The 121,896-nt window shown below is 44.9% G+C and overlaps 3 protein-coding genes and 3 non-coding genes across 6 annotated transcripts in view; 1 reads left to right on the forward strand and 5 right to left on the reverse strand.

The window, feature by feature from the left end:
- LOC136632127 (L-amino-acid oxidase-like) overlaps positions 1-6,181 on the reverse strand; it is a 13,633-nt gene extending 7,452 nt beyond the window's left edge. Inside the window, exons 1-4 of the mRNA XM_066606761.1 lie at positions 6,119-6,181; positions 2,853-3,082; positions 2,615-2,724; positions 898-1,099 (exon numbers count right to left, since the gene is read on the reverse strand). Of these exons, the coding sequence (XP_066462858.1) occupies positions 898-1,099; positions 2,615-2,724; positions 2,853-3,082; positions 6,119-6,131 (555 nt within the window). The 5' untranslated portion in view covers positions 6,132-6,181. The remainder of the gene's footprint in view (positions 1-897; positions 1,100-2,614; positions 2,725-2,852; positions 3,083-6,118) is intronic.
- Positions 6,182-22,726: 16,545 nt separating this feature from the next.
- TRNAL-UAG (transfer RNA leucine (anticodon UAG)) lies at positions 22,727-22,808 on the reverse strand. The gene has a single exon. It is a non-coding gene; the product is annotated as a tRNA-Leu (tRNA).
- Positions 22,809-23,915: 1,107 nt separating this feature from the next.
- Positions 23,916-23,988, forward strand: TRNAF-GAA (transfer RNA phenylalanine (anticodon GAA)). The gene has a single exon. It is a non-coding gene; the product is annotated as a tRNA-Phe (tRNA).
- Positions 23,989-24,261: 273 nt separating this feature from the next.
- On the reverse strand, positions 24,262-24,344 carry TRNAL-CAG (transfer RNA leucine (anticodon CAG)). The gene has a single exon. It is a non-coding gene; the product is annotated as a tRNA-Leu (tRNA).
- Positions 24,345-31,584: 7,240 nt separating this feature from the next.
- LOC136572078 (tumor necrosis factor receptor superfamily member 4-like) lies at positions 31,585-51,517 on the reverse strand. Its single transcript, XM_066572693.1, has 7 exons — positions 51,376-51,517; positions 44,063-44,188; positions 41,916-42,050; positions 39,876-39,942; positions 38,321-38,541; positions 36,167-36,277; positions 31,585-33,603 (listed from the first exon to the last, which is right to left on the reverse strand). The coding sequence occupies exons 1-7, from the start codon at positions 51,515-51,517 to the stop codon at positions 33,524-33,526; spliced, it is 882 nt and encodes a 293-aa protein (XP_066428790.1). The 3' UTR covers positions 31,585-33,523.
- A 22,172-nt stretch (positions 51,518-73,689) lies between these two features.
- Positions 73,690-121,395, reverse strand: SDF4 (stromal cell derived factor 4). Its single transcript, XM_066606762.1, has 7 exons — positions 121,332-121,395; positions 113,395-113,752; positions 95,503-95,639; positions 92,665-92,778; positions 87,516-87,674; positions 81,587-81,762; positions 73,690-77,493 (listed from the first exon to the last, which is right to left on the reverse strand). Exons 2-7 carry the CDS (start codon positions 113,700-113,702, stop codon positions 77,317-77,319), a joined length of 1,071 nt encoding a protein of 356 aa, XP_066462859.1. The 5' UTR covers positions 113,703-113,752; positions 121,332-121,395; the 3' UTR covers positions 73,690-77,316.
- Positions 121,396-121,896: the final 501 nt, after the last annotated feature.

The raw sequence follows: 121,896 nt of genomic DNA on the forward strand, positions 1-121,896 counted from the left end.
AGAGGTTGGAATAAATGTACTGCAACAGCAATTGATTGAATGGTCATGGTTGACTTAACCACCTCCCCGCTGACCAATCAGACCTCACAGCAGCAGAGAATCTTTTCATGTCAATGTCTGGTGCCGAATGACAGGGCTCATGATCTGACACCATGGTCACAAGGGTCGGGACTGATGTTGTGATGTCATTCCAAAGCATTTCCTGGTTGCGGTGGGCGCTCTTTAACAGCACGCTCTTTCTACCCTTTAAAATGGGAGCAAAACCAACACAGAATGAGCCCCTCCCTCCAGACCTCTAATCTATAACCTATATCTATTATAGTCTCTGATCTATAACCATATTAAGTGTTATGGGGCCCAGAGACCTTGAGGGACTTTTTCATGTCTAGCACTACTATGAGGGGGCATTACTGGGGTTCTGTGAATTTTAGTTATGCCTCTACATGGTTAGAAAACACAGAAGATGATCCAGCAGACCCATGTCATAAGAGCCATGGTTTAAATCTGTTATTTCCTATGCATCTCTAATGTAAGGTTCTTACTCGTGGCATCTAGGTTTGTTGTCATACTATTGTTTTCATGCTACAATTAACAAAGTCATTTTTGGACTTTACTTTTCCTGTGCTGGATCATCTTCTGTGTTCTCTTTGCATATCCATTGAGGCCAACGGTTTTCCATGCACGGATATTTTCTACATTTAACCAGTGGTGACAATTTTTTGTATTTGCCTCTACATGGTTGCTAGCACTTGGGAAACCCACAAAACATCCATATGACCAATTGAATCGCCTGGAAAAGGTCAAGGATTGCATTTCTTCTAAGCTATCTCTAGGTAGGTCTATGAGCGGACATCTCCCTACTTATGATGACTACCCTATTAAAAAAGATGGAAATACCTTGTTTAACAGGCTGTCGTATAACTCAGCAACTGATTTCCCTTTCTCTTCTGGTTCTAGATTAAATTTAAACAGATTTGGCTCCTTCATCACTTCTTTATGAACTCGTCTGATATTGTTGAAGAAATAAAAATTATCGTCGTCTAATGAAATAAAAGGCTCCAGTTTCAGATTGAACTGTTTACAGTATTCACGTACAATCCTGTAAGAAGGAACAGAAGTGTCAGTAATGTAGAACCCATACTACTTGGAACCATATGGGATTGCTCTACAAATATTCACCACTTTCATCATTGAGAAACAATTATCAGTTTTTCATCATGTGGCCAAATTAAAGGGTCATAACTAGAGATGAGCGAGTATACTCGCTAAGGCACATTACTCGAGCGAGTAGTGCCTTAGCTGAGTATCTGCCCATTCGTCTCTAAAGATTCGGGGGGCGGTGCCAGTGAGAGGTGAGTTGCGGCGGGGAGCAGGGGGGAACGGGGGGGAAAGAGGGATAGATCTCCCCTCCGTTCCTCTCCGCTCTCCCCCGCCGCTCCCCACCGACCCCCGAATCTTTAGAGACGAGCGGGGAGATACTCGGCTAAGGCACTACTCGCTCGAGTAATGTGCCTTAGCGAGTATACTCGCTCATCTCTAGTCATAACCCGTGTAATGGCTTTCTGAGTTAATGGAGGATGGATCCCCTATTCAGGATCTTCACCTCTTGGCCAGAGTTGAGAACAGTTGCAAAGAGTGTGTGAAAGTAACCAGAAATAATGATGTATTACATCATTCCTTCTCATCACAGTTCACAAAGCAACCAGTCAACACCTTATAATGACCTGTTCTTTTAAACTAGACAAATGTAATCATGTACCTCAGATGTACTGGCATTATTCCTAGCTTATGTACTAGTTATACCCGTTCAAGGCTTCAACTCCTCACTTTAATTATTTTATGTTATATCTGTGAAAAGAAATCCTCTATGAAATGCTTAGTAGTGTGCACACTCTATATCCTAGTATGATTCGCTGTGAAATGCTTATATTTTGGATGCTGATGGAGCGAGGCGAGCTCGTGATCAGCTCCTGACAGTACTAAGTTTACTATATAAGATGTACTTAATAAATGTGCTTCAGAAGAAGAGGTTGAAAATATCACCTGAGTGTTTCTCACTGCACTCTTCTCCGATGTATCGAATAAAAATTAGGCATACCTGATTGATAAGCCTATGATACCTTTTGAGTATCATCTAGATTAAGTCATTAGTCCAACAACAGTCATTAGTCTCTTATTTTGGAGGACCTATGCTGTCCTCTGTTAGGGCTTCTTCACACAAGCACTGCGATTCTTGCCTGCCTGCGTCACAGTCGCAGTGCAGCAGAAAATCGCATGAACGAGAGTCAGCCGCGACCAAGTCGTGGCTGCACTCCTGTTTTAGTGCCCATTTAGATGGCCAGGGCTGCGGTGCATATACATCGCAGCCCTGGGATACCGTATGTACGGGCAAGTTTCGCTTCTGGTGCATACGCTGCTCAACAGACCAATTTACTCTATTTTCATAGCACAAAAAAAGTTACGTGCCAGAGATTTTACATATTTGGCAATTTTTTAGCTCCTGGGAGCATGTCATACATATCGATGTTCACTCTGGTTACAGTACCCAATCAAATAATCTGAGGTCCATGTCTATGTAATAACCTATCTCCAAATGAATCTGCAGTACTGATACCTGTGAGACTCCGGCAGTCGCATTGGTCCCAAGTCTGCATACCAGCCCTCTGGATCTCTATATGTTCTCACACGGCCTCCTACTCTGTTGTCAGCTTCCAGCACAGTCACCTGCCATGTAAAATGTAAAGCATGATGCATATGACATTGGCATGATGTCACCCTTATATTGTAACTGTATGGTGTATTTGGCGTAAGTATGAAGTAACAGCAATCATCTTAATTAATATCCAACTTACCCTGTGTCCAGCATCTTGCAATGTTTTGGCTGCAGCGAGTCCGGACATTCCAGCACCAACAACTACAATGTGTTTGCGATGAGCCGTCTTGGTAGATGATAGTTTTGGTAGCCCATTTTTGGCTATATCTAATAACTCCTCATATTCGGGGTCTTGAAGGCATTCTAGCAAAACGTTCAGATCAGTTTTAACCGTTCCAGCCAATAACCAGAGTACCAGGGGAAGAAATACTGTGGATGATGGAGATGGAGACGATAATGCAGTTTATTATGTATCTTAGGATAAGAAAACCACCAATTTACTGTATCATTTTTTAAAGTGGATGTGTGAATCAATTAAAGGGGTTGTCCCAAGACGACAATCCCTACCGATATGGCTCATTAGGGTATGTGGACATCATAGAGCGTCTATGAGCTAGCAGTAAGACTTGTTCTGGTGGCCTTAGTGCCCTATTGCACAGGATGAGCAGTCAGGGCACAGAGCACCCGACAGTTGTCCCAATGTATGTAGTTTCACATGGGCGTTCACGATTTTGCCATGAGAATCACATCTTTGTGCCGGTTCTTGTTCTTTTTTAGAATAATCTCACATCGCTGTCCCCCGATTTAAAGTTGCGCATTTTTTCATTGCGAAAGTCAATGGGACTTTCTAATGTTGAAATCGCAGCACATCAAAATTGCACAAAAATCATGTGGTTTTCTCGCCCATGTGAAACCCACCTTGCTGACAGCAATAACATTTTATTCTACCAGCTAACAGGGTGCCACAAACTTTTTCTTTTCTAACTAAACTCTGTTCTATTATATCATCTCTACAAATGTGCTATTGTCAGCTCTATGGAAGCCATTAGGGGACCTTTCACACAAGACAGAATTACGACGCAGAAATGCGGATTTTGATGCGGAATTACAGGCAGGTTTTAAGCCATTTTCAATTCTGCATCAAAGTCTGCAGGTGGTCTATGGATTTTGGTGTGGGCTTTACTGTGGTGCATTGTGCGGTGTATTACGTAATATGTAAACTCCCCAATGTAGTACTTTTATTACGGCTTATAAACTGCATTCTTTCTTGTAAAGGAAGAGTTAATAGCCACCACCGCCTTAGACTATTTGTCATCTATGCAGTTGCACCTTACAGCTGAATGCAATCAGTAGGACATCTGATCACACGGAACAGGGACAGCATGTCTATAATCTACAGTAAGAAGACCAAGTACCGGGTAACTGCCATGTGGGAATTGTGTCACATTGGTGGCATACTGACTGGGGGCGGCTTTATTAATATATTCTCATAGGTTTTGCCAAGTAAAGTTGATTTACTATATTCTGGGGTATTATATGAAATTTCTTAAAGGTGGCATAGGAAGTGATCAACCTTTCTAACTCTCAATTAATGGAACCCAATGTAAGGGCGCATTCACACGATCGTATATCGGCTGGGTTTTCACGCCCAGCCGATATACGGCGTCCCTCTCTGCAGGGGGAGGAAGCTGGAAGAGCCGGGAGCAGTGCACTGAGCTCCCTCCTCCTAGCTTCGCCCCATTCTGCCCTCTCCCATTGCAAATAGTGTCGAGGGGCGGAGAGGGGTGGAGAGGGGGGGGGAGCTCAGTGCACTTCTCCCGGCTCTTCCAGCCTCTTCCCCCTGTAGAGAGGGACGCCGTATATCGGCTGGGCGTGAAAACCCAGCCGATATACGATCGTGTGAATGCACCCTAAGGCTGGTTTCAGATGAGCATGTTACAGGCACATTTCTGCGCCAGTTATACAGACATGTGTCCCAGCCTGACCGCCGGGTTTACTGATCCAAACTCGGAACTTATCAGTCCCTATGATGATCCCGGTTCAGGTCAGTAAACGGCGCAGTTGGCTGGGAAACATGTCTGTATTACAGATGCAAAAATGTTCCTGTAGTACGCTCATCTGACACCTAAGGGTTTATTCCCACTGGCATAACTCACATCTGGGTGTTGCCCTTGTGTGCGCCAGACGGTACATGGACAGTATACGGACCCGTTACAGTCAATAGGGCTCTTCAGGCAAAGTGTTTTTTTTAATGCAAACCAATAGTCCGTGTAAAAAAGTTGCAACATGTTCTATTCTAGTTCCATTTCATTAATGACTATTGCTCATTCAAATCAATGGATGCAAAAAAATGGGGTGCTCATGAATTGACAAGCAGCACTGGATCGCTAAACTATACTAGAAAAAATACTGGTCCCCCTTCCATTTCTTGTGTGCGAGAAAATCGCATGACACACAACTGTAAAAATCAGACGGATGCAACACGGATTAAACGCAGTCTGCTTTCTACAGACCAAGATCGGACATTGTCATCCGGATAAGGCTTTTGCGTACCTTGCGGTGAATTTGCTGTGGGCTTTCCGCAGTGGAAAAATGCTGCAAAAGTGCTTGAAATCCATTGCAGCAAAATCTGCACTTAAATAATGCGAATTTGGTCATGTCTTATTTTAGCAGATCTGCTGCAGATTTTAACCCTTGTATTACAAGGCTTGAAATCTCCAGCACAGATCTGCAGCATCAGTAGGCATGCTGCGGATTTAGATCCCGTAGTGCTTTTCAAAAATTTCCGCTCCATGTCAAGTAGACCTCAGAAATCTCCTCCACACGGCTTGTACTGTAAATGTTGCAGCATTTCCATCCTAAGAGTAGCTTCACACATACAGTGTAAATGCTGTGGCATTTCCGTGACAGTTGTGCTGTGGAAATTCTACAACATGTACAGTACAAGCCATGTGGAGGAGATTTCTAAAATGTACTGCACATGGAGAGGAAAAGTTCTGGAATGGAAAAAAAGCTTTCTGCTTCCAAATTAAGGACGTCTTGCGCAATTCCACAGATTTCTAAATACAGGAGATGTAATTCCGCAATTATTAAAGTCTGTGTAAAAACGCAAGAAATTCCACAGAATGCATTCCACAGTTAAAAATGTGACAAAATCTGCCCTGTGTCCTGCAGACAATTTCATACCGTATGAAAAGTCACTATCAGACACACTTGATCCAAGGATGACTGATAGGGATTTCAGGGGAAGGGTCCAAAATCCACTTCTCTGCACGTTCAGGAGAAAGCAAAATGTCCCTGACATGAGGCACCTTACAAGGTACCATTCATAAAGCAAGTCAAATCTAGTAAAGAACCTGCTGAGAGGTCGGATATTTGCATCGTTGGTTCGATTATTATAGTTAGGAAACGTTATATAATATAAGACAATGTATAAAATAGAGTATTGGAAAATACAACACATACCCAACTTGTCCATATCTTCCTCTGATGTAATTTTTCAATAAGATGTCCTTTGGGTAATAATACTTATATACCTTTGCTGGTCAGGAATCCTGGGAGGGACTTTGCTGCTTTGCATAATTTGATAGCAGGTTGGCATGCCAATTATATTATATATCACTTATTACAACGTGTACTTTGCCTCCAGCACAGTTCGTATTTTACCTATTTCTGGTTCTGATTTCTTTTTGGGTTACTTGAGGAACATTTAGATGACCGTATACAATGATGGCTTCATATATTGTATATGCATATACAGTATACTGTGCTAGGTAGGGTGAAAATATTGTCATGATCACGCCCCATATATTGGTCAGCAAGCTGAACATTTTCTGTCAATCTTGAGAGATTCTGGACCATTCCACCCCATGTCCACCGTTTCTCCAACAATTCATGGGACATTTGTTGAGACCCAATACCCAATCCTTATCGCTCCCTGATATCTGCTAATAGGGTAGAGTTGGGAGGTCCTTTTATGCATTCCATTTTGGACTGTTCCCCTGAAATCTGAGGGATGATATACAAATAAAGATTATTATTATTATTATTATTATGATGTACGACTAATGTGTATAGCCACTGTTAGGCTAAGGGTGTACCTGGGGATCCTCATGGGAATTCACCACAACTTGCTATATAAAGTCGGTCTGGGTTGGTAAGAAAATTTCCTATAATAAACCTCATAAGTTGCAAAAAAAATTGAATATTCAGGAATAAAATTATAGCGTTCAAGACCCTTCACGTCCTAAAGGTGTTATCAAAGATTGTCTGTTCGTTCTGGAAAACCCGTCCTGTCCTGCATTGTATATTGACAAGCCATGGATTTGAATAGTCATTGTGTAATGCTTAATTTCCCCTGTGGCGGCGCTACAGAGGTAGGCCTGCTCAAGCCTCCATTTCTGGGTTCCATTCAAGAGTTTTTCCTGGATTGCTAAAAATGACATCCGGACAGAAACCTGAATGGAACCATAGGCTTTCATTACTCAAATGAGGGGCTTAAACAGATGGGCGTGCTTTAGCTCCGTTATGCGACTGCGAAAATCAGGGCTGCAAAATGGGACAAAACAAAACCATCGATTTCAATGGTTTCCCTTCCACTAACGGTACGCCGGCATGTTATAACGTTGCGCTAGAAAAGATAGGACTAGCCCTATCTTTCCCACACGTAGTTTTCCTACATGGGGCAGGATCTATCTTCTGGCTTGTTTTTTACAAACTGGGGTGCAATAGCGTGAAGGTTGAATAGTCAAAAAAGGCAAAAAAAAATGGTTCATGTGCAAATATGCTTTGTAGCCAATGTGAACAGGTCCGGCAGCGCAAAAGTACAGTAGAATGCACAGATACACAAGTGATAGCTCTCCCTTCACAGTACAATTATGCCACGCTATGGCGAGCCTATCTATGCCTACTGTAAAAAAGGCAGAATTTACACTGCAATTCGTGCTTGTGTGAAGGCGGCGTAAAGCTTACTTCAAACGGGCGAACGCGATATGGGTCCGTGAACTTCCCACCATGTGAAATACAAAGGGATGTGCGCATTTTAATGGGAAAACAGCCTCACATCATTTCAGGGATGCATGGTATTCACACAGATTACAACTGATCTCCGGGGATCTCAGCAGGGGGATACTTTGGGATCAACTTGTTGTCAAGGTTTTTTTCTATCAAGTAAGAATTGTCCAAAGTGGACAACGCCTTTAAATTTATACTACAGCATTCCATTCTTACTGGCTCCTTATATATAATTATACAGGCAACCATATATTTGTTAATGATGTGTGTATATATATATTTTTTTTTTTCCCTGATAAAACAGCTATGATTCATAATGGAATATTATTTCCTTATGTCAGTTTCTAGAACATTTAAGTTACAGCACAGGGTTACATCACTGTCTAATTAGCCTTGCAGATACAGTATAGTATAAAACATCTTCCAAAAAAAGTGGTTAAGCAGATTACAGAATTAATTAAAAACATTTCTAGGTTTTGCATTTAAAATGATCTAAAAATAATAAACCTTTATGTAGAGCACATACATATGCAGCGCTGTACATCACTAGAGATTATGGGTTGTGCCCCTAGTAAAGCTCACCATGTTTTAATTCACCTATTAGCATGTTTTCTTTTGGAGTGTGGGAGGAAACCCACGCAAACACGTGGAGAACATGCAAACTCCATGTAGATGTTGTCCTTAGTCAGATTTGAACTTAGAACCCAAGAGCTCTATGGCCACTGAGCTGCCCCTAAATATATGATATATAGGGTAGTGAAACGGTATGGAGACAGCTAAATGCATTGGAAATGGTGGTTAGGAGCGCCATCCTGTGTGTGGCATGTTGATAAGGGGAAGGGGGCAAATCTTAGCAGGGTGGTGTCCAGCATGGTGGCCGTTTTGAAAGCTGACATCTTAGACCAAGTCGATATCTTCAAATTGGAAGGGGTGCATGGGTGCATTTGCCAAATGTATCTGATAGGGAATTTGAAGAGGAATCCAAATCTTAAATGTACCTTTATTCCTGCCATAGTTACTAACAATTTGTCAGTGACATGGGACACGACAGTGATAGTAGTAAAGTGTCTACATATCTCGTCAAACACCCACTTCTGGTAAAGTGACAGGTGCCCCGCCACTTTTATAGCTTGACTAGTAGTTATTAGGAAATTATACTGCCAGTGTTTCTGGTGCCGCAAAACGCCACATAGCTCTGCTACATGCACGTCACACACACACAGCTCTGCTATATGCATGTCACACACACAGCTCTGCTATATGCACGTCACACAAACACACAGAGCTCTGTTACACGCATGTCACACACACAGCTCTGCTACATGCGTGTGTCACACACACACAGCTTTGCTACATGTTTGTTACACACACAGCTCTACTACATGCATGTCACACAAACACACAGCTCTGCTACATTCATGTCATACACATATCTTTGCTACATGCATGTCACACACACAACTCTGCTACATGCACATCAAACACAGCTCTGCTGCATGTGCATGTCACTCACAGCTCTGCTACATGCACATCATACACACAATCTGCTCTGCTACGTGCGTGTGTCACACGCACACAGCCTTGCTACATGTTCGTTACACACACAGCTCTGCTACATGCATGTCACACAAACACACAGCTCTGCTACATTCATGTCACAAACATATATTTGCTACATGCATGTCACACACACAACTCTGCTACATGCACGTCAAACACAGCTCTGCTACATGTGCATGTCACACACAGCTCTGCTACATGCATGTGTCACACACACGCATCTCTGGTACACGCACAGCACATACCCAGTTCTGCTACATACATTCTTCATTCCATACAACAGGGATCACCACTGGCACAGCAGAGCCCTGCACATACGAAACACCGCCTGGACTTCTCCCACACAGGCGACTGATCACATGCTCCTCCATCTCACACATGCTCGGCTCTGCTCCTCCGTCTCACACATACTCAGCTCTGCTCCTCTGTCTCATACACGCATGGCTCTGATCCTCCGTCCCACATACCGCATGGCTCTGCTCCTCCATCTTACACACCGCACGGCTCTGCTCCTCTGTCTCTCAAATGCATGACTCTGCTCCTCCGTCGCTCACATGCACGGCTCTGCTCCACCATCTCACACAGGCATGGCTCTGCTCCACTGCCTCACACAGGCATGCCTCTGCTCCTCTGTCTCTCACACGCACGGCTCTGTTCCTCTGTCTCACCCACGCTCGGCTTTGCTCCTCTGTCTCCCACATGCACGGATCTGCTCCACCATCTCACACAGGCATGGCTCTGCTCCTCCATCTCACACATGCACGGCTCTGCTCCACTGTCTCACACAGGCATGCCTCTGCTCCTCCGTCTCTCACACGCACGGCTCTGCTCCTCTGTCTCACACATGCACGGCTCTGCTCCTCTGTCTCACACACGCTCGGCTTTGCCCCTCCATCTCTGTATATTTTAGGACCTGTGATGACGTCACCATCATGTGATCAGAGGCGAAGCATGTAACACACTCACACACAGACTCACAGACAAGTGGTCATTAGTACTTTGATAGACACGCCACCTGCCCCCTTTATAGTTGAATTACCCACCTCATCCCGTGAAAGCTTCCTTGCCCGCATTAACCTAGCTAACTAGTTCCTCCCTCCAAATTGGCATAAGTTCAACCCTCTTCACTGGTGATAACCCCTCTCTATGATATATTATGATACTCTTGAGTTATTCAGCCCACCCGAGCCCCCATGTAATGATTTTATTGGAGTTATCTACCTTCAAGCCTTATTATAAAAATTCACAGAACAAACTACTGCAAAGTTTCAAAGGTTTATTGAACACTTAGATGAATACAGAATGAAACACTTGTAAATGCAGTACGTGTCAGGCCGGTGGCACACGACCATATTGGAATTGCAGAATTCGCGATCTTCACCTGCCAGAATGATCTATGGTATTCCGCACTCTCTAATATGTCTGTTCTCCAACAGTCAGTTTAGTAAAAAGTTAGCATTTTGTTCGAAACCTGGATTGACATGACTTACAATTTAATGGACATCATTATTTTACCTGCTGACGCGTTTTGGCAGAATGTCTGCCTTATTCATAGTATACTGAACAAATGTACATCAAGTCTATAAATAAGTGCTAAACCTATAATTATAATTAATGAATGTAGAGTAAATCATTTCTTAATTCAAACCCTTCGGAGCCCCTTTGTTTAATGTTAAATTTGAGAATCCAAATGGCTTCTCTTGCTAAAAGTTTATTTTGCCAATTACCTCCTCTTGTGGGGTTGAACACCCTTTCTCTACCGATCACCTGCAAGTGTGTAATATCTTTGTTTGTCTTTTAGCCTTCTCTAAGTTTAGCTGTAGTTATTAAAGGTTATATATTAGAATCTTACCTGTGAGGGCTATTCATCATCTTGTTGATAAAAAAATTAACAAAATTTTACAATGCAGCGACCTACCAGATGACATGAAAATGAAAAGATACACTTTTGGGTTGTAAACATACTTGGTTCATGCTAGACACGATGCAAAAGAGCTTGTGACTATAAACATTGTTAGTCCAGCTGGTTCTGGACATCATAGAATGGTAGAGTTGGAAGGGACCTCCAGGGTCATCGGGTCCAACCCCCTGCTCAGTGCAGGATTCACTAAATCATTCCAGACAGATATTTGTCCAGCCTTTGTTTGAACACTTCAATTGAAGGAGAACTCACCACCTCCCGTGGCAAACTGTTCCACTCATTGATCACCTTCACCATAAGAAAGTTTTTTCTAATATCTAATGTGTGTCTCCTCCCTTTCAGTTTCATCCAATTGATTCTAGTCTTTCCTTGTACAAATGAGAATAGCGCTGATCCCTCTGACAGCCCTTCAGATATTTGTAGACAGCTATTAAGTCACCTCTCAGCCTTCTTTTTTGCAAGCTAAACACTCCCAGATCCTTAAACTGTTCTTCATAGGACATGATTTGCAGACTGCTCTGAGCAGGGGGTTAGACTCGATGACCCTGCAGGTCCCTTCCAACTCTACCAGTCTTTGACATGGGGGATGGGGTAGGCCGAATAACTCCAGAGTATCATATAATATCATGGGGAGGGGTTATGACCAGGTAAGAGGGTTGAACTGCTAAGGTATGCTCATGTGGGTGTGGGATGGTTGTGGGTGGAATAATTAGCTAGGTTAATGTGGACATGGAAGCTGTCACTGGAAGGGGCGGATAATTCAAGTATAACAGGGGTGGGGCATGACTAACTGTAGTGTACCAGAGTACAGTAGGGACTAGAGATGAGCGAACGTACTCGGATAAGCACTACTCGTCCGAGTAATGTGCTTTATCCGAGTACCTCCCCGCTCGTCCTGAAAGATTCGGGACGCGCTGCGGAGCGGGGAGCTGCAGGGGAGAGCGGGGAGGAACGGAGGGGAGATCTTTCTCTCCTTCTCTCCCGCCCGCTCTGCCCCGCTCCCCGCCGCGACTCACCTGTCAGCAGCGGAGCGCCCCGAATCTTTCAAGACGAGTACAGCGGTACTCGGATAAGGCACATTACTCGGATGAGTAGTGCTTATCCGAGTACGTTCGCTCATCTCTAGTAGGGACCCCACAGCAATTGCTTGCCTGCCTCATGTGCGTTGTCTATGTGTCTGTGTCCACATTTGTTGTTGGTCTTAGGTGTGCATTGGCCTCCTTAGGTTTTCAAGAGGTCAGAGTCTAGTGTTTGTGTCACCAAACTGTAATGTGCCTGTGCTCCTGTCACCCTAACCTGCTCTGTGTTGAGCGAATGGGGAGTGTATAGGTTAGGGGCGGGTTAGGGGTGGAGTGAAGAAGAAGGGAGAGAGAGAGAGGAGAGAATAGAGATGTAGTCGAGGGAATAGGACATGTGAAGGAGGCTCATGTTCCAACGCTGCCGTCCGGGAAAAGCCAAAACCCATCTCACCTGGAACTGAGATGTGAGCCCTCCGGGGATGAAAGGTCCGTGGAGCTTCGGAAAAGGAGTTGGCGGAAAATGTTGCACACTCCCCTGCTTAACTACAGAAGTGTAAGACAGGACCGACTCCATGTCTGCCAGTCGGGAGAAACAAGTCTGCTGTGAGTGACTGTATGCAAAACCCGTTGGGTCCATGACGGGAGGGTCTAGGAAATAGAGAAAGACTGTCCGTATCTTCTCTGCCATGTCGAGAACGCTCTCGTGAAAACCCAACATCAGATAACTAAGACTGATGGCTACTGTGGTTCTGGGAAAGAGTGTTAGCAAAGGGAAGTTTATCAGAGACTGTTATGGAAGATATGTAGAGGCTTTACTATTGATGATCCACTACAGGATATGCTTGATGTGCTCCCCTTTGTTTTGAATTACCAAGCTATCCTCTTCTCCCATTCATGATACACTGCAAACAACACCTCCGCAGAAATGTTTGTACAGGCGTCCAGGATCCTCTGTTGCATGTGTGCCACACTGTGGATTTTTCACTGCATAAACCCTGGAATTGACATTATCCGACAGGTAGAAATCTAAGCAGGTGAGATCTGGTGAGCACATGGGCCACCCCACTATGCTCAATCCGCTTTTCTGGAAAATACTGATCCAAAAACCCGCAGATATCAAGTCTATAATGTGTGTGGGGGGTGGGGGTCCATCTTTCTGGAAGAACACTGGAAATATATAACACCTTGTCACGTAACAATTGCAAATACCTGGCAGCAGCAATGTTACTGTTGATAAAGAATGGGCCACTATCTTCGTAACCTGCACACCTCACCACACCATCAGTTTCTGGAAACCAACCATTTGGAGGGATCTGTCTCGTGTGGGTTTGTGTCGGAGCAGTAGTGAAGGCTTTGTTTGTTCACCTCCCCATTCAGGACATCATCACATTCCTGTCCTCTCAACACGTGTTAATCTCGCAGCCAAATCTGTGTCTTTAACAAAGATAAAATTATTAATAGCATTAGCAGCAATAAAGGGATGTCACACTGAAGCACAAATTTGGATTCCTCATCAAAGTTTCTATCAAATCCATATGTCACATTCACACCTTCCCATTTGAAAATATCAACTTGATTCCAAGATGGCAACTTTCAAAATGGCCATCGTGTTGGACACCACCCCTCACAGATTTTCCTCCTTGGCAATTTGCCACACACAGGATGGCATTCCGAAACACCGTTTTACATTCAGTCATATCTATACCTTTGGGCCATCCTCTATCATATATAAAAAGATTAATGCGCATACATTAGCTATACGCACCTCCATATGCATAATTTCTGCATATGGGGGTGCAGTTTACAGATATCAGGGACAATGCCCTAGATCAGTGGTGGCAAACCTATGGCACATGTGCCAGAGGCGGCACGCAGAGCCCTCCCTCCTGGCACGCGTCACGATTGGCCACTCACCACATTAGTGAATGTCTGCAGGGGCCGCGGCTCCCCTGCAGGCATTCACTTATCAGCGCTCTGCCATCAGCGCTGCTATTTGCGCTGATCCCAGCGCACACTGTGACGTCAGTGTGCAGCCGGGATCTTCCTCCCCCGACGTCTCCAATGTCATCAGACAGAAGAGGAGCGGCGCTTCCACGAGGAGGAGGGGTAAGTATGTGGGTCTCAGGGGTGGGGGGAGGGGTAAGTAAGAGTCGTAGACAACCCCTTCAAAAAATGAAGTCTGCATTAATCAAATAGTTATAAATCAATAAGCTTTAATGCAACAGTGATACCTGCTATATAAGAGTTTCGATAGATGAACATATGTGCAAAGACACTCGATCAAATGTAGCGTATTTGCGCATGAACAAGGGTTTTACACCGGGTCACACCCTTCCCCTTGCTTTTTTTTTTTACCTGCCATAGACTTCTATAGCAGCTTTCTGTGTAACACGCAGAAAGATAGGGCAGGTTTCGTTTCCATTAGCAGTAATTCCACCCGTTAATAGTGCAGGTGAGAAAAGATAGGACTTGCCCTATTAACTTATGTGCAGGAAAGATAGGGCAAGACCTATCTTCCGTCTGTTTTTTTCAAACTCGCGCTCACTAGCGCGGAGTTTACAAATTTGGAGAAGAAAAAGAAACCCTTTCATGGGCAACTACTCTCCATAGTGGCGAGCGTAGTTGCGCATACAGCTATATGATTTTGCCCTGAGAGTGAAGGCTGCCACGGAAGATGCCAGGATGACAGAGTATGCCTGGAGTAGATACAGGTCACATTCATATGGCCGTACATTCGGCATTGTGCTGTCCGTGGAATACGCAACCCCAGAATGGCCTATAAAGTTATCACATAGCGGATTTTTCTCCAATGGTCCGTGTGCAAAAAAAATTTTTAAATCACTGTATGTTCTACTGTCGTCTGTTTTCACATGTGATGTAACTATCGGACAGCACACGGATGGGTGTCCATATTCTGTCCTATTTGAGTAATTAAACTTTCATGTGGCTGTATGGGTACAGCCTGGTAGGGTAATTAATAGAGATGAGCGAACGTACTCGGATAAGCACTACTCGTTAATTAACAGGCTGGTAATGCAATGTTTTTTAAATATTTTTTTAAGGATTCACAATAGTAATATCTTTTCTCTGGGGGACTGAGCAATAACGAAATATTTAATGATAGGCTCTCTTTAAGTTACACCTTCCACGGTTTCATTGTTATGAATATATTTAATCACATCCATTGTGCATATATTCCTTTATGTCATTACATAAGTAGCCACATCCATCATTCCTTCTAGATTAGGCTGCTCTCTCTGCATAATCTCTCTCCATGTTCCTAATAATACGGTCATAGAGTTTAAAGGTGCCCCTACACTTTAGCTAGCTGTCAGCCAAAGAGCTATTCCAATCGACTCCCCAATAAATGTCAATGTTTGACTCGGTGAGGGTAGAGACGCTAATTTGGCCAACAGCTATCCCTTCAACTCCATCATTTACAGTAAATGCACATGACTCAGTGAAATTATCAGCTGCCAGAACAAAGGGTCACATATAGAGATGAGCGAGCATACTCGCTAAGGCACATTACTCAAGCGAGTTGTGCCTTAGCCGAGTATCTCCCCGCTCGTCTCTAAAGATTTGAGGGCCGACGCGGGTGACAGGTGAGTTGCGGCGGGGAGTGGGGGGGAGAGAGGGAGAGAGAGATCTCCCCTCCGTTCCTCCCCGCTCTCCCCCGCCGCTCCCCAACCCCACCGGCCCCCGAATCTTTAGAGACGAGCGGGGAGATACTCGGCTAAGGCACTACTCGCTCGAGTAATGTGCCTTAGCGAGTATACTCGCTCATCTCTAATGGTAATCCTTTTTTGAACTAACATCTGCCATTGGGGGAGACTTGGGATACCCCCAAACAAATTACATAGCTGGCTCGTCCTGCCATCTGGTTCGGCTGACTCATCTAATGTGCACAGGTGTAAGGGATTCACCCTGAAGGTTTATGTTGTTATGGAGTTGGACTGTGCAGGTGGGACAAAAATTGCCCCAAATCACTTCATGCCCCAATATTTGCACCAGATTTTAGTGAGAACTGAGCATGCTCAAAGTTTGTTGATTGGCTGACGCTCCGACGTAAAAGTCACAATTTCTTTGATGGGTATCAGGAGAGTGCAGGGTGCTGTAACTTGAGTCGGAGGTGCTGCAAGGTGTTTTCCCCTAGTTATAGGGGAAAACACCAGCCTGTCGTGACAGTAGTCACTAACAGCTAATCAGGGTCTGTCACATGACCATTAGATCGATTAGTGGAAGTTACACTTCCCCTTTCTCTCTGCACTACATAGTGCTCATTGAGAGTTATGCATCATGGAACGGTTAAAAACTGCTTCTCCTCAGGGTCCTCCGCTATTACTTACAGCTGAGGATCTGACCTGCTTCTGCTAGACTGCAGGAGCAAATACTTCGATCCCGCACCATATTATTTTCTATCGGCCGGGATTAAAGCCCAGAACCAAGTGCTGTAATTTACCATGCTTGTTCCTTAAGGCTGAATGCACACTGCCGGGTCGGATTCCAACTGCGAGATCTCGCAGAACCTCAGAACCTGCGTTCAGTACCTGTCAGTTGTCTTCTTCTCTGCGCTGCGGATGTCCCAGCTACAACGCCTCTGCACATGCGCAGTGCAGAGAATGACGCGCCTGCGATGACGCGGATCCGCAGCGAATCGCCGTGGGACAGAAGGCTTCCATTGGCTGCAATGGAAGCCGTTCGTGCATGCTTGCACTAGAATAGGACATGCTGCGATTTTCCCCCCGTAAGCGGAAACTCAAAGTTGATTTCCGCTCATGGGCAAGGAAAAGCATTTTGCATAGCATGTCTATGGGAAGTATTTGCTGCGGGATCCGGAGGCGAACGCCCACTCCAGATCCTGCAGTGCAAATACAACCATGTGCATCGGGCCTTAGAGGTTATAGATAAAATAGTAAATATAAACACGTAAACAAACATTTGGAAAAAAGTTGGCAAACTTCACGTTATCCGATTTCCAAAAGTGATGGCATCGGACACTGATTCTATGAATGAATTATATAACTGGCCAATGAGAATTCCGTCGTGTCCAATCATCTCAACGGCTCCTGCACTCCTCTACCAGGAAAAGCTATAAGCAAATATAGGATGGATATATACAAGATATACTAAAAATAAAGGATACAAGATATACTAGAAATAAGGGATATAAGAAATACAAGATACAGTAAAATGGCCAACAATGAGCAGATCCTGTAGGCTCTCCATCTAGAACATTCTGCTTCTCACGTTAATGTGATATATCGCATGAATATACAGTTATGGATTCTGGAATACAAACTAAATTAGCTGAAGCCTGAAATATTGTCTTTTTTGCAGGTAGTAAGTGAAAGTCATGTCACTATCAAAGTTCCATTTCCAAGGAAGGTAAGAGGTGCATGGAATGTGGCTGGGCTGGCTGTAAGGATTACATGCCCAGACAAGTAGCGCACAACACAGTGTGATCAAAGTGCTTTTTTCCCAGAAATTCATTAAAACCTCATATATTTTGAGCCAAGTGTAGTCATCATAATCTATCATGGAGTTTCTTAACTCCAGTCCCAACAGGCCATGCTTTCAGGATTTCCTTAGTACTGCATCGGTGATATATAATGGTGGTGGGGATTCCATTTTCCTGTTTTGTTTGAGGAGTACAAAAGGGGAATCCCCTGCCCGAATGGGTCTGTCTTATGATGGAACTGAACAGCGCCGTACGAATCCCATTGACTATAATGGGGTCAGTTCGGTTTCCTCTCAACTTCCCGGCATTTTACCAGAAGAAAAGGCGCTTTTTTCTTCCAGTATTTTGTGCCGGATCTGCGACGGAATCTCCGATCAGAAGTTCCAACACAGATATGAACTCAAGCCTAAGACGCACTAAACTCACGCAAATATGAAATCCCTTTTGAATAGAGTTATTCAGATGAACGATTATTTCCCTCACAGCGCTGCTGCGAGGTTAAAAGCTGCTACGTGTCCTATTATTTGGCGTTCTCTCGAAACGCCTCGCCCATTGTTTTCAATGGGACCTTTAAAGACATCGCATGGCACTCACATGTGATGTTTCCCATTGAAAACAATGGGAAACACTTGCGATCCTTTGACGTTTGTAAAACAGGTTCCTGAGGGTCGCAATTTCACAGAAGTGATACAGTGATGAAAATCCGAGTTCCTCGGTCCAATATCGTGCTTGCCCGTGTAAATGTAGCCTAATACGGTACTACTTTCACACCTGTACTAGGGCTCAGTTCAAGGTTTCCGTCTCTGCTCCGTTTTTGGAGTAGAGAAACTAAAATAAAATGCAAAAAATGGATCCGTCCTTTTTCCCCCCATTGATTTTAATTGGGGTTTCAAGGAAACGGAAACCTGATGGAATGGAAGCAAACAGAAGCCTCGTGTCCCACCTCTGCGTCACAGTAGGACATGGCTCATAGACTCTCATTGTAGATCAGACCTCAGCAGTTGGGAAAATGGCACCGAACCAGTAACAATACTCGGAAGTAGCTAACCCTCCTCTGGCAGACCATTGTACTCACTGTGGCTTGCCGGTGGTGTGCAGCACTCTCAGGTCTAAAGCAGACCCGCACGTGCGCAAATATCCTCGCTGCTACATTGGCTCATTCAAACGAGAAGTGGTTTAGAATCGCTCAGTCTTTCACATTGGCTGTATAAGAGGATGAGAAGGAGTGAATGAGTGCTATTTAAACTGACTGATAAGTGAATGAGCCGACTACCTCATTGCTACCTTTAGGGCCTAAACAGACGGACGTATGCATATATACGTCACCACCATGGAGTGTATATGCGCCTAAACAGACGGACGTATGCATACATACGTCCCCCCCATGGAGTGTATATGCGCATGAACAAGTTTTTTTACGCATGAGTCTTCGTCAATGTGACGTATTTTGACCTGTTCAAACACAGCGCCATTGCGCGCCCCAAAAAGACACGCACGTAAGATCAAAACTTGTCATTACTAGCCCTGCCCATTGCAAGCAACTATAAATAGGTGACAGGTGTAGTGCCGCGCTGTCCTGGGGTGTTTCTTGTTCTATCTTGGTTTGTGAGTTAGTTTCTGAGCTTGGGGACATAACTTCTTGGAAGAGGATGTTCTTTTGCCTTGGCTGCTGTCTCGGAGGAGGAGGTTCTGGGTGCATCCTCCGGTGTCACAGCATGAGCGTAAGGGGCAATTCTACACTCTTTACGATGACTTGAGGCGCCACCCGTTTTGTGGAGTGTGCCTTTGGGTTTCTCACTAACCTGACAACGAGTGTGCAGTAATTACAGCCTGTGTGGTTCTGCATAATGATGCTGTTTGGAATGCAAAAGAAGTTCAACCTACAGCTCACAAGACTCACAAGATAACGGTGATCCTTGACGTGGGTTGCAAGCTTAGCCTAAGGCCTCATACCCACGGTCGGGTCAAGTTCCGCCTGCGAAATCTCACAGCAGAATCAGATCCGGCACCCCCCAGAGACCCACCAGTCCGGACCTGCCGTGAGAGTATTGGCCGGTGCTCATGCGCAGACACTATTATTACTGGGGCCAATATAGCAGAAGCTATTTCAACTGGGGCCACCAATATGGAGGGCACTGGGACTACTGGGGTGTCACTACTACTGGGGCCAATATAAGGAATGCTATTACAACTGGTGCCAATACAGGGGATGCTATTACTACTAGGGTCACTATTACTACTGGGGCCAATATAGGGAATGCTATTACTTCTGGGGCCAATATAGGGGATGTTATTACTACTGTGGCCATCAATATGGGGGCACTAGTACTACTGGGGCCAATCTAGTAGACACTATTACTACTGGGGCCAATATAGTAGACACTAATACTACTGGGACCAGCAAAGGGGGCACTATTACTAATGGGAAAATATAGGTTACACTATGACTATTAGGGCTACCAATATGAGGGGGCACTAGTACTACTGGGGCCAAAATAAGGGACACCAGTACTACTGGGGCCAACATAGGGAATGCTATTACTACTGGGACCCCAAAATGGGGGCAATAGTACTACTGGGGCCAACATAGGGGGCACTATTACTAGTGGGACCAATATAGGGGACACATGGAGGCATTTTGGAGTGTGAACAAGTCTATCCACACTACTTCCAGAAGTAAATTGTAGATCCCCAATAGGATGAGCTCCATGCCTGGCAATGTCATCCATTGTGCTACTTGCGCAATGTATGCAGTCCTTGATCAGCCAATCGAGGGTGCATACTGTTGCACAAGATGCGTGCACGTCGCACATTTAGAAGCCCAAATCCTGGATCTAAATGAGCGACTGGTAACACTGAGATCCATTGGCATCATGGAAAGGAGTTTACTACTCACTGAGCAGGCACTCGCTGGGGTAGAGGCGGGGGCGGACGGTAGTACGGAGGAGCAGGGGGAGCAGGCAAGTAGCTGGGTGACAGATAGAAGGAGGAGTAGAGGGAAGAGAAACAGGGAGGCTAGTCCTGAACTGGCACAACCCAACAAGTTTGCAAAGTTGGCAGATGAGGGGAATGCCATTATAGAGTCAGAACCGCTGCAGCACGACATGCCCTCTGAATGCCAGGGAGATGACTGCTCCAGTGAGATGGCGAGCGCAGGGCAGGCTAGACAGATACTAGTGGTGGAACTAAATTATAAGGGGGACAGATAGGGCAATCTGTCATAAAGACCGGGATCGTCAGATGGTGTGTTGTCTTCCTGGCGCTCGAGTTCGACACATCGCAGATCAGATTGACAGATTATTGGGAGGGGCTGGTGAGGATCCAGCAGTCATGGTGTACATTAGCACCAATGAACAAATTAGAGGTCAATGGAGGGCCCTCAAAAATGATTTCAGGGACCTAGAGTCCAAGCTTAGGGCACGGTCCTCCAGGGTAGTTTTCTCGGAAATACTACCTGCACCTAAAGCCACACTAGAAAGGCAGCAGGATCTTAGGGAGGTGAACAAGTGGCTCCCTATTGGTGTAAGAAGGAGGGGTTTGGGTTTCTGGAGAACTGAGCTGACTTTGCTGTGAGCTACAGGCTCTACTGTAGGGACGGGCTGCATCTTAATGGGGAGGGTGCAGCTGTGCTGGGGAAGAAGATGGTTAGAAGGCTGGAGGAGTGTTTAAATGAGGAACTGGTGGGAGGACAAAAAGAGAAATAGTGTGGTAGACAGTTGCGGGATGTACCCCTCTGCCATGACGTACCCTTACGTCATGGAGGGAAGGGGTTAATATATGGTGCACTATTACTACTGGGGCCATATAGGGGACTCTCTTACTACTTTGGGAATATAGCAGACACTATTACTACATGGGGCGGAATTTTCAGTAGCTGTAGCAGCAGAGTGGTTGATGTTTTGAAAATCTTGTCCAAAAATCTGCACCATACTTGTACAGGAATTGACATGCAGTGCGGGATTTAACCCCTTAATGCTGCAGGGCATACAGTCTCATTATGCAGGTCTCGGTGTGTATCGAGGGAGATTGTGGGTCGATCCCGCTCCATACAATGCAGGTGCCAGTTGTTACTTACAGCTGACACCCGCCTGCAACAGCACCGATAACCTGCGTCACTCATTGGAGCTGTTAACACTTCAAATGCCACCGTCAATTCTGATAGTGGCATTTAAATGCCTTGAGCAATGTTCAACGTCGCCGTACGGCCGCTTGCGATAATATCGTGGCTTGCCATCCGCTTGTCATGGCAGCCTTCTGAAAGGCCCCAGAGCTGTAATTGCAGAGTGCCTGTGGCATGCCTTGATAGAATGCCTGTCAGATCATAGTATGATGTAATGCTATGGCAATACATCATACTGCAGGAGTGATCAAAGCATTGCAAGTTCATGTCCCCTCTGGGTACTAAAAATAAGTTTAAAAGTTTTACTAATTATTAAAAAAAATAATATAATAAAAGTTTTAAAAAAACTTCCTTTTGCCATATTTATTATAAAAGGGTTTACATAATAAAGCAAAAAAACATATTTGGTATCGCTGTGTCCGTAAAAGTCCGATCTATCAAAGTAATGCATTATTTATCCCGCATGTTGAACGTCATAAAAAAATTAAAAGAATGCCAGAATTGCGCATTTTTGGTCACCCTGCTTCCAAGAAAAAATATAATAAAAAGTGATCAAAAAGTCGCATGTACACCCAAATAGAAACTACAGGAAGTCTGTAAGTCGTAAAATGAGACCCGCCCAAAGGTGGCGGAATTTTGTTTATTTTCCATCTCACTGCACTTACAATTTTTTTTAAGTTTTTCAGTACTTTCTATGGTACATTAAATAGTACCATTAAAAAATACAGCTCGTCACCCAGCTTTCCCAGGCTTCTGATTGCCTGCATGATTAAACAGATTTGCCTTTCAGAGCAGCAGGATTTACAACCCCATATTAGCTGTAATGTAATAGATTTTAATAGTGTCACCCAGCTTTCTCAGGACTTTATATAACCATCCCCATTAGGAGAAAAGGACTGAATGCCTGAAGAGTGCAGACGCCAGCGCACTATAACTAAACGACGCAACAGCTACCTCTAGTGGTGGATTCAAAAAGGGATGGCAGCGGTGGGATTCGAACCCACGCCTCCAGAGAGACTGGAGCCTAAATCCAGCGCCTTAGACCGCTCGGCCACGCTACCAGGTGGCCTGCAGTTTTAATCGCATTTGTTATGTGCCAATATGTCATCTGAGTCCCATCTCCGTAGGGGAGTTTATCCTTGCTTTAGGTTTGGTTGATGTGTTTATGTATATATATATATATATATTTTACCTTATTTATAAACGTTATCAAAAAAATATATAAATATTACTAACAGTCTTTATATCGTTTGTTAGGTTTTTTTCTGACGGGACTTGTAATGTTAAAATCGCGATAGATTGCGATTTTGTGCGATCGCGATTTTAACATTACAAGTCCCATAGACCCCCGCAGGAAAAAAAATGCTGCAAATTTCGCGGTGAAAAAAAACTGTAGTGGGTAGTCACCCTTAACAGATAACACCGGGGACTGATATAGCTGGCTCGCCAACTGAGTAGACCAGCAGTGCATAAAAGTACAGTAAAGGAGCGCGGTTATACTCACGGAAGGTCGTAATTGTGCTTCATTCAAGACAGGAGGCCTTACTGTGGATTATACGCAAGAGACACCTACTGTCCTCTATGGGTGCGTAAAAAATGCCGTACGTATAAAATTGCATTGCGTGTGCGCGGCGTTTATACGCAACGTCGCTAAGCAATAGAGCGGGAATTAAAAAAAAAGAAACAACTCAGACCGCGAACGGAGCACAAAATCCCTGCCGCAGACGTGAAACCACTCTGTATTTTCAGCTGGTCTCACGAAGGCGTGTTGTCATTGCGGCGCACGTGCAGTTTTCCCGCGCACACCATGCGATACCAATAGCCCATTGATTTGTATTGAGCCTCTCACCCCTGTCATTTTTTGTGTACGACTCCTGCAGAAAAAAAATCTTGATGCGTATTACATGCGCATAGAAGATAGTGTATGGGGATTGACGGTACGCAGCAAGTACGCATGGCAACCGCTCCCTCTGCTGCGTCCTCCGGGTTTCTGCGCATACGGTCTTCTGAATAAGCGGTAAACAGGCTTTGGTACAAAGGGGTTAATTAAAGTAAAAGGAAATAAATCAAAAGAAAGGAAAAAGAAGAATACTTCTACACTAATGCAAAAAAGTTTATATCCTCTTAGTAACACCCGCAAAATAGTAATGGGCAAAACTTCTTACACAGCCGAAATAGCTCAGTTGGGAGAGCGTTAGACTGAAGATCTAAAGGTCCCTGGTTCGATCCCGGGTTTCGGCAGATGTTTTTGACACTGTTTGTCACTGATCAGACATTAGTAATTCACTGAAATGTTCTGTGTCGGCACTTTACTTGGGATTTTGCCAGTTATATAGTATATGATGACTAAACAGAGCTTTCATTTCTGTTCATTTTATATAATCTACTTACCGTATATAAAATGTAGTATTTTATTTTTAAGATGTTTTTTCTTTTAGTTTCTGACACTAAATTTTGCTTGGGGCGGCTAATCCCGTTTTACAAAATGTATTGTGCAAAAAAAAACTAATGACTTGTCAGAAGTGGGATTCGAACCCACGCCTCCAGAGGAGACTGCGACCTGAACGCAGCGCCTTAGACCGCTCGGCCATCCTGACTACCTTGTTATGTACATGACCCCCCTCGAAAAATATTTTAACACATTGTGCAACTTGTGTTAGCACTCAACACATACAATAAAATCATGCGGTGATTCAGTGAAAACACAGAATTATGAAACCAGTGATTGTCAATGGCTTCATTCCTATTGGCAATGTTGTCACTCATGCGCTGTTGCGATAAAAAAAAACTGTTTTACTATTTTTTTTTCAGCGTTCCTGTATCCCTGTGGAGACATCTTTTTATGGCATCGCAAGGCATGAACTTGCGATTTTTGCGCGATGTGTTTTTAACATTAAAAACTCCTATTGATTTTTGCCCTAATGAAAAAAAATCACTTGAGAAAAAGCATCGCTGACGCTCACAAATTGCAGGAATAAAGACACAATTTTGCTGCAGCGCTGAAGGAGCCCTTAAGCCGGCGGTACACGAGCGCAGCTTTTTTTGTAGAAGCAATGATGCTTTATTGTAAGTACATAGGCGTATTTTACTAGACTTTTTCTGCGCGCAAGGCTTGTATATTTGCAAGCAGCAAAAAAATATACATTGAAATGGCTAATTAGTATCATGTGTTCCAGATGTGTTATCATAGAATGTTAGAGTTGGAAGGGACCTCCAGGGTCATCGGGTCCAACCCCCTGCTCAGTGCAGGATTTACTAAATCATCCCAGACAGATGTCTGTCCAGCCTTTGTTTGAACACTTCCATTGAGGGAGAACTCACCACCTCCTGTGGTAACCTGTTTCACTCATTGATCACCCTCACTGTCTAATATCTAATCTGTGTCTCCTCCCTTTCAGTTTCATCCCATTGCTTCTAGTCTTTCCTTGTGCAGATGAGAATAGGGCTGATCCCTCTGCACTGTGACAGCCCTTCAGATATTTGTAGACAGCTATTAAGTCTCCTCTCAGTCTTCTCTTCTGCAAGCTAAACATTTCCAGATCCTTTAAGCGTTCTTCATAGGACATGATTTGCAGACCGCTCACCATCTTGGTAACTCTTCTCTGAACTTGCTCCAGCTTGTCTGTGTTTTTTTAAAGTAAGGTGTCCAGAACTGGACACAGTATTCCAGATGAGGTCTGACTAAGGCCTCATGTCCACTGGCTAATTATATTTAGTAAATCCACGTGGGTGTCCTGCACGCGTGATCCGCGCCCATAGGGATTACATTGGACACCCGCAAGTAAGTAAATACCTGCGGATGTCATTTTTCCCTGCCGATGTCATTTTTCCCTGCCGCGCGGATCGCACATGTGGGAAATGACCTGCAGCATGCTCCATTTTCTGCGGGTTTGAAGCCTACGGAAGGCGTACGTATCCGCAGCAGCCTAATTTCTGCTCTGTTGCGGGATCACGGAAAAGCAGGGATTTAAAAAAAAAGGAGTGCACGGCGCATGTGCGGCACGTTGCCAGCGTGCCAAGCACATCCACTGGGCAGAAGGAAAGAAGATCTGGCTGCAACGGACGGGAACCCGCAGTGTCCGGACAGGTGAGTATTATCAATTTATAGGCCTCATGTCTGCAGGAAAGCAGGGACAAGCTGCGGGATTCTGCATGGAGAATCCGCGCGGGCCTGAACTTCCTAGTGGACATGAGGCCTAAGGAAGAGTAGAGGAAGATAATACATCCCAGAATTGTGTTTGCCTTTTTGGCTGCTGCATCACATTGTTGACTCATGTTCAGTCTATGATCTATTAGTATACCCATGTTTTCATTTTCCTGTGCAATTATGCAGTGTTTCACTCATCTCTTTGGGCTCATTCATATGACCATATCCGTAAAACACTGCGGGAGTACTGCAGCGGTTTACCATTCTGTGTGAGTCGGCAGCGAATGCACTGCGCATGACCGCGTATCTCACATGTGACTGTCTTTTTTTTGCTAATTCCCAGCTTTATTTCATAGCGGGGTTGCGTATGATTCACTGCCTATACGCAATGTATTGCGTATGGACAATGTTGCATACGCTGCCCATACAAAAGTACAGGGCTTGCACTCTATGGTACGCAGCAAAATAGAGCATGCTGCAATCTATTTCTCATTCATGTACCTATGGAGACTTTTAGCATGAAAATATGCAAAAATGGGGCATGAAGCAATTTTTCATTGCGCAACCAAAATGCGCAAGAAATTGAAATCAATGGGTTCTATTCTCTGTGAATTGCATGCACAAATGTGTGCCCAAACATGCCCCTTTGATGCTGGTTTAAAGGGGTTGTCCCGCACCGAAAAGGTTTTTTTTTTTTTTTTCAATAGCCCCCCCGTTCGGCGCGAGACAAACCCGATGCAGGGATAAAAAAAAAAAAACGGGTAGTACTTACCCGAATCCCCACGCTCCGGTGACTTCTTACTTACCTTGTGAAGATGGCCACCGGGATCTTCACCCTCGGTGGACCGCAGGTCTTCTGTGCGGTCCATTGCCGATTCCAGCCTCCTGATTGGCTGGAATCGGCACACGTGACGGGGCGGAGCTTCGAGGAGCCGCTCTCTGGCACGAGCGGCCCCATTCAGAAGACAGAAGACAGGACTGCGCAAGCACGTCTAATCGGGCGATTAGACGCTGAAGATTAGACGGCACCATGGAGACGGGGACGCTAGCAACGGAACAAGTAAGTGAATAACTTCTGTATGGCTCATAATTAATGCACAATGTACATTACAAAGTGCATTAATATGGCCATACAGAAGTGTATAGACCCACTTGCTTTCGCGGGACAACCCCTTTAAGAGTACATTCACACATCGTGTGGATTTTATCACCGTTTAGATACAGATCTTTCACTACGGGAGGGAGGATTTATTATTAGGAATGCTGGACTAAGATTAGGTGTACTAAGTACCTGGGCTGTTTATGCAGCTTGCCTCCCTGCCCCCCTCCAAAAAAACATAATTTATGTAAAGTGGCACCTGCAGTTAAACCATGCCCACCTGCGGCGGATAATGGTTGCATAATTTAACAGCAAATTGTGCTGCACCAGACCCAAGCTGAGTACACAAATACAGGTGCAGCACCAAGCGCATAGCATCAATATGGCACCAGAACTAGGATCATAACATAAATGCAGTGCCAGAAATAAGCTCATAACATAACTACGATACTAGAACCAAGCACATAACATACATTTGGTATCAGAACCAAGCACAGAACATAAAATCAGTGCCAGAACCAAGCTCATAAATGTAGATACGACACCAGAACCAAGAACTTTAGTGCTTGTCTATATGGCCAGTTTCAGACTAGCATGTCATAGGCACATCTTTGGATCTATTAGGAACACATTTAAAAGGGATTCTCCGGGACTTTAACTAATCAACAAATGGCTGGAGTCCACTGCTTGAGATCCCCACCGATCAGCTGATCCTCAGGCCCACTGTCATTGTGCCATGACAGCAAGCTCACGGGTCAATTAATCGGTGGGTATCGCAAGCGTCAGACCCCCACCGCTAAACTATTGATAACCTAACAGCAGTTCAGGCACCTGCTGTCAGCGCCAAAAACTGTGTAACAAGTGGAAGCAAATAGCTCCAACCACTGTGTAGTGGCCAGTGCTGGTAATTGCAGGTACAGCTCTCATTGATTTTAATGAGATAAGTGATCAATAGAAATAGCCCAGAAAACCGTTTAAGCTCACCTGAAACTGGCCTGATAGTGATTACAGTGCAGTTACCTCTAGTGTTCGCAGGTGAAGCTTCTCCAATTGGTGACGTCCATTTTCATTTCCCTTGTCTATATTGGCCTGAACTGCCATGAAGGCTTTCTACAGCCACGACTCGTCTCTGCACATGCTCTCCATCTTGCTGATACCTTCCATGAACCTCTCAGAACTAGTAACCCCTCTGTGGCCCTCGCATAGGGAATAATGCCCACTTGAGTAGTGGAGCCCCCTTAAGGTGATGGTGCCTCCTTTAGGTAAATGGCTGCCTCTTCTGTAGTTCCCTCTAAGTAATGGTGCCTGCACCCCCCAAACCTTCAGTAAGGGGCATCACATCAAACATAACTCACTCCGTACACCGCGAAGAGAACTTGACTCCTCCCTGTCTCTTGCTCTAGAGCAGTGATGGCGAACCTTTTAGAGACAGAGTGCCCAAACTGCAATCCAAAACCCATTTATTTATCGCAAAGGGGCTTATCACGACGTATGATTTTACCCCCGTCATTCTAAAAAGGACAGGGCCGCTTCCAAATAGACAGCGTGCAGATTTTGATTGCTTTTTGGATGCGCAATTGCTGCAGAATGTCCTCAGTGGAAATTTGTGGGAAATTCTGCAGCATTTCCGAATCCAAAAAGCAGTCAAAATCTGCATCCTGTCTATTTTTAAACAGCCCTGCCCATTTCCGCCACATGTAAACATACCCCAGCGGTAATAGTGACCCCCCCAGCAATAATAGTGACCCTCCTACCAGCGGCCCCAGCGATAATAGTGACCCCTTCCAGAGGCCCCAGCGATAACAGTGACCCCCCTAGCGGTAATAGTGACTCCCCCCCCCCCCAGCAGCCCCCCAGTATAATAGTGACACCCCACAGCAGCCCCCAGTAGTAATAGTGACACCCCACAGCAGCCCCCAGTGCAATAGTGACACCCAACAGTGGCCCCCCCCAGTATTGAGAAGGTACAGGTCCATAAAATGGAAGAATCTGTCTCAAAATGGCCGCTAGATGCAAAATGGAGCATTACAAGATGTAAATAAGCTTGTGCGTAGTGAAACAATAATTCAAGCAGAAATAACTTTAGAGCAGGATATTCGGTGCAATGTCTAATGATTTGTTTTTATTCTTCTGAGAACCAAGCCTGAAAAAATCGTTATCAGAAGAAACCCTCCTACGCCCTGAGCTCTGGGAAAAGAACGAATCGTGCTAATAAGATGCTGCGACCATCCAAACTCACAAGGGAGGACGAGATAACATTAACATTTGAAGGACATTTCATATATATTCTCACACTATGCTGTAATGTTTTATGTTTTAACCCAATGAGATTAAAGCCGTGACTAATGACGTATTCCTTTCCTGTATTGAGAAACGCTATGAAAAGTTAATAAAGATTCAGAGTACGCACGCCTTAAAGGAGATGTCCCGCGCCGAAACGGGTTTTTTTTTTTTTAAACCCCCCCCCCGTTCGGCGCGAGACAACCCCGATGCAGGGGTTAAAAAAACCACCCGCACAGCGCTTACCTGAATCCCGGCGGTCCGGCGTCTTCATACTCACCTGCTGAAGATGGCCGCCGGGATCCTCTGTCTTCATGGACCGCAGGGCTTCTGTGCGGTCCATTGCCGATTCCAGCCTCCTGATTGGCTGGAATCGGCACGTGACGGGGCGGAGCTACACGGAGCTACACGGAGCCCCATAGAGAAGAGGAGAAGACCCGGACTGCGCAAGCGCGGCTAATTTGGCCATCGGAGGGCGAAAATTAGTCGGCACCATGGAGACGAGGACGCCAGCAACGGAGCAGGTAAGTATAAAACTTTTTATAACTTCTGTATGGCTCATAATTAATGCACAATGTATATTACAAAGTGCATTAATATGGCCATACAGAAGTGTATAGACCCACTTGCTGCCTCGGGACAACCCCTTTAAGCAGAGTGAGCTGTATATCTGCCGCGGCTCAACTCTACGTATCTGTGGGAACTAATAACTATAAATTATATAGTTTTTGGCCTCCTTGATGCATCCAGGTACAAACTAATTTGGAACCCAAGGCTTGAAAGGTTAATGTGACCGGTCATGTGTAGCGGTCCTTAACAGTATAATAGTGACACCCAACAGTGGCCCCCCCAGTATAATAGTGACACCCAACAGTGGCTCCCTATAACCCACGACACCCACATACTTGCCCCCCTCCTCCTTGTGGAAGCGATGATCCCCGATGCACACCGCCGCCAGTGTGCTGCCGGATGCCTCCTCCCCTGCTCTCGCGGAACCTAAGACGAGACGTCAGGGGAGTTGGGAGGAGGATTAGCACCGCTAGCAGCGCAGATGAGTGAATGCCGACAGGGGAGCCACGGCCCCTGCTGGTATCCACTTAAGTGGTGAGCGGCCGATGGCGGCGATTGCCAGTAAGGAGTGCTCTGCGTGTCATAGATTCGCCACCACTGCCCTAGAGTGTATGCGAGAAATAGAGAAGGAGTCAAATTCACTATATACAGTGCGTGGTACCCGCTACTGCACAGAGCGAGATATTCTGATGGGTTTCCCAGAGGCGCACATTCTTGTATGCGGGCGTTGAGCACTGATGGACCGACGTTGTCCGAGAGACTTGTCACTGTGGAGAGCGGTGTTTAATAATGGTGGGGCAACGCAATGGGAGATTATTAATAGTAAAGGCGGTTCGCTTCCCTCCCCCAGCCTTCAGGTAGGCCTTTAGTTTCCATTGGATAGAAAAGTGTCAAAAAAACTTTATTATATAAGTCATGCTCTGTGAAACTCTGAAGTTTCACCCAAATTTCCAGCACATTAGAATAAACAGTTTTGTGCCATTATTAAATGTGCATGAGGGCAGCTGAAGATATATGTTTGATACTGCATATGACTAGCCAATTTATTGGAATGGGGCTTGCAGAAATCCATATGCTTGCAGCGGAAACAACTTTATTCAGATGTTTTGAGATGATTTTTATGCTGCAGAAATTTCTCCCACAAATCTGCTGCACAGAATCAATTAAAGGGTATCTGAGACCATAACACTGATACTTGCTATTACTTCATACCATTCAAGTAAGGGTGGATTCAGACGAACGTATATCGGCTGGGTTTTCACGCCAAGCCGATATACGGTGTCCTCATCTGCAGGGGGTGGGGGGAGGATGTAAGAGCCAGGAGCAGGAACTGAGCTCCCGCCCCCTCTCCGCCCCTCTGCACTATTTGCAATGAAAGGAGGTGGGGTGGGGGCGGGGCTAAGTGCTTTGAATTAGCCCCGCCCTGCCTCTCCCCATTGCAAATAGTGCAGAGGGGTGGAGAGGAGGCAGAGAGGGGGCGGGAGATCAGTTCCTGCTCCTGGCTCTTACATCCTCCCCCCACCCCCTGCAGATGAGGACGATGCATATCGGCTCGGCGTGAAAACCGAGCCGATATACGTTCCTGTGAATGCAGCCTAAGTGTGACTGAGCTGTAAACAGCTGATAGGCAGGGGTGCTGAAAATCAGACACGACTAATTAATATTGATGGCCTAGAAGTATAGGGCATCACTTTTAAAAATTTCAGAAATCTCTTTAATAACATAATAAAAGAAAGAGTCATCATGACCAATCATTTATATTTTTAGATCATATATCAAAATGAACACAGTAAAACTAGAAGACACAAGTTCAAATTTCATTGTAAAAAAAATAAAAATATATAACAACGGTATATTTCTCGAATTTTACTAAAAACGTACATAAAAGCGATACACAAATAAAGACCCTTCTGTAATGAAATAAAAAAGATGCAAAAATCTGTGTAAACAATGGGGAAAAAAAGCTGAATCAGCTTGTAGTAGCCTTGATAACAGTGTCATTCCTGGATAAATTACCTAAAGTCACCCAAGGGGTAACATCCGACTATCTGCAATTTTTATGGAGCTTTGCACATTTGTTCATTATTAAAATGTATACAAAAATCTTAATTTTGTGGGAAGAAACTTTAGTGTATGGCATGTATATTATCCATCCATCCCTGGAGCGGCTCAGTTCCCAAAAAAATAAATGAATTTGAAACTTTTGTTCCAATTTTACTTGAACTTGTATTGAAATTAGAGTGTTAAGAAAAGTACCGTATATACTCGTGTATAAGCCGACTTTTTCAGCACGTTTTTTATGCTGAAAAAGCTCCCCTTGGCTTACACTCGAGTGAGGGTCCCAATTACCTGTTCTCTGGTGCAGTAGGTTAAAAAAAGAAAAAGAAGAAAAAACGCAATACTGACCTTTCAGTCGGAGTCTGTGTTTCCCCCGAGCGATGGGCTCCCCGCTGTAATTCTCCCTGCTGTCATCTCACTCTGCTAAACGGGGCTTTGAATTTCCCCGCTGTCAGCAAGTAAGCGCCAGACAATCACAGGCGGCGCTCGATGAACCAATCACAGCCAGTGAGGTCATTCACTGAATGGCTGTGAATGATCAAGCACCACTGTGATTGGCTGGTGCTCGATCCAATCACAGTGTTTACTTGCTAACAACGGGGAACTTTAAAGCCCCGTTAGCAGAGAGAGATGACAGCAGGGAGGATTACAGAGCAGCCTGCCGCACTGCCGGGGAGACCATCGCGCGGGGGACACAGACACATGCTGCGAGGTGAATATTGCGCTTTTGGTTTTCTTACCTAGTCTAGCTAGGCTTATACTCAAGTCAATAAGTTTCCCCAGTTTTTTGTGGAAAATGTAGGTGCCTCGGCATATATTCGGGTCGGCTTATACTCAAGTATATACGATATTTTAAAAATCTACATACTGTGAAGAAAGTGACACCTCGCACATCTTCCTACGCCCAAAAGTTTCCAAGATAAGAATTCTTAAAAGTTATGGTTCTCGGTGATCTTTGTAAAATTGCCCCCCTGTATTTCTTGACCCAATGGGTCTGAGCTTTTTATATAGAATCAAGTAACAAATGTGCAATGTTTCAGATGGTCAGGTGTTACCCTCCCCCCCTGGGTGATCGCTCATGAAATGACCCAACTATAAGCTGGTCATTAAAAAAAGGTTACATCTCTAGAAATTCGCTTTAACAACGGAAAGAGCTTTTCAGCAAAACGTCAATCGTCAGATCCTACCGTGTCAACTTCATGCTGACCTGACTTGTCTAGAATAAAGGGCTTTTTACAAGGGCTGATGGTTGAGAATGAATATTGCCCCGTCTGAAGGTGCTGGCGATCACATGATAAATAGTGAGTGATCGCATTTTTATTTATTTTTTTTAACATGCATCAAAAAAAAAATCATTGTTGTCAGCAGCTCATCTCCCTGTGTAAACAGGGATTGTGCTTCTGACAATAATGAAGGCATATGGGGGGACAGATTCTCATATTAACAATTACTCCTCCCTCAAACAGTCTGCTTCCACCTGTGTCGAGGCCATTTAAAGGAGTGCCGATATCGATCGGCGCTCGTCATCTTGCTCAAATCGAGCCATGTAAAAAGGACCCTAAACCACTGGATGCCAGTGAGTAATACGCAGCTCATACAGCTGCCCTCTATTCTGATGCCCCTCATGCTGGACAATCCTTGGCAATACTGGAGTCAGAACCCGTGCTCTCCTCTTGGACAGGAACTCTGAACCTCTCGCCTCCTGAAAAAGATAGAAAATACTAGGATTAAGGAAAAATGTATAACCCTGCAACAGATCTAGGATAGCTCCCAGCTCTGATAATTTTATATTAGGCTGGAGGATATGGTTGAAGTGAAATCGCAGGTCACCATAACCATTGTGAAACATTAATTCTTCTTCATGTTGGAATTTGTGTGCTTTTCGCACATTTTTCCACCATAAGAAAAAAAAAACCGATGAGGCTGAGGGGCAGTCGCACCGCAACGCTAGATAGCTGCCAATTCTATCTCCTGCTGTAGCCTACTATGGAAATAAAAGAGTTGCCTGCTTTAAACAATCCGCTTTTGTTGGATTAATTCTCTAAACTACTGACTTTCACTTCCACTGGAGAATAAAGTATTATACACTGACATGCCAAAAGTTATGGGACAGGAACCAATATTGTGTAGGACCCCCCCAGCGGTCCTAAAAGTGCAGCATCTCGACATGGCAAGGATTCCAGAAGTGTATGGAAGACATCTAGAGGGATGTTGAGCCATGCTGCATGGATTGGGTTCATATTAGGTAAACGTGCCATACCATTTGTAAGAACTCTCCAGAACTCCCCTAAAACCAATTCTGGACAACTTGGGCCTAATAGCATAGTGCACATGTGTCAAACACAAGGCCCGCAGGCCGAATCTGGCCCGCTGCCTCGTGTTATGTGGCCCGTGGCGTGCCGACGCCGCTCACCACTGCAGCAATTACCTGCTGGGGTGCCACAGCTCCCCGCTGGTAATCACGCCGGCAGCGCTGATCCCGGAACACACTGACGTCAGTGTGCAGCAGGGATCCTCCTCCCTGAGTCCCCTGAGGACTCGGGGAGGAAGCGTGCCGGGCGCGCACACTGATGTCAGTGTGCATCCAGGAATCAGCGCGAGAAGAGGAGGAGCGGCGCTGACAGCAGGGAGGAGCTAAGTATATGGGTTGGGGGGCTTATTATTGTTACTGAGAGGGGCTTATTGCTGAGGGGGGCTTCTTATTGCTGAGGGGGACTTCTTCTTGCTGGGGGGGGGGCTTATTACTATTACCGAGGGGGCTTATTATTATTACTGAGGGGGGGGGGCTCATTACTGAGGGGGGACTAATTACTGGAGGGGGCTTATTACTGAGGGGTGTAATTGTATTTTGGTCGCGCAAATACGCCGCGTATTTGCGCTATCGAAAATCGCTTAGGCCTGTATATTTGCGTTTGCAAAAATGAACGCAGGTGGGCCCACTGAAATGGTGCGCAAATATGCAGTGAATACATAGGTTTCCTGCACATTCACCACGTATTTGCGCGGCCCATGCACACGGGCGGAAATTCCGCAGCGGCATTTCCCGCAGAATTTTCGCCTGTGGAAGCTGCCATAGGATTGCGTTAGAAAACGCAATCCTATGCAGACGGCCACGATTTGTTCACACGAAATCTCGCGCAGAAAACAAATCGCGGCATGCTCTATTTCTCTGCGGGGCTTGCAGAGGTCCGCGCAGAAATGTTACTCCCCAGCCACTGGCTCCGCTCTGCACATGCACCGGCTGCCCGGCAGCTGGCCCATCACAGAGCTGGAGCTGTGGGAGCAGGTAAGTACCGCGCTGATTCCTGCAGGGGCGCGGGTCGGGTCCCACTGCGAGAATTCTCGCAGCGGGATTCAACCCGGCCGTCTGCAGGCGGCCTTACAATCGGCCCTTTGAAGGTCACCATAAGCCTAATGCGGCCCTCGGTGAAAAGGAGTTTGACACCCCTGGCATAGTGCATTACCCTGCTGGAATATCCCATCATTTTGGGGGTACATGAAGTTCATGAAGGGAGGCAAATGGTCACCAAACCACCACCAGCCTGCACAGTGCCTTGCTGACAACTGGGGTCCATGGCTTCATGGGGTCTGCACCGCACACTAACCCACCACTAGCCTGAAACAAGTCATCGGACCACACCACATGTTGACGGCCCTCGAAAGTCCAGTTATCATCCTGATGAGCCCAGGTGAGGCGTTGTGCCTGGTGCTACAATGTTAACAGAAGCAATCTGGTGGGTTTCCTGTTCTTGTCTCCCATAGAAGCTAAAGAACGCTGCACTGACCTGTGGGATATGTGCGTGTAAGGGGCCACCTGCAGTGAATGTGGATGTGATTTCTGCCAGAGACCACAGGTCATGATCATTAAGCACTCATGAGTGGCCTCAGCGCAGTGCACTGTGAGGGATGATGATGTTGCCTTCTGCAATGTATTACCGATACATACATGACACTGAATCAAGGAATGTCCCATCCGTTTGGTGTCCATTATCACATTTCCTTGCCAAGAGTATGCTGGTCAGTCTTCAACCTTACAACTTTGCTTTTTTTTTAAATGGCGCTACAGACGCCACTTTATAATTAATTTACATACTGCTATCCCATGACTTTTGGCATGTCAATGTAAATTAGATAATTGATACATTTAGGTGGAAAACGTCCTAATATCAATGGAAATGTTACAATAAAATTCCACAATGTTATGTTGCAGATATTAACAACATATTGTGTCATATAGGCTTATTTAATACTGTAAAAATACTTACTTTTAAATCCTCTGTTCACCTTCTTGTTCTTTATCTGCGTTATCATAGTTAGGATTATTCCGGCAGAGAGTAGAAGTAGGATGGTTCCTATCAGAATTAACGACAGAGTCCCTAGAATAATAAAATAGGAAATTATAAGAAGCCACAGACTAAACTGAGGAACAACCTGAAAACACTAAGGGCTCACCGTATTACAGGTGCATTTGTATGGAGTTCTAATACAGAAAGTGGACAGAAATATGGAAACACCCATACATAGAGATAAAGAGGTTGGATCAGGATCACAAGTTAAGTTTAAAGGCCCACTTACACAGACAGATAATCTTTCAAAAGATTGAAAGATCAGTGATCGTTTTGCATAAAGTACCAATAGGCACTAATTGCTATTAGTACTTTATCAGGTTCATTTGCATGCAAATGGGCTTCTGGGAGCTGTTGCAGAACTCAGCAGGAGATCGGAGCTCTGTAATTAGTTCCATTGCTCAGCCGTGGGCTGCTAAGAGAAAACAATGTAATCTCTAGCTCCTCGTGGAGAATTCAGCACCATGGATAGCAGACACAGTGTGCAGTCCTGCTTATCAGCTGTTCTACTGGCTGGGCTGACAGCTGAGAGAAAGCAATCAGCTGTAATCCGCTCTTCCCCACCTTGTGCTTAAGGCACACAATGATTATCGCTCAAAAGACATCTTTTGAGCGATAATCGTTGTGTCTAAATGGGCCTTAAACACTTTTCAATAATAGTAACATGACAGATTAGTTTGCTGCCTTTACTGTACTTCTGCATGCTTCTGAGAACAAAAACAAATTGTGGCATGCTCCGTTGGATGGAGTTGTACTCCTCTAGGAGCATGGATTTTAGGAGAGAACACCCCTGTACATATGGCAAATGTAGAGTACAAATTTCAGAGAGCATCAAAAGAGGTGCAGAGGTGCTTGACAAAGACCCTTCTGTGTCTCTGGGTCGAAACATTGCTGTTTTGCTATGCTTAAGTTGCGTGCAATAACTTCTGCTATGGTTGAGTTTTAATCTGCACCTCTTTTGATGCTTTTTGGAATTTGTACTCTGCATTTGGACAATTTGTGGATTGTGGTCCTGGTCCATTCAGAGGTGTGCATTTGATTTCTATCCCCGAGAGGTTGGTTGAAGGAGTCCTGCTGAAGCTACTAACCTTACACTTCTGTACATATGGCAGATGATAGAGCCTGCGCAGCAGCAAAAGGAGACCACATAGCCTTGTAACTAGGGAGCCGTATGACCCATGCGCACTACCGGTAAGGCACAAAGCTCTGCCATATACATGAGCCTTAAAGGACTCTTCCAGGCAAATGCTATTGATGACCTATCTTCAGGATAGGTCATCAATAGTTCATCGACTGGAATCCAACAATCAGGATCCCAGTCAATCAGCCAATTGTCAGTATCACAATATACAGGGTATAGAGCAGAAGCGATGAGCCTTTTTTTGGGAGGGGGGGCGCTTACAGTGGGAGTGCGATCGATTGGTGTCCCGAGCAGTGGACTTCTGATGATCAACTATTACCGACATCCTGAGTACTGGTCATCAATATTATTTGTGTGGAAAACCCCTTTAAGGTCTAGCTTGGCCAAACATACGTGTCATTTCAATAGGATTGGGGAGGCAAAGAAACCATCAGGCAGCTGAGGCTCTTCTTATCTTGTGGAGGTTGAAAGGTTTCTCCCAAAAGGAAACTTCCATCAGATCCACCGACCGCAGCTTTCCTGTGATGCAATCCCCCCGTGTTCCTGTACTTCCCAAGCCTCATTACATGCTATATGAAGAAGTACAGACTACAGTAGATGCGAGGGGAAGCTGGTGACAAGGAAACAATTCCATCTGACACTGAATGTCATCACGGCTCATGCTTTGCTCTAATTCTCTCTCTTCCCTTATATTTCCCTTTGGGGTTTTCCCCATCATAAACGCTCTTGCTTCCGTTTTGTCAATAAGACTAATTTCCAACAAGAATACAAGCCAGGACTTTCCACGGTAAAGAATACACACGCAGAAAACTCTGAAAAAGTCCTTGTAGGCTTGGTCAGGAAGTGTCTGAAAGTCCAGGTCTTCTGTTCTAATGTGATTTCCAGGAGTTTCCTGCAATAAAATGGAAAATAATTCATTAGGCGACATTTACCCCAGTAAAACGAGTGGCCCGGAGTGGGTGGGATGTTGACGGCGATCTGGTTGGTAGTAGTGGTAACATTCTGAAGACTGGTGACGTTTCTTCTGTGAGCGGATGAAGCTGGGGTTACAGAGGTGGTGGTTATTCCAACCGTCCCAGGACTGAGCTTGCTACATTTCACGTCTTTTGTGGCAGATCCATGTTCTGAAATGCCTTGCCCTGTGGCATTGCAGCTAAAAAGACAAAAAAAGACCAAAAACGTGCAAAGTAAGAATCATGAATGCAGACCAAAATAGATATAATAGGCAGGGGCAATTCACAGATTAGCGCGGGCATCTGCCCCTAACAGCCCATCTGCTCTCACTCACACGAGTTTATGAGTCTTCATGCTGGCCGCATCGTGTGGACGAAGAATTAGCGTTTTCTCGTCCATTCATATGGCCAGGTGCGGTGTATATACTCCGCAGCCCGGAATTCTCTCGGTCAGCATAAATCCTTGGAATCACTTCTAATGCCTAAATAGAGGCACCTGTCATGTTTTAGCAGCGCTGGCTGATGCTAAACTCCCTGCTTCTCCCTTTTTGTTCGGCTCCCATAGGAGTCTATGGGAGCCGCCAGCGCATATCGGCGAAAAGATAGTGCAAGACCTATCTTTTCTGGCTTTGTATGAAATCAATTGCCGTTCTTGGTTGCCGATGTACTACTATTCTACAAGGCTAAAATCGCCCATCTGAAGGAAAACATTAGGAACAGACAACGTTTTAACGCGTAAATACGCTTGTGTGATTAAGGTCTTACATATAGAGAACACAATGGGCATGGGCAGGGCTACAGTTGGCACCAAGGAGAGAGGCGCAAAGACAGGGCTGTCTCACATGAGCATATGGTAATTGAGTATTATGCACGCGGGTTTTGTGCACACAATATGCTGTACCAATATAGCATAGGCGGCCATTTTGCCGCTCACATAAATTGTGTATATTACATGCACAGAATAAAAAGTAACATCGCAGCACGTTCTATCATGGCATGTACTATGCATGCATACAAGATAATACATGGCAACTGGCGTCCCGCAGCCCATACACAATGTCATTGCATACTGGCTGCATATGTATATACCTCACAGCCCGCACGTTGCAAGATACGCTTGTGTGAACCCGACCTAAAGAATCTATTATAATATTGGTAAGCACACTTAAGTGTGGGATAAATAAAGGGTCCGCTGTGCCCCAGGACCAGATGAACCTGAAGTAGTCACTGGCTATGGGGGCAGCTGGCCTTGTTACAGCTTGAAAATAATTGTGTTATGGGGTCACTGTCAATAGGGTCGTGGTAGTTGGGTTTAGAAAAACTATTTTTTCTTATTCAAGGTGTTTTTCAAGACGTCCCCATTGATGACCTACACTCCGGATAGACCATCGATAGTTGATCGGCGTGGATCCAGCACCATCGCTGATCGATGGATCACTGTGCTAGCATACAGAGCAGATAGGTCATCAATAGTACAGGCCTTTAAAGGAGGACTGGCAAAAAAAACCAAAACACAATAGCATTGTCTACTCACTCTTTCCATGGACGACAGGCACTATTTTTCTGAGTTGAAAAATATCCGGTTTTGCAGGGCAGGCATTCTAAAAAGAGAACATTTACAGAGTCCGTGTGATTCACAGCAGTCTGACTGAAAGCTGAAGTGCGATATTAAGTATAAAGAACGCTTTGTGGCCCAGTACAGTAATTTTACTGACCATGCTCATTAAGGGTGCCTTTACATACCACGGAATATTCTGCAAGGCGCTGTGGAATATTCTACTGTTAAAATCCGGACACCTAAATGCCAATTTTGACATGGAATTGCTGGCTGAATTCTGCCAATTTGAATTTCCCCTCAAAATCTGCATGTTAGCCAATCGGCTTTTGTTGCGGATATTTCCAGACGACGATGCATTCCTGTGACCCCCTTGTTATGTGTGGCCGAGCATTACCCTGCTAGAACATGAGAGGCCACACATATGGGGTACCACTACTAGGGGTGACTGACTGTCGTATGCGATGGCCCTCCAGACCATCATACCAGCAGTCAGATCAGTGTGCCGCTCCACAGCAAATGAGGATTGAGGCGCTTAAAACGAGGTCTCCAGACACGACCATGTCTGTCAACCGTGCCCAAACTAAACCTGGATTCATCGCTGAGGACAGCCCTTTTCCAATCTGTAGTAGTCCAGTTTTGCCGCTCACGACACTGCAGCAAATGGAGGTAACAGTGGGTGGAAGTTAAAGGCAGTACATGTAATGGGCACTATAAGACCAAATGTCCTTCAACCAAGCGCCTTAAAAATGGTTCCGACACACAGGGACCTGTAAGGATGGTGCTTCTCGGACAATCAGAAAATCCTGTCTACTGGTGGTCTGTGACGGCGTTCTGAGCACAGTTGTCTTGTGAGTGCCCTCACGCATCTACTAGTCCCAACACCTCCTAATGGTGTGGTCAGAACGTCCCAGGTGGCGGCAATTCGTTCATACGACCATCCAGTTTCTCGCATTAAAATAATGTGCCCCTCTCAAACTCTTAACTGGGTGAAATCTCTACTCTGCATCATAGAGGCGTCTAGTGGTCAACAAGCTTCACACAAGTGGAAGATGAAGTCACTACACACAAGGAGCCTCTGAGGGCCTTTTTATAGGCCATGGGGTGTGGGGAACCACTTTTAGGGCCTCAGGTGACAAGACCGTTTATTTAATCCCACAACTCTAATCATTTGCATATCTGCCTGAGATGTAACTGCATGCCGAGTTTTGTAGCAAAAGGACAACTTCTTCTAGGGGCGGGATTTTTTTTAACACAAAGAGCGTACATCTAATGTGTAAAGCCTAATTACACCGATAGATGATTGCTCAAAAGTCGCTCAAATGATAGTTTGAGTGACAGTTTTCAGCGATCATCTTTGCATACTTTATAGTAGCTAATTAGCTACTATAGAATATGCAAGCGGAGTGGGACACTGCCAGGGCCTCTAATAGAACAATACAACTGCTTTTTTACATATGCCAACAGCTGTATTCTTCTCTGTTCTGTCTGCCAGTGTCCCTGCTGTGAATTCACAGCAGGACACAGGCAGAAAGAATGTTATCAGTGCAGCAGGCTGATAACAGCCTGCAGCACTGATAACAGCCCATTGCTCAGTTCTAGCACTCAGTTCTAGAATTCATCCATCAGTGAGTTGTGCACGAAAACTGCATGATGTCCCTGCATTTAGACAGAACAAGAATTGCTCAAAAGACGGCTTTGAGCGATTCTTGTTGTGTCTAAAAGGGCCTTAAGGCCTGTTCTAGACTTTGTTCACACATGTCAGAGGTTCCATCAAAATAGACACCTTAGTGGAGCCTGACAGACCCCATTATATGTCAGTGGTGTCCATTGAGTGCCAAAGGGGTCAGTCATGTGACCGATCCATCACAGCGCTGAGGCTTCTGTTATAAATGTATAGCAGAAGGCAGATGTGAACAGAGCCTTACAACACATTGATGAATGTAACTCATTATTCACAGTTAACAAACTCTGTATTAGAGATAATAGTATGGATTAAATACAATGCACATCACGTACTGTTCTCTACAATCTCTTTTCCTGCGTCACATTGACAGGCAGTGTTGCGATTGTTCAAAGGTCTACTTCCTTCGGGGCATTCACAAATGGTGTTGGAGCTGTCGGTACACGGCTGTTTTAGAAGGGAACCTTGAGCTGTCAAAAGAGAAGACAAGGAAATCATGATCATGAGAAGTGATTTCCCAATCTCACCTCTTACTTTACATTCACGTGTTCAGCATGGACAAAGCAGTTGTTCCAAATAGGTAGTAATAGATGAAAAAAAGTGTAGCGTCCCGAATGATAGAGGAGTCGTGAAATTGGAACTCACAAGAAAGACGTGTCTCTCCAATGATATAACTAGTTCATAGTGGGAAAAACAGGTGCAGTCAATGCGTGTGAACGCTGTATTCGCCTGGTCCACGCTACTGCTCCTTGGGCGCTGTTGAATACCTCTCTCCTGTCATTGCAGAAGGCTCTTTGGTGTCATTGTTGGGAATTCCTTAATAGGCCCTTCCTCTCTACCCTGCTACAGTATCTCCCATGGACTGATTGGCAGTCTATGCAAAACATCTCCCCGTCGACCAATCCGCTATAATGGATATGTATTTATTCTGGTCCCGCCCTCATACGGGCACTGATTATTCTCGCTGTGCAGAACTTTGTTTTTCTGTGGTAGTAATAGGAAATTGTTGTGGTATTTTGCGTCATTTCTTCTAGTAAGTCAATATTAGAGCTCCGTTGGAGGGTGCGACATGAGGCCACCCTTTTCAGCATGAATACGGTTATCAGAGCTATGTTATCCAGGGATAGTGTAGGATGAGGGCCCTTTAGACAGTCCAAGAAATCGGTCAGATTCTCGCAATCAGCGAGAATCTGAACTATTATTGTTCAGTCTAAATGCATACCCCGACTGAACAACAAACAATAAATCTGTTCATTGTTTAGCTTCTACACGCATAAAAACTGAACAATGGATCGGCTCGTGCAAACAGGTATGCATACAGCTATGAATGACTGCAGGCAAACACCCCGCTCTGCCACTAGTGATGATCGTCCCTGCGTAAAAGTACAGGAACAATCATCGCTGGGACAGTCTATGGGGCAGCTATGCCCAACAGGTCGTCCTGTGTAATGAGACCCTAGTGGCGCTTTTAGACAGGACGAGAATCTTACGATTCCCGTGTACCTGAGTGATTGAGCTATTAATGTCATCACCAGCTCGATCGCGCTCGGGCAGCCTGTTTAGGTTGCGCGATTCTTGATAGCGCTTTCTATATACCTCTATGCAGGCTGTCTTCAGCTGCCGAAAGCAGCAAAAAAGAAGCAGACTTAGCCGAGGGGGCACAGCATTTGGATAAGTGCTGCGGCCTCCTGATTTTAGTGATCAGCGGAAGTTTCAGCAGCAGGACCCCCACTGATCAATACTTTTGACATGTCAAAAGTTATCTGAAAGGGTAGTTACTCTTTAATTATATGGTAGCTTATTACCTTTTATGGATACCTAATCAAAGTTATCAAGGGAAATTAGCTAAGACTAGCAATTATAAGGTTGGTCTTAGTACAATTTCCACCGATGACATGATTTGCCTAATAGATGAAGGGGTGCACAGCTCCGGATGTATTAGGCGCATCTCTGCGCGCCTGAGCAGAAATGTATACTATATCCGATATAGCGTTCATTTCTGGTATGATTTACACCAGTTTCTGGTGTAAATTAAACATAAAGGTGCCGCTATGGGGTAGACACACCCCTCCTGATAAGCCACTCCCCATTTTAAAGTAAAAGTAACAGATGGTGGCACAGACAGCAAAAAGTTGCAAGTTTTGCTAAAATCTCTACATGTGCAAAAATTTGTGACTTTTTAACACCAGAAACCGTCGTAAAAGGGTTTTATGAATGTCCTCCTATGTTAAAATATTCGTTATATGAACCAATTTCAGTGACTGTTCAGATTCTTGGGTGCAACTCACATCAGACAGACACATGTCTGTGCGCAGTCCAATAGCTGCGGGCAATGCATGTCCGATTCTGGGCTCATAGGCTACCATGCGTTCATGTGCTGTCCATGAAATACACGAATACGGACTATATGCCGATGTAATTGGGCCCTAATAGTCGTACAGAAAGGGGTTTCACCTCCCTGTAGCTTGTTTTTTTAGCTTACCTCTACTACAGACATCACACTGTTTACATGGACCTCTGTCAGTCTTTGGGTTGTAGTAGTTTTTCTTACAAGTCACACATTTTGATGCTTTATTCCGGGATGTACATACCTCCGATATCTGCTCACCTGAAAAGCAATTAAAAAAAAATTATATAAAAACAAATGAATTTCACTGAACTACTCAATACTCTGTACAGTATAACAGGGACTTTAAAGGGGCTGTCGAACCGTATAAAATTTTTTTAAAAAAAGCAGCGAGAAGTATTGTAAAATATAAGACAACCCCAACATGAAATAACATATCTGTAGTATCTTTTCTTAGAAAAGCAGCAAAGTGAAATTCCTCTGTTATTCCTCTTGGAAATGCATGACTATATTGACAGCTAGATGTAAATCTGGTGTGTCCCTATACACCCTGACATTGTCAGAACCGGGGGGTGTAACTATAGGGGATGCGGTTGCACCCAGGCCCAGGAGCCTTAGTGGGCCCATAAGGCCTCTCTTCTCCATATAGGGAGCCCAGTACTATGAATAAAGCATTATAGTTGGGGGCCCCATTACAGGTTTTGCATTGGGGCCCAGGAGTTGCAAGTTACGCCTCTGGTCAGAACTGATTGGGCAGTGTCAGTTTGCAGGGACACACCCCATTGACAAGGGAATGGTAACACCCAGGTGTCAATTTATAGGATTCATAAAAAAATATTTATATATTTACAGGAAGAATTACAGAAGAGCAACATGATATATAGCGTTCTATGAAAAGATGCTACAGGATTGTTATTACCTGAGGTATACAAGCATTCACTAAGAGCTCACTTATGCGGATGTGCGGTCATTGATCATTGCGTGCCCAAAATGGCCATTGATTTCCATAGGGCCACTCACACCTGTGTTTTTATTACGCATGCGGGAAAAAAAAGTCCTATCTTGGTGCAAATAATGCACAAATGCGCACCAATATAGGCTACGGGGTTTGGACGTACGCACCCACATGTGCCTGTTTGAGCCCGACCTAAAACAGATATACCTGGGAAGTTGGCAGGTTCTTATTAAAATTAGCACATGTAGCCAATTAGGACGCCGCTTTCTATATCTGTAGTTACAGTATAACTATACAGTGCTGAACAAGTAATAGCGCTCTTATATTCGGCCCTTCCTTTTCAGCAGGTCGTAAACCAGACTGTCAGAAAATTACTGAAATATTGAAATAAGCCTCGGGGTCCTCTGGAGGACTGTCCTGTCCTGCACTGCACAGAGATCCCATTGATTTGAAAGAACACTATGCAATACTTCCTTTCCCCTGTGGCGGCGCTGTAGAGATATCGAACACTCACTGCCTGGTTTCTCCGTAGATCATAGCAGCTGATTGCTGGGAGCACTTTATAATTTGCTTATTGTTAAAGGACCTTTCAAAAAGCAAGGACTGCCCAAAGTGGAAAAATCTTTACAGTAAAAATTCTCTTATGGAATATGTAAGAATAGGTTGTCTAAAGTGGACACACTTAAAGGGAACATGTCACCAGATTCATACTACCTGAACCACAGGCGGCATGAAGCCGGGACAGATATGCCCATTTGGCCCATGTATGTTTCATTTTGAAATGTTGCTGCGTTTCAGGAAAAATAAAATACTTCTTAGACGTCTGACTTGGAGCTCAGCTCTTGAGGTAAAGGGACGGCTGCACCAGCTCTCCCTGCCTATAGCATCAAACGTGATAGCTCCTCTCTCTGCTTGTGTATAAGGAGAGAGCTGTCAGTCTGAAAGACGCAGATGAGGAATGCCCAGTGCGGTCCATCTCTTTGACTTGGGCATCTGTTCCAGCTGACCTCCAAGTCAAACTATGTTTTTTTTACTAAACCTCCTTGACCTCTCTGCTGCGTTTGACACTACTGACCTCCTCAGTATGCTTCACTCTATTGGCATAAAGGACACTGCTCTTTCCTGGTTCTCCTCCTATCTCTCTGACCGCTCATTTAATGTCTCCTTCACTGGCTCCATCTCCTCTCGACTTCCCCTCGCTGTTGGGGTCCCCCAGGCCTCGGTCGTTGGTCCCCTTCTCTTCTTTATCTACACAGCCCCAATCGGACAAACCACCCACAAATTTGGCCTCCAATACCACCTCTACGCTGACGGCACCCAACTATACACCTCCTTCCATGACATCTCTAAACCATTCCTCCAAAATATGACCGACTATCCGCTCTCTAACACCATGTTCTCCTTTTTTCTCAAACATAACCTCCCAAAAACGGACCTTCTCGTCTTACCGCCTTCCGCCAGCCCACCTCCTCCACAACATCTCCATATCAGTATCTGGCACCATCATAACCCCCAGACAGCGCGCCAGCTGCCTTGGGGGGGGGGGGGGTCACACTGGATTTGGACCACTCCTTCACTCCACACATTAAATTCACATTAAATGCCCTCATCCATTCCCAACTCGACTACTGCAACTCGCTACTTATTGGCTTTCCTATAGGGAATCAGTTAATAAAACCTTCTGCTATGCAACGAGGAAAAGACAAAGCTGAGAAATCAGTCTTCACCTACCTATATAACAGTAGAGGGCGCTGCATCCAGATGTATCGGTACCTGGTCTCTACAGAACAGATGCAGATACCACTATACTGTTGTGTATAACTGTGTTTAAAGGGGTTGTCCCGCGCCGAAACGGGTTTTTTTTTTTTTCAACCCCCCCCCGTTCGGCGCGAGACAACCCCGATGCAGGGACGTACAGAAAGCTTACCGGAGCGCTTACCTTAATCCCCGCGCTCCGGTGACTTCTATACTTACCTGTGAAGATGGCCGCCGGAATCCTCTTCTTCCGTGGACCGCAGCTCTTCTGTGCGGTCCATTGCCGATTCCAGCCTCCTGATTGGCTGGAATCGGCACGTGACGGGGCGGAGCTACACGGAGCCGGCATCCTGCACGAAAGGCTCCATAGAAGAAAGCAGAAGACCCGGACTGCGCAAGCGCGGCTAATTTGGCCATCGGAGGGCGAAAATTAGTCGGCACCATGGAGACGAGGACGCCAGCAATGGAGCAGGTAAGTAAAAAACTTTTTATAACTTCTGTATGGCTCATAATTAATGCACAATGTATATTACAAAGTGCATTAATATGGCCATACAGAAGTGTATAGACCCACTTGCTGCCGCGGGACAACCCCTTTAAGGGTCTCTATTACATATACTTTATGTTCAATAATGCTCTGCCCCCACTCTATCCCACCATCCTCCCTGTGTTGAACTGCTCTCACCGCTCATATGTAGCCGCTGTCCCCAGGCGCTGTGAAGGGAAGCTGTTCTATTCTGCAGACGGCTTCTTCCCTCACAGCACTCGCTTGCCTCCTGACCCGATGTACTGACGGGCTCCAAGTGCATTGGGCATCTACTGTGTATGTCTTTATGCCAGATACCATAGGACACCACTAGAGGTCTTGTGTACTCCATGCCACAATGGATGAGAGGTATTTTGCTGGCAACAGGGGACCTACAGAATTAGGTATATTAGTATTATAATTTTAGATTTCAAGGCTTTGGCTGATCAGTGAATGTAACTTTTTTCAGCTACACATGTAGTAGTAATGTAACAGCGATGAGAAGCACCTGCAGTACTCGTCCTACGCGTGAGTAAAGTACTAGTCACCCGGTTTTGGGGTTTTCCCTCTTGACGTTCCACTCATGATGTATGAAAAATGCAGCATCTGCATATCTCTATGGTGAATGTAAGCTATATTTATCTTCAGACAGAAATACTCGTAAGATCTAATTTTACAAAAAGTGAAAAAGTTTTCCGCCTACACATGGGACGTTCAAAGGAGCAACAAGCCGGCTGCACATAACATGCATCAGCGAAAGGAAGTGACTGATCGATATCTGATAATGTGCAGGATTCATATTTACGCATCCGACTTCTGGGGAAATTACAGACATTTACCTTAAATGACACGTTACAAGGATGTAGACTGGTTTGTGCACCAAAGTCAATAAATATAGAAGTCAATGCGCAAATGCACGCAAGACGTTTCACACATTTGACTCGTTAGCCATTTCGATCGGTGCGTTTGCTGGCCGTGTGCAAATAAATATGTCCTGCGAGCAGAAAAAGTATAGTAAAATACGCCAATACACACGCAAAAAAAACTAATTCAGTACGCCATTGCGCTTATGCACGTGTGAAGCCGGCCTGACGCTGACCCTTTCTTCAGTGTTCCTGAATGCCTTTACAGTGAAACATCTCTTCCTTTAATCGCAGTGGGGGTACGTATTCTTAAAGGCATTGTCCCAAGATTAAAGGCATTGTCCCAAGATTAAAGGCATTGTACCAAGATTGCAAGTTAGCCCCTATCTCACTGCTGAGACCCCTGCCAATCTCCAGAATGGGACTGCACTGCTGGCTTCTCGCCCCACATGGACGTCAGCTTGAAGGGAGCGCTGGCCCGGCAGGTGCAGTCAGCATTCTATTTATTTCAATGATAATATAGGCTATGGGTAGAGGATAACTTGCAATCTTGGTACAACCTCTTTAAGGTACCTTTAGGTTACCTATCCATGGGCAAGCGCGATATTGGGCCAAGAAACTTGGACTGATATTGTGGGGTCTACCCGTGGATGCAAAAGGAAATTTCAGTCAAAAATGAATCGCATCTATGAAATTCCGATCCGCACGTGGGATAGGGGATCGGAAGGGTTTCCGATTGCTTTCAATGGGAAACCTCGCATCGGTCTCCCATGCACATCGCACTGCGTGCGAGAGCAATGCAATTAATTCAAGGTCCCATTGAAATCAACGGCCGATGCGTTCCGAGGAACACGTGCCAAAGCAGCCTTATAGAGGAGACAACCCTGTTTCCCTGAAAATAAAACATAGCATGATTTTCCAGAATTTTTGAGGATGCAAAATGATTTTTCAGGCTTTTTGAGGATGCTTGAAATATAAGCCCTACTCCAAAATTAAGCCCTGTAACAGGTAATTTTTAAAAGTCAATTTAAATAGTGTCCAGGCAGCTATACATGTAAAAACGTTAAGCCTTTTTGAACAAAAATTAATATAAGACACTGTCTAATTTTCGGGGAAACACGGTATTGACTGAATAATCACTCAAAAGAGCAAATTCAAATGATAGTCGTTCAGTGTAAACATGGCCACCAACAGGGTGATAAGCAATAAGTCGCTAGTTTTTTTAGCCTTTCAAAAAAAGAAGTTTCTGGCTGACCAAAAGTAGTCTGGTGTAAAGTCAGTCATTCGTATTTCAATGACTAGTGCATGAATTTGCATGGAGATCTCTCTATGAACGACATCTCAGCCAACAACTAATGATCATCGCAGCATGCTCTATTTTCCTACAAATTTGTGCACCAAAGCTCCCCATAGAAGTCAATGGGGATCCACAAATGCGCTAGGAGATGTGTGAAGCACTGCGTGCAAAGAAGCCTAATTCTTTCCACAAATTTGCATACACTCGAATGATGCTGAGGAACAATCACAGTCCGCTGAGATTCGATGTGGATTTTCACCGTGGAGATCATTCGCCGTATTTCAATGAATGAATTCTGCAATGACAATCCACAGCATTTATGTAACAAATACACTGCGCTGCGATCTGGAGATCTGCAGCACGACTAGTTTTTGAGGCGGACTAATTCTACTGCAAGTGAATGGGGTTTGTTAAAGCTCCAATCACTTACATTACACCGGACGTCCTGCAGAATGTCAGCTCTCATTCCGTAAGCAAAATTCCCCAGCAATGCCGCTGTGCGCGAATTCCCCTTAATATCACACGGCAGTCAGATGTGAAGAGCATGCGAAAATGACCAAACTTATGTACAACCAGATAGATAGGTATGAGATAGATAGATATAAATGATAGATTAGATAGATTAAATTAGATTAGATACAAGAGATAAAAGAGATAGAAGAAGAGATAGAAGAGAATGATTAGATAGATTAGATAGAAGAGATAGAAGAGATAGATTAGATAGAATAGATAGATTAGATAGAAGAAATAGATTAGATAGAATAGATAGAAGAAATAGATTAGATAGATAAGATACAAGAGATAGAAGAGATAGATTAGATAGAAGAGATTAGATAGAAGAGATAGAAGAGATAGATTAGATAGAATAGATAGATAGAATAGATAGATAGAATAGATAGATAGATAGAATAGATACAAGAGATAGAAAAGATAGATTAGATAGAAGAGATAGATTAGATAGAATAGATAGATTAGATAGATTAGATAGAAGAGATAGAAGAGATAGATTAGATAGATAAGATACAAGAGATAGAAGAGATAGATTAGATAGAAGAGATTAGATAGAAGAGATAGATTAGATAGAATAGATAGATTAGATAGATTAGATAGAAGAGATAGATTAGATAGAAGAAATAGATTAGATAGATTAGATAGAATAGATAGAAGAAATAGATTAGATAGATAAGATACAAGAGATAGAAGAGATAGATTAGATAGAAGAGATTAGATAGAAGAGATAGATTAGATAGATTAGATAGATAGAATAGATAGAATAGATACAAGAGATAGAAAAGATAGATTAGATAGAAGAGATAAATTAGATAGAATAGATAGATTAGATAGAAGAGATAGAAGAGATAGATAAGATAGAAGAGATTAGAAGAGATAGAAGAGATAGATTAGATAGATTAGATAGAATAGATAGAAGAGATAGAAAAGATAGATTAGATAGAAGAGATAGATTAGATAGAAGAAATAGAAGAGATAAAAGAGATAGATTAGATAGAAGAAATAGATTAGATAGATTAGATACAAGAGATAGAAGAGATAAAAGAGATAGATTAGATAGAAGAAATAGAATAGATAGAATAGATAGATTAAAAAGAACAGATAAAAGAGATAGAATAGATAGATAGAAATGAATGGATAGATTGAAAGATAAATATATAAGTAGACGGATAGATAAATAGATATATAGATTTTTTTAAATGTATAGATAAATATAAGTTAATAGATATTTAAATAGATTAAAATATCTATCGATAGATAGATAGATACACATATAAATAGATATAAATAAATGGATATATAGATAGATAAATATAAATAGACGTATAGACACATACATATGTAAATAGATACAAAGACATAGCTATGGGAGATTGTATAAAGATAACAGTAGAAACAATTCATTAGATACATTCCTATTCCTGATCCGTATATTTACAATCTCCCTCTACAGTATATCATCCCCTTATTACACGGATACAATAACACACACACACATATTATATATCCCCCCTCTGACCGGCCGCACACCCGTGCCCCCACCTGCGGCGCAGTACTTGCAGCACACATATTCCTTCCCCAGCTTCTCATAATACTCGTCCGGAGCGCAGGCGGCGGCGGAGGGCGGCAGCAGGACACTGAGGAGGAGCAGCCCGGTGACAGCCTGCAGACACACAGCCGCCATCCCTTCTGCACCGTCACACACTGCTCCATCCTCGTCCCGTCACGCCTTATAGTGCACCCGGCGAGGGGCGGGGACGTCGGTATAAACAATCTGCTAGCGAGTAGTCCTTATACAGTAATGTGTCTTTAAGGCCAAGTAAACCAATCGGATCACAGCTTGCAAGTGTTAGGGAGTTGAAAGCTGGCGTCTGATTGGTTGCTAGGCAAACTGCTACAGCTTTTTTCAGCTCCTACTGGGTAGAGTGACCCATAGCAACCAATTGGATCAAAGCTTTCATGTTAGAGAGTTGAAAGCTGGCCTCTGATTGGTTGCTAGGCAAACTACTGCAGTTTTTAAGCTCCTACTGGGGAGAGTGACCCATAGCAACCAATCAGATCACATATTTCCTGTTAGGGAGTTGAAAGCTGGTGTTTGATTGGCTGCTAGGCAAACTGCTGACCACTTGGGAAAGAGGCCCACAGCAACCTGTAATTATCCAGAAATCTAACTGGAATATGAAAGTACCGATGTAATCAGTTGCTATGGGTAACAGCGCTAATAATTCACATTGTGTGTGTCTAGGGGCTCCTTCACACAAGCATATGGGTTTTTGCGGTTGCCTGCACACGCAATTTCAATTGTGTGAGTGAAGAAATTACGTAATCAAGTCCCGACCTTAATTAGCATTTTCTTGTCCATTCACCTGTCACGGTGTGATGTAATAGTGTCCCCCATAGTATCCCTCAGTAGTAATAGTGATCCCCACAGTGTCCTCAGTAGTAATAGTGACCCCCACAGTGTCCTCAGAAGTAATAGTGACCCCCACAGTGGCCCCAGTAGTAATAGTGACCCCACAGTAACCCTCAGTAGTAATAGTGACCCCCACAGTGTCCTCAGTAGTAATAGTGATCCCCACAGTGTCCTCAGTAGTAATAGTGACCCCCACAGTGTCCTCAGAAGTAATAGTGACCCCCACAGTGGCCCCAGTAGTAATAGTGACCCCACAGTAACCCTCAGTAGTAATAGTGACCCCCACAGTGTCCTCAGTAGTAATAGTGACCCCCACAGTGTCCTCAGTAGTAATAGTGACCCCCACAGTGTCCTCAGTAGTAATAGTGATCCCCACAGTGTCCTCAGTAGTAATAGTGACCCCCATAGTAGCCGTCAGTATGCGTGACCTCCACAGTAACCTTCAGTAGTAATAGTGTCCCCCACAGTAGCCTCAGTAGTAATAGCGACCCCCAAAGTAACCTCAGTAGTAATAGTGACCCCACAGTAACCCTCAGTAGTAATAGTGACCCCCAAAGTAACCTCAGTAGTAATAGTGACCCCACAGTGGCCCTCAGCAGTAATAGCTTCCCCCACCGTAGCCCTCAGCAGTAATAGTGACCCCCAAAGTAACCTCAGCAGTAATAGTTTCCCCCACCGTAACCCTCAGCAGTAATAGTGACCCCCAAAGTAACCTCAGTAGTAATAGTGACCCCACAGTGGCCCTCAGTAGTAATAGTTTCCCCCACCGTAGCCCTCAGCAGTAATAGTTTCCCCCACCGTAGCCCCCAGTAGTAATAGTTGCCCCCACTGTAGCCCTCAGCAGTAATAGTGACCCCCAAAGTAACCTCAGCAGTAATAGTTTCCCCCACCGTAACCCTCAGCAGTAATAGTGACCCCCAAAGTAACCTCAGTAGTAATAGTGACCCCAGAGTGGCCATCAGTAGTAATAGTTTTCCCCCACTGTAACTCTCAGTAGTAATAATATACCCCACAGTAGCCCTCGAAAAGTCACTGTGGCGACTGAGGGATCACTGGGAGGGATCCCTTAAAACATAACCTTTATTATAAATCTTGTTAGAAAATCCTATTATAGGACCAACGTGAAGGGGCCAAAAACAACAAAAAAAACACAAATAACAACCAAGGCAATGTGAAAAGGTGCAATGAAAAAATGTCCAAGACAAAAAAGCGGGGTGCTGCCAATGTTGCTGGGTCCTCTATTTTCGTTTACTAGTCTTCTGAAGATAAACTGCAAAGAAACTTATTAGGCATTAATAATAGCTCTCCGATGGACACCCGCTGCATGCCCATGGGGCAAAGGCAATCAGGTGGAATGTACAACTCTGTTGCTTATCGTATTTAGTTCATGTACCATTTAGCTATTGCTTTATATAGTTCTATTCATTTGTTCGTCCAGTAATGGCTCTCCACATGAAGCACAGCTCTGGAGTATTGGACATCCACTGCATGCTTGGAAAGCAAAAGCAAGCAGGCGGACTATGCAACTCTATTGTGTATCGTTCTTAGTTCATGTACCATTTAACTATCCCTTTGTGTGTATAGTTCTATCTATTTAATCATTCAACACGTTTCTTCGCAAAGACTCATCAGGAATCATGGGTGGTTTTTAGATAGAGAACTAGTCATATGAGACCAATATCGGCATGATGAGGTTGTAAAATGCCATAAAGTATTTGGTTTGCCGAAGTGGATATAGATCCTCTATATTAGGCTTCTTCAATAATTAGATGCCAGATAGCATATGTAGTGGATTGCCTATGCTGCCCTGTCCTATCTGCAATTGTCTAGACCTAGCTACATATAGCACGTCAAGGGAGGGAGAGGGAGGAGAGAGAGGGAGAGAGAGGGAGAGGGGGGAGAGAGAGGGGGAGAGGGAGAGAGAGGGGGAGAGAGAGGGAGGGGAGAGGGGGAGAGAGAGGGAGGGGAGAGGGAGGGGAGAGAGAGGGGGAGAGGGGGGAGAGGGGGGAGAGAGAGGGAGAGGGGGGAGAGGGGGGAGAGAGAGGGAGAGGAGGGAGAGGGGGGAGAGGGGGGAGAGAGAGGGAGAGGAGGGAGAGGGGGGAGAGAGAGGGAGGGGAGAGGGAGAGAGAGAATGCTCGAGTCTCCCATTGACTTCAGTGGGGTTCGTTACTCGAACAGAGCTCTCGAGCATTACAAAAAGCTCGGCTCGAATCACGAGCACCAGAGCATTTTGGTGCTCGCTCATCTTTAATGTTATCATAAAACTGCTATTTATGCAGCTTCCTCATAGGATATAGAACGTCCCACCGCAGTGTGAATTCATGATTTAGTACAGATGACAGAGGTGGGCTGCCACCAGCAGTACTTCCCACAACGCTCATGACTGATGTGGTTAACACTGTATGAATACACGTGAGGGGGTGATTGTGGTGGGATATACACATCAGTGAATGAAAAGCACTAAATATATCCGGATTATTGTCTGACGCTGGATTTACTCACTGTTGTTTTTAATGAGGTTTTCTAATTACAGCCGTGTATAGGGGTAAACTGCGCAAAACAATCCTTTGAATTTGCCAACAGTCGCTGCCTCAGACATACTTAGAATTTGACTAGTCGCACAGGCAAATTGTGATGCGCTCAAAGAGGTGTTTGATTTAGCTATTGGCATAGGAATGAATGCCTTCACAATGTAAGGCTACATTCACAGAGGCAAGCGCGATATTGAGCCAAGAAACTTGGCCTTATATCGCACTTACAAACTTACGATTTTTACTGCGAGGCAATGTGTTTTTGCTTAAAAATCACCGCTTCTGTGAAATTGCAAATTTTCACATGCGTAAGAAGATCACTAGTATTTCCCATAGACTTAAATTGGAAAAATCATACTTGCATGTGGGAGCCATGCGACTTTTCTTCAAGGTCCCATAGTAAACAGTGGGCTATTCCTTCTAATGGAATGCTCAAAAATAGAACATACTGCGATTCTAATCACAGCATTGCTGCAGGAGAAAAATCACTTGTTAATAAACCCATTCAAAAGAAAGGGGTTCATGGGAGATTTGTGCGTTTCGCATCGCACAAACCTCATGCAGGATTCTCGGCCGTAAATAAGACCTTAGGCAGGGAATCGATGTATGTGAGAATCATGTGCATCCTCCAAAGTGAGGGGAGTGCAAAATATGTGCCGGCGATATCCAGTGAACCGAACCCATTGATTTCAACGGATACATTTACATGCACGTTTTTGGCGTGTGCATTTCGTCCGTGAAAAAAATTACGCAGCATGCTATATTTTCCTGCACAAACACCGCATAATGAGCCGATGAACTTAATTGCTCATTTCAATGAATGGGAGTATGCTTGCGTGTTTTATTGCATGTGCAAATGCGTGCGATGTGACCATTTAGACACAACGATTATCGCTCAAAAGATTTATTTTGAGCGACTTTTGAGTGATAATCGTTGTGACTTTTACAGCGCAAGATGATCACTCAAACGTTGAGCGATCACCTTGCGCTGCGAGCGGAGGATGCAGAAGACAAGAGGGCTGTCCCCACTTGTCTTCTGCATCCAGCTGTTTCCCGCTCCGTGTGCCTGGCTGTTATACAGCCAAGCGCTCTTAGCGGGGGATGCAGAACACAAGCAGGGTGACCCCGCTCGTCTTCTGCATTCAGCTGTTTTCTGCACAGAGCGCCCGGCTGTTATACAGCTGGGCGCTCCGAGCGGGGTATGGAGAACACAGCTGGACCGCTCTGTTTTTCATACCCAGCCTGTCATCAGGGAGTGGGATACAGCTGAAACAATAGTATCAGCTGTATCCTGCTGTGAACTCCTGATAAGGCTCATTGTTGTCTTTCAGCATGCTGGTTGATGAAAACTGCACGATGTCAGTGCAGTTACACACAACGATTATCGCTCAAAAGACGGCTTTTGAGCAAATTTTGAGCGATGATCGTTGTGTCTAAATGGGCCTTAAGAAACATGCACGTGCAAATATGCAACTTCCTTTGTGCAGATACATAGCGCACGTAAACACGCTTACGCCCGTGTGACACTGGCCTTAAGCTTATGGGAAATTGCAGATGTTAGAAACATGTCAAAATCAGATTGGCCAATGAATGACCTTTAATTATGGCTTTGATAACATGCCAATGTTTGTTAGTTCCAAAAATACAGATGCGAAAATTATGTTCTCGTCATAGATGTGCCAAATTGTTGTCAACTTTGCTTATTTCGCTGATTTATTGTTCTGTTTACTTGAAATGTCATTACTAATATATGTACAACTATCACACAATGTAAATACACCTTAAGAGGATGGGTTTCTCCGGACTCTTCCTGAACCAGCATCTTGTCTGATTCTTGAGTCATGTTGTGCCGGCCGATCTCCCTAATAGTCCTTTTACATGGAACAATTACACTGTACAGCAAATTTTTATTACATTTTCATAACGGAAAGTAATTGATCTGTTTCTGTAAAGTTACAACCTGCTGATTCCACCGGTCACATTGACTACTAGCAGCAGAGGCGTAACTTGAAGCTCCTGGGCCCCAATGCAAAACCTGTAACAGGGCCCCCAACTATAATGCCTTACTCATAGTACTGGGCTCCCTATATGGAGAAGAGAGGCCTTATGGGCCCCCCAAGGCGCCTGGGCCCGGGTGCAACCGCATCCCCTGCATCCTCTATAGTTACGCCCCTGACTAGCAGCACGCCTCACTTTCAGGTTATGAATAAAGATGAGCGAACGTGTTCGGCTCCGCCCCTTTTCGCCCGAACACCGAACTTTGCGAGCAATTCCGTGCTCGGGCGAAAAAAGTTCGGGGGTCGCCGTGGCAGCGCGGGGGGGTGCGGCGGGGAGTGGGGGGGGAGAGGGAGAGAGAGAGGGCTCCCCCCTGTTCCCCGCTGCTGCCGCCCGCGCCGCCGCGCCTCTCCCCGCCCCCCGACGCCCCCCGAATCTTTACGCGCGGACACTGAAGTCCTCGGTAAAGCCGGTGTCCGGGTGCGTAAGTGTTCGTTAAGAACACGTTCGCTCATCTCTAGTTATGAACCATTTCCTTTATGGAATATGATAACAGTTTGGACGTGCCATAATATCATTATTTGACTGTTTTTTGTGAAAAATGACACTTGGATCTTGACTTCTTCCTGTAAGAAACATTACTTTGTCTGTAAGAACCAGCAAAAGTCGCCCATCGTATTCGGTCTCCAATGACTGAGATGTCTTGTGTGCATAATGCACAGTGAATAGAACCCATTAATTTCAATGGGTTCGTTCACATGAGCGTATTTTTTCTCACCATGTACAACTGCGGGAAAAAATATGCAGCATGACCTTGTGGAGGCGTATTGCACACTGCAATATGCCATTGAAGTGAATGGGTGGGTACAAGTAAATAAAAAAAAACAAAAAACTGTTATTTGTATAGGGCCAACTTATTCCGCAGCGCTTTCAGGTAATTATTACTTATTACCCCCCACCAAGCTGGGTACTCATTTTACCGACCTCGGAAGGATGGAAGGCTGAGTCAACCTTGAACCAGCTACCTGAACCAACAAGTACGCAGTGAGTACGCAGGAAACCTGCTTATTTACACACCATTTCATTGAGCCTGTCCATGTTCTTTTTTACATGCGCAAATATGCAGTGTATTTGTGCACTTAATAACAGCGGGCGAAAAATGCGACTTCTAGCCGTGTAAATACATATCGCATTTGTACAAGTGAAATGCGCTTATGTCCATGGGAATGAACCCCAATAGTGACCCTTATAGTAGCCCCAGTAGTGATATTAACCCACACAATGGCCTCAGTAGTAATAGTGACCCCCATAGCAGTCCCAGTAGTAATAGTGTCCTCTATAGTGGCCCCAGTAGTAACAGTGCCCACTATAGTAGTCCAGGGAATGCTGCCCAGCCAGAGGCCAATAGCAACCCTCTCATTGGATCAGGAATAGGAAATCTGGCGTCACGAGGCACAGGTTTTATGGCAGAAGGTATATATGGATACAGAATTTTCTCTTTCTGGTTCCTTGAGAAGCCTTTGGTATTTGGCATGCAGAATAACAGTCAGTATGGAGGTCTCCTTGTTGTCGGCATACTATCGGAATAGCGAATGGTGTCCTACTCTTACCTTTCGGCCACTGTGTGAGATGAGTGTTACATAACAAACAGATGATGTGCAATGTCACTTCTTATCTTGGTCACCAAGATTTATTCCCATGCACTTTACAAAGATGTTATCCTCCTCCGCTGTGTCTTTGCTGTGAAATGTCTGCAGACACAGCAGAAATTGTCTGGTTGTTCAGAAATCCATGCCGCTCGGCCATATTGTTAATACCATTTGGAAAAATAGTCCCTGTCTAATCAATGAAAAACATAGTTAATTGATTAGAACTTACTGGTGGATGATTCACAGTGTTTACGCCATGTGGAAACATACCCTATATGTCACATAAACCTACCCTTATAGTGTTCAGTCAGTACGCGGTGTGTAACAGGGATTGCGAAATAGTTGTGCAATCACTTTTGTTATTAAGCAAGGGTAATGGCGAGCTGACTGGATTAACTGTATAGGCATATTCCCCATAATTGGAAAACCTTATGTGGCAGACAAAAACAGATATCATATGTGAATTCAGCGCACTAAAGTTACTATAAGCTGCCTATCTGCAAAATTTGTGTTGCACAGTGATAATTCAAAACATAATTCAAACGAGCGGGTAAGTGTAAACGCAGCCAGTAAACAAAGAACAATCAATAAATCATTTGCATTTCGTTCATTGTTCATTTTATGCAGGCATAAAAATCATCGTTAGCCCGTTCACTTATTGTTCGGTTTATCTACCGATCGTTGAGCCATTCCCATTCACTTATACAGCGAATGTGAACGACAGAACAATTTCTTATTATAATGAGCCAACGATGTATCTGCCTGTATAACAACTCTGACATCATTCTCTGTTTCAAACGATATATCGTTTGGTGTAAATGGACCCTAAGTATCTATAATTTCTCCACCCAGCAGTTATAGGCGAGCCCTACCAATTAGTATTAGCAGGAAGGTTGTACCACCGGGTGGCCAAATGGTTAAATAAGTTGTTTTATTCTAATGGGTCTTGTTGAAGTATCGAACCGGTTGATTGGACCAGTGGGATCAGGTGAGTGAGCATCATCATCATGTGTTAGGTATGTGCATCTCCTTAAAGCTGGTTTCACGTGGCCGAGAATCTCACGCGAGTTTGGTGCATTGTGAGACACACAAAACTCACGTGAATAGGAACTGCATTCTTATGAAAAAAATTGTGGCCGGTCCTATCTTTTCGCGTTCCTCAGAATGTATTGTACGCCGTGTGATGTGCACGCGAGTGCGATGCGATGTTCTCCATTGAAAACAATGGGAAGACTTGCCGATCCTTTGCCGCACTTGAAAGATGCGCTGGATCATCGCTACTTCACCGAAGTGATGGGAGACGTCTAGCATCCGCACAAAAACATGTTAGCGAGCGCAATATCGGGCCGAGTTTCTCGGCTCAATATCGCGCTCACCTGTGTATAGGTAGCCTCTGGGAGGTGCGGTGGCACAAGGAGAAGAAGAGATAGGACGTGTGTTGAGTGCTTTCTGCCAAGCAGAGGTTGAAATGCAGCGGCTCAGTGAAGGCGCTGCAGCATCCGAGGACCAGGTCCCAGCCTAGGAGACAGCTGGGTAGAGTTTGGGCCTTGTCATGGTGGCTGTATCGTCTTCCACCAGTGACACGTCCAAAGGGCCGAGGGCAGGCTATTAAACAGGGGAACCCAATGATGGATTACCTCATTCCTTTATGTCACGTGTGACGCCATCGTTCCATCCTCTGTGGTGAATCCAGTTGTTGGTAATAAAGAGTCCACACACAGGGAGTTAACTTTCTGAGCCAAACCAAGAATGATCAGTGATGCTCGTTAACTTGGAACAACTTGAAAATATATGCCAGTAGGAAAACACAGTGCAGACTTCAAAGTGGTGTGACAGGGAGGATTCACAGGTGAACAGGAGAAAAAAACTGTCCTGTTACCTGTGGGTCCTGGTCCCGGCAAATTCATGGGTGAACAGGAGAAACCACAGTCCTGTTACCTTTGGGTCCTGGTGCCAGTAGACTCATGAGTGAACAGGAGAAACCACAGTCCTTGTTATCTGTGGGTCCTGGTCTTGGCAATGCTCTCTCTTCTCTTACACTTTCTACCGGTCAACACTCACATTTAGAAAAAGGGGTGTGCTGCATGGCGGCTCTTCATTCTCTCACTCTCTTAGCATTGAAGGGGTACTTTCACATCTCCAGGGTACAGCAAGCCCAGGGCAACATGTAGATTCCTTTCAGCCTCTTCCATTCTGGGCCACACAGGCTGAAGGTGCCTGTGTGGTCCTCTTGCAGATCCAGAACAGAACTCAAAAACAACCACCCTCATGCACCTTGCATCCACACAAATATATCACAAGGTCACATGACAAACCAACGGATACATTTTCTGGACAGCCAGCTCACATATCAGACAGTTTACTCTTTCAGTATTGCAGCTATGCAGTACACATCATTCATGCAACACAGAAGACACTGACATTACATAGACAAATGCATGCATACTATAATGGAGGGGCCCTATTGTTCTGGGTCACTACAAGTGGTGCACCCCACTACTAGGCAAAGAAATTTTCTGTATTACACGGCTCTAGCTGAGACACTGCCATCATTGTCACCTGGTCCTGTTCATTCATTGGTCAGAAAACACATAAATTTGAAATTTGAGTTCCTGAGTTTAATAAAGTTTAAATTCAAACAGCACAGAAGAGTCAAGGTATGTCTGAACATCCGACCCTCGTCCCAGCAGTGCGGAAGGCTGCTCCCGCCATCAATGCCCCGTCCAACTACCTGTACTCAGCTCAGCTGTATTGCAGTGAACGCTGTGGAGCTACAATATCAGGCACAAACTGTGGACATGTTTGGCGCTAGTTTTGGAATAAAGCTGCCATGTTTTTTTTAACCCTCGATAACACTCTTCAAGGCTAGAGAAGGTACATCTGGCTGGCAGTTTTAAGGTGCATGTGACTGGCATTGTTCATTGTGGATGTGGATGGTACTTTTGTGGGCTCTTGTGGTGGCAGCAGTGTTCTACCTGCCAGCCAAAGTACCAGCAAATCCTCCAGTGGCCCCAAACTCTGACATAATGGGGCCAAAAGGTCTAGCACAAGACAACCCCAGTTGGCAATGACTCAGAAACTAATCACTTATGACTGGGGTGTATTTTTTATGTGATGATTCACAAATAACCTATTAGATATTTTTAATGACGTGTCCTATTTGTACAATGATAACAAAGATTAGACTGTAATTAGAAGTGTACATGATATGTAGAGATGGAGGGTGGGACCTCAGAATCATCTCCTCTACTGGACTCTAAGACTCCGGTTGACTTCTTTGAAGACTTGACATGTAATGGTTCAGGGAGGTTCAGCTTAAGATCCAAGTAAAGAAACCTATAATTTTAGTTTGGAAGTGAAAATCTAGCGTTATCTTCCTTGCATCTCAACATCTATGGTACGGCTGCTCATTTTCCATATCTAAGACACCTATATCCACAGGGGCCTACAGATGTATCCATGTAGTGCCTTCCTGTTACCCCAGTTATGGTTCCAAGGTGCATGTCAGCATTTAATGTCAGCATGATAGCCAGAATATCAAAGCGGTGAGGATACAGATGTAGATACAGTCATTCATTGTAACGTCATCTGAACAACAGAGCTCTAGTGGAAAATGTACATGAGCTGCTGGAAGCTTCCGCGAACGAGTATCTACCACAAAGATCTGCCACATAGCACGTCAGAAGCAGCACAGCACTGTCAGTGATTGCCATCAGTATCGACCATACTGTGACATCATGCTATGACATCTCCTTCCATATAGCAATGGAATATGTGAAAGGATAGATATCGCCACCAGAAGATTTTACAAAAAACACATACACAATGTATAAGAGCCTATTCCTCTATAGGTAGTTCATAAGATTAAGTACTAACCTTAGAGTGCGACATAAAATCAAATGTGCAAGTTTTCAGTGGATCAGTTTCAGGGTGAATCCACATAAGAATGGGAAAATTGAGCCAACTGAGTGACGTCCAATGAGCATTGGTCATCGGTGCTAGCTAGGGCCAGGAATTGATACACGCAGGGCTCATGCTGCCCTAGGCACTTATAGTGCCTATTCCCCCTATTAGCAAGTCAGGTTAAAACTTCTGCCCATGCACTTTAGACAACGGTTGGCCAAGTACTCCTTATGCTGATAGCTATTGTTCCCAACTTTCCCATATACATGCAGACTCTGCCAAGAGTGCATGGGTTTTCGTTGTTGAGAAGGAAATATGCTATTGCTAGACATCTCTAGAAGAGGTTTATCGTCCATGGTAACATACATATGGCAACAGTACCAAGATAAGCAGACCAAGCTTACTAAATGCAGTACCAGAACACAGCTTACTATATAGATATGCTACCAGAACAAAGCTTATTAGAGGGATACATTACTAGAACTAAGCTGGAGTTTGTTAGACAAGTGGACAGAAATTACTGGACAGTCTGACGGCCATGGAGTCCAGGGCACACTCCCTTTATTATAATCTGATTGAAGCCCCCTTGACCCTAGCTACTGTCTCACCAACAGTTAGCAGAGCTGTTGCAGTAACCGATGCACAGGGCCCACAGCTGAGGAGATGGTGGGGTAGCTGTTAGGAATGTCATGGACGCACTACTATCTCCTCCCCTGATGGACGCATGCAATCCTTTACCAAGGCCCTGGCAGGCCTCGCCAGGCAATGCTGGTGATGCAGTTACCTGTATAAACCTTTGCGTGGAAACTTCAGTGTATGTCACGGGTGACGCCACTGTTCCATCTACTGCAGTGAACTCCGACGATGGTGCAATAAATAGTCCACACACACAGGGGTGTGCTTTAAATAGACTAAACCAGGAACGGTCGGTAAAGCCTTTCTTTACTGGAAAATCCAACAGGGATAATATAAAACAGTCCTTGACATGGAGGATTGGTTCTCAGACAACTGCTAATTGCGAGAAGGGAAGGCAACTCGGACATCTTGATACATACAGTCCACATTTTCTGTAGGATCACTCTCCCGGACGACTTCTCTCGCTCTCTCTACCGGCCAACACTCACTGTTTAGTTGTCTCTTACAGTAGTCTCTCAACTCTATGCCAACTGAGGATAAGACGGGGTATTCTCCATTCAAAGTAAATGGACATATCTTCTTTTATATTGGATAGGTCTAGGTGGGGAAGTCTCCTGGCCATGTGTACTGCTTGGCAAAGGCTCCAGACTCCCACAACCCATTTGCACATCTTGCAAACACATATATCTCTCATGGTCACGTGACAACATTGCGTACCCACAAACTGTTACATTTTCCAGACATACCTAGACATTAAACTCTTGTACGCTGCAGCTGTGCAATACACATAAATCACTGACATGACAATTGCACAGTGCATCCACATTAAACACATGGCCGCCATTTTGGGACACATTTATAGACAGTTATGGAGAGGCCAGATATGTATACTTCAGGCCACTACACTGTTAGAGACAGCCAAGCTGAGCCTGCCGAGCTGTATGGTGCAGCTTTTCTCCCCAGAAAAGGTGAGGTTAAAGAAATTTTTAAAAATTCTGACTGCTCCTGGGGCTTCCCCCCCCCCCCCCCCTCAGCAACTAGACGCCTTATTGCCTAATATGACCCTGCATACACTGACAAACTTCTGGGATTTTCTTGTGCAACAGTGTGATTGACGAAAAATATCCCATAAAAGGGAATCCTGTGGATGTAAACAACTTGTCAACAAAATAGGTCAAAGCAGCTGTGTGGGTTTTTTTTCCCCATTGGTCATAAGTGGGCATATTACTAGAAGTTAAATAGCTTTGCAATTGATTTTCATGAAAAAATCTTTACCTTTCACCATTTCTCATCATGTCCCCCTTTCTACTCTGTATGGAGCATTTCCTTGCACAGTAACCTTCAGTTTTGTGTAAGGGGTCGCTATGCAAATATGTATTCACTAACGCAAATAAAAATGAACCCGAGCGAATGTATTAACCTAAAACGACCCTAAATGGGTGCGAACTTCCTGAGGACGGGGAAGAAGTGAGTGAAAAGCACGCCAGAGAGAGGAGATGGTGGAGAGAGCCGCTGAGGACTTTATGTGACTGCCTCAGTGGAGAGGCAGCTGAGTGGCCTGTATACTTCTGCCTGCATCAGGAAGGATCACTAAGAGAGAGTTCTGCTGCAGAAGCTTGTGTTGCAGATTCCCAAAGTTGACAACCAGAGAGATTACATCTGAAACCCCCACGGCAAGGGACATATCATTTGATAGGTACCAAGATCGGAGAGAGTCAAGGGACTTCAGGGGCCCCATCACCCTGACAATAGAACAGAGGACACCAAAGATTGTGACTGAGGATGAACCTCTATAAAAACTGTGTGCGCACACACAAACAATTGCTGTTAGTTAGCAAGCAGGCCTGCTAGTCAGGGACAGGGACATACTGTGTTATTCAATCAAACATTCACAGTTCTATTAATTCATGTATGCAGTAACGTTCTTTCATGGACTTAGAAACAAGCCAGGACTTTGTGTTAAAATCCTCATCTTATTTATATAAGCTCTTCGCTCACTCACTTTGTTAACAGAGTGTGTGCGGCATTGCGCCATAGTTGAATTCATATCGCCTTCAGAGACTTTATTTGCACAGTTCACAGAATGCGCTATTATACTTCTATTTACCAATTGTAAAGTGTGAAATCTGTTTCTACATATTGTGATTTTTAGTTAACATAGCCAGGGTCAAAACTGTAGCGGTAAAGTCATATAATATCTTCTAATGTTTCTTTTTCCATACCAGCATAACCAATTTTCCTTTTACAGTTCTTAGTTCTAGTAGAAGTACATGCTTTTGTTAAACTGGTGTCTGCATCATGCTCCGGTTCCTATGGCACTTGCCCTTACCGCGACATAAATTTGGCGTACTCGGCAGAACACAATTTTGGTCACTAAGGCACATAGTGCAAATGCTGATATGGTGTCAGCTAGCTCATTAATTAGATAGTAGAACCCCTACAAGGGTCCTTTCGGTGCCATGCTAAGCCTCCTGACCAAATTTGATGGACACAAGATTATGTTCACAGACCGCATAGCTAGATCGAGGAGCGTCATACTGTATAGTATAGGTCCAGAACTACAGATGGAATTAGCCCTAAATGCGCTGGAAGGGGATGCTCAAAAGACTGTTTTTCTACAACCCAAATTTAAGAGTCAGAGTGTGGACTCCATCATCAAGATGCTTGAGAATGTCTATGGAGAAGCAGCAAGTTTTGAGAACTTAAGTGTTTGATTCTTTACCAGTGCCCAGAGGGAAAAAGAGAATATACCACAGTATGCCAGCGTTCTTCAAAAAATCTTAACAGCATACAAAAATGAGATGCATCTGGAATGAACACTATGGGCTCAATGGACCAAATTTTGAGAGATCAGTTTATCCTTGGGTTGCGCAGGTTGCCTCTTGCCAGATTCTATGTCAGCGGGTCCTGGTTGATCCTTCACTAACTTACCAAAGCTGTTGCAGGATCCACGATGAAAACTATGGACCATGTGGTCACAAACCATGGCAGGCCATTGGACCACTGGAACAGAGGAAAGGTGAGAGAGGATAGTCAGTGAATTACAGAGTGCCCTGCCAAAGAAGAGTTAACACAAGTTAAAGCTTGGACGAGTCAGCCTGCGACTGAAAGATCAAGATATGAAGTCATGATATCAATGCAGGTCACCCCCTGCTATGACAAACCACCTCAAAGTGCGTGATGACCCAATGAATGACAAGAGCTACAATGTTGGCGATGTGGAGGAAGGGGACATTTTGTTAGAGAATGTAGGAGTGAAGTACCTCGATGTCTAGAAGAGACGTTAAAATAAAGCCCCCTGTAGTAGCACTGATCAGGGGGTTGGACCAGATGACCCTGGAGGTCCCTTCCAACTCTACCATTCTATGATTCTATGAGTAGTGCAGCATACTGGAGGGGAGGGGAGGTGTGGAGGGAACTCACTAACCAATGCTCCAAACATCTAGATACTGGACATCTGATTCTGCGAGCTGAGTTTGAAGAAAAGGGAGTCAATTGCCTTGTGGATATCTGTTCGCAAGTTACGACAATGCCTGAATCTTTCTTCAATCAGCATTTCCAGGCGTTAGTCAAAGCCTGAAAGGGAAATCATAATAAAGCTGAATGTCGCTAATCATCTGCCCATTCCTGTAACAGGAGTAGCTTGGATGAAAGTACGAATTTGTGGGCAGGACATTGGCAAGAAAAGCATAATCATTGTCCACGAACTCTTGTAAGACGAAATCGCCATGATACCAGGCATGAATGTTCTACGAAATTTAGAGCATGTTGTTTAAAGAAGAATATACCCGGATACCAGGCAGTGGGGACTGTCAGAATCTCTGAAAGAGCCGTTCTCACTCTGCCTCCCCGGCATGAGAATGTCCTGACTTTGTCGGTTGGGACACATTGAAGATTAGAAGGAACTGAATTTATGGTAGAACCGGTGGGGCTTGGAGAGTTAAGCAAAGATTCCCTGGTTGTCTGGACATTAGCTGTAGTCTGAGAGGGGAACGTTGCTGTTCGGTGTGTTAAGGAGGGTTGAAGAGACGATACTAGTGTCAGGAGTAGTGGGCCGACTAGCAATGTACAATTTTCATTATCTAGTACCAATCGCAGAGAGAGAACACAAATGCAGATGTGTTGTTGTGAGTAATGCTAGAAGCCCCTGTGGGAGTACAGAATGACCGGTTGGAGGATGAAGAGACACCCGACTTTCAGAAGTTCCTTTTTAAGTAGCGGCCCATTCAGGAGGAGGAGTTTGACCACTGATGGCAGTATAAAGGAAAACAAATGGAGCAAGGTCCAGAGTGAGGATCCGGGACTGTCTCGGGTGAAGAGCTGTGTGGCTCAACAAGAAAATCCTGGAAAGGAAGAAAAGGTCCATCACAGTCAAGAGATCCTCCCCGTAGTGCAACAGTGGGAACGCCTGCTGTCACGTACGCAGGGCGAGGGCGAGGAAGGAAAGGCTCTTAGGTTGTGGAGTGACTGGTACCCCACTTTCCAGACTCCTGAAAAGCGACCATGAGCCACAGCCACAACTCTACAGCAACCAACTTGGCCCTGCACTTATTAACAATTTGTCCCTCGGGACAAGAGGAGAGAGGGTAAGGGACGATACCTATCGATCCCACCTCTGGTCCTCAAACACTCTGCAGTCTTGCAAGCTGGCAGTCGTTAGAATACAGGCTGATTTGTATTTAGCTTCCCCACACTTCGGCACGCATGCGAAGCGGAAGCACAAATCACCCACCTGATCCGTTCTAACGCACTCCAGAGCTCTACAATATGCATACACAAACGCTGCCACCACCAATTTGGTTACGGTAAATTGGAACCCGATCTATGACTTATGAATACAATCTTCGGAGAATATGGTTTCGTGTTAACACAGACGAGGCGCACTAATTAATTTAACGTTTAATTCTCAAAGAAAAGAGCAGTGCTTATTTACAGAAAAAATACGAAAATGATGTTACAAGATAAATGGCAAGAGACTTACATATGATATCACAAACAGTAAAATAACAGGGATTAAAAGAAGAGAGTTACCATTCTGTGGCGTGGAGTCGCGCCAGAACTGCGGACCAGACCTCACGTATAGTGACCTCCAAGGGGCTGACCCTGAGCACACATCCGTGTGCGATTTTTAAACTCTCACGGTGGTAACACCCCTTTAGTTCCTTCCAGCCCCCTTAGGGGCTGGCTTATCTTGGGACACATAATCCCCTGAAATACATATTTCCTTCATAACTCCGTGTGGGTGTGACCCACCATGAAAATATGACAACGATGTTTCCTGTTGTGATTTTACGTGTGTTTTGAGCCCACGCATGAGTAGTTTTGGACGCATCTGATCCGAGATACGCAATTCTCGGTTCCTGAGCGTCGTGCAAATGTGGGAGTCCCTGCATCTTATTGGCGGGGATGCAACGTTCCACAAAATAGCCTCGTCCGCGGGCTGCGACGTACAGATCTTTCATAATTCCTAAATTACATTTTCCTTTGTCTTACGGGCACGTTCGTTTGTTAACTTTGCCTCCAAAAGTTATCAGGTCAGTTACGACCATTTGGACCAGTAAGGGAGGGAAAGAGCAACTGAGGTGTGAAGCCTATTTCCTCTCCTTATTTCCTAACAAACATTTGCTGGCTCCTGGCTCCAGAGGGGCTGTAGGACATCAAAGACCCCCTGGGGGAGAAGTGTAACAGCCTTTCCTGAAGTCTACTTCAAAGGTAGCTCAGCACTCAGCTTTCCTATATGCGGAAAGACCATTAACTCTTCTCTCTACAAACTATACAAAATGACTGACAGACTACAATTTTCACATCACAATGCATATCTATCAATCTCTTATCTTTATCTGTCACTCTGGTATCTATCTACCCTTCTAATCTCTATCTAGTAAGGGGGAAGGATGTCAGCTCAGCTTTTCTAGTGTCCTGAACGTCAGCTGATTGATACTGGACAGCTGGGGGGACACTTTATTCAACTCTTTTTACTACACCTGCAAGTAAAAGACAATGCCCTGTATCGAAGAGTTCAGCTTCCCATGGACCTTGAGGCATGGTGACAGGTGGTGATCCCTGGACAGTTAGCGAAGGACACCGCTCAAAAAGCACATGAATGGGGAGCTCATTTTGGGGCCAACAAGACATTTCAGTGTCTGCAATGGTTTGTGTACTACCCTCAGTGATTCCCACCAGACAGCCAAAACCACCTGTGCGATCTGTCAAGACTTCATCCGAGTGTACGGATGCCCAAATGCATCCACTCGGACCAAGAGGCCTGTTTCCATTAGAAAGTCATGGAAGAGCTGCACTGGATAAATGGAATTGAGAAGTCCCAGACTACTCCTTATCCCCAGGGCAATGATGTGTGTGAAGGATTTAACAGAACTTTGCTACAAATGCTTTGCACCTTGGAGTATGATAAAAAAAAGATGAGTGGCCTGAATACCCGCCTGCCGTTAGAACCCATTGATTATAAATGGGTTCGTTCTCCTTTCCCTATTATCATCAGCTGTGCAAAAAAAGAATTAGAACATTTTCTTTTTTTTTTGGCGTATTTGGTTTGGTGGTGGTGGTGGTAAGGGGGGGGGGGGGCACACACAATCTGCAAGGACATGCGTGAAAGACTGCAATTGCGCAGGAGAAAGAACACATCTGAAATGCATTAAGACTGACAAGCCATTTGAAATCCGTGAGTATGTGTTTGCCCCATGCAAATGAACATGTCTTGCAGGCGCAAAATGTACAGTAAAAATACGCCAATGCTCACACAAAAAAGCATAGCTTGTTCCACAAAAACACTACGCCCAGGCGCATGCAAATACGCATACGCTCGTGTGAAGTCGGCCTAACATTTTTTCTGTTTCAACAAGACAACAACTGGGATGGAACATAATTCTTGCTGATGCATGTGTAATAACATAGGGACAGTATTTTTAGTGTTGTCATAGGCAGGAGTGCGTACAATAATCCCCCACCTACCTGTATTTTCCTGTGTTTAGTATACGATTTACGGGATTTGGGGGGGGGGGGGAAGAGATATTTATTTCCAAAAATTCTGAAAATCTCCGTAGAAGGTTCTATTTCAGTTTCTGACACTTTTGTCAACAGAAATGGCCCAGCTTGTAGTGGTCAAAAATGATGGAAACCAATCAATGGGATCCACTTCAAACAGTCATTGGACGCCAAGGATGTTTGTTAAGACATGACCGCTAGCATAGTCTAAGGCTAGGTGCACAAGAGCTGATACTTCAGGTTGCACCAGAGTTCTTGCTTCGGCCAGCGTACAGACACCAGCGCTGTCCAACATACATGGACACAGCACATTCACATGACTTGAGCATGTCATATTTCTCGTCCATGAGACAGGCAGCAATAGGACATGCCGTGAGTTTTTCCACACGGCTTATTGAAAAAAAAAAAAAAAAAAAGAACAAAAACATACATGTGTACAGCTACATAGGCAATAGCGAGGCCATGCACTATCCAAGGAAATACATGGACAGCACATGGCCAAAATATGCTAGTGTTTTGTGCACATAAAAAAAAATGGTAGAAAAGAAAAAAGCCATTTTCACCAGTTATGAAAATCCATGTACTTTCATTGACTTCATTCACCGTGGGTCACGTAGCCGTGCCTTGCATGCGTGATACGCTGTGAGATCATGGCCCTGTAAATACGCCCTTAGGGAGTAACCCCTTTACTTCACCCTTGCAACATTTCAGTTCAACAGAATCTCTCATACAATTCTTGAGAAAGAATCCTACTGCATTGAAATGTTGCAATGGTGAAATAAGGATGATTATTCAGAAGACGTGCGGCTTCACACACACTATTATTTGACTTTCTAAAAATTCCGAAAGCCACGCATCAGGCCTCTGGGAGACGTGGACCCATATTAATGTGCTATATTTCCGCTAGAAGCAATGCTACGAAATCTGACATCTCAAAAAGCAGTGGGATTGCTCATGTAGATGGGGCACAGTAGTCTTAACTGTCCCCCCCCCCCCAAAAAAAAAACATGGCCCTATTTTTTTCTCCTCTTCTTCGTTTTTCCTCCCTTCTTTTAAAAAATCCTAACTTTTATTCATCCATCAACATAGATGCCTGAGGGCTTGTTTTTTGCAGGTAGCATTGTATTTTTCAAATGGCACTATTTAATGTACTGAAAAATGTTAAAAAAAATTCTAAATAAAGTGAAATGGAGAAAAAAAAACCCATCTAAATTCCACCACCTTTGGGGAACGCTTCGTTTCTACGGCGTACACACTGCAACAAAAATGACCTGATAACTCTATGCTATGGGTCAGTACAATTACTACGATACCAAATGTATTATTTTTTTTCTGTATTATTTTAAAAAAGGGGGTCATCTTTGGAACATCTAAATTATTTTCGGCCGCCTTCTTCTGACACCCGTAACCTCTTCATTTTTCCTTCAACATGCGGGGGCTCTATTTTTGCAGGACGCCCTGTAGTTTCTATTGATACCATTCTGGAGTACTTGTATGACTTCTTGATCCCTTTTCATTACATTTTTTTCTTACAGATGGGGTGGCCTAGAAAAGTATAATTTTGAAGTTTTTGTTTTCGGACAACGTTCACCATGCGGGGTAAAAAACGTGTTACTTTGATAGATCAGACTTTCAGGGACGGAGCAATACCAAATATGCTTTTTAAAAAAATTTAGATTCCTTGTCATTATAAATATGGGAAAGGAAGGAGGGGTATAAACATTTTTTTTAGTCTCCATAGGGACATGAACTTGCTCCTGCAATATATACTATGGTGTTACATCATACCACGATCTGACAGGCAATCTATCAAGCCACACCACAAGCATGGCTTTATAGGCAGTCTGCTATGGCAGTCCTGGGGTCTGTCATAGCAGCTGAGCAGCATCCCATAATCTCATTGCAGCGGGACCAATCAGGGCATTTAAATGCTGTCAGAACTGATATTTAAAGCGTTAACAGCGGCGATCAGTGGGATTACTGATCACAGCTGTTGGGCACCGGTGTCAGCTGTAAGAAACAGCGGGCACCCAAGTTCTATGGAGTGGGTAGTGCACACCTCCGCCCATTTACCTTCTGTCCCTCCTACTGGACCATATAAATGGTATCCTACCTTCCCTGGTTTTATTTGTAGGCTTATTCCCAAGAGAGGAGTATTCTGTGAGGTAGTTACCCAACTTTCCCAGGTTGAGATTATAGCACCTGGTATCAGTGTTAGGACCCATCTGAGAGCTTGGTCACCCGGACGTTGGTAGATGGGCCAATGTAATTTGATCTAATTATATACCAAGAACCTTGCATTACTTAATGAGGTTAGAGTATAGATTATACGTATGTATACCTCTGATAGTAAATTTATTTTGTGTGCTGTTGCCATTTTTGGTTTCTGCTTCTATGGCTCCCAATCCCCCTCCATATAAACCCCGAACCTCTGACGTAACTATACATCATGGTGTGTTAAGGGGTTAATGAGAGGCTTATTTACAAGGATGCATTTTCAAGGGTGTACATACCCATAGAGTTAGACTGTGGGGCTGCTATGTGGCTCATGGAGATAGGAGAGACCAGCGATGTACGATCCCACCCTCTCGTCTACTGGGTTGTTGGAACCAGTGCCGGACTCCCCGCTCCAGAACTACTGAATTGTTCAAAAACAAGGGGGTTGGGAAATGAGATTTATTTTTATTTGTATAGCACCAACTTATTCCGAAGCGCTTTCAGGTAATTTATTTATTACCCCCCACTAAGCTGGGTACTAATTTTACCAACCTCAGAAGGCTGAGTCAACCCCGAGTCTGCTATCTGAACCAGCGGGGATTGAACGCACAACCTTCAGGTCGTGAGCGAGAGCTTAGGACTGCATTTCTGTTGCACTTTGCATCACAAACAGAACATGGGAAATGCATTAAAGGGGTTGTCTCGCGGCAAGCATCAAAATTTTACCTTACCCCATTCCCCCTGTCACCCCCCTGGCATAAAATAGCAAATTAAAGCGGTTTTTAAGCCGCTTGCTACTCACCGATCCGACGAAATAAGGAGTTATAAAAATCTTCTCCCTAAGATGGCCGCCGGTCCTTTCCCAGGGATGCACTGCGGTTTTCTCCCAAGGTGCACTGCGGCTCTTCTCCCATGGTGCACCATGGGCTCTGTGCGTTCCATTGCCGATTCCAGCCTCCTGATTGGCTGGAATTGGCACACGTGACGGGGCGGAGCTACGATGACGACGCGGTGACCAGCTCTCCGGCACGAGCGGCCCCATTCACCAGGCAGAAGACCGCACAGCGCAAGCGCGTCTAAAAACGCCAGAAGACAGCGAAATTAGACGGCACCATGGCGACGGGGACACCAGCAACGGAGCAGGTAAGTGAATAACTTCTGTATGGCTCATAATTAATGCACGATGTACATTACAAAGTGCATTAATATGGCCATACAGAAGTGTATAGACCCACTTGCTTTCGTGAGACAACCCCTTTAAAGGGTCATGGAAAAGACCAGACCTGTCCAACCTGGGTGCCAAAATCCAGCACATTAATAAGGTGCCCACTCTCATCTATGTTCTCTACTGGTGCATTCGGCATATTTTGGCAAAATCTCGACTAGTCTGTATAGGCATGGCATGAAATTCTTCCTTCTTCTCAACTGAACCAAAATCCATAATTACAGTCTTTGCGAAGCATCAGCTTGTGAATCTCTTGCGGCTCTATAGACAACAGCGACACGTTCATCAGATACAGATTCCTTTATTTCTTCAGAAGCAAAATAAAACAGATGACTTTGGTGTACAATGTTATCTATAGAAAATAGGCTGGTATTAACCCAATGTATAAAAATAAATTACACGTATCTAAGTGATCATCGCCATCACAGCCACATTTCCCTCAAATGATCCACCCCATCCCAATGGTCTCGAGACCTATGTACAGATGTAGCAGGGCTGATCACATCATTAGACACCCGCGAGCTTTGTATTCTGTATGGTCACTCATCAGGTCACAAGCTGTCATTATTATAGGGCTGCAGATAAGCCTTTTGCATTAAGCCTCATGCGGATGTACTACCATACAATGCCTCGTAAAGAGCCACATCATGATGACATCCCCCTCAGAAGCAACCCTTCTAGGGGCGAACACATCATGATTTTCTGTTCTATTCGACTACTATGGACTCTATCAGGTAAAAAGAAAAACCTCTTATATGGATCCCTATGAAATTGGAGGCACAAGAAAGTACACTATGGACCCATAGAAGTCTATGGGCAGCATATTACAGCTCCAGGTTCACTGTCAAGATCAGCTCTGCTACATCTGTACAGCAAACAGTCTAATGAAGACACAGAGCTATCTACAATATTAAAGGACATCCTATATATAGTACAACACACATAAAACAATTAAACAACTAAAAACAAGCCGTCCATCATCTGTTCAGATCCGACTCCATGAATATATAATAAAAAAAATACAAACTAAATAAAACGGAACATTAAATCCGCATGGTTACAAAGTCGTAGGGTCTATATTGTACAATATTGGAATAAGCAGCCCAGGAGCCAGAACGATTCTCCCTGCACATATAGGGCCATGTAGGTCATCTGCTGTAACCATATTACTCAATAGGTGTGGTTTATGTTATATCAGCTCTCTCATGACCAGGAACTGTGAGTCATAGCCTGCATGGGTTCCTACAGGGTTCATATGGGTCACATATGCCTTAGCAGGTTCCTTTTTAAAAGGGAGTGGTCATAGTTTGGTTTACAAAAAAAAACAAAAAACTATACTCCCCCATAAGAACATAAACTGTTATATGGTCACCTCTCCCAGCTCCCTGCTGTGTCCAGCGCCGTCGCTCCGGGTCTCTATCGTGCAATCATGTTTGCAGGCTGCTGCAGCCAATGACAGATCTCCACACTCCATCACTGAGCTCTGTCATTGGCTGCTGCAACCTGTGATGTCTCATACACAGACTGTGGTCCACCTGCAAATAAAGGGCACGGAGGACTGAGCAGTAACACAGGACGCAGCCAGGAGAGGCGAGTATATGACAGTTTATGTTCTCTTTCAAAACTAACATCTTGGACAACCCCTTTAAGGAAGGACATGAAAAAAAACAAAACTTCAACAAAAGCTTATCAAAAAGGTAGTTTGGTTATTTATATTACTTCAGATGGAATGAATTTAGGTCCTCCACCGAAAATCACTCACACAATTAATTACAAACATTTCGGACTCCTTTAGCGCTGCCTGACAACCAACGATATAAAAGGGTGGTGGTGTTAGGTAATAAATCCCTAGCAACCAGACTGTCATTATAGTCACCACTCCACCCCTGCCATCACTCGTGTTCGACATTTCAGCTGAGTTCCAGTGAAATAAACAGGACCGAGTTGCAATACTATCCACAACCTGTAGATAGAGGAGGTGCTGTTTTCCAAAGAAAGCAGCCATGTTTTTATTAAAGGGGTATTCCAGACACAGACTAACATTTTATAATCTAATGATCATCATAACAATATGTCAGTCATTTTGTTATAGGTTCCTTGTACCTACAGATAACTTGTCCCCATTTGCCACTTCTTCCACTAGCCATAGCCTCCAACATCCTGTAAGCAGTGCATGATGGGAGGACAGGAGCGGAAGCACTGCGCTGTATTGCTCATGTGCACTCTGAGTGAGAGGGAGGTTGGTGCTAGTAAGTTGTAGGACCTGTAAGCTGGGGGCGGAGCTACAGTGCTGGCCGGTAAACAAGCTCTATGCATGCTGGAAGTTGTTGGTAGCAGTCTGTTGCTGCATTTACTACGGAAGTGATGCATGTAAAAACAGCAGCAGACCCATCGATAGTATTTGCGCCCGGAAAGCCTGTTTACTCTTCAGATACACTGAAACAATGAGAAAGTTACGGAAGTAGACATAACTTTAAACCATAGGAAAGAAGACAACTTGCTCCTAAACTAGATTTGCTGAATGACTGTAGTCCCCCAAGCATCATCGTGTACTGATGCCAATTAATGCCCACAAAGCGATCATCGTCGATGTAAAGCTGAAGCTGCCATGTTTCACACTTACAGCAGCCCCCTTAACACACTTTATTCAATACTCGTGTTCTTCTTGAAACAACTCTGGGAGCTTCATTCAGTAGAACCCGGCAGGGACAATTAAGTGTTACCAGTTGGGGTGTGTCCATACATATTCTGCCTCTGCCCAATCAGTACTGTCTATATTGAAACACGCCTGTTTGACAAGTTAGAATGATTACGCCCAGTTGTCAAATTTTTTCAGATATTTCTAGGGGGTACAACAGAAGAGGCAGAGTGATAAGAAAAGTTGCTGCAAAATTGTTTCAAAGAAGAATACAGGTACTGAATAAAAAACATGCCAGGAAAACCAATGGGACCTTTGTAAGTCGGCAGAGAGCGGAGATGGAGTTCCCTGTGACTTTGCGCTACAGAACCATAAGCACTTGGTGTACTGTCGTATGGCGCTGTTTTACAGAATTATTCTTGCAATCCAGCACCTGCATGTCTGATTCCTACATATGAAGGTAAACTTTGGCCCCATAGAAGTCTATGGGAGTCCTATAACAGCCATGTACAAGTCTATTGTTTGGACGCCTAATAAAAGCGATATGTTAATTTTATGAGAATACTCGCAAATCTCCTTGGAACTGAAATTACAAACCCTGCCTATAACTCTGTGGTGACAAAACTTCCTAACAGGTTAATCAAATGTCCTCGTGAGGAAAACAAAAAGTAATTACGGAAAGAAAAAAATTTTTTTACCTTCAGTAATATAACACTAAATCATGCGTTCTGGATGTAAGTTTTTGCGCTTTTTCTTAAGTCTTTTCTTATTTACCACTGACCAAAAGGAAACAAATGAACGGATATGAATGAGAACAATTAAAGACACAACGTATAAATAATTCAATTTTCATATAAACAAAAGATCTATAATATTATACACTTTACACGGACGGTTCACGATTTATCATTACCGAGTCCTTTTTTTTTTTTTTCTTTCTTTTTTTTTCTATTTTGCGCCGTCAGATATCATCGCCCATAGAGAAGCTGAACACACCCTGTGAGAGATTTAAGTCATTGTATGAACAGGATGAAAGATAAATCACCTAAGCAAATAAAAGCTGTAATTTAATGTGCAAATTCTGCCATGAAGGTCGCAAATGGTGGGGGGAAGGCGAGAGCCCCCACTCAATACTGCACACTAAGAATACACAGGGAGATAGCAGCAAAACTGGTGTGGATCTTCCCATTCAGCTAGAAGAAAAGTCCTTCCTCCACAGAAAGAACTTCTCCAGCCGAAGGGCAAGAAGAATCATCTGGATGAACGGTGGGACCCTAAAACTCTTCGTGAACGTTGCGGGCGTAGTCCATCAATTTGCTGCCTGTGAAGTATTCGCTGTATTTCAGGATCTCTTCCAGGCCCAAGTGATGATCTTGGTTTTCGTCGGCCACCGCGATCATCTGTTTTGCTTCGTTTAGAGCGTTGTACTCGTTCATGGGGTCCATGTATTCCTGCAGAAACACAAGTTATGTTAGTGACGTCGAAGTAGAACGTCTAGCAGAACAGCCCGCACCTCTAACAAGATTCCCATGGTCCAGAATGAAAAAATCTGAAGTTGCAAAAGCTTCCACCATAAAATAATTAGTAATCAGGCCCCTCATTGAACCCCAACTTGCTTTTGTTAAGGACGAGCCCCTTACTTAGTGTCCCCACTACTGCTTCCCTACTGTAAGTGTGGCCGCTCTTGCAGTCTTACTGAGAACCCCTTAAGAAGGTTTAATGGTATCCTGGCAGTAAAACCGCACTTAGAGGGTACCGGCCGCACCTACAGAGCTCCTCGTACCAATTTTGGGCAACGTGGGCCTGATGGCATGGTACATTATCCTGTTGGAATATCTGGTGGGGGTACATGGAAGACTGTGAAAGGATACTAATTGTCACCAAAAAGTGGAGCTTAGCAGGCATCGGTCAATGACGTGTTTAGGATGGACCCATGAACCCAACCCATGCCATAAGAACACACCCCAAACCAGTATGCAGCCACCACCAGCCTGCACAGTGCCTTGCTCACAACTAGGGTCCATGGCTTCATGGGGTCTGCCCCACACACTAACCCACCACCAGCCTGAAACAATTGGTAGTGTGACTTATCAGTACCGAGGTTAAGGGTCCTTTTAGACGAGCCAATTAACGTTAGAAGGAGCGAGTGACGTCACCGCTGGTTCATTCGCTCTTGTGCGCCTTGTTTAGACAAACAGATACATTGTTGGCTCGTTCACACAAGATATTGTTCAGAATCATTAAGTCTTCCCCATTCGCCGTATAAGTAAATGAGAAAGACTGAACGAGCGGGGGTTAAACTGAATGATAAGTGAAGGAGTCAATGATGGTTTATATGTCTGCATAAAATATGAATGAAGAGCAAAAAGTGAACGATTATCACTCATTGTTCCATTGTTGGCTGCGTTTAGAATGAACGACTATCGTTCACTTTCGCTTGTGTGAATGATTTTTTAAATTATATTCGTTTCGTCTAAAAACACCCCAGGAATAGGCCCTTAAAGATACAAAATAGACGTGGGCAACTTTATAATAAACGGTTTATCCTGAAAACCCCTGTAATAAAACAAGAAAACAAAAACCATGATAATAGGAAGTTGAGAAAGCGGATAAATCTGAGATATGAGCTTTGGACGGTTAAAGGGGATCTACCTAATGTTAACAAAAAGGCACGATTATGGGCAGTAAGTCTAGAGCAGCCCCAGGTGCAGCAGAAAAGTATAGTATAGAAGAAAAATAATAAAATACTAAAGCCCCGAGGGACAGACTCTAAGAATTAAGTCAAAAAGTACCAAAAAAAAAAAAATAATAATTACATACATACATACATACATACACTATATATATGAAAAAGAAACCACCAGTCTGACTAACTATTGCCACAGTGCCAGCCCTATGCCAATGAGCGAGGCACGTCGCATCTAAATTAACCGCAGTGAATGGAAAACACAAAATAAAGTGTATTGTAGAGTTACACTAAGGAAATTACAAAAATACATTAAAACTAGAAAAATAAACACGCAGTGTAAAAGCCTAATCAGTCCACAAAAGCTACATAGTAACATCTATACCATAAAAATTTGTCACAATTAAAAAAAATAAAAGAAAAAAGGAAGCTCAACGCAATAAATAAACTTAGTGCCCAATGAAGCAAAGTGCTAAAACCCATTAAAATATGTGTGCCAGTGCGGGGCAAAACAACTGTGGTCTGCGAGAAGGTTCACAGTTTTCAGTGTTCGATTTCCAGTAAAAGCCCAGTCACGTCCCTCTAGGAAATGAAACTACAGCAGCAACACGAAGTGCTAGAAGCTGCCAGAGAGGCTCTGGGTAAATACCTCAAGGGGTTCTCCGGGGTTTTAAAAAATGGTGAAAAACAAGAGAACCAAATGAGGCAACGCTTCATCATGTTACGGGGAATACACAGCAGGTGCATCATTTCACAGGGACATGGGGTGCACATGGCGAGGCTAGAGACACCTGCCTCCCATAAGTCAAAAGTATGGAAACTTTCTTTTTTCCCCGGCAGTAGGACATGATCGCTGGCCCTTTCACACAGCCTGATAATGCAGCACAAACGGTCCTCCTAACATTCATCCACCCAACAATCATGCTGTGCAAAAGAGCCAACCATCAGCTGACAAACTAACGAATACTCGTTCATCAGCTAATCATTGGTTTTCCGTGAGCATAAAAATGCTGGTTGAGTAGCTGTACATCTCTAGGTGTGACCAGGGAGCCGTACAAGCAGACTATGGGGGTGTGAATGATCAGCAGCGATTCTAGGCCCATGCAAACAATCACCGATTGACTTGCTTGTCGATCAATGTTTGTTTGTACGGGGCCAAGAATCTGCCCACGTGAAAAGACCCCAAGAGCTCATTCACACAGGCGGAGGCAACTGCAGCCCATGAGAGATACACAGAATTCAGTGCATCTGTATGTGTGTGTTGCATGCACTTTTGACGCATGTGCGCATGTTTAGGGTTTTCACACATAATTTTTTGCACAACACAAGGCGGCCCAACTGATGACAATTAAGGATGAGCGAGTATACTCGCTAAGGCACTACTCGTCCGAGTAATGTGCCTTAGACGAGTATCCCCCCGCTCGTCCTTAAAGATTCAGGGGCCGCCGCGGAGCGGGGAGGAACGGAGGGGAGATCTCTCTCTCCCTCTCTCCCGCCCGCTCTCCCCTGCTCCCCGTCGCGACTCACCTGCCAGCCGCAGCGGCACCCGAATCTTTATGGACGAACAGGGAGATACTCGTCTAAGGCACATTACTCGGACGAGTAGTGCCTTAGCGAGTATACTCACTCATCCTTAATGACAACCCACCCCCTACTATCTCCTGACATTTGTTTAAAAAAAGCTGTGAATATGTATGTGATAATGCTTATCTGAATACCCTAATGCAAGTCAACGCTGTAATATGCTGTCCGTATAAAGAATTCTGATGTAATACAGACAGAAAACATGCCTGCGTTAAAGGTCCACTTACACACACAGATGATCGCTCAAAATTTGTCAGTAACCGACAGTTCTGAGCGATCATTTTCCATTAGGTACTAATGAGCTAATCAGCCCTTTAGTACTTCATTGCATGCATTGAAAGAACAGCCAATGGTCTGTTCTCTAAATACATCACTATTATTTTCCAGCAGGACAGCAGCTGCTAACAGCTGTTAAAAAAATGTTATCAGCTGTTATCAGCGCTGCCCACGGAGAACACAGCGTGCGGTCCGTCTTATCAGCAACTATGGATTTCATGCTGACCTGAACTCAGTGATGGCCGAAAAGTGCACGATGGGCGCACATTTACACACAATGATTATCGCTCAAAAGATGGCTTTTGACCAAATTTTGAGCGATAATCGTTATGTGTAAAAAGGCCTTTAGTCTTGGGAGCTGGTGGAGGGCAGACCATGCATGCATATTGGCTCTCTATTATGGAAGTGTGACTATACAAGCTTAGCTAACTCATTTTTGGTTTGTGGTACTAAAAATTGGCCTTTTCTCTATGCGGAGGGGTTTCCTCAACAAAGGTCTTCTCCGACAGGTTTTCATATTTCCAACATACAACTTGTTCAAAAAAATAAATAAAAAAACACTGCAACAACTCTTATTCCAAGAGCAAACTTTACCTGTTCCTGGAGAAGCAGCTATAAAGACCTGAAGGCAAGTAGTTCACACTACAAGGCTCGTCGCACCTCATGAATCATATCAAGCATCAGTTTGTGTTGAGAGGACAGCATTAAAAAAAAACATGGCTGCTTTCTCCTAGAGACAGTCCCGTATAAGTCCACAGATTGTGCCAGGCGTTGAAGATCGGCTCCATTGAAGTAAATGAGGTTGAGCTGCAATACCACATGCGGCCTGTGCATAGGAGAGGTGCAGTTTTCGGAAGAAAGCAGCCATGTTTTTCTTATTCCATACAACCCCTTTAACTTCAGTCTTTCTTAACTGGATGTGCAACATTGATTTAGAGAACTTATGTTGTGCATCCAGTAAAGAAAGACTGAAGTTAAAGGTGCTACCTGCTTCTTACCTCAAGCTCTTCCATTGTGACAATGCCGTCATGGTTGGCGTCGATAACCTCTTCAAACTCTTTCTTTCTGTCTCGGACCCATTCATCATCGATATCCTGTGCTTGCTTGTTCTCTACTGTGCCCATGGGGAGAGAGATGAACTCCGACAAAGTCAGCTTCTTATCTCCATCCTGGTCTGTAGAGAAGACAAAACATTAATTGCGAATACGACATAAAATTTAGGCGCACTTCACCAGAATGGACTTACCTTTTTATACCATATTTTAAAGGGCTTTTACAGTTATGACTGCTTTTTTAAAGAGTACTTTTACATGAGCCGGTAGTCACTCAAGTGATTGCTTAAAAGAGCAAGAAGGCTGGGTTCACACGGGGCGTATTCCCGTCGGAAATCTCGCGGTTTGGCCGCAGCAAAAACCGCAAGATTTCCGCCGGGAGAACCGCCGCGGTTTAAGCCACGGCGGCTTTGAAGCGGCCCGGCCGCTTGCTTTTCCGTTGCGGCCGGCCCTCCCATAGAGGAGAGCGCGGCCATGACATAAATAAACAAAAAAAAAAAAAGATAACCAGACATGCTCAATCTTCGGAAACCGCGGCTGCGGCCGCCGCAGCCGCAGCCTCAACCGGATTTACCGCTGTGGATTAGCCGTCCCGTGTGGACGAGGTTTCTGAGAAACCTCGTCCACATGGCTGGCTAATCCCGAGATTAGCGGCCGCGGGCGGATCTGCTGCGGCAAAACCGCGGCAAATCTGCCCTGTGTGAACCCAGCCTTAGGGGCGACTGTCATCCCATCTACGCACAGAAGCCTACAAGGTAAGTGAGCAAGAATCACTCACTTCTTGGGAGGCACTTGCTTTTTAGCTCACCTAAAAACCAAGTGACTGTTGGCCCGTGTAAACAGGCAGTCGTTCGTCTGAGCGACTGCCTGTTTACTCTAGAAAATTGCACATTCAATATTAAAAGTGGGAAGCTCTCATTGCTTTACGTTTATGCTAGTCAGCAAATGTAAATTTTATCTATTCATTTTGCCTGTATATTGTGTTGAAGTACTGTCACTGCCATAAAAGTCTGAAGTAGCTACTGCTGACAGATCGTGTTAAGGCACTTGGTTTACAATTCATATATTACATGCCATGCTTCGGTGGATATTCATCTAATAATAAGTCAGACTGCGGAGATGCTGAGGAGATCTGTCAGCCAGATCCCTCTAAAGCCAATTCAGTGGAAAGATTCACCCTTGTGCACTCAAAGTACTAAGTAATAACTTAACCAGAAGCACAATAAAATGAAACTTTAACAAGAGCTGTCAGCAGCGAATAGCCTGCTTGGTATCCGCTTACAGTTTATCTTACGGCTCATACACATTTCACCCCATCATTGGAGAAGAACCAGAACCGGCGGATCCGACACATGCTGAATGACGCTGGATGGACACCATTGACTATAAAGAGTCTGTTCAGCTTCCAAATGATGTTTTCCCAGATGAAATAGCACAGCATGCCACACTGTTTCATTTGGGATTATGTTGCATCTGCCCTGGAGGCTCTGAATGGAGGCCCCACTGCAGATTTAAATGAAGACTTACATGGTATAAAAGTAAAAGAGAAAAAAAAAACTGATTTGTAAAACCCAATGTAAATTAAAGGTGGAATTTCACAGAAGCCACAAAAAGGAACAAATAGATTTCCATTGCTCTCAATGGCTTCATGTGACCTTCTACCACAGAGCGCTGCAAAAAGGCAAAAAAAAAAAGCACAGTCAACTGAGAATTGCAATTCTTCTTTAAGTAGTCACAGCTCCAATCAGGAATAGATCCCCGTCAGGAAAATCCCTTGGAGCACCACAAGATATGACAGTGAATTGACACTTTCGGATATGGATAGTTCAGTTTCTCATTCGTTAACGACTACCTGATGTCACAATGCTCCTTCCCCAATTTTTATCTGTCTCACTACAACTTGCAAATACAGGACAGCAATACTACTGCCCATGTGAGACCCAACATGCCATGTCACATGACCGCAGTCATTCTGTGTATTGTCCCCTTTATTCTCAAGTGACTTCCTTCTGTCCGCATCTGTCAGATGACAAAGTCCCAACTCCCGAGGGTGGTTTTTACACGGGACAACCATCACCCGAACAGTCGCTTGAAATAGTCGTTAAAGTGTAGGAATGATTGCTTGTCTGCTTTCATACAGACCAATTCTCGTTAACTTGTTTATGTTCGCAGAAGTGAAAGCTTCCCTGAAAAGTTGTTGGCTAGTCATTCAGAGACAAATAATGACCTGTTTACACCAAACAATAATCAGTCAGTCAGCGACTATTTTTAGGTGAACTGAAACAAAGTGACTAGTGAACGAATTCTCACTTGTCACCCGATTGGTGGCCGTCTTTACCAGGAAGTGTAGCCTACATTCGCACTACCAAGAGGCTAATAGGATGATCGTGGTCTTGTGTATAGCCCCCCTAACAGACCCAACTATGGTTGTCACCCACAGTAATTTAATTGGCAGCCTGGGAAAGCTCCAATGATAAAAGCAGAAGCCGTTATGGAAGAGGTCTCCCGGGTGTAGTGTAAATTGACAACAGGGCGTTTCCATTGTGCATGTCAACAGGGTTTATACCGATTGCACAGTATCAGACCGTGTAGATGCACGAAGCATTGGCAAGGGAAATAGCTGTCAATCTACTCATACAAAACAGAAGAGCGTCACAGTGCAGAGTTCGAAGAAAAGATGTTCCTGGACTGTTTATTTATGGGTCATACAAGTATGTAGTAATACAGACATGTCAGGGGAGCAGATGGTTCCCCTTTAAGGCCAGACGGGCGCATTTCTGCATACGTAATATGGATGTGTGCCCCGACCTTACCCAAACTCTGAGCATTATAGATCGGGTCAGTCAGGCTGGGACACACATCTGTATTAACTACGCAGAAACGCAACCGTAATACGCTCATCTGACAGCAGACTAAAGGGCAACTCCAAGTATTCCCCCCCATCCTGATTCATTGTATAACTAGTCCACCAGTAGATATAAGTCGGCTGGTATTACCCGATTTAGTTATTTCTATCTACAACTTCCTGGAATAATCCTCCTCCTCCTCCTCGTCATGTGATCTCAATCTGGCGTAAAAATGTACACAGAAGAGCCCATATATGTGCTGCGCAAACATGCTGATTTTCTGTGCATTCACTGCGTATTTGTACTTGCCCATATGCATCAAAATAGGACATGCTGCTCCTTTTTTCACGCGATCGAACATTGCGTTAACAATTCGCTCCTGTGAAATCAATGGGTTCTAGTCACTGCATATTACTCACGCAAAAATCGCATGCGTAATACACTGTGCAAATACGCTCATATGCAGCAGCCCTTATAATGAAGTAGAGGACAGCTCATCCTCCTGACTGTATAATAAAGGTCTGTAGTTTATTTCGATGAATACAGAAGGTAATGGCAGAGTCCTCTCAGTAGGCATAGATGGTGCCGGATCTTGCTGGTCATGTGATGCTGTGCTGATGCATCATGGGAGTGTTAGCAGGCACTATCCTGATGCTGGGATTTCTCCCTGCTCCCATTCTATATGCTTTGCTACGTATCAGACAAGTGGCTGCACTGCACGGAATTGACTGAAATATACATAGAAGACGTCCAGAGTGTGATGTGCAATCTGCTGAGGGGTGCATGGATGGAAAGAGTTTTTGCTGACGTGGCCCTTTGAGGCTGGGTTCACACGGGGAGGAATTGCTGCAGAATTTCCGTGCAGAAAGTCCGCATGGCAATTCCACCTGCGGCTCCTAATTCCGAGATTAGCCAGCAAAGTGGATGAGATTTTGCAAAAATGTTGTTCACACGCTGCGGCCAAGCTGCACGAAAACGGACATGCGGTACGGATTTCAATTCCATAGCATGTCAATTATTTTTTGTTTTCCACAGCGGCCTCTCTCCTATCTATGGGGAGAGATGGCCGCAGCGGAATGCCGCCGGCTAAAGCGCTCCAAGACTCGCAGCTAAAGGTAACGGGTTCTTAAGCTGCGCTTTTCCAACAGAATTCTCGTGGTTTTTCAGTGTGGCTATTCCGCGAGAATTCCATCCCGTGTGACCCCAGCCTAAATGTGTCAGATACTGACACAGAATTTGTAATTAGAGGAAACACAAATGAGAACTGTAAATTAATTACCCATGGTCCATGTAACAGGGAAATCAAGACTAATATCTGGTAGACGGTTTAAATGGCAGTTCTACTTATGACCACGGCAATCACTACCGGTACACCCAGAATGGAGAACAATTGGGCAGTGCGAGAAAACTCCGCCACATTTGCCATAAATACCCCTAGTAAAATAGAAGGACATTCAGCATATTAATGAATACCTTTTACCCCCCCCCCCCCCCCAAGGAGAACAATTTCCCCACACGCTGCAATTTGTCACCACACCATTGTGTGCAGTCACCGTGCGGTAAGACAGGTCTGACTAAGCTACACCTGTCTCAGAGAAGGCAGGCACATGTGGTGAGCCACACTTTCCAGCCTCCAGTACCTGCAGAGTCACGTATACTCGTATTACCAGACAGAAATACTTGGTAAACATTGAAAAAAATTATCTTAAAGGGGTTTTCCACTTACAGTCTTACGGCAGGGCAGATAATCATGCCGTACAGTAGGAACTTTAGAGCATCATTACTCAACTTCTCATTTTCAGGCTTCCCTTAGTATTGTATAGGTGATGTAAGTATTGTCAGTGTATCAGAAGTTGCAACAGGTGCCCTCACTACAGGAGATTCTCAAATCGTGACGGGGGTGGAGAGGGTTGAGGATTGGCGTTAAGAAACCTTGCTTTTTAGAGAATCAAAGAAAGAGTCCAGGAGTCTGTTCTCACCAGACATGGGGTCCGTTTGTAAAAAGGGTGAAGGCTGTTTGATCGGGCACTTCATGTGCCAGGAGATAAGCCACAATCCCTTGACTGTCAGAAAACCTGTCCACCCTGACAGCTGGAGAAGCGCCACCCCTTTGTCATGCAGGCAGTGGAGTGGGTATTACACATCACAAGCCCTGAAGATCTATGACATTTGGTGACTCAAAGAGAGAAAATTGAAGTGGCTGAGGCCAGCTCCCAGCTAAAAAGGAACTGAATAGCGCAATTTTATCCCTTTAAGGACCAAGCATGGTAAATTTACAGCGCTTGATCCCGGTCTTTAATTCCAGCCCATTGTAGAAGTATGGCGCGGGATTAAAGCTCCTGCAATCAACCACTTCTGCCCTCTCCTTTACAAGCTACATGGCACTCCATGAGCGCAATATAGTGCGGAGAGAAAGCGGAAGTAACATATTCGACCTGGTGGTCATGTGACCTCCGGGTGCCCACTGTCACAGCAGAGCTGCAGGGCCCTAACACACCCAGATCAACTCTGTTAGGGACTACTGTCACTACAGGGCATAGGGATCACATAAAGGTGTTCCCCCTCCTCGTCACTTAGGATACCCTTCTATGAGCGAGGACAGTCACTGTGTAGTGCTTGTAATAGACTCAGCATGATCATCCAGGTATTGCTGGAGGTTAGCCGATATCTTCTGTCTGAAATGGGACTGGTGGCAATTAAGTCATCTGGACATCATTAGGGGGTCCCTGTGCTTGAAACTTCACTGCATGAGCCCAAGTGGAAAGCAACTACCCAGGCAGAGCGCAACTACCCTGGCAGACCCAATCTGTCCACTATTTGCATCTAGTATTACATTTCAGTTGTACTGGGCACTTCAGGGCACAAGAGCAGCCAGCGCCAACTTCTCAGGAGTTGAACCAATGGATCTCATGTTATAAGATGCTGTTGATGATTCTTACCAGTTGCTTTTTATGTATTGCTTACAAAATAGGTTTTATGATGGGATTATTGACAACATAGATGCAAACTCTCCCAACTCCTATCCTCACCTAAGTCACGAATGATTTCTTTCACCATGAACTTAAGCATTCCCCGGCTGTGTTCCGGGTGCAGGAAAGACAGGAACTCCTCTTCGTTCAGGTTTTTGTCAGCTGGTGGGTTGTCGGCTTGAAACCATCGGTCTTTAAGGTTATCTAGGACTTCCTGAGCTGTGAGAGAAAGATAAAACCCATAAGTATCCCTATGTCCTCATGTAAACTGGACAGATCCACAACTTGTTTGGTTTATGCAAAACAGTAAGTAAATACCAATAGTAAGCAGGACGCAGAGAAAAGCATTGTTATAGAGGCTGAGTTATGTAAAGGGCTTCTAAATGGGTTCCCCGTGGTGTAAAATAAGGCCTCTTTGACACGGGCGACAAACCGCATGTATGAGAAGCCCATGCTTTCCTATGGGTTACTTCACACATGCGATGTTTTGTAGCATGCTACAACCCGACACAAAAACCTTGCGGGTCCGGTGATACGCATGCAAGGTGAGGTATTGTAGGCCACGTTTCCCTATGAAGCCTTCCTCTCTGTTGCGATGCAACTTTGACAATAGGGAATCCTAACGTAAAAAAGCCATAATCTAAGCCCTAGCTGCAGGGAAAAAAAATACACATACATCACCTTAGATGCGCTGTCAGCCCGGCCGCCACTGATCATCATCTTCTCTTCTGAGTGGAGATTGAAAAATCCCCGCCTCCTGGAAGCAGTGGCTGTGATTAGCTGATGCTTAGCCAATCAGATTCTGCACTCAATGAATGGCTGTGATTGGTTCATCGAGCGCTGGCTGTGATTGGCTAAGCGGTCAGCCAATCACAGCCAGTGCTTCCAGGAGGCGGGGCTGCGTAATACGCGGTGGAAGTCCGCCCGTGGGAATTAGTCCTAAGGCCTAAAATAGGCCATCTCACTCAGATCCCAGGGGCACAAAGCCAGTTTGTCAGAATTCCAGGAGACACTGGTATCTGCCCAACCCTTGTGTGTCATTTTGCACCCAGATTTGAACGAATCTAATCAGTAAGATCTGTATTGGATATGTTTATTCCTTTTTTATTTTTGTAACTGATTTGTATACTTTGTATATTTCTTTTTGTATACCTTTTTTTTTTTCTTACTTTTGTTCTTATAAGATTGCTGTTTTTGTAATAAAGCTTTAACCTTTTATTAAGTCTGTCCTTGTCGCTCTATAAACAACCCATAGACCCAGATAAATGTGGTATTTTGACTGCTGGAGAGCCAGGAGCGCCCCGTATCCAGTGAGTGACTACAATCTGAGAGGCTGACCAGTCTTGCAGTAAAATAGTCAGTGGTGGCAGAAAGTATTTTTTGGCTGTGCAGATGTGATTTAGGCACCATTTTCAAAGTGTGCATGACTGAGGGAGTGGAAATAAGTCAACCCTATTTTCGTGCCCCACGTCACGTGCCATGGGCTTTAAATTTTCAAACTCTACCACAGACAGGATGCGAGATGATGAGGATACCAATAGCCATAGTATCTGAACGCTGCTGTTGTGTTGTTTTACTGGTAGCTAGCTCAATCATTTCTTTCATCAACTGACATGACGATTGCGCTCTTACTCAGACTGCGTTACTTACTGTTAGATCAGTCAGTTCTGGAATGACAGGTGTATTCTCTGATCAATGCGGTGTGAAACCGGAGCCGGCTGATACACAAAGGGAACTGAATTTTTATTGAAGACGTTGTACGGAATTGGAAAAACATGGCTTCTTTATTTTAACCCCATCCAATCCAATTTCCATGCCACTCGCCCACTCCACAGCTCTTATTTATTTGGGGTGGGAAAGTGCGTTGTGGATTCCTAGGAATTACTCAACAGAAACAAATAAAAATGATCCGTTATGATGATTTTATGAACAACTTTTATGAAATTTTAAACGTCACGTGACGCTGCTGGCGTGTCATGCGTGCTGAAGCATCATGCGGGACGTTGGGCGGCGGATCCGGAGCAAGTATGGGGTCTCTGGGGGAAGGGGGGGGCGCCGTGACGGGCTCCGCTGCAGAATTCTGCTTGCGGAGCCCGTCACGGCCGTTGGCACAAGGCCTTAGGATGCAACGTTTTTCTTTGTACTTCCATCTCTGCTTTAAAACACATAACGTTATTATTTTTCCATCGACATGACCGATGAGGCCTTGTTTTCTGTGCGGCAAATTATATGTACCGTATATACCGGCGTATAAGACGACTTTTGAACCCCGAAAAATCTGCTCTGAAGTCGGGGGTCGTCTTATACGCCGGTAATACCAAAAAAAAAGTGTAAAAAAAAAAAAAATCATTACTCACCTCCCCCGGCGTTCTGTCGCGCTCCGGCAGGATGTCGCTCGCTCCTCGTCCCCGGCGCAGCATTGCTTTCTGAATGCGGGGCTTGGAATCCCCGCCTCCAGAAAGCTAATACACACGCCGTCAGCCAGTTACATCCATTCAATGACAGCATTGAATGGCTGTGATTGGCTGAAGGCGCACGTGGCTTCAGCCAATCACACCCATTCAATGATGTCATTGAATAGTCAATCTGCAATGGTAGCCCTGGGAGCTTAGAGAAGGCCTCTGACTGCTATGGCAACCGGACAGCAGCCTGCGATCTCACTGCAGAGGGCCGTTTGGGACTTCAGAACTCCGACTGGGGCATTTAAATGCTGCTGTCAGAATAGATGGCAGCATTTAAAGGGTTAACAGCTGCAATCAGCAGGATTACTGCCGGCACTGGCATTGTATGGAGCGGGATAGACCACCCAATTTCCTTCCATGCAAACCCCGAAGCTCCATGAAGTAACTGTATGTCATGGAGAGTTAAAGGGGTTAAGCATGCCCTGTGCCCTTATCAATAGCCTTTACTTACACAGTGCAAAAGTCCTTATAGAGGATCAGCAAGAGCGGATAAAAGCAAATAAAGTTTTTTTGCAGGATCAGACTACAGAGTTTGTCTGTTGTTGTCTGTTTCCATGGATACACAAAAACTTTATACATTAGACTTTAATTCTATACATTCTTAGATAGAATTTTTAAAAAATGTGTCCATGAAGGTGGACCTGGCCTTTAAAATCAATTCTTGTCCAGTTTTCATAATTTGGGATCAAACTGTCAATTTAATACGTACAAAATGCCAAAATAAATTTTAAAAAATTTCAAAGTAAATCACAGTCCTGAAAGCAAGATGGTGCTTACGTCGTTAGTGGTGCTCAGCTGTTAAAGGCCTATCGGTTACACTCACTGACCTCTCTGCCCATGAGGTTTAGAGGCAGCTTTCACAGAGGCAATAAAAAATCGTGTGATTTTCTCAAGATGCGACAATGTTACATATCACATGTATGTGAAGCCCGTGCTTTCCTATGGGTTCCTTCACATTAGTCATGTTTTGTGGGCTGCAACATTGCGAGAGAAACGTTAAAAAGAAAAACGGGGGGTTGCTAAATATTGCCGCGATTTGAGATATTTTGTAGCCCATGTTTTCCTATGGAGCCTTCTTTTCTGTTGCATTTCATAAAAACGCGGTTTTCGTGCGATGCAACTTTTACAGTAGATAGTCCTGCTGTTTGTCCCTAAACTAAGCCCTATCTGCATTAAAAAAATAAAAAAACAATACATCACCTAACAGCCGCTGGCTGCTCCACCGCAGGTCCGCGGCACTTGTTTGCAGTCTTCTGTCAGCGCTTCCTGGACTGAAGGTTCAAAATCCCCGCCTCCAATCACAGAAGCACTTGATGAACCAATCAGAGCCAGCGGGTCCTGGAGGCGGGGATTTTGATCCTGTAAGGTGATGTAGTGTTTTTAAAAAAAAATTTTTATATAGCCAGGCGTATTTTCAGGGTAGGGCTTATATTTCAAGCCCCCCTGAAAATCCCGGCAAAAGAGTGCTAGAAAGTCACGGCCTTTGTAGCGACACAAAATTGTGATATCGCGGCGAGAAAACGCAACGATATAGCACAGAACACAGATGCGATATCGCTGCCATTTTCTCGCGGCGATATTCCCGTCGCCCGTGTGGAAGAGGCCTTGTGCAGTAAAGGAAACTACAAAACATTGACACTGCTTGTGGGCGCTCCTCGCTCTTCTCCACTGCCTGGTATCCAGTTCTGATTGTGAACTCACAAATGAATCCTTTTCCTTTCACCATGCGACTGTAGAGATTTGACTTTGTTGGTACTGTCGTGACTCAAAGTGATCGAGAAAGAACCTGACGCCGACTCGTTTACAACAAGTGTTCCCACACTGTACAGGGAAAGGAAGTGTCTCTGGTGACAACTAGTTTCCAAAACTGAAAAAAAAAATTCCCTTCGCCCGTCAACTGATCGATCTCTTATTAAAAGATTTTCGAAAACAAAAAACAACTTCAATAACAAGAGGATTGTCACTGAAAACGTAGAATTAGTCATAAGTAAGTAAATCAGAAGTCTGAATGGCAGTAAGAGTTGGGTAATCATGTTTACCGCCACTTTGTTAGAAATACCTACCTAGTAGCAGCATTGAATCGCCACTGTTCTGAGGACCGTAGGTGGTTCAACGTGGCATGGCTTCCACTAGGTGATGAACTATCAGTGCAGGAATACTATTCCCAGGGTGTGCCAAGGAAACATTTCGCCCAACATTACTCCACCTCCGTCAGCCTGCCCACTGGTATAGTTGCCTTTCTGTCCCTCTTAGGCTACGTTCACACATAACAGAAATGCTGCAAATTTGAAAATTCAGGGGCAAAATCCGGAGCATTTCCGCATCAAAATCCACTCCACTTCGGCAGCTACAGCATTCACCTTGCAATACTTTGCGCTGTTGGCGTGCCCAACCACCCGGCAACCTTCAGAGAGTACTGTGCCGCTGGTCAGGTAATGCCACATCCACAGCGAGGAGTAAACTGCCCATCGGTGGGGTCCACCATTAATTAGTAAGCCCTTCTAAGGCTCTATCTCCTGATGGGAGCCTCCGAGAGAGAGAATAAAGGTGCAATTTATTATGCGGTCGCACATATGGACTGCAAAAAATACCGAAAACGAGACTTCCATTAATGAAACAGAAGTAGTCTCGTACAAAAGTATTGCACTGAAGCGTGCTTCCCATGTTGACATCAGATGCAATACTCCACGGTGGCCCTTAGATGTCATCTTACATTGCACAAGCCTAAAACTTGGTGTGAAACTTACTTTCTTCATCTATCTTCAGTTCCTCGTTGTTCTTCACTTTCTCAGCGACCTCCTTTTCATTGAAGCCCTTGCTGGCCAGGAACTTGATCTTGTACTCGTCCCAAGACACTTGTCCTGTATTACCAAAACACATGAATGCAACACTATTAGACGTAGCAAGGGACAAATCCTAAAGAGACAGGATTAAGGTTATCGTCATTATAGTGGATGGCTACAAATTTACCATTTTAAGATAATTTCACTGCAAACATCTACAAGGAAAGATCATTAATCGCATTAGTAGTTCCTCGAATTTTAGGGCCATCACTGCAATCTAAGTAAGGTGCGTCACTGAAAGCAGACCTAACTTGCATACAGAGCACACTCCTCTAGGAAACTGTGGGTCCCACGTAGGTCTACATGGCCTCACTCAGGGCACCTCGCTTGCTGCAGTGTGGTGGACGGGACCAAGAGGAGACCGGGGAAAGTTATGGATGTTTTTACACTCACTTTACAGCAGCTCTCTGCTCTGGCTACTAGTTGTGGGTCCCAAATTTGCAACGTCCGCCACCATAACATCCCACTGCCCAGTTAGGGATCAGCATTAACACATTGCTTTACGGTATGTAACAATCCTCAAAACGCGTCTGGATACGACAGCCAATCATGATCATTTTCCTTGGGTAGATAAGCCCACAGAAAACCAAAATCTGGCAGATTTAGATATTTTGGCTGCCGACTGATGATGCGGTTGTAGTGGGAGGATGTCGGTCTACCCGGCTCAGGGGACATACCCCTGCCGGCAGCTTACACGCCAGTCTGAATTTGGAAAATGCTGTAAGAACTGACAAGTGTTAAAGTAACTGCAAAGCTGCATTTCTATTAGGTAGTATTGTAGTGTAGAGCACTTTATAGAGTTATACATAGTATATACAAGTAGTACAAGACGTCACATCCGGACTAACTTCCCCGTGGATATCCTAGATGGATGTTAAACAGAGCCAAAAAACCTGCACAGAATTATTACATGGTGATAAAGGTCAAGGAAATAAAGTTATCAGTTAACAGTAGTCATACAATATAGCAGGCAGCTCTTCCAATACATCGATAATGCATTTAGTGAAGGTACTACTGAGTGCATTAGTGCCCGACAGCCCTACCAGAGGCTACCGCTCCCGTGTTTTACACAGTCATTCAAGTTAATGGTTGCCAATTGTTCCGACCCTTCCGCCTCCATTCACAGTATACAGGAGTCGCTCAGCCTATTTCCTCGGTCTGATATTCACTTGGTTTTTAGTTCTGTTAAAGACCAAGTGATTCTGTCAAGCGAGCGATTTGTCACCCCACACCCCGTCAGCGGCCATGATGCCACGGTAAAGGAATGTAATTTCTGGAATGCTTGGCAACCCGCTATGTCAAGATCCGTACCGTGTGCGTGTTTTTAATAAAAACACAATAAAGGAGAAGGAAGGGGGGGGGGGGGGGTTCTAACGGAAAAGTTTGACAGATCTATCAGAAATACAGACACTTTGTCCTCCATTTGTTCCCACCATGCTTCCGTTTCTCATCCATTTGACAGATTCGTCGATTACGCTCCGTCTTCACATTTGCAATTGAGAAAACGGGATCCGTTAAATGGAATAATTAAAGCACGGAAACCGTTCTGTTTGAAAACAATGGGAAACAGATGCATCGCTAAAACGTAAGTCAACCATTCTGCCGCGGTTCGGCGATTCTAAATGTGAGAAATAGTCTGCGGTCTGTGGTATTCTCCACATCCAGAAAGTGTAAATGTATTCCATTCACTTCGGTTTACATCCATTCCCCCCCCCCCCCCCCCCAATAAAATCAAATCAATGGGATCAGTTTATTTCCATTTTTCCGGTGCGAGAACCGAAATCATAACTGGTTTTCAGTGTATAGCAATATACATGTTCAACCACTCCGTGCTGGAGGACACACATGCCAAGTCCCTCTGCATAATGATACCCTCTTCACTCCACAGCAATTAACAGAAGGAGCGGCCTCTGCAGTGCATTGCAGTGTAGCTGCGAAGACTCCTACAGGAGAAATAAAATAGGACCCTAACTGTTAGCTGCCAGAGGGAGAAGGAGACAGATTCTCTCCAGAGCCGGCCACCAGCAGCAGCAACAAGAGGGGCACAGGGTATCAAAAAATAAATAAATGACAAAAAATATATAGATTCTTTTATTAGCAGCCTTTCAGGACTTTTGGTATGAATGCAAGGGATAACCCCTTTAACCGAGGCAGCGCCTGGTACTAGTACTGATACTGATGAGTCAGTTTTACTCGTATATGCACTTAAGAGTTTCTTCCACACTTTTTGCTAGGCAGATCATCAGTACTTCCACCTCTATAAATTATGTAACACCGATTAAAAGGGGTTTTCCAGCAAATACTATTGATGACCTATCCTCTGGACAGGTCATCAATAGTTGATCAGCTGGGGTCCTCCACTCAAGACCCAAGCCGTTCAACTGATTGGGCACTTGCTGTGAGCACCACAACACACAGGGGTAGAGAGGAAGCAGATCACTCCAACCCCTGTGTAGTGGCCAGTGCTGGTAATTGCAAGTGCAGCTCCCATTAAAATCAACGAGCGCTTCACCTGCAATTATGAGCGACAGCCATTACACAAGGGTCAAAGCTAGCGGCTTCCGCTCCATACCCCTGTGTGTTGTGGTGCTGACAGAGGTGCCCAATCAGCCGAAGTCACGGGCGGTGGAGCCCAGCCAATTAACAATTGATGACCTATCCTGAGGATAGGTCATCAATCGTATTTGCTGGGAAACCCTGTTAAGGGAATAGAATTTGTCCACTTAGAAAGCCATTACTTACCATCACCATCTGGATCCACAGCTCGGAAATGAAGCTTATTCTCCTTTACGGCCTCCTGAAAATGCTCCTCCGTCTTCTCCATGATCCAGCGCTGCATTTCTTGCGAACTGATTTTTTTGTCCTTATTCCTGTCCACCCTTAAAGAAAAAGAATAAACCATAAAAACTACTGTAGGTTGTATTCAACGTTCATATCGGCGTTTACGTGAACTCCTCGATTACGAACTGACAGCGCCTCTTCCATGGGCCGTATCTGGTATTGCAGTCCCGCACGGATCTAGAGAAGGGGGGGTCCCTGAACCTCCCCCACTAAATTATAATGTGTAGTCAGCAGAAACCTTGTATCAGCCCCAGAGATAAAAAGAATCAATACTAGAGGTAAATATTTACTATGTTATAAAGACTGAGTCATCGACCTGCCCCAACCATAGAACATCTGCGGCCCGGCGGAGGCTCCCACAGCGCACATCCGAGATAGTAAATCAGATTACTATGTAAATGCCCTGAGCGGATCTGGGGTTCTACGAGCGGCGCTCCTCCGAGCGGAAACTTCTGTATTTTGCACTCTGTAGCAGGTGGTATTTTTTGACATTTGCTCGGCAGTGGTGGCTTTTGTCTCCAAGAATAGACATTGGGGCTGTGTAGGCACACCTTACCTACGCCGTTCTTTCCCCAAATCAGATATCTGCCGAGCAGGATGCTAGAGCTGAGCTTTTATTTTTAGCTTTAATCAGATAAAAAAAAATTCGTATTCAACGAAATCCACGCTAATCAACGAAAAACATAGTAGGATTAATTTAGGGATTGTATTTTTTGCTTAGGCCTTGTCTGAAGTGAAAGGAAATGTTAAAAATGGATTGTCCAGGACTTTTGGAAATTTTCCTATTGATGACCAATCCTCAGGATAAAGGCCCATTTACACAAGCAGATAATTGCTCAAAGATTGCTTAAAAAATAATTGGTATTCAAGTAGCTTCTCAGCTACTTAAATGCCAATTATGTATGTAAATGAAGTCTTCACTGAACGCAGCTAATAGCCCCAGGCTATTAGCTGCACTCAGATCCTTTGTTCTCCATGGGGAAACAATGCTATCAGCACTTCCCGTGGAGAACGACTGATAAAACTGATTGCTAAAATCAAGCTCACTTGATTTTAAGGATCAGCGAAAAGAGCCCGAAATGCGGGTGCCCCACGCACCTTTACATGCACCGATTATCGCTAAAACGATCACCGATGAGCAGAGTTTTAGCGATAACCGTCCAGTGTAAATGGGCCTTAAAGGGGTTGTCCCGCGGCAGCAAGTGGGGTTATACACTTCTGTATGGCCATATTAATGCACTTTGTAATGTACATTGTGCATTAATTATGAGCCATACAGAAGTTATCAAAAGTTTTTCACTTACCTGCTCCATTGCTAGCATCCTCGTCTCCATGGTTGCCGTCTAATTTTCGCCGTCTAATGGCCAAATTAAAAAAAAAAAAAAAAACCGTTTCGGCGCGGGACAACCCCTTTAAGTCATCAATTGATCGGTGGAGGCCTGCTGATTAGGATGCCTACCAATCAGCTGATTCCCAGCACTGCTGTCAGCTTGGAAAGCAGATAGTGCTGTGTGTATTACAGTGGCAGGCTAATATCGTATTGAATTCAATGAGAGTTGTGCCTGCAATACCAAACCGAGCCACTGTAATATGGACAGCACTGTCTGCTTCCAGTGCAGCGGTGCTGGGATACCAAGCGGCAGACCCCCACTGACCAACTATATTGACCTATTATGAGGAAGTGCCATCCATAGGGAAAATTCCCCAAAAGTCCTGGACAACTGCTTTAACCCCTTCACACTCCAGGTCGTACATTTACATCATGGAGGTTCGTGTTTGTAGATGGAAGTATAAGAGGTCAATCCCGCACCATACAATGCGGGTATTGGCTGTTTTTTACAGCAGACGCCTGCTTGCAATAGTTTTGATAAGAACTGCTGCTGTTCAGAGCTGTTAACCCTTCAAATGCCCCTGATAATTCTGACATCAGCATTTAAAATGGCCCAATCAATGTTTGGGTGGGTGGGTCGTGCAATTGCCATGGCAGCCGGGGGCCTTCTGAAAGCCTTCAGGGCTGCCCTTGCCTGTCAGATCACAGTATAATGTAATACTTTAGTATTACATTATACTACAGGAGTACCAACATCCAACAAGACTGCTGTGTGAAAGTGAAAAAGTTATACCACCCACCTAACCAGCGGAGGGGTTTCTGCTTTCCTCCACTTTATTTACAATATAAGCATCATACCTGCAGGCATTACTGTCTAGTCTTGGAAAACTGGACAGCAGATTTCTTTCCTGCTTCTCTCACCCAGATGCAAGAAAGAAAAAAAAATTATATATACACACACATACATATATACATACATATATATATATATATATATATATATACACACATACATACGAGTCTGCCTTATGTTTTATAACATCTATAACTATATTTTCACCCTAGTATGCTCTCCTGACATCCTTTTCTATAACTTGCTTTAGCTGCCGTCCCCCGGCACTGTAAGAAGCCATCCTGTGTTACAGACAGCTTCTCCTCCTCACAGTCTACCCGTTCCCCAGCAGACCCCATGCACCGTCAGTGTCTCATCCGGTTGCAACATTGTGACAGATGATGCACTGTGTGTTCGATGAGACCCAACAGTGCATGGAGTCTGCCGGGCAACAGGCACACTGCGACAAGGAGAAGCTGTCTGCAACTCAGGATGGCTTGTTCACTTCACAGCGCTGGAGGACGGTGGTTTCTATAGAGAAGGATGTCTAAAAAGCACGCTAGGGGGAAAAAGGATTTATAAAAAAAAAATGTAATAAAAACAAAGGCAGACGACATATTGTGCATGTGCTAGAAGCAACAGTGCAGGCACAGCTGGAGTTTCCTGTTCAGCTATGCAGTTAGGTAGCTGAAAACTCTTTTCTCAGCAACGTCTTCTCCTAGCTGCATAGCTGAAGAGGGCTTTTCTACGAAAAAATGTACAGAATAGGCTACTGGGACATATTACAAAAATGTTTATTGACTATTCTGAACATTAAAAAAATAAATAAATTAAAGTGCAGTTAGACCGGCTTCACACTGGAAGGAAAATCGTGCGAGATTTGTGCGTTTGGTCTGTGAGTGCGGCTCTTCTTCAGTCAATGCATGCACTCTCATAGAGAACAGCGTATGTGAGCACTGACTGAGGAAGAGAGTCAGGCCGACGGAGAGACGACTTGCAGTGGGGACCGCCATGGAAAGGGGTGCCGGGTAAGTATAAAAAGTACACCCCACACTTTACATCCCCTCTCCTATGGGTACCATAACTTAGCTTATGATTCTTCTAGGATGTGATTGGTTCTTTTGAATACCTAGGAGTCTGCTTTAATTGAGGAAACAAAAGCAATGACCTGGCAGACCTGGGATGCCGCCTGTCAGGACCCTGCAGACCTGCCGCTGTAGATGCACTGGAGACCCGGGGTACCCGTGATTTTTCGGTCATGTGGTCAAGCACAACTCATTTTTTCCCCCCAATGTTTGTATTTCCTGTGCTATTGCTTAGCGTTGACGCGGGTACCCGCGGCCCGTATGCATTTTTAATTGCGTATGGGCTGCTGGTCGGACGGCCTTCATTAACTTCAATGGAGGCAGTCTGTGTGAAATCCGTGGCAGAATACAGCATGCTGCGATTTTTCCTCCACTTGCAAAATACACAATTTGTATCCGTGAGTACAAACGGAAAAGCAATTTTACTTGCTTTTCAATGCATGCGTTTTGCCGCAAAACCTCCACACAGATGCCAGTCGCAGATTCCACAACTGGAATCCATCTGTATGAGCCCGGCCTTAATTGTCTAACACTCTGGAGGTCTTCTCTGTATTGCAGTCATTTCTATGCAGTACAGCCTACTGTCTTGATGGTAACACTCCCATGATACATCAGCACAGCATCACATGGCCATCTAGACCCAGTACTATCTCTGCCTGCTAGGAGACCACTGTCATTACCTTCTGTACTCTATAGTCACCTAAAGAAGCTACAGTCAGTAGGACGAGCGGTGATCTCCTCTATTATAACTGTGTAACAGCAGCCTCTAATCATCAGCAGTAACTGTGATAGGAGTTTCTGTCCCATGAAGAGCTGGTGTTATAGGGTCCATGTAATATCAAAGAGGAATTATGCTGACTGAAAAACTGACTGCTTGGGAGAACATAAAGCCAAGGAATTCCCTGGTGGTCACAAGGAGATCACATGACCCATCTCAGGAGAAGGGTTTCAGGAACTTTCAGATAGAAAAGGAACTAACCAACCAAGGCAATACTAGCCGCCTTGTACCTGCAGATTTCAATGAGAGCCGCGCCAGCTACTACACCGAGGTCAGCCTGGCGGCTTCCGCTCCAACCTCTGTTATTACGGCACTGACAGCATGCGTCCGCACAGATGATCGGTCGGGGTCCTAAGCAGCGGACCCCAGACGATCAACTATTGATGACCTATCCAGAGAATAGGTCATCAATAGTATTGCCACGGGAAACCCCTTTAAGGTCAGATCTACCTGACCGCAGACACCCGGTAAATGATCCTTTAAGGCTAGTTAAGCATTTTTGATCTTGAGTCATCCTAAGGAGTATGGTTGCTCCGCTCTTGGTGGAACTCACGAGTAAAAAATGATATAGATATGTCTGTGCTGCCATCATCAATCTATACCAGCAAAGTTTGATCAAGTTCAGCAAAGTTCGATCTATACAAATACTTTAACATAGATCTGCACTTGCGTAGGAGTTTGCTGTAACCACATCCAGGCTTCGAGAACCACAACAGCCAGTCACATTTCATGAATTTAGGCCGTCTTGATGATGAAAGTTAAGATTTCTTGTAAAGGTGCCACCAGAAACTGCGCTTCCAACAGGAAGAGATCATGAAGGCTCCATTACCGACTACGTAGGTACAGATTTCTTAGAATGACAACATTTCCTGTACAAAAAAATTAACGTCTAAAGCAAAGCAATAGTTGGGGTTTTACCTGGTAACAAGTATTCTGTAAGGTTCTCACTGCATAAGATATGGTAAACGTACGGGAGAGGCGTCTCATAGTAGTAAGACGGTGATCTGACTATGGTTACAGTGAACATTTAGTCTTAAATTCTATAGCTATTGAGTTGGGCGACTAAGGTCACACGGAGTCTACACTGAACGATCACTGCGTTAGGAACAGTTGGTACGTGACCTCTTGTGATTGGTAACATGGTACCACACGATGGTTGCCCTCAGAAAATAGGTTGACCTCTCCTCTGTGCAGCAGAAGGCAACAGTTGGCAATTATGGGTACACGTGGGGACTTCAGTGACTTTGATCATGGGCAGATTCAGTCGTCCTTCTTGGTTGTTCCCGAAACCAAGATGTCAAAAGTACCAACACTGGTTGAACCATGGACAGTCATCAAAGAGAAGAAGATCGCAAAGTGGAAGGCCACGTGTAGTGGTGGTGGTGGGGGGAAAGGGGCATGTCCTATTCTAGTGGGGGCCTCACACGAACAGTTTCCATTGCAGTCAATGGAAGCTGCCAGTCCCACGGCGAGTCACAGTGGATCTACGTCATCACCGGTGCGAGTCTCGTCACTGCGCATGTGCAGCCCGCCAGCTGGTACATCCACAGAGCAGAGAACACAGGTAAGCGGGGGGTTAATGCCAGGGCACAGGGTCTGGTTAAGCTGCGAGATTTCGCAGTCGGAATCTGACCCGGGCCATAGGCATTCAGCCCAAGTACAATGGCAGGAAAGTTAGACACACTTCCATAATCATTATGCAGACTACTTGCATCGACTGGGGTTCGATAACTGAAAACCGAGAAGGGTGCTCTGGTTACCCTCCATCATCGCCAATGCCTCGTATGGGCCCAGTAAAGAGGTCAATGGACTTTCGACACATGGCAGAAGGTTGTCTGGAGTGACAAGTCCCATTGACTTCCGAACCATATGGATGGCCGAGTCTGCACCCGGCGTAAACAGATGAACCTCAACATTGCACCAGTGGGATACAACAGGCCAATAGTGGCATATCACGGTCTGCGGAGCGTTTTCCTGGCATGGGCTAAGAGCGTTGGTCATCATGCCACAATTCTTGAATTATGAATGCTAAAAAGGACCTGTTAGATGACCATCCATACCCATACATTCAAGAAGTCTTTCCAGACCACAGTGCCATCTTTCACCAGGACAACGCTCTGATCACTAGGAAGTGGTTGGAAGAACACGACATTGAATTCCCCACATTGCCTTGGCCTCCAAACACACCAGACTGTAAGCCCAGTGAACATGTTTGCGATATGTTGAAAAGGGCTGTTCCCACTTATCCACAAAACGTGCACCTACTGCGGGCATGGGTCGAGTTTAGTAGGGAGGATGTTCCCAACATCTGAAGGCTGTGACCACCCAAAAAGGTTGAGCAGGTGTTCCTAACCGTGATCCGTTTATTTGCACTTTTAGAGTTTGAGGTTCCCCTTCGCTCTTTCCAGTAGATGACTCAGATACGGGTACATATGGGGATAGGAATAAGATATCCTGCAAAAAGACCCACTTCTCTGACCACTCCTCCCCACGTTATCTTTCTCCCCATTATCCTACCTTCTTTTCAGCAACGAGGCCATCTAAAACAAAAGGGGTGACTATCTGTTTCGGTCGTTCTGTTCCTTTTACCCACACATAAACCATAGCGGACCCTGAAGGTCGCTTTCTTATTCTATCAGGTGTAATCCAAGACGTCCCGGTCACCATTGTAGCATATTACGCCCCAAACTCCAGACAAATTAACTTTCTTACAAAGTTACTCGAAACTGTAGAAGCTAATAAGAGTGGTACAGTTATCCTATGCGGAGATTCCAACTGCATCCTAGACCCGAATCTGGACAGAAATGCAATTTCCCTCCCAACGCCCCATATACAACCACAACATTCCATCTCACACAGCCTTAAAAGACTTCTTTCACAACACCATCTTGTTGACTCCAGGAGGGAGGTAAATCCCACTGTCAAGGACTTCACACATTTCTCTGCCCCACACTCACTATACCGGAGAATAGACCACATACTGGTACCGGCTTCATTCCTTCCTCAAATTTCACACTCCAAAATCCTCTCTGTTCCTTGGTCCGACCACAGCCCAGTATCTATAACCTGCGACTCCCTAATGTCAAAGCCCACTAATACTTCTTGGACCATTAATGACTCTCTGCTAGCGCTTCCTGACATAGTGGCCTCATTAACACCTCAACTCGAGGAATATTTCACTATTAATAGCCCTTCTGCCTCATCTCCTATTTTCCTATTGGAAGCCCACAAGGTGGTACTCCGTGGTATCCTCATCCAAACATCTTCTCGGCACAAAAAGGAGCGCTTGCAGAGACAACTAAATCTTGAACAGAAAGTTCTGCAGTCAGAGGAAGTCGCTAAAAAAATGCCCATCTCGGGAAAGTATGAAGGTACTCACGCAAGCTAAGACAGAGCTGGACCTGTGTATTACAGATCTAGTCGAAAGACAATTACGCTCGTCCTGTCAACAATACTACATACTAAATAGTAAACCGACAACACCACTAGCTCGCAGACTCCGTGCCCACCCTATAGTGAGCCCCTTTTTTAAGCTTCGCACACAGCATGGCACAATCACAGCAAACCCACTGACTATAATAACCGAATTCAGACAGTTCTTAGCCAAATTATATTCCCAACCACAAAATATGCCAACAGATCTACAGATCGCATACCTCCGAGACACCACACTCCCAGAAGCATTTCTGGAACAATTGGCTGCAAAAATTACCCCAGACGAGGTTACAGAAGCGATAAAAACACTGAAAGTGAATAAACGGCCAGGGCCGGACGGCTTCTCTGCCACTTACTATAAAAAAAATTTCCCCATTACTTCATATCCATCTTGCAAATTATTTTAATGCAATGCGAGACGGTCAACATATAGGACAAACATCACTTACGGCAGCCATTTTACAAGCCTACTTGGATGTGGAGGTGATAGTGGGGTCTATCCAGGCCTCGCTATTCACCGGGTAAGTTCAATCCACTCTATACTCCGGCATTAGCGTTGTGTATCTGATTCTCTCAGGAGCGCTCTCCTAACACTTCACATTTACATATCGTGGATTGGGAGAGTGAACTCCTTGAAGATGTCGTTCCTTCCCAAAATTCTATACTTTTTTTAGAGCTCTTCCAGTACAGGTTCCTGGGCATTTCTTGAAAACACTTTAGCAAATGACCCTCCGATTTATCTGGAATAACTCTATCCCTAGAGTCTAACGTTCCACCTTGTACAGACATAAGCAACAAGGAGGTTTGGGAACCCCACAGTACGCAAAATACTACCAGGCGGCCCAGCTGGCCTCCCTACACTCCATTACAAATGCCCCCCTTTGGCTTTCGATAGAGGCCAGGGAAATTTATCCCCTCACAGTAGATTCACTATTATGGATCCCCCCGACTCATAGACCTGCAATATCTAACCCAATCATAAAACATTCTCTTAGAGTCTGGGACTCCATAAAATACTCTGGGAACCTACTCTCCCCTCATTTACCCCTACTACCACTCTTACGTAATCCGCTATTTTCGCCAGGCCACGACTCCCCTTCAGCTTTTCAAAATTGGACACATAGAGGCATCACCAAGGTCCACCATTTACTCTCTCGAGAAGGTGTAACTACGTTCCCTATCCTACAGCAAAATAAGGACATACCATTATCAGAAATATTCTGCTATTTACAGTTAAACTGTATTTCCTCCCTATTGAAAAATACAAAATCTCCACATACTCTTACCCCCTTCGAATCCTACTGCCTTAAGCACCCGCAGGCAAAGGGTCTCATCTCTAAGATATACTCAAACCTTGTCCACACTACATACCGCACACAATTATCAGACGTAACCAGGTGGGAACGAGACTTGGGGGGGGGGGGTTCTGAGTGAGGAGGAGTGGTCTCAGATCTGGAGTTCCACCAATCAAGGGGTCCGTAACATACTTATGCTGGAAACTTCCTATAAAATCCTTCTCCGTTGGTATCTGGTCCCCACTCGTATCGCACATGCAGTCCCGGGCTACTCCAAAGAATGTTTCAGAGGTTGTTCTTCCCCTGGAGACATCCTCCATATATGGTGGTCCTGCCCCAGAGTCAAAAGACTTTGGATAAGAACATACTCCCTAATTTACTCGGTAACGTACCATAACCTGCGCAAAAATCCATGGGAGGCTCTGTTGAACAAAAAGATCAAGAATATATCCCCAAACTCCAGAAAGCTGATCTCTTCCCTCTTCCTAGCTGCAAAACAAACCGTTGCCCATTCCTGGCGTAAAGCTTCTCTGGACTTTTCTGAAGTCAAACGCCGCATGAATTGGTACCTGATAAATGAAAGGTTGACCTCGATAGCAGAAGACAAAAATCGATAAATTTCTTAGTATATGGACCCCATGGATAAATTATGCCCTTCCTTTGGAGGGGACGAATCTACTAACCTAAATACGACTTCTTGATGCCCTTGCCCCCACGGGCGGCAGTCCTGAGAGAGAGGGAATACCCCCCACCCTTCCTTAAATACTAGTTGGCCCTAGCCAGGCCATTGATATTTGTTGAGAAATGTTTCTCCCGGTAATTAGCACTGACCGCTGTGTACTGAAATAACAACTGATCGCTATTACTTCATTATAGTTTCATTTTCAGAAGAAACAAGGCCTACAACTACATTTTTGTATTTTGATTGGAAACTCTTCCATACTGCTGTGCCCTTGTATGTATACTTACCGTATATACCGGCGTATAAGACGACTTTTGAACCCCGAAAAATCTGCTCTGCAGTCGGGGGTCGTCTTATGCGCCAGTAATACAAAAAAAAAAAAAGTGTAAAAAAAAAAAAATTTATTACTCACCTCCCACGGCGTTCTGTCGCGCTCCGGCAGGATGTCGCTCGCTCCGGCAGGCTGTCGCTCGCTCCTCGTCCCCGCCGCAGCATAGCTTTCTGAATGCGGGGCTTGAAATCCCCGTTTCCAGAAAGCTAATACACACGCCGGCAGCCATGACAGCATTGAATGGCTGTGATTGGCTAAAGCACACGTGGCTTCAGCCAATCACACTATTCAATGACATCATTGAATGGCTGTGATTGGCTGAAGGCGCACGTGTTAGCAATCACACCCATTCAATGATGTCATTGAATAGTGTGATTGGCTGAAGCCACGTGTGCTTTAGCCAATCACAGCCATTCAATGATGTCATGGCTGCCGGCGTGTGTATTAGCTTTCTGGAAGCGGGGATTTCAAGCCCCACATTCAGAAAGCTATGCTGCGGCGGGGACGAGGAGCGAGCGACAGCCTGCCGGAGCGAGCGACATCCTGCCGGAGCGCGACAGAACGCCGTGGGAGGTGAGTAATAAAATTTTTTTTTTTTTCTCCACTGAATACCGGCGTATAAGGTGACATTTGGGGGGTCGTCTTATACGCCCCGTCGCCTTATACGCCGGTATATACGGTATTTGAAGACTCAATAAAAAATTATTGTTAAAAAAAAAAATTAAAAAATTATATATATCCTGCAAAATATAACAGTTTATCAATTTTCCTAAATGGGTTCTCTCAGAAAGACAAGTACGTTCCATAAACCTTATTGGAGCATGTGGACATGCCAGAGCCGCTAACACAGAGCAGCTGTCACTTAGGAGGAACCAAGGCCGTCAATGAATTACACGGTCTGCCATACATCTGAATGGCAGCCCTGTAATACTACATGTTCCCTGTAGTGGCAGTGTGCATGGGAAACGTATGGCAAAACACGCATTCCCTCAACGACAACAGCCGATCCCTGGGCCAGCTTCCATGTAAAATGAGGTTACATAGTAACATAGTATGTTGGGCTGAAGAGAGACAACATCCATCTGGTTCAGCCTGTTTTAACCCGTCCCCCCATGTTGATCCAGAGGAGGGCAAAAAAAAAAAAAGTTGCAGACGCCAATTTAGCCCATGCGGGGGAAACAATTTCTTCTCGATTCCATAATGGCCGTCAGAATAATCCCCGGATCAACGTTTTGAAAGTTCCTACCTGACTGCAAGACCCTGATCAACAACCCCACTGGTTATTCAATGTCTATATCCTGTAATATCCTTGCGCTCTAGAAAGACATTTAGTCCCCTCTTAAACTCCTCTATGGATTTTGCCATCACCACGTCCTCAGGCAGAGAGTTCCACAGTCTCACCGCTCTTACAGTAAAGAACCCCCTTCTATGTTGGTGACGAAACCTGCTTTCCTTTAACCATAGAAAATTCCTTCTACGGACAATCCCTTTAAAGCTACCTATAGCTAACTCATTGGTCATGTCATTGAGGTCTGAAACCAGCCTGGGGCTGAGCAAATCATATATGCTAATGCAAATATGCAAGGGTAGATTGGGCAGTGATGAGACGATTGAATGGAGGTCGAGTATGCTCAGCTACATTCATCTTAACCCTTTCCAATCTAATTTCCCTGCCAACCGCACCCCCCCAGCTCTTATTTATTTTGCGTGGGGCCCATTCACATTTTGCAAACTTTATTAGCTAATTTTTGAAAATTATAAAGGCGAGTTATGAGTGTTTCACATCAGGAAGCTCATTCGTCATAATATGCTTCTAACAGCATTCAGGCCAGCTCTCAGACGTCGGAGAGCTGTCCCGCATGGTATAATATACATAGGCAGAAGAGAACTCCAACACGGGAGAGCGGTCCTGCAGAGAGTCAGAAACATGTCAGGCGAGGTCGGACACATCGCAGCTATGCAGGGAAATTTCCATGTCGGACTATGTCTGATACTGGATTGGAAAGGGTTAGAATGGGTCTGCCAGAGATAGCTGAGCGCTTGTAATCTGCCATTTCCATCAGCTCCGTTGAAACCAATGGAGTGGCGACCATGCATGCTCAACCATCACTCCATTCAATCTCCATGTCACTGCAGGGAGTGCAGCGAGCCCGCAGTGACGGGAAGATGGGAACAAGGGACTCCCATTCTTAGGATTGGTGGGGGTCTCAGCTATGAATCTCCAAATCAGACTTTTATTACCTATTAGGTAGGTTAGAAAAAATAAGAAAAAAAAAAGGTGAATTTGGGGAATACCCCCTTACAGCTTATCCACATATGGGAACATACTAGTGTAGTGCGGAGGCAGTAGAGGACCATTATCAGGAAATCGGAGCATTAGGTGATGTGTATACAATTACTCTGCATTTCAGTAGACTCAGCTGTTAGTAAACAATTGTAGATAAATGCTGAGAATTCTTTAAAGCGACATTTTTAAGATATGTTTATTGCGGTCTGGCGCCACGGCATCGGATGTCACCGGATGAGAAGACCTCATAAACCCGTCACATGGGCTTCTAATGTAGTAGCCGCAAGGCAGGTTTACTGGCGGTCACTGAGGACATTCCTGTCCGGGTTCCTATTGGCTGCAGCGGTCACGTGGGTTAACTGCTGCAGCGCATGTAAACAGAAGAGCACGGTGAGCGGTGGAGGGGCGCAGTATGTAACGGGAGCATTTGGTTTTGGTTTTTTTAATATACTGAACGCCCCCCACTGCCACAGTTAGGGGTACTGCAGTAGCTTTCGGGACTGGAGTGACAGGGACAGGGGACGCCCTTCCTTGCCATAGATTGTAAATTCAGTACGCTGCAGAATTAAGACGAACCAATAAGACAAATTCAGCCGAGTCCATAAAGCACTGCCATGACCATCACAACGCCAAGAACTCAGACGAACGTTTGCGAGTCTCCGCAAGAAACTCCTATCTTCATAATATGTCATTCCTCCGCTGCCCACTCACAAGGGGAGAGTACTACAGGGGGGCTCCAGCATCTCCGAATCACCAGCCTAGTAGGTAGCCTAGGAGGTATCTCAGTGAGCCTTTTTTGGCTTGTTCCATCGAATCCCAAAGTAAGGTGAATAAGGTCCCCCCCATGGGGTATTCTTGATTTGTTTTCCAGCAAATATCCCATAGATATACAGAATAGGTGGCAAGAAGGATTTAATGATCGGACAGTCTCCCCAAAGATGAAGTAGCGGGACAGGAGTCGCTTCCAGCCACAGATTCATATAAACTATTACACTGTCATGCACAATCATAAATCGCAGCCACACACTGTGATACACCGGCCCACACAGCGGTAAAACCGGGTGAGCCCAGCCTAACTCCTACCCCTATAATTCCATCATTGCAGCATTTAAAGGGGTTGTCTACTATTAGAAAAACATGGGCCCTTTCTTCGAAACACAGCGCCACCATTGTCCATAGGGTTGTGTGAATGGGAGCTGAACTGCAGTACCCTACACAACCCACGGACGAGGGTGGCAGTGTGTCTGAAAACAAGCCATGTTTTTCTAACTTTTCAATAGGGAAACCTTGCATCGCCTGCACCTATTGTAGCAAGTAACGTCACCCTATGGGAACCTGTGTGCAAAACTGACAGGATGTATCTGAAGGTAAGAATGGGAAGTGTATGAGCAGGTTACCAGAAGCCCATAAAAAGCCGCAGGAAGTGAGCTGTCAGTTCCACTACAGCAAGAGCGGGCATCAGTCTAGCACACTTCATTAGTTAGAAACAAATCATCGTTACAACCCACCTCATAATCACTGTGTGCGAGACGTTCTACAGACCTGCGTGTAGTGATCAACAACAAAACCCGAACTAGAAGTCACATATTATGAGCCAAGGGTCCTTTACACCAGTTGATCAGGCGTTTAGAATGAGCAACGATCGCCATATACCAGATCATCAGCGCTCGTTGGTGCCACTCATGTGTAGAAGCTTGGCACTATAGGGGCAAAAGATGGGGATGGGGTGGGAGGATTTTTATATAGTCCTTTGTCCGTTCAGGTTAAGAAAATTGTAGATCAATGTATCAGTTAATTGTTCTTTTATTGGATTGTAGACTAGAAAGATATAGCATGATGCCAGTATAAGTAGTGAAGGGGTTAAACGAAACCTTTTCTATACCATTACGGGGTAGACAGACAAGATAAGAATCTCCAGACTGCCTTCCTTTTCACTGAACTCATAAGGGTCTCATTGTATGTTATAGTTACACCTCAAAAGGTGTAACTTATGTTAAACATTTTAGTTTTAGCCTATTATGTATTATTAATCTTGGAGGTATGTACTTTTCCTGTGATGTCATTTATAGTATAAAAACCAAATACACCTTAGAATAAATTAGAAATCATCTGATACAGCACAGGCTGGTGTGATGTGTATTTCTCCTGGATCCAGACTTCTGCACGAGATCTGGGATCATCTTCTCTTTGATAAACACATAAATTCTCCTTACAGTCCATCAGCTGAATGAAGCAAATTATCGGGAAAACCAACATTCAGTAAATGTTTGTTCCTGATTATCAGGCTGCGTAAAAGGCCCTTAGCCCCTTAATGACATGGCCTATTTTGGGCTTAAGGACGCAACGATTTTTGGCGGATTTTCTTCTCCATTTATTAAAAGTCACAATTTTTTGGTCGCCGCGGCCGTATAAGGGCTTGTTTTTTGCGTGGCGAACTGTAGTTTTTATCAGTGCCACTTTTGGGTACATTGACTATATTGTAAAACTTTTCTCTCCCAGTCATAAAAAAAATAAATAAAACGCATCAATTCTGCCATAGATTTTTTTTTTTTTACAGCGTTAATCATGCAGCATAAATGACACAATCCATTTTTTTCTGCGGGTCGGTACGGTTACAACGATACCAAAATTCTTACATTGTTTTAGGTTTTTCCACTTTTCTGCAATAAAAAAACCTTTTTTGGGCAAATTTTTTTCTTTTCTAAATCGCTGCATTCAAAGTCCTGTAACTTTTTTATTTTCTCATGTACGGAGCTCTATGGGGCTTATTTTTTGTGAGACGAGCTGTAGTTTTTAATTGGTATCATTTTGGGGTACATACGGCTTTTTTGATCACTTTTAATGCGTTTTTAGGGAGGCAAAATGTTAAAAATTAGCATTTTGCCTCAGTTTTTTACGCTTTTTTTCCCTGCACAGTCAAAGGCATGTGCAACCTATTGTACGCGTCTTTACGGACGCAACAATACCAAATATGTGGGGTTTTTTTTACCTTTTTTTATGCTAATATGAGAAAAAGCATAAAAAAGAGGTTTTTTAAAAAAAACATTTATTCATTTTTTTAATCTTTCTTTTATCACAATTTGTGTCCCCCTGGGGGTCTTACAACACTGCCCTGATGATCGCTGTGATAAAGCATGGCAGGGCTACTGCCCTGCCATGCCTTATTGCTTATACAGTGATCTCAGGCACTGGCAACACAGGACTATATTGCGAGAGCCCGGTAACTTCACAGAGGGAGTGTGCTCCCTCTGTGAACCCTTCCTGTGCCGCGATCTACATAGATCTCCGATGCACCCCCGCTGTTGCAGCAGGAGGCCGGCTATGACTGACAGCCGGCTCCCGCTGCGGGATAGCGCGAGATCATATGTGATCTTGCGCTATCCCTATGACGTAAGGGTACGTCATTTTGCGGGAAGTACCCCGCTCCCATGACGTACCCTTTACGTCATGGGGAGGGAAGGGGTTAAAGGCTTCGTACAACTTCACATTTTCTTTTCTTTAATCAATGTGTCTTTGGAAATGAAGCCTTTCTGTAATTGGCCTTCATTAAAAATTTCTGATCATTTGGCTTCTATTGTATTCCAAGGCACTACAGACTGGAGGACTGACAGGTTAGCAAAATCTGTAAAGCCCCGTTTACACACTGATGATTGCTCAAAATTCATCAGAAACTGACAGTTTTGAGCGATCATTTTGCATTAGCTACTAATGGGCTAATCAGCCCATTAGTAGCTAACTAGCTTCATTTGCATGTATTTAGAGAACAGCAGATGTTCTGTTCTCTAAATACATCGCTATTGTTCTCCAGTGGGACAGCTGTTGAAAGAATGTTATCAGCGCTGCCCGCAGAGAACTCAGCTTGCGGTCCCTCTTATCAGGGACGATGGATTTTAAGCTGAGCTAAACTCAGCGATGGACGAAAAGTGCACGATAAGTGCATGATGGGCACACATTTACATGCAACGATTACTGCTCAAAAGGCAATTGTGAAGGATAATCGCTGTGTGTAAAAGGACCTTTAGTGACAGCAAAAGAGTGGGAAAGGGGTGGGGGGGGGGGGAGGGTTACAGACATTACACAGCAGGGGATTTGTGAGACGCAACCACTCTGGGGGTCTCTGCAGCAACAGGAATAAATCAGCAGATAATCATTTGCAAGTTCATGTGCATCTTCCACGCAGTGAAGTGCAGTCTATGGAAGGGTTATATGTCATTGTTTAGTACACTCACTCCACATTTTAAGTAATAAAAGAGGATAAAAACCTGCAATATGTCTGGAGGGAGAAACCTTATTACAGAGTGCTGTATGACAGTGTGGGGATTACTGATCATCTCATCAGCCCCCATGCCCCAGCATGCTGCACCTTCTAGTACTGTTTTGTAATACTCCACATCTAGATCATAGTCCTATCAGGCTGTGATTTTAGCCTAGCTCAGCTACCAACAGCTTGTCATTTGATCTAGAGATAACACTGTGTAGTAATCAATTACACCTACCTTTCTCTCCCCCCAGTGGCAAACACTGAGGAGAGACAGCATTGTGTATGATTGAGTAGGCATGGCTAAATAGCCTTCGACAAGGGAGGGAAGCTTGTGCTGATCAGTGCTGCGAATGCCCCCAGCCAGATATCTCAATAGAAGACTTGAGCCAAAGCACATATAAGGCATTTCAAGTGCACGAGAATGAAAATGCAAAGCAGGCTGAAACTGAACTAACAAAAAGTGAACGATTCTCATCAGTCGTTGGCTCATATTTTGACCGAACAATTATCGCTCGCTTTCAATCGTTTGAATGACTTTTTTTGATCGATAATCATTACGTCTAAACGCACCTTTAGTAAAGATATTGTGTACTGATTTTTTACATGCACAAATGGTTTCAATAGCCTTTAAATGGGTTGTACCTAAAATGTACCTTTATCACTTATCACTAGGATAGGTGATAAGAATCTGATGGGTGGGAGTCTCAGCGGTGAGATCCCAAGAATGAAGAACCCATGACCGTCTCTGCTCCTCATTGCGGGCACACTGTACCCACCTGCAGTGAGGAGGAGACTGAATGGAGCGGCGGTCACACAAGTACGGTGCTGCTGCATTCAACTCAATTGGGCTGATGGAAATGGCCGAGTACAAGCGCTTAACGATCGCCAGCAGTCCCAATGAAGACAAATGCAGTAGCACCGCGCATTTACAACCGCTGCTCGATTCAATCTCCTGCTGCGGTGTGTAGTGAGCTAACAGTGAGGACAATAGGAATGGGGCCCTCGTTCTCAGGATCGGTGGGGGTCTCAGAAGTCTGATTGGTTGCAGTCTCACCACTATCACCAATATTATGGAGAGGTGATAAAAGCCAATTGTGTTACAACTAGAGATGAGGGAATCTACTCATTTCGAGTATTTACTCGATCGAGCACCGCGATTTTCGAGTACTTCAGTACTCGGGTGAGAAGATTCGGGGGGCGCCGGGGGGGAACAGGGGGGAGCCCTCTCTCTCTCCCTCTCCCCCCCACTCCCCGCTGCAACCCCCCACTCACCCATGGCGCCCCCGAATCTTTTCGTCCGAGTACGGAAGTACTCGAAAATCGCGGTGCTCGGGCGAAAAAGGGGCGTGGCCGAGTAGGCTCGCTCATCTCTAGTTACAACCCCTTTAACACTAGGCTCAACCCAGTTAGCAGTCATGACCACTTGGCTGATACTTCTGCATCTGGTACTGTTACCCAAGCTCAGCCATGGACTTACTTTGAAAAGATGGCCGCCAGCTTCCTCCTGTTCCTCCTCGGCTCTGAATCTTCATCAAATTCTTCTATCTCTTTACCTAAGAAAACCTCTTGATGGAACTCCTTGTTGAGGTGACCATCCATTTCCATTTTCACTCCGTTCAGGTGGTCCGGGGGCATGATTTCATTCTCATCCTTATTGTCCACTGGCTTATCTTTTAAGGCAGAATTATTTGCCGGTCTGGCATAAACATCCATAAGAAGAAATACGAACAAGAGGGAAAGGTAGAGCGAACCCAAGCTGAAGAGGAACACCTGCTTAGACACCATTGTCCTTCCCTAAACCGCCACCAAGATGTAACTGCCGAGCAATTGCCTCCCTGAAAAAGACAAGAAAAGTTTATAAGGAACCTGTGAGACATCAGAAGAGTCATATAATCATTCGGTAGTAGAATTAATAATTAGAATTCATTTCTAAATTTCAATAAAATGAATGGGGCTCAGCTGCAATACCAGACAAGGCCTGTGGATAAGCGTGGCACTGTTTCTGGAAGAAATCAGTCATATTTTTTCATATTCATCTCTTAGAACTCCTTCAACATAGAGTACAATGTATCTACTCACTATATCACATGCTGCAGCGTTCATAAGATCACATGGCCAGGATCATTGGGGGAGATTAATCAAAAGCATTGCAAGAGAGCAATGGAAGTCGAAGTTCTGGAATCTGATTGCTTGCTACGGGCAACTGCTGCACTCTTCCTTGCACCAATTCTTAAAAGTAATGATTTGACAGAGGCCTTAAAGCGTTATTCCAGTGAAAAAAAAATAAAATAAAATAAAAGTTATCCCAAAACCACAGGAGAGGAGATAACTAACTGATTGGTGGGGTCCGATCACTGGGGTCCCCACCTATCGCAAGAACAGGGGCTCCCGTTTGCTTCACTTCTGGTCGTTCTGTATCCCCCGCTATTTCTGTCAGCCCCACTAAAACCAAAGTAATGTCACTCTGGTGGGAGTTGACTTGATGCAAGAGCGACCAGGAAAACAGGACCCACATTTTTAGGATCAGTGGGGGTCCCAGTTGTCGGAGCCCCATGGATCTATCAGTTTTCATCCATCCAATGGAAGGGTGAAAACATGCCTCACTACCAAAATACCCCTTTAATCTCCCTGTATACATGAGAGAAAGGTCAGCCGAACCTGCCAATTTCAACAAGCTCATGTGACAGCTATTGAAAGTATATGGGCACCTTTAAGGCGCCCATATAAATTGGACTTTGCTTGTCCAAACCCATCGATAACAGGCGGGTGGGAGAACTCTCTGATGTATATTAGGACGGCTCAGCTCTTCCCCGATAGATGATGTTGGAGAAGAAGAGGGATTGAGGACGCTGAATTTCAACATCGATCCTTTTGCTCCTCGGGAACCAAGCTGCTGACTGCGGCTTACCTCCCCAGGGCGGTCTCACACAAACGTATTGTTACAGCACAACCCGCGCGTGGAATATGCTGTATCGGTCAGCCATAGGCTGCCATGTTGCAGCTGACGCGAATAGTGCGAGACACGTGTGCAAGAAAAAGCGCAGCACGTAATACACGCCACAATACTCCATGGTGCTCGGCGTCCCGCAGCAAGTACGTAATGTCATTGCATGCTTCGTGCTGCACGCATGGTGGGTGGCATGCAGCGACCTCAGGTGGAGAGCTGCGCTTCAGGAGAAACAAGGCTCTGTGTATTACAAATACTTGGCAAATCTTTGTTTTCCCCAAACGATATTGTAAGCAGCAGGGCTGCGTCTGTGAATGAGTAAAGGGACAATGGATATAAAGAAAAGGTACGTTATAAATAGACAGGCTGCGACAAGAAACCAAGGGCAGAAGATAGAAGTGTAAGGGCACACCACATACTGCAATGCAACACGGAACGGGAACTGCTGACAAGCGGGTAACTCGAGAATCAAATCCTACCCCCACGGCACGCTCATCCCCACGCACCGCGCCAAATATCTCTTCTGTACTGTGCAGAAAGGCGACAGCACAGGGGTCAAAAAATGACATAAAGCCAACTCCACGGAGCAATGTCTGCCAGACACTAGATGCATTGTGAGATTACCCACCCATCAGAGACGGTCTTCCCCAGAAAACTCTTGTAGGCGCATAAATATCATTAACCCCTTAACGCCACGGGGCGTAAAGTTTACATTATGGCAGTGTGGTACTTAAAGGGGTTGTCCCGCGCCGAAACGGGTTTTTTTGTTTTTTTTAACCCCCCCCCCCCCCCCGTTCGGCGCGAGACAACCCCGATGCAGGGGTTAAAAAAAACAAACGGAGAGTGCTTACCTGAATCCCGGCGGTCCGGCGTCTTCATACTTACCTGCTGAAGATGGCCGCCGGGGTCTGCTCCCTCCGTGGACCGCAGCTCTTCTATGCGGTCCATTGCCGATTCCAGCCTCCTGATTGGCTGGAATCGGCACGTGACGGGGCGGAGCTACACGGAGCCGGCATTCTGCACGAGCGGCTCCATTGAAGAGAGCAGAAGACCCGGACTGCGCAAGCGCGGCTAATTTGGCCATCGGAGGGCGAAAATTAGTCGGCACCATGGGAACGAGGACGCCAGCAACGGAGCAGGTAAGTGAAAAACTTTTTATAACTTCTGTATGGCTCATAATTAATGCACAATGTACATTACAAAGTGCATTAATATGGCCATACAGAAGTGTATAGACCCACTTGCTGCCGCGGGACAACCCCTTTAACGCAACGGGATGTAACCTTACGTCCTGTGGATGGCACGGGATCAAAAGTGAGCTCACGCCATCCGGCAGTGGGAGCCGGCTGTTACTGATAGCCGGCCTCCCGCTGCAACAAGGCGTACATGAGGACAGCGACTCCCGCTGTTAACCCCCTTACATGCTGCAATCTATGTAGAACACGTTATATAAAGGGTTCACAGAGGCAGGGGGCTCCCTCTTTGATATCATCAGACCCCCGCAATGTCATCGCGGAGGGCCGTCGGGTTGCCATAGCATATCATTTGAGCACATTATTAATCCTGCGGAGCAAAAACGTAAAAAAAGGGAGGCAAAATGCTCATTTTGTTCGTTTTACCTCCCAAAAAGCGCAATAAAAGTGATAAAAAAGCCATATGTACCCCATATGGTACAAATAAAAACTATAGCTCGTTATGCAAAAAACAATCCCTCACAGAGCTCCGTATATGGAAAAATAAAGTTGTAGGACTTGAACGCATCGATTTAAAAAACTATAGTTCGCCACGCAAAAAATCTCTTGTGGCCAATGTCAACAGAAAAATAAAAAACTTACGACTTTTGATAAGTGGACATGAAAATCCCCCAAAAATCATTGCGTCCTCAACGCCAAAATAGGCTGTGTCCTTAAGGGGTTAAATTGGTCGTACCAGAAGTGACCTTCATCACATATCTATAGGATAGGAGACGAAAGTCAGGTGGATGGAGGTCTCACTGGGCTGCAGGTCGAATGGCCTTCACTGACCATCCACATGGTATCCGCGGCGAAGTAGAGCATGCTGCGATTTTTACCTCCACGTGCGGAATGTGCAGTTCGCATCTACTAGTGTGAGCGAAAAAGCGTAAGCACGTACTTTTCAATGTGACTTTGCAACACCTGCCTAAAACTTTTGCGCAGTACTAATGTAGAGGTAATAAAGGGCTCTCGGCAGTAATTAATATGTCAGTGCGCTGCGTCATCTAGAATTACAGCCCACGGCCTGATCAGAGGACTGATATCCTGGCTGCGCAAGCAGTGAATCTTACGCAAGTCACTCCACATCCAGCAGATCAGAGTACAGCCACGGAATCCTTCGGTCAGCTGCAATAAACCCTTTGGGTCTAGTAGCAGGTAATACTCTGGTAGGGCCCGTTCACACTGCACAATCCTGCACCAGACTTATTTCATCTGCCCACATGGGGACGGCCTTATTCATTGGGGTTAATCCACATGCGAAAAACTCAACGCAGAACTCGTGTCAGGAAGTTATGTGCCATTTTTTTCTCCTGTGAGACAAATTGTAAAGAGAATAGTCCAGATTCCTCGTCACACGAATGGATTGTGGAACTGGAACAGAATTGCATCAAATCACTGTCAGATTTCACCTTGCGAATTCATATGGATATACAGAATATCCCCCCCCCCCCCCCCCCTTCCATTCGAAGAGGTAAAATGTGCAGTGAAAATATGGAGCATAAACCAACATGCTGCAAATCTAAGATTTAGGCCGGGCTCACACAGCCGAGAGCCTGGCGAGACGCAGAAATCTTGCACGAATATGAGCCCATCACATATCCTATCTTTGGGCGGGCCCTCACATCGCCCATTGCTTTCAACGTGGCTGGTGGAAGCGACGCACTGCGTGTATGCGGTGCAATGCGATGTTTCCAATTGAAAACAATGGGAAACCCTCCGCAATCCTCCGGCGCGGGTTTCAGCGGAAGTAAAGCGAGGCGGTTTTGATATAAAAACGCCTCACACCCACGCCAAATATCGCATGTTGGCGAGCGTGATATCGGTGCTGCTGACCACAGTGGGTGCACCCAGATTCTACCTCCTTGGTTTCGCAGGAGTAAAGAAGGGAAGAGGAGTCCAGATACACACACTGCCGTCCATGCACTCTGCAGCAGCGCCGTGCTGATCACAGGAACAGCGCTTCCAATTTCAAGGTACGGGATGCTGTGCTGTCAGTGCAGTCGTGAACGCTCTACTGGTCGTTTTGCTAAAAAGTCCGTTGGGGAAGGGGTGAAATAAAAAAATATACATATGCGCCCAAAAGTATAAAAAAAAAAAAAACAACAACATGCGCCATCATTACTTGGGAAAGGAGTGATGACAGGGGCACAGAGGGACCATTGGTAGGGTGCATTCACAAACAGCATAATTTGATGTATACTCAGACTAAAATTTGCATCAAAACCTGCGCTGTTTTGCTTGAAAAGTCAAAATCTGCACCATTGAACAAGTTATCAGTTGTGCTTCCACAGAACATCTGTCACTTATGTTTGCTCTAGCCAGCGACTGACAGTTGTCCCGTGTAAAGACACCCTAAGCAAACATTGGCCAGCGACTATCTTATATGTGTAGCCAGTAGAGATGAGCGAGCATACTCGCTAAGGGCAATTACTCGATCGAGCATTGCCCTTAGCGAGTACCTGTCCACTCGGAAGAAAAGATTCGGCTGCCAGCGGGGAGGAACGGAGGGGAGAGCTCTCTCTCTCTCCCTCTCTCCCCCCTGCATCTCACCTGTCACCTGCGCCGGCAGCCGAACCTTTTCTTCCGAGCGGGGAGATACTCGCTAAGGACAATGCTCGATCGAGTAATTGTCCTTAGCGAGTATACTCGCTCATCTCTAGTAGCCAGCTTTAAAGAACTGCACAAATAGATCCATAAAGGGGTATTGCAGGACTGTAATGTTGATGACCTATCCTTAGGGTCCATCCGCTGCTCTCTGGCGCTCTGCTGCAGAGTACCCTGCTGATCAGAAGTTTGAAGAGACCGCGGCCTGTACACGGGGCTATGACATCATGTTCATTCATAACATGGCCTGAGAGCAGCACAGTCTCGTTGAGCTGCTATACCAGGTACAGCCACTACACAATGTATGGCGCTGTGTCTTGTATGCTGTAAAGAGGCTGTGGTGTTCATCCAAGCATTATGGTCTCTTTAAACAGCTGATCAGCAAACTTCCACTGATTAAACTTAGGATAGGCCATCAATATTCAAAGGGGTTTTCCAGGCAGGACCTGCCAGGATTGAAGTGGAAGCGCTGCTCTTACCTATGTAGTGGCCAGCGCTCATAATTGCAGGCAAATCAATCGGAGCTGCGCTTGTAGTTACAGGCTGGGGTTCCATTGATCAGTGCCTTCAAAAGCAGTGCCTACAATTACGAGCGCCGGCCACTACATAGGTCAAAGCAGCGCTTTCACTTCAATCCTGGCAGGTGCTGCCTGGAAAATCCCTTTAAGGATGTACGCAGACGGCAGAGCCGGTTTCCGCATGTGCAAGCCGGCCCTGGCGGCAGCTGCGCGTACCTGCTTTCTGAATCTTCAATCTGTCCAGCGGATGGTCCACAAGGCTCGCCATCGGACATGCGCGGTGCAGATGTTTTTTTTTTTTTTTTTAAACTACTGCTTTTCCTGTGGAATCCACGGCCCATCCGCAATGTCAAGTGCAAACGGGCCGCGGGTTGGACGGCTTCCGATTTTTCATCCCTGAGCGGAAACTGCAATTGGTTTCCGCTCGTGTGCATGAATCATTTTTCCATAGCATGCTATGGAGGGTTGTTACTGCGGAACCCTGAGGCGGACGCCAGCTGCGGATTCCGCAGCGAAAAACCGTCCGTGTGCGTGAGGCCTAAAGGCCCATTTACACTGGAAGATAATCGCTCAAATGACAGTTTGAGTGACAGTTTTGAACAATCATCTTTGCATAACTAAGTAGCTAATTAGCTACTTAAGAGTTAATGCAGACGGAGCGGAATACCACCGCGATAGCTCTAAGAAGAAAGCAGCTGTTTTATATATGCAAACAGCTGCTTTGTTCTCGGAGCTTTCAGCTAGTGTCTCGCTGAGAATTGCTAGTGGGACACCAGCTGAAAGAATGCCATCATCGCCGCCCGCTGAGAAAATCAGCCTGCGGTGCTGATAACAGTCATGGGTGACTTCTAGCTTGCTGGAAATCACCGATGAACGAATAGTGCACGACGGAGCACTATTAGACGCAACGGTTATCGCTCAAAAGATGGCTCGTTGTCTAAATGGGCCTTAAGTCATCAGTATCAGAATGCCAAAAACCCCCTTAGGTGGGTGGTCTGATTACATGTTTGAAATTCTGTCTGGGACCCCGTAAATCTACTAATCCTGCAGATAGTCACCTGATGCCTACAGCAACCTGCTGGGTTCAAGATAAAATTTTGTTCCGGATCAAAAGAATTATTTGATTTTGTCGGCTGTCCTTCGCTTTGGCCATTTTGTTTTCAGGTGGCCTCCGTCATTTTCTAATAACATCATATACTGCTCTGCGATTGGCCAGTGCTGGTCATGAGAGCGGTGACAACCAGTCACAGCAAAGGGATAGCGCATTAATAGCCCTAGCACAATCAATGTACTGTGGACCATTGGCTAGTTTAAAGGGGTGACCCAGAGTTAAAAAAAAAACATGGCTGCTTTCTTCCAAACACAGCGCCACTCTTGTCCATAGTGTTGTGCGAGGTATTGCAGTTTATTAAAGTGAATGAGAAGCTGACCTGCAATACCACACACAACCCTATGGACAAGGGTGGCGCTGTGTTTGGGGGGGGGGGGAAATCAGCCATGTTTTTCTAACCATGAACAACTGCTTTGATGGCAGCAGCCATCCAGAAACTGGTTCTTGAACTTACAGAACCAAACAGCAGCAGGGATACCTCTCCTTCCCACCAGAATTATGTCCCAAAGTGTCGCTTTAATTCTCCCAGCAGGATGAAGACTCGTCAGTAAAATCCCTTTCAGAGATGACCAACTCCAATTGGACAGCGGTTTTAGAGTATTTTTAATTAATGCTTGGAAAGTAACAAACTACCTTAAAGCCTCATGTATAGACAGTGGATGTCCCTGCACCATGCTTTACACTGCAGCGGTCTGTCCATGCAAGACGTGAATGAATGGGGAGCTGATTCCCCTTATAGCAAAAAAAGATTAAATACTATAAAAGGGACTAAACCACTAAATAAGGGGTTAACAGATAATATATATTATATATACACATATAATCTCACAATACTAGAAACACACGAACTGCACAAACCAATATGATGCTATCATTTATCACAGCGGGACAGCCACTGAGGTGATGGCAGCACATCTGTGTGTATCATAGCGACCGGGACCCTCACACGCCGTTATATATGTATCTCCATCCATGCATACGTCACTCTTCCTCCTTTACCTGCTGTACACGTCGGCTTGCTGTGCCCTCCTGCACGTCTCATCCACAGACCGGAAGTAGGAAGTGATGGGAGCTGGGGGAAGGTGGAGTAGAGGACACGCCTGGCGCGGACACAAGGTTCCGCCTCCACTGGCGGCCGCCGCTGCTTTGGTGCAGTGCGGTGCCGAGCTGTGTGCCGGCTCAGTGGTCAGCAACAGTGCAACTTGTGGATAGAAAAACATACAATTTCTGGCTATAAAAGGGCTTATTGCATTATCATTCTGTGAATGGCGGATGCTTTCACTGCGCGTGTTACGTGCGTTTTGGTCATGCATTCATGTTCTTTTTTTACATACATGCGTCATCCATTTTCACGTACAAAAAAAAATAAATCGCGTGGCCGATTGATGTCGCGTTTTTTGTTTTCACAGTCTGCTGGTAAAATGCGTGAAAAATGCAGCGCATAATGCAGTTGACATCTGTGTTCGATGGGGTTTTTCTACGCTCCCGTAGACTTCATGAGCGACTTTGGTCAGTAAATATGGACCAAAGTAAGACATGCTGCCATTTTAATCTCCCGTGAGTT

Source organism: Eleutherodactylus coqui, chromosome 6 (assembly GCF_035609145.1).
Source record: "Eleutherodactylus coqui strain aEleCoq1 chromosome 6, aEleCoq1.hap1, whole genome shotgun sequence".
Lineage (NCBI taxonomy): Eukaryota > Metazoa > Chordata > Amphibia > Anura > Eleutherodactylidae > Eleutherodactylus > Eleutherodactylus coqui.

Excerpts from the sequence above, each read along its gene's own strand:
- LOC136572078 (XM_066572693.1), bottom strand. The coding sequence starts at position 51,517 with ATGGCGGCTGTGTGTCTGCAGGCTGTCACCGGGCTGCTCCTCCTCAGT. Across the intron at positions 42,051-44,062 it reads GTGTGATGTCTGTAGTAGAG|CTCAAGGTTCCCTTCTAAAA; the intron begins GTAAGCTAAAAA and ends CTCTTTTGACAG. Across the intron at positions 33,604-36,166 it reads GGTGAACAGAGGATTTAAAA|GAGGCGAGAGGTTCAGAGTT; the intron begins GTAAGTATTTTT and ends TATCTTTTTCAG.
- SDF4 (XM_066606762.1), bottom strand. The coding sequence starts at position 113,702 with ATGGTGTCTAAGCAGGTGTTCCTCTTCAGCTTGGGTTCGCTCTACCTT. Across the intron at positions 92,779-95,502 it reads TGTGGATCCAGATGGTGATG|GACAAGTGTCTTGGGACGAG; the intron begins GTAAGTAATGGC and ends TTGGTAATACAG. Across the intron at positions 77,494-81,586 it reads TCACAATGGAAGAGCTTGAG|GAATACATGGACCCCATGAA; the intron begins GTAAGAAGCAGG and ends GTGTTTCTGCAG.